The 136,897-nt window shown below is 53.3% G+C and overlaps 4 protein-coding genes across 6 annotated transcripts; all 4 read right to left on the bottom strand.

The window, feature by feature from the left end:
• Positions 1-1,546: 1,546 nt before the first annotated feature.
• Positions 1,547-51,417, bottom strand: SORL1 (sortilin related receptor 1). The gene is made up of 48 exons (XM_076358358.1): positions 51,370-51,417; positions 40,548-40,664; positions 40,125-40,250; positions 39,415-39,576; positions 38,002-38,069; positions 37,468-37,648; positions 35,418-35,519; positions 34,292-34,461; positions 33,924-34,116; positions 33,629-33,746; positions 33,015-33,088; positions 31,197-31,285; positions 30,909-31,087; positions 29,318-29,504; positions 28,108-28,236; positions 27,785-27,870; positions 25,879-26,051; positions 25,530-25,661; positions 24,912-25,003; positions 23,889-24,135; positions 23,268-23,406; positions 22,400-22,573; positions 22,111-22,224; positions 20,807-20,929; positions 20,015-20,134; positions 17,394-17,519; positions 17,063-17,170; positions 16,460-16,591; positions 16,069-16,200; positions 15,203-15,337; positions 14,669-14,824; positions 13,933-14,082; positions 13,384-13,512; positions 11,761-11,887; positions 11,028-11,197; positions 10,329-10,441; positions 9,883-9,987; positions 8,833-8,905; positions 7,527-7,609; positions 7,145-7,241; positions 6,369-6,553; positions 5,768-5,887; positions 5,503-5,667; positions 4,443-4,617; positions 3,790-3,896; positions 2,916-3,108; positions 2,585-2,797; positions 1,547-2,213 (listed from the first exon to the last, which is right to left on the bottom strand). Exons 2-48 carry the CDS (start codon positions 40,635-40,637, stop codon positions 2,146-2,148), a joined length of 6,330 nt encoding a protein of 2,109 aa, XP_076214473.1. The 5' UTR covers positions 40,638-40,664; positions 51,370-51,417; the 3' UTR covers positions 1,547-2,145.
• Positions 51,418-63,444: 12,027 nt separating this feature from the next.
• SC5D (sterol-C5-desaturase) lies at positions 63,445-68,539 on the bottom strand. 2 transcript variants are annotated; one of them, XM_076358573.1, is made up of 5 exons: positions 68,494-68,539; positions 67,369-67,586; positions 66,238-66,370; positions 65,631-65,731; positions 63,445-65,282 (listed from the first exon to the last, which is right to left on the bottom strand). In XM_076358573.1, exons 2-5 carry the CDS (start codon positions 67,576-67,578, stop codon positions 64,857-64,859), a joined length of 870 nt encoding a protein of 289 aa, XP_076214688.1. In that variant the 5' UTR covers positions 67,579-67,586; positions 68,494-68,539; the 3' UTR covers positions 63,445-64,856. The 2 variants fall into 2 exon arrangements, with proteins under 2 accessions (XP_076214688.1, XP_076214689.1); XM_076358574.1 differs by having other exon boundaries at positions 68,490-68,534.
• Positions 68,540-79,750: 11,211 nt separating this feature from the next.
• TECTA (tectorin alpha) lies at positions 79,751-107,658 on the bottom strand. The gene is made up of 23 exons (XM_076358351.1): positions 107,595-107,658; positions 104,339-104,472; positions 102,749-103,036; positions 98,611-98,748; positions 97,903-98,068; positions 95,049-95,461; positions 94,180-94,750; positions 93,031-93,623; positions 91,964-92,537; positions 90,137-90,747; positions 89,253-89,814; positions 87,707-87,906; positions 85,763-86,146; positions 84,798-85,084; positions 84,432-84,712; positions 84,147-84,257; positions 83,592-83,794; positions 82,689-82,852; positions 82,285-82,533; positions 81,587-81,749; positions 81,197-81,284; positions 80,354-80,470; positions 79,751-79,851 (listed from the first exon to the last, which is right to left on the bottom strand). The coding sequence occupies exons 1-23, from the start codon at positions 107,656-107,658 to the stop codon at positions 79,751-79,753; spliced, it is 6,462 nt and encodes a 2,153-aa protein (XP_076214466.1).
• Positions 107,659-112,128: 4,470 nt separating this feature from the next.
• TBCEL (tubulin folding cofactor E like) lies at positions 112,129-136,454 on the bottom strand. 2 transcript variants are annotated; one of them, XM_076358417.1, is made up of 8 exons: positions 136,414-136,454; positions 132,332-132,481; positions 129,900-130,039; positions 126,550-126,731; positions 125,234-125,490; positions 122,342-122,468; positions 121,793-121,909; positions 112,129-116,599 (listed from the first exon to the last, which is right to left on the bottom strand). In XM_076358417.1, the coding sequence occupies exons 2-8, from the start codon at positions 132,462-132,464 to the stop codon at positions 116,281-116,283; spliced, it is 1,275 nt and encodes a 424-aa protein (XP_076214532.1). In that variant the 5' UTR covers positions 132,465-132,481; positions 136,414-136,454; the 3' UTR covers positions 112,129-116,280. The 2 variants fall into 2 exon arrangements, with proteins under 2 accessions (XP_076214532.1, XP_076214531.1); XM_076358416.1 differs by lacking the exon at positions 136,414-136,454 and adding an exon at positions 135,897-136,028.
• Between the last annotated feature and the right edge of the window lie 443 nt (positions 136,455-136,897).

Raw genomic sequence — 136,897 nt, 5'->3', positions numbered from 1 at the left:
GCTTAATAAGGAAGGGGTTCAATACTCTTTATCTCTGCTTTTAGGTTTTCTTTCCTGTATAAAATCTTTTGATTTTTATCTTTAGAATAGTTTAGCCTCTGGGTCAGATTCTGGTCTCTCTGTGCAGCTGTAATTCTAGGGAAATTCAGCTATACATGCTGGGTTGATTTACTCAAAATTTTTACTCCTGAACAGCACCTGACCCACTAACAAGGTAAAAGTATTGCAACTCTGCAAGCTCGCTGCTACTTATAAAAATCTGATTATAGTTTGGTCCCAGCTTTGGGGGAAAAAACTGTCACCGGGAATGATAACACCAGTAATTGAAAATAGAGTTAGTATTTCTATAGAGTATCAAACCATACAGAACTTCAACTTTTTATACATTTTCTGTATGTGAAATTAAATGGATCAGTCATGTATCAAAACATAGTTGGCCTCTCTCATTTCATCTGTAGGAAGACTGCAATTATAACTTAATTTACACTGCAAAAATACTTTTGGTTTAAACAAAGAAAACAGTGTGACAAGACAGTGTGCTGCATTTTACTGGTGCGAAGCTTTGCATATATAGAGCACGGACAGGCGTGACCGTGAACATCCGCTCGTGTCGTTGCTCTTGGGTTGGCAAGTAGTTGGATTCGTGGTGAGATTCACATTTTGCTATCACAAAAAAAAGCTTGACAATGGTAACCAGACATTTCGACCGCTTAGCTCTGTAGACAGTATTACGTCTACTGGAAACGTGAGATGACTAGTGATGGGAAAATAATATACATGCGTATATATATGTTACTTCTAAAGCTGAAGGTACATTGACTTTTAGGAAATGCTAATGAAGGAGGATCGAATCCCTGCTGTAAACCAAATGAATTTAGATGTTTAGTAATTACTGCTCTGTATGACTGTGGAAAATCTGTATGCGAAGCTGCTTCCTAGTTGAGCACAGTGGAGGCTCCCCCTTCCGTCCCACCGACATATTAGCATCTTAGAGAAGCTCCACGGAGGAAAGGTGTCCTGATTAGCTGGGAAGTGTGTTTTAAGGTGTGCGCTTTAACTTCAGGTAGTGGCAAATTTTTTCAGTGACGTTACTGACGTAAACTACAGGTTAATTAGGCCACGCACGATGGGCATGGTCAGCAGCTCGGTCACTGCAGGTGCCCTCCGAAGGGGTTTGGGCAGCGGTGGGAGGGTAGGGCACGGCATGGACTGTTGTTACTACGCGCCTGAAAGCGAGGGTCAAAACTGCAAAGCCTGGGCGCTTGCACAGCGCTGCGAAAGGATGCTGCAGCGCTGCTGCCCAGGAGTACCCACTCTCCTGCGGGCAGAGCCCCAGAAACCCTCCTGCTAATGGCCCGTGGCGTGTCACGCCCCCGTGCAAGGGTCTGCGTGACCCTTGGCAGCACGGCTTGGTGGGGATGCTTTTGGCTTATAGGTACGGCAGCAGGAAGCTAAGCTCGTACATAAAGTATGTGCTGCAGTGTCTTGACCTGGGCTCTGAGATTGCTGAAAGATTGGGCCTTTTAATAAGGGGGGGAAAAAAATGTAAAAATAAGGATTTTTATTATCGTGGCAAGAACAATGATGGGGATGCCAAGATACTACTGCCTTGCAAGATAAAGTGGCACATGTTCTACACAATAATGTGCACGATGTCTGACGACTTTGGAAATCTGTTCTCAAGCAGATTTCCCAATAAATTAACACAACAAAAACACTTTCATATAAAACAAAGTCCAAAGGATTTTTTTTTTTGAAGTAAAAGCAAAACCTTCAGGGACTATATTACTTATCTCTCTCTACATATATAATCTCCTGAAATTTTTTTAAATAAATTTATTCTTGTCTTAGAAAAATAAAACGAGTAGCCAATTTAGTCAACGGAAAGTATCTCACAGACTTAAAAGCATGCCCAGCAAGCATAGCCTTGTAAGACTAAATTAATGTTAAATCAAAGCAATTTGTTACTAAACCAACCTAGTCTGCAATTCACAGTTGATTACTACAAAGTGTATTTTTAAAATTTTTTTGGCCCATATAAAAATAACATATTGCAACTCAAAGTGCATTTTTAAAATAAACAATCAACTATCTTTATCAAATAAAATATTTACACCATTTGGTTTTTACAGTCAGAAATGCGCTTCATGCGATGACCATGGGAACATCATCTGAAAATCCAGTTATCATTGGGGCTTCGTCATCCTCATCTCCTGAAAAACAAACCCAGAGTGCTGTTATGCTGCCCTCAGCGTTTCACGGGGCACAACTAAACAGGCTGCCGAAGCTGGCCAGAAAACTGCCCTCAAAATCAGTATATTGTGGCCCCGCTCGTGCTCTCACCTGGTTGTTATATCTGTTATATTCAGGTTTTAACTGATTTGCGTTAGAGGGAGTGGTTTAAGTGAAGTTGCTAAAAACATTTATCCTGGGCCAGCTTCGTATTCTTAGGACAAGATCAAATCCATAGAGATTTTTATGCCAAGGGTGGCCCAAAGAATGGTAGAGAAGTTAGGTCTTGCACTGATTTCACGTCCTTAAGGCTGTCCTGAAATGCCATTGCATGAAACCAAGGGCTACATACCTAAATCATCCCCCGAGGAGAATATGGCCGAGCCCAGGCGGGAGCTGTAGTGGCTGTTTGCAAAGGCAGTGAAGCTGTTCTGCAGCCGTCTGTGCCTCATGTAGAGCACCACGAACCCAATGCCGAGGGTCACCAGCAGCAGGAACAGCACCGGTACCACGATAGCAGCGACGTCTGTGGATCTACCGGTTTTTGTTGCAGAGGAGTCTTCACCTAGAGATGAGGGAGGGAAAGAAGTGCCATTAGCAACTGATAGCACAGTTCTCTAGGGATTTTGTGAGGCTTTCATTAGTCTTTGTTAAGGAGGATGGGGAAAATGCCAGGGACTTACCAGTTCCTAGTTCATCATAGAGAAGTGTGGCTGGCTCACCGCACATCTGCCCGCTGTACAGGCACCTGGCTTGAACGGTGAATGAATAGTTGTGACCTATCTTCAGGTTGGAAACTTTGAAGAAGTTTTCGGTGGTGTTCCCAAGATAAGCAGTGATGTTCATCAAGCTGTCAAACATGTGAATCTCGTAACCCTGAGAGTTATGAAAACAAAGACACAAACCCCAAATCACCTGGCTGCAGAGGTCAGGTTTGCTCCTTCTGACAGGGCTTTGAAACTTGTTTTTTCCTCCTTTGATGAAATGTGTTGGGCTATCAGCTGGGAGAGAGCAATGTGGAGCCTCCTCCAGGCACCCGTCACTGTGCATTGACCTTGGCCAGTTCAGGGAGGAGAGAAGATTTTGGTCTGCCTGGTTCACTCTGTTCTTAGCATCCACCCGAGACCACCCAAACACAGAGTCCAGTAATGGTGATGGCTTTTTTGGCATAGTTTGCTACCTGCCCGGGCCCTGACAGAGAACATGTCACGGATTTTCTATCAAAGTCTAAATAATGACAATTCTCAGATGCTACCGATGTGCTTCCTGGCACGGCAGGGCAGTGTCCTATTCCTGGTCCTTTCACATGTGAGAGTTGACCTTTTCCAAGAGGATAATTATGTTCCTAAAAGATGATCGATTGGATCTATCAGCTTTAGTGCCTTAGTCATGATGCGAATTGAAGTGAGCTCTACGTAGAGGGCTCATCAAGGACGCTTGGGGGAGCAGAGCGTACTGGTGTATTTTAAAAAGTCTGTGAAAGGAGCCTCGCAACCGACTCCGCTCTAGGTTTTTCTGAAACACTGCCTGTACGACGGGAGAGACAGTGCAACTTACCCGGCTTTCATTGAAATTACTTTCCTTTAATGCCAAACTCTTCCAAAAAAGCAGAATATGGTCATTTTCTGTTATAATTTTTAAGGCGTCTGGTGCAGACAGTGGAACTGCAAGTGAGGAACAAATGGCAGGCGGGTTAGGTTTTAACACTGACAGCACTTTTCTTGTGGCTGAGAAACAGCAACGGCATCGCTTCTGAAACTTAGTATTTTGGGGGGATCAGAATACTCTGCTTAGAAAAGGGCTGTACTGGAGGAGAGGATGCTGTGGCATGTAAGCTGGTAGGAGTTTTTTGGTGGGTTTTTACGGTAGGACCGTAATGGTACTTCACAGTATCTACACAGCCAGCCAAACAGGTGTCTTTCCCACCTCCACCTAGGCAGGAGAAAAGCTCCCCAGCTATCGTTTGAGAGGCTTCCTCTCCGCTGCTGCTGTTCGGGGGTTCGATTGCCTTCCCTGGGAGCTGTAGGAAGGCCTCTCAGAATTGGGCTTCGGCAGTGGGAGAGGACTAAGCGGTGCAGAAACACCTCTGCAGCCTCCAACCAGCACAGCGGTGGGATGGATGGTGTGTGGGATGGGCGCTGGATTCCCTCTAGCGGACAGTGCTGCAAGGACTCAACCCGGCACCCACCCAGTAGTACTCTTCCCTTTACCTGTGTTGATCTTCATGCTGGATTCTTTGCTCATATTTCCCAGTTGAACAATCACGTGGTATTTGCCTCCCGGTTCAAGTTTCTTAATGGCGTACTCCACCGTGCTGTTCCGGGTTTTCACTTTGTAGATTTTATCTGTTTTTCTTACTAAATCTTTAACTGCAACAGCATATAACTGGAGGGGGAGGAAAGGCACATACAGTGAAAGATCTCACTTTCCTGCAGACTTGCTAGCAATCTCATGCAATGGCAGGACATCAGACGTGGGGGGACAAAATTTAAATTAAACCATGCCTGCGCTCTACAGAAAGCCTGGGAAGTAAGATTTCAAGCCTCTTGCTGGGCTAGCTGGATCCCTGCCTGAGATCAGTATTTACAGATACAGAAAATGCAGCTACTGGAACAGATGAGGGCAGGAGGAAAATCTCAGGTTGTATAAATCACAAGGATGCAATACAAACTCCTGCCCTGTCAAAGTTTCCAGTTTTGCCAGGAAGATTTATACCTTTAAACCTTTGCCGTTAAAGTCTCTGGACCAGAATAGGAGCAGAAAGCTTGCTGAGAAAATGACTCGCCTTCAATGGAGCGAGACCTGACTGTACGCCAGCGTGCCAGAAAACAGAACCGGGCTTTGTTGGGGCTGCGCCGGTGCGGCTGGAGCGGGAAGGCAGAGCCTGCAGCCCGGCTGGCCCGATGCCTGTCCTGCTGGCCTGTGGGGCTGTGCTCAGGCACTGGCCAGCCCACACTCCAGAGCAAAGCTGAAGCCCAGAAAGGTGTTTTAGCACGTGCCCAAGTTTGCTTTCAGACTTGGTCAGCAACAGATATCGCAGACCTGACTCTCTTTAAATGCAGTGTGAATGTTACAGGCCTGAGCTAATGGCCAGTCATGTGAAGAGAGGAAATGCAGGTCCCGGAGGTGTCAGCATCTTGACGACAACTATTTAGATGGAGGATAGACCTGATCTCAGACTCAGTTCTCCATCAGCAGCAGGGCAGGGATCTGTCTTTGAGCCGGGGTTTTGCGTGCAATGGGACAGGAGAAGGCGCTGTGAGATATTACCATGTCCTGGTCGGGCGAATCGTAGGGTGATTCCCACTTAATGACTGCGAACGTCTTTCCGGTGTGCACCGAGTGGAGGTGCCGAGGGGGAAGCCGGTTGTCAGGGATCATCTTCACCACAACGTAGTCGGACGGTGGCCCTTGGTAGGGAGACATCACACGGACCTTGAAGGGATGACACAGCGGTTAATACTGTGCCTGCACCCTTCGGTACCAAACTACAGCCCGCAGTGCAGGTAGGAGGGGGAACAGACAAGGAGCCTACCAGAAACAGGTACTGCTCGTCCCGCTGCACGATCACAGTGATGTTGTGGGAGGACGTGGTGGTGTTGTGAGGGCTTCTGTACAGCTCTAGGAAGGATGTGGCATAGAAGATGCCATAGACCTGCGGAGGAAGAGCACAACAGGGATGGTACAGATTTTGGCAAGGGCCGGAGCTCGCACCCAAACTTTCACTGGCTGTTGCTTTTTAGGGACGTGACGCAAAGACCCTTTTTCCTCCAGGCACTCTCTCCCGCCCAAGTTCAGGTTCAGTCTACCCACTCACCACTGCACTTCCCACCCTAAAATCCTGGGCTCAACTCTGATAACACAGCAGTCAACTGAAAGACCACTGGAGCATCATGCTACCTGTATTTCAGCCACTTCTCCACTGGATCAGTGGCTGAACAAATAGATAACAAGAAGGCTTTCCTTGCTTCTGTTTAAAGGGTGGCTGGTGCTTTCCCTCGTTTTCTGAGCATAAAACTTTCAGGGCCTTGCAATTCAATCCCTACAAATAATCCTGTTTTAAGATTTTGCTTGTGTTTTGAGGCTCTGAGCTAGACCCCGTCCTGGCTGGTGAGAAAAGAGAGTCGGTGCCTTACGACATTCCTCGGTCCGGTCCAGCTGCACTCCACCGCAGTCTGGTTGATGGCCTTGGCTTTGAGACTTGGTGATGCAGGTCTTGTCCCACTGGTCACCACATGCACAAAAGACAGAGGGCTGTCACCCAGCTCCGTCTTAGCCCAAGCAGAAATTTCATAGGGGGTGTGTGCTGTCAAATTTGCCACTGAGCAAGAAGAGAAACGTGCACTATTAGGTGAGGCAAAGTACTGCAATGGTGGGGTGAGAGCACTAGGAAAATGGTCAGCAGCATCAAACAATCTTAGACAGGAGCCTGCCTCTCTTGGTTTGTGTTTTGATTCATTTTGAGTAATTTCCTTTATACAGAAGCACCTGGGACTCTGGTGTCTAACCTAGCCTGTGCTTTTCTTTATCGGGATGCTTTCCCCTATCTAGACTGTGCACACCAGTGATTCTTCCAAACCAGAAAGTAATCTGATTAATAGGGACATGTACTGTATGCAAGCCCAAGAAATTGTTGACCTTTTGCAGAGTAGATAAGGAACGACAAACAAAATCCTGTGTGATGAGAAAAGGCTAGTGCAGCTCTGGGGGATAAATCCCAAATCCACTTGAAATCTCCAAGTCCTAAGAAGAGAGGCCAAGAATTTGCTGGTTTGTCCTCCCAAGATTTATTCTTTCCTAAATAGAAACTACTCAGTTGCAAAAAAAAAGGAAAAAAAAATCCTATAGCCTTCCATAAAACCTTCTGTTTTGTGTTGACTAAAGCAAATTTTACACTTTGCACGGAATTTACCTTTTTGGATGGACTTTTCTCCTTCTATGATCAGAGTCCTTTTTTCCTGCCTGTGTGTATCAAATGTCCAGTAGATGTTCACAACATAACCGCTGACCTGTCAAGCAGCAAGGGCACACAATACGAACTATCAGTTCAGCTGTTTTTGCAAGCAGTGAAAGACTCACTGGTGAAAGTCTTTGCATTGTATTTCCCATCCTAATTAAGAGAGCTGGGATGGCTGATGAGTAGTAAGAAATGACTTGGCATGACATAACTGGTTTCAGAAAGTAATTGCAATACTGAAATAGGTGACAGCTCATTCCATCCAGTATTTACCATCTACCCGACGCAGGCGTTTTTTTCTTTATTCTAGTTTCAGAAGCAAAGGTAAAAATTTTACCTTGATATTAGTAGTCATTTTTAGGCTGAAACTTATGGAGTCCTCGCTGTAGCTCTCAATGTGTATGACAGGAGGAGGAATGACTGGAAGGAAAGAAAGGGAGAAACAGCTGTTACCACAGCACAAAGAAATACAAATACTTATTGAGAGGGGACAGGTAAAATACAGGCTTTCATTATGACAATCATCTCTTAGACCAGGAATCCCCCACCTTTCCAGCCCTAGCCTTGCCTGTCTCTAAGACACGTGTCCCTCAGAGAAGGCACCGACATGCTGTACCTCCATCGTTTTTTCAGTCAACCATCTAAAAGCTGCCTTATCTGTGCCTTGCTCGGCGCAGGCTGGAAGCAGAGAGGTCTGGACACAGGTATTTTACTTCTGCACTCAGTGGGACAAGCTCACATCACAGTTAACGGCTTCTGGCCTTCAGAGGAACTGGTGAGGGAGGACAGGAGCGGTGGGGGAGGACAGGAGCTATCGGTGGGGACAGCTGCCGAATGCTCACACAAAACTTGAAGTGAAAGTTATTACGGTTCTTTCTACCTCTGTTTTTCTAACCATCAGGTACTCATGTACTTCATATTATCTGAATCCGGCAATGTTAGTAACATGGTGTTTTCTTTCCTTCCTTTGTCAACATGGTGAGGATGCACTTTTATCTAACAAATTAGCACACAATTTTGACATCAGAATATAGGTTTGGAAGAAAAACTTGGCATGAATACAAATGATTTCAAAAGGCTTTTCTAAAAACAGTTTGGAGGGAAATGATTTACTGTGTTGTTTGAATTTATCTACTGTAATGTTGTGATAGTTCGTGGGAGCCTTAGTGGTCTTTTAGTGGTCTAACCTACATGAGATGCAGAAACCATCATAATCATAACCTAAGAGGGAGAAGAATGAGCGAGTATCCTTTCAGCTAGTGACAGCGACGGAGTTAGTGGTCATGTGTCTCGCCTATCCAAAGGTAGGGTCTAGCCTACACAAGTCAGAGAGAATCCATCTGCAGTCCAGGAGAGAGGGGCACCTTCTGGACAGGCTTCTCGCCCACTTCCAGGGCAGTACCTCCATCCTACGTGCCACAGAGTTCAGAGGAAGAGTCAGCAATCCGTTCAGACTTGCCACTGAACTTTGAGGCAGATCAAGTTACGCGAAATGGTACAGCAAAGTTGTTAAAGAGAGTAAAACGCTCAATAGGGAAGAAAAAAGAACGAGGAGGTGGTTATGCATGCTGATGCTAACACTGCAGGCTCGTATGCAGCCTTTTTGCTATGTTGTCTGAGTTGACCGAAACAACAACATTTACCTTTGCCTTTTATGGTGGTTATGGATTTGGAATCACTCCAATTTCCCACTCCTCGACTAGTTACTGCAGCAACCTTTTCAAATAAGAGGGTTAGTCAATATGAACAAATGTACGCCGCCAACATTGTATAATGCAAACACAGAGCGAGGTTACAGCAAGGTTACGGACATGGCGGAGCTCATGGGAAAAGGACTTTGAAGCAAACAATAGCTTAATTACTTGGCAATAAAATGCTTATTACAAAAATAAAGCAGAGTACTTTAAGTCAATTAAAGGAATCTAAGAGGAGGAAGATGCATCCTCTTTGCAGATAACCACTCTCTTATGAGATCTTTATGAGGAGTCCATCAAGATAAGGAGCTTTGGACTCTATCAGCCATAGTGTAGGTAGGAACCGCGCTGGTGAAGTCCATGTGAGCACTGAATCCAGTTCCAAAGATTTATTTGGGAACAGATTAGTACGGTAAGGAATACTAAGGAAGGAAAGACTCACTCCAACCGAGTGTGAGAATAACATTGATTCATGGGTGGGGAGAGGGGTTTATCCCACCTCCCAGTGAACTCCCCCAAGAACCCATGCTCTTTCAGCACAGGGAGGATGGACAATGGCAGAGTATACATTTCCCGGGGCCCAACGCGCAGACTTTCATTTCCTATTCTTATTAGTTCTGCCTATAATTACCCAGCTTCTCCCATGTGCATACATTCCCCGCAGGCGCATCTGCTTCTTTTCCCACTGATACAGTCAGGACCAAATTTATCTCTGGCCCAGATCCGGTGCAATTGCAGTGACATTGGAATGGGCAATTAGTAGCGCAGATTTCATAATACAGCTGGCCTTCTGGGAGAAGGAGCAAATCAAGGGCCTTAATTCAGGCCTTGAAACTATATACATTAGCAGCACAAATGCCAAGCCCCCATTGTGGGTTGACGTTAAAGGGCAGAATTTTAACACCATACTTTTTTAGCAAGTATTTGACTGTGCAGGACTTAGACTATCTAGTGAAAAGTAATGAGAGCATGCATAGACAGAGCTTTGAAAATACTCACTCTAACTGTGTATAACGTGTTGACCTGTAAGTTCTTGATCTCAGTGTAGTTCTTGGTGGTTCTAAGGGACGACCACTCCTTGGATCCAGTCCTGCTGTATTCCACCTAGGAGCACCAAAATAAGGGATGAGGGCTCCACAGTCAACAATACCGCAGGGTGACAGGTCTCTCTGTGTCAAAATGTCACTAGAAAGAAGTATGAAAGCTTAGAAAGGGAGCCAGAAATGGAATTATGAACTCGAGGGCTGTGTCGCTACCTACAGCCCTGCAGCATTTCTTCTCCCAACTCGCCCGATGCTCTCAGCAGATTTCCTCTACGAAATGTCCTATTGCTGGCCCACCCCCCTCTGCAGAGACAGCTGTCTTCAGAAAGGCCAGCTGCCCTCAGCAGCCTTTCCTGTCCCACCACCGATCTGGACTCGGCCCCGCCGGGCAGCAGGACTCACGATGAATTCCCGTATGAGGCCATGGGCGTTCACGGGGGGACTCCAGCAGCCTGTCACCACACCCTCAGCTTCTTTTTTCAGGGACAGCTGAAGGTTAAAGGGAGCATCTGGTACTGCAGAAAGAAACAGAGGTGTTAGTGACAGTCGCAGTTGGTATGTCCGGATCACATGGGGAAAAGCAGGGTATCCCTGAAAGGTTGGGACAGGGGGAATAGCCAAGCAATCCGGGCTCATGGGAGATGTCTTCTTCCTGCAGTTGTGTCCCAAGTCCCTCTCACCCCCCTCTGGAGCAATAAAGCCTTTTTAGTGACTTGCGGTGAAGGTAGGATTTTTGCTAAGCTCTTTGCTTTATTTTGCATCCCTTCCTTAATCTGACCTCCACTCTGCAGCTAGAAAGATCTTGCTCCTTGCGTGTGGTACTGAACAGTCCCATGGGCTCCTCACTGCACTGTGAGAAGAGATGAACTTCCCAGTGATACTAAACCACTAAGGCATGGGCAAGAAAGAGGGCAAGTTGGTGACTCAGTGCAAGACTGACTCAGGGCAGAGAACCCACAGCCCTTTTTCCCAGTCCAGCACAATTCCCAGGCCTGTGGAAAGACTCCTTTTGTTCGTAAGGGGGAGACCTCCGTGGTATCTACTTTCTAAGCCGAGGCGGAATGCATCAGGTCACTGATACGACTGTGCAGGTCTGCTTACATCCTTCGGGTGCCCGGAGGGTGATGAAGTCATTGGTGTTGTAGACTCGGCTGAGACACTGCACTTGGACTTTCACCTGATAGGTACAGTCAGGCTTGAGGACTTTCAAAATGCTGTTGGTTTTGTTGCTGTGGGTTTCCAAAATCTTCCAAATGCTTTCACCGACCATCCTGCACGAGAGAGTCACACCCCTCCAGTCAGGACAGTGTTTAGTAACAAAGGGTGAAACCATCTACCTGTATGTTAAGAGCTTGCTGCTTAGTTTCCTCTTCAGTAAAGCCACACCACCAGCTTGAAAAGATGCTCTCTTAAAGCCTGAACTAAACCCAGCGTAGTGACTTATAAGCGCTGTCCTCTGAGGTTTTCTATAACTGCTGTGCTCTAATTTCTTGACTTTGTTCTCGTTGTTAGCTGTCCCACAAAGACAAGACCCGAGCAGAAAAAAAACCAAACCCAAATATAGCCACATTACTGTCTAGGTAAATAATCTGGTGGAAACAAATACAGCTCTCCACAAATGCCCCCTAGTTACAGCTGTTTTGGGTTGTCTTTGCAACAAAATATTAGAAGATTTTCCAAGCAGAAGTAGATTGAGCAGCTCTCAGTCTTTCAGGCCTGATCCTGTACGGTACTTTGCTGTAAACATGGGCATACCGATACCTGTGCTCATGCTTCTCCTAGCCTTTACTTGATATGAAAAGCAACGGGTCATGCAGTGTAATGCGTGGTGTACCTGTAATAGACGTTGTAGACACAGGAGGTTGAGGACATTCTTTTTGGCCGAGCCCACGTCAAAGTGACATCACCGGAGAAATCGGCCGTCCACTGGAGGTTCTGGACTTTGTACACGATTGCGTCATCTAAGCAGGCAACGGGAAAAGTTAGTCTGCCGGAAGAAAACAAGCCCTTTGCCCAGAACAGAAACAGGAGTTATGTTCGCGGCACAAAAGACATGTGGAGGTAGAAACAGTAACATGACTGAAGGGAGTATTTGCACCATTCAAATTGGATGTGTAATTTAGGCGGGCATTATCAGTGGAGAAGAGCAGGCTCTTCAGAAGGCAGTTCAGAGCAGGAACACTCCCCTGGTGCTCTTAGTTCTCCCCAAAATGTCTTGGTTGTCTTTATGCTGCATCATGCAAGCATGTCCTTTCCCCAAAGGAAAGATAAAGCGTGGCTGTTGATGAAATACTCTTTAACATCATTTTAGAAGTACATGAGTGCAAACTGATCAGTGCAAGCTAAGTCACTCTTCTACTTGTGCGATGAACCTGTGCAGTCACTGTAAGCCACCCAGGGCTTTTCTTTGTGTGTTTTCCTTATCACATCTTGTGTTCAGCAGAAGGACCCAAGCGAAGGCTGGTACTTAAGGCAGTAGTCTGGGGACTGCCTTGACGCGAGCTCTGTGGCTGAATCGCCACCTGACCTTGGGAGAGGCACTTAGGGGATAACAGCACTGTGAAATCCAGCGCCGGCAGTGGTGGGGACTCGGGGTGCTTATCTGAAACAGCCCAAATCCATGCCCTGCTCCCGCCATGCCACTCCCTGCTCTCTCCCTCCGGGGACCGCGTGTCAGAGCCCACATCCAAACGCCGTGGCCTGGCCCCGCTCGGGTGCTCAGCTTCGCTCCCAGTGCTGTACAGAAACAGAGCAGAGCGGAGCCAAACTGCTGCTGCTTCGCTTTCCCTAACCAACTGGAAATGAAACCCAGCAGGCACATGGGTCTGCAGACAGGCACAGCAAGACAAGCTATCCGAGGGAAAAGAGCAGCCGAGCCATGAATCTCGGCACCTCCTTTCCCCTCCCCTGAACCTGCTAGCTTCTCCCAATCAATATTTAATTAAAGAACTAAAACCTGATTGATGCTTAAACCCCCAAGCAGCTCAGTAGGAAAGCGGCTGAATCTCATGGCTGGCCAGAAACAGCGATTGATCGCCGTTATCTGCGCAGGGCGGGCTGCGGTGTGCATCCTGCATGGGGCCACTGAAGGTCAGGGTGGGAGGACCAGTGATAGTGGCGGGGCATGTGCCACAGATCCCAGGGTCACCTTGCAAAGGAGGACACAGCTGGAGATTATTGCTTCACCCGTGGGCCATGTAAAATAGACAGCTTTGCTCCTACCTGTCCTAAAGTTGTTTTTCTGTGTCTGAGGCTGCTGGAAGATGAATTGTCAGTGTAAAAGCTGGATGGGAAGTTTGTCCCAGCTGGTTATAAATGGGCGAGGAGGCAGCTCGGAGAGCTGGACAGAGGCAGATATGTCTGGGATGTTGTGAATGAAAGGCCACGTATCCAGGAGAGCACCTCTGCGTGCTAACACAGAACGGAGTGTGAGAAATGGGAGAGGGCTGCTGCTTACCAGTACAGTTCCTCTCATCGCTGCTGTCTGAGCAGTCCAGATATCCATCACACCGCTCTGTCACCATAATGCAGGCCTCTCCGTCCTCGCATTTATAACCATTAGGGCACGACAGGGTGCTGTGAGTAGCTGAAAGAGGCAGAAAGGTTTCAGGGCTCAAGGCAGCAAAGTTCCCTCACCAGCACTGGGCTGTTTGCGGTGCCAGTACTAGTTCAAAAGCAGGCACGATGCTGGGGTGGCTGCATGTCAGGGATGGAGCCCAGAGAGAGTGTGTCAGTCATAGGGCTATCTTGTTCTGGCTGCATCTTCTGGCATGATCACACACAGTGGCATCAGAAGAACTTGGAGCTTATCCCACTGAAAACAACAGCTGGACTTCTAATGGGAAGGGCACTGGTTGTTTGGCCTTTTTTCCCCTTTTTCACCATAATGCTGCATTTACTGCATGGATTCCACCAGCAATAAAACTCCTCAGTGCCTCCCCCGTCCTTACAAAGAGCTTCCCAAGGGAAAGAGCCAGACGAGACGTTCTCCCCGCCCTGCACTTACGGCAGTTCCTCTCATCCGTGCCGTCCTGGCAGTCCTGCAGGCCGTCGCACCGCTTCCAGTTGGGGATGCACTTGTGCAGCTGCTGGCACTCAAACTCGAACCTGCTGCAGCGTCCCGGGAGCGCCGGGGAGGTGGCCGTCGCGTTGGGTCCTGCACACAGCAGCAAGTGAGGAAACCACCCAAAGCATGGCCAGGCTGCCGCTGCCACCAGGAGGGACCAAAACCTGTCCCCAGATCCCGACTCCACTAGATGGCAATCTCTTCCCATCTAGCAGGTAAATGGCTTCTGCTGAGACGATGCCTAAGCCATCCTCTCTCCTGACTGCAGAGGGCTGGAAAAGCAACTGGTTTGCAGGGGATGTCCTGCACCAGCTCGAAGCTTGGCAGGCCTTAGGAAGGACCGCAGCGAGAAAAAACCCTCTTTTACATTCAGCGTTAGGTGTGAGCTGGAAACGCACCCTGTAGCCCTGCTCTCCGTGCCCCTACACAGTCTGAGACATGGTGGCATTTGAGCAGGGACCTGCTGTGGCAGTAATTCATGCTGCCTGCAGGGCTGGAGCAGTGTCCCAGCTGGTGGCAGGAGGTCTGACCCCAGGGAGAGAGGAGATGGTGGGCTTTCACACCACGGTGTAATTTAACCCTGTAATCTGGCAAGGCTCTGAGACTGAAAGGCCAACGGTCCTTGCAGATGTGATCCTACAGAAAAAGGAAAGGGATGAGGAAGAGAAAAGCTTACGTGAAGTAGGGCAGGCTTCCTCGTCAGAGCCGTCAGTGCAGTCCTTGTATCCGTCGCAGACCCAGCTGTTCACGATGCAGGCGCCGCTGTTGCAACGGAAGTGATTAGGTAAACACGTCGGTGGGATCGATGTAGTAATGGGATGAACCGGAGAACCTAAAAATACACCGTTCAGAGCTGATCTGAGAGGCCTGCTCCTGCGTACGGGCTGTAAGCTATGCCTGTTCCCAGCAGACTGAAAGCCACTATCAGCGGAGGGAAGTGGGGAGCAGGCAAGGCATTACACAAGCCCAATGTTTTCATCTGCGTTGTATCTGCACAGCTCCTAATCAGGATTTCCAAAAACACAGAGTGAAAAGATGCATGAGAGTGCACACGCAGCCATTCATGGGCGATTTTCGGAGCCACAGGGGCTGGCGCAGGCTGTCCTAAGCAGCCCTGCGGGAAGGCAGCTGATGCTGAGAGCGGTCCTTCAGCATGCCGCAGCCCAGCCTCGGTCAGGGCTCCCGTGAGCAGAGCGCCGTGTGCCCTCACCCTCGCACTCCTTCTCATCGGACCAGTCCCCGCAGTCATTCTCTTCATCGCACTTCCACCGGTTGGGGATGCAGTGCCCATTCCCGCACTGGAACTGGTAGTACCGGGAGCAGTTTGGGGCCTCTGTTGGGTTTTCTGACAACGAGAGGAGAGTGCCGTGAGTCCCAGCATTAGCTCACCGGTCTTCAGCACAGCTGAGGTGTGGGAGTGTCTCAGGCCAGGCTACGGCTGGTCCAGAGAACATCACCCTGACTATTCCCCTGAGCAGTACAGGCAGGGTCCTTTCTCTTCATCTCCAGCATCCCCATTCCTTACAGCCTTCGCTAGCCTGCTGCCACCACTATTATGTCTGCGTGCTGGGTGCTTCATGGCCAGACACCACCTATGATCTGAGAACCAGAGCTGGCAGCGAAATTCAGACGGAGCACGGCAGAAACGGAGAAGCAAACCCTGCAACTCTGAAACGAAGACGCAGCTGCTTCATCTGGCTGGGTACAGCTCCTACAGCTACCCAGGGAACAGTGGTAAATATTGAGTTTGGCTGAAAACTGCCTGTCTGCTTTAGGCTGGGAATCTGTGAAGTAAATACGGTCACATATGACTTAGTCAAGCACAGGATGTGCCAGCTGTATTGGATTTTTCAGTGTGCTTCAGTTTACCTACCTGCAATATGAGGAAAATTATACTGATGTCCATGTAAGACACCCTGCAATGTGCAAGTAGAATGCTACACACACGTATATGTACATATGCACATTAGTGTGTATGTAAAACATGAAGAAGCCCTGGAAGGGGCTTCCTCTGTGCTCCTGAAATTCAAAGGAGGCTGCAACTACGGTGACGAGAGACCCTGAGGTACTGCTCACCACAGTTTGCTTCGTCAGAGTAATCGCCACAGTCATCCATCCCATCGCATTTCCACACCAGGCTGATGCACACACCATTCTGGCACTGGAAGCTAAACTGGTCACAGGTCCGGTGGAACTCGGGGTCCTGGGCTGCAGGGGTGGCACGGAGAGACATCAGAGGTTTAGTGTAAAGACCAAGGGCTTGAGGGAAACTCATCATTGAGGAGGAAGGAAGGAGCACACTCAGAGGCAATCATGGATTTATAAGCAGAGCATTACAGTCCAGAGCCACCTCTTGGGAGATCTGGCAGCTTTCTGGTACCCTGGGGAATGCACTCTCCTCTCCATGCCTCTGGTTTCATTCTCTAGCCAACCCTTCTTTTGCAAAGACGCACAATATCACACTTACAGCAGCCAGCATAGTTGGCATCTTCATCTGATCCGTCTCGACACTGGATGATGCCATCGCATACCATGGAGTGGAACAAGCACTGCTGCCGGTTCTTGCACACAAAATCCATGTAGCGGGTGCACAGGGGCTCTGGAGAAATGGGAAGTCAGGAGGGGAGGGGATGGCACCTCTGCCATCCTTGGCAGCAGGAATGCCACCAGCTGTAATCTGCACAGACCTGAGCGCAGTGGCTGGATTTCAGGAACTTACAGAAAGTTTCCAAGACAAATTGCTCAAGCTCTGTCCCTGCACAGACTGCCCTCGCCCGATAACGTGTCGGGGTGCAAGTGAGTTGGCACAGGCATCAGGAAGGGTTTGGTCACCTCCCTGAATACAGCTCCTGACAGTGCGCCCTCCCTAGCCGTCACAACCCTGCCTGCTGCGCCTTTTGCTGACACTTGCAGACCAGCTGATTTCCCAGAGGGCTTGTGAATGCTAACTAAGGCTTTCCCTTTATCTCACCAGGGCTTTTCTCCCAGCGAGACAGACTTTGGCAGACCGTGAAGGCTGTCGGCCCTCGCTGCTGGGGCCCCGGCAGCTCCCCACGGCCCCGGTACTCACCACAGTGCTGCTCGTCCGAGGCGTCGGAGCAGTCGTTGATGCCGTCACAGTGTTTGCTGGTTGGGATGCAAGTGCCGTTTGGGCATTGGAAGCCGTTGCACTTTTTTTCTGAAATTCAGAATTGGGTGGATGTTGTGTGGGTTTTTTTAAAGCTGCCTTTAGTTAGCTACAAAAAGCCATGGCACAGCCCCAATTGCCTTCTCCCTGTGTCTGCCTGCTTTTGGAGGGATGGGAATCGTCCCCCTGAGTTTGTTGCAGGTTTATCTCAGCGAGGTTGTAGAAATCCCCCCTGCCCCGTGGCAGAGCCCCCTCCACACGCGGCGCATGTTACCGCAGTTGGTGGGGTCCTCGTCGGAGCCGTCCTGGCAGTCGCCGTCACCGTCGCAGGCCCAGCGCTGCGGGATGCAGTGGCCGTTCTGGCACTGGAAGCTGGAGGCCTCGCAGGTGTGATATACTGCTGAAACCAGAGCCGGGGGGACTGCCTGAGCACGGGGTGCTGCCGCCTCCCTGCTGAGCTGCAGCGTGCATCGAGTCGGGCCCCGCCGCCATGCACCCCTGCTCCTTCCGCCTGCACCAGGGCTTTACGCCGTGGCAGGTCCCAGCACTGAGCGCAGCTCCAGAACACAAGTGACCACCCCGTGGGCCCCAGGCAAGAGATTGCCGGGAGTCCAGGTTCTCCCTGGGTCACGCCATGGTCTTTTCCTCTCCGTGCTGTGCTTGCTCACAAGCCTGCTGTGCCTCAGGAATGGCTTTCGGAGGTTAGCAAGCTCTCCTAAAGCTCTCCCAAAGTCAGGAGCCTCTTTGACTTTGATCTCGGTCCTCGGTGTGTGTGGGCAAAGGTGACAGCAGTGGCATCTTGCTGGAGATGGCAAGAAACGTCACAGCGAGCAAGCAAGCCTTGGCAGGGCGGCAGGGTCCCCCATGCAGGGTGGGACAGACTCAGAGACAGCCTTTAATTAAGGCAGGCGAGGTTTTTCTGTGTTAGCAAAACAAATTAGAAATATAATTCTCCTTGGGTTTCCAAGGCAGCAGGGCGCTGGCTTTTCTTTGGCTCCTGTCACGAAAATATCTGCCTGTGGGGTATCTTGGTTGAAGCCTAGTTTATGCTGTCACTTTAGAGACAAATATCGCTCTTCAACCAGGAGAGCACTTGTCGTTATTGAGAAGAAAAGCAATGTTCAACTTAATTAAATTGCACGCTACTGAACTTTAGGTTAGCAAGTGACATGCACTTGCAGATATTTCAATATACTACAATCTTGTGTCAGTAATATTCTATTAGGTATTCAGTGTGAAATGTAATTATTTTAGATAAGAGCAATAATTGCAGCCAGTGGAGTCAGATGAAATGTTTCTCAAATAATTGTGATCCTCTTAGATAATTTCAACTTTAGGTTTACGCACCCAATATGCTTTTTGAAGTAGGTTCCTTTCCTGTAGTAATTCTCTCTGGAGAAACTCATGAGAGATAAGTGATACCAATATAAATTAAACCTTCTTATATAGCCACGCACTCGGAATACTAACAACCAGGATCCCCAGCACCACGCTATATACCCTGTATGCTCGAGGCACAGCAAATGCTGGAGGAGGTGAGCACGCAGGACCTCGGAGGCCTGAAAGGGATCTCCTAGATCCTCGTGCCAAAGCTCCACGACAGCAGCTAGCCCCGCTGCCTGTCCCAGCGGCTCTGGGGCTGCAGCCGGAGCAAAGCAGCTGCCGGTATCCCTGGGGGCTCTCGTGGTCCCCACAGGGCTCCCCCGGCCCCATCAGCCCGTCTGCTCCAACGGGCTGATCTCAGCCACGTGGCATGGAAACCACTGCTGTTATCTGAACTCTCCTGTGTAATGCTTTACAAGTATGATCTTATGCCTTTCACTGATGGACTGAAGTGCTGCCTACTCTCAGAACTCTCTTCTCATGCAAATACTTAGATTTTTGGCTTGGTTGTTTTTTGGGTTTTTGTTTGCTTTGGTTTTTTTAATGGAAAAGACCAACACATCATCATCTGTTGGCTTTTCTAATGAGGAAAGGGCTCTATCTGGCTGTTAAATTTAGGATACTGCTGAGGGACATCAGTTTTACACTGTGGTGCTGAGGACGGTTGAGTGTTGTGACTTTCAACTGCAAATAAAGAATGAGGCTCACACGAGTAGGACTTGTTGCACGAGAGGCGTAAACTAGGAACAATACTATTTTTGGCAACCAGGTTGCATCAATATGAGTTGTAAGCAAAAACAACAGCGGATCTTCCACGTGTGACTCCATACTCATGACATCCTCTTTAGATTTCCAAACCCACGGAGCAAAGTGAGGCTGCTAGAAGAGGAACCACTTCCCAAACTAAATCTGCCCCTCCTTCAGATCAATTAATTGTGGAGAAGCTGCAAAGAACATGGCTGTTTTCTGCAACGTATTTAATGGCAAGAAAATGGTCAGAGTTCAAGCTGTGAAGTGCGATCAGCGCACACTGGCCTGTTTGCTGCCTCCGTATAACAAGGGAGCCAGCCCTTTTTGTGCAGAAGCATCCTTTGGCTGCCTGGCAGCCACAGACCCGCTTCCCCATTCAATGGAGCTTCAAATGCACGGCTACTGCTGGCTAGTATGCAGAAGGTGGACGGCCCTGTGGCCACCGCAGCGATGCACGCCTGTCGGTGCAATCTTGCAAGTAAAAAGCAAAGCTAGATCACCGTGCGAGCACTGCAAAGCTGTCAGCAAATTCACAGCGAGCCCTGAGGCCTGTTGAAGGCACTGGAGGAAAGAAACCCTTCGCTTTTGGAGCATTACATAACCCCGAGCTGAGCTACGGGCTGCCTGGCTGCCCTGCTGGGTGAATCAGCTAACAAGCAGGGAAACTGAGGCACAAGACGTTGGCTGCTGTCTTATAGCACCTCAGGCTGTAAGTAATTAGTGTTTGCAACAGAAGGTTATTGATCACATCAAAGTGCTTACCACTGCAGTTCGCTTCATCGGACCAGTCCCTGCAATCGTTATCACCATCACACATCCATGAAAGACGAATGCACATCCCTGAGCTGCAGCTGAATTCATCGTTTCTACACTGGTGAGCCTCTGCAAACAAGCACACACAGTTCAAATGCTGTTGGGGCCAGGGGAGAGGAGGAGGAAAGCTTCACATGGGCTATTGACTGAGGAAAGGAGGCTGACATCTCAGAGGCAACAGTCTACACAGCCCCGCAAAGCAGACTCATCTTGAAAGCATGTTTTCCTGCCTCATCCCTAGCCCTTGACAATCAAGAGCTACCGCCTTGCTGTTTACCAGCCTCTTCTCTCCTTCAGTTCAGCACCCCACCTCTCCAAATTGCTAAGCTGGAGGTGGATGGCCGCAAACATGGCAACACCAAGCAACCCACACCTCCCGTGTGCGTGCTGAGCAGCTGCCCAAGGTCAGCTTGTAATCTCTACCAAATATTTGGCTCCAGGTCACAGGAGTACCCAAGGAGCAAAGCGGGAGAGCTGGATGATACCAGCACAAAAGTCTCCCTGCCGGACCGCAGTGAGGGGGAGAACCAGTGCACGGCCTCGCTCTCTTCTCCTGTCCCTCGTTTCCCAGTACCCAGCAAATGATGGGAGGAGGCGGCTGTTAGCCAGGATAAACAGGGGGATCTGGCGAAGCACTGCCTTGCCCTACCGCATCTACGAGTAGCACCCTGCCCCAAAACACTGCTGGGCTTTCTGCCCTTGCACAGGGACAGGGAAGGAGGTTTGCGTGAGGGCACTCACCACAGTGACTTTCATCGCTGTTATCCCCGCAGTCATCCTCCAGGTCACATTTGTAGGACAGCGGGATGCAGGTCCCCGAGCCCTGGCAGCGGAACTGCGTCTCGGTGTCGCACACAGTGGTGGCTAACGCAGCAGGGAGGGAGAGGAGGAGGAGAAGGAGGTTAAGGTGGTGGTTAGAAAACAGTTTCTGCTGCCTGAGTGTGTGTACTCGGTGCGGGGAAGTGAAGGGAGAGGGACAGTGTCCTGCAAGCTTTGCTCAATGCATCCTGAGTTACTGTTATTGCATTTTAATGTCATTATTAGGCACTCCGTGTAAAACAGAGCAGAGAGGGGTTAGCTGTCTGTCTGGGGATCAGGACTGAAGCTCCTGCCACTGTCAGGTCCACTTGCAAGCCAGGGGCAGTGCCTCCCATCCAGGGAGCAAAATAGCTGAGGCTGTAGAGCTGCCTGCTCCCCACAAAGGGGCCTTGAAACCACGGGTGGTGGGATGAGACAGGGCAGCTAAAGGAGGGGAAAAGCTCGGCATGAGCGTTGCTATCCAAGGCAGCATCCCTGTGCCAAACTGGTGACCCTCCAGTGAGCCCCCGCAGAGAAATGGGTACTCAAAGAGGCTTTCCCTCACCTAGAGCCAGGCAATGAACTCAAACTTGGACTCTGCTGACTGGTATCTCGATGTTGGCAGGAAAATAAGCTCCTTATCAGTCCAAAACAGGCACAAATGGCATCTCTCCAGGAACACCTGGTCCTCCACCGATTCTCAACTTTAAACCCAGCCCTTTTTCCACAATGTACTAATCCAAACCCTTCAGGCTCTGCAAAGCTGTGGAACATCTGCCCCTCCTGCACAAGTTGGCGGTCCCTAATTTTACTCAAAAAGGTGACCTCCATCTTTAATGTGTGAACTCGACTTATTAGCTCAACAAGAGGCCCATGTCTGCACAATGCAGACAGAAAATCACTTTCTATCTGCACTCTTTTCCTCAGCACTGGCTGTGCCCTCAATTAGCCTCAGAAGACAATTACTGCAAGAGACAAATACATGCCCTCACATGAAAGCTGGCGTCAGTCTCACCAAATTTTAGACATTTACACCTGAGCTGGTCAAGGGGGAAATAACGGCTCTTGCAGGACACAACTCATCCGACCGGCTTCGGATGTCTGCCAAAGGAGGAGATGAGTTGCACCCCCAGAGCGCCTCTTGCTCTCCATGACCATGAAGGGAGCGCAGACCATGGGCTCATGTGCAATGCCGACACAGCAGACATCTAAATTTGGACAGGCGAATGCCACCACAGGTCACTTACGGCAGTTCTTCTCATCGCTCATGTCCCCACAGTCATTATCGTTGTCACACTGCCAAATGCTGTTTATGCAGTTCCCATTGAGGCATCTGTACTGGTTTGGCAGACACGTGTTTTCTGGTGCAAAAGGGAAAACAAAAACAAGCTGGTATGAGGCGTGACGCTGCGCTTTCAGAAGACAGGCCATACTCCTCCTTGCCCAAAGGGCAGCGGAAAGGTCATGCTGAGCTCTCGCAATGGCAGAAACCTCCTCTCAACATAGAGCAGCAGCAAGAACCGAGCGTGGTTTTACCTTCCTTGATGCAAGTGTTGTTCTTCATGACGTAGCCGTGAGGACAGTCGCACTTCACCTCCCCTGTGGGCAGCACGGTGCTGGACACCCCCTCGGGGCACTTGCAGCTCCTGCCGTTGTTCGACTTGGGCAGGCAGAGCAGGCTGCAGGGCTTGGCGATGCAGGCATTCTCCCCTGGCACGAGGAGGAGGAGGAAGGGGAAACTGTCAGGACAGAGGGCTGGAGACACCATGGGAAGCCCAATTTCACCTACTATCCCAGGCTTTGGCTTTGGACCCCTGTAAGGAGCCAGCTCTGCAGTGCCGAGTGCTGAGGCTGAGCTTAGAAATGCACAGAGCCATCTGCTCCAGGGAGATCAAGGGCCTTAAAGGTCCTCCCAGTCTCTTGCAGGCCGCTGACTGGCAAAGCCCTTTGATGGTCTTACACCCATCTGAAAATGAAGCCAATCCCTTCAGCGCATTCATCATGCGGGGGCCACCGCTACCTTATCGCAGCTCAGACGGACAACTAAATGGAGGACAAAGTTGGTGCAGCTCTGAGACCCTGGTTTTTTTGGTCCGTACAGCACTTTGCATGAAAAGGCCATGGCCTGTGACCTAAACTATGAGGTGCCACCGCAGCTGAGTGCCCTATGGGCTCCCTCCCTAACAGGGAGTATCTCTCGTGGCAGCTGAGAAGCTGGGTGCACCGCTCATGAAACACATTCCTTATGATGGCGCGCGAGTGCTTCAAACCCTGCAGGAATGGGGATATATTCAGGCTCATGAAATGTGAGCTGCGATGGCCTGGTGGCCTGGGAACCTGTGGAAACAGGGGATGAACACATTTCTAAATAGCAGGAAGGATCATTGCACACTCACGCAATTACCTGTTGTCTTTCCTCTGTAAAAGATTTTCATATCCATGATGCCATTTAATCGGCCAACTAAGATCTCCATCCTTGAGCCGCTGTTTTTGGATGCTCTGAAAATACTCAGCTGTGACCAGTCGTTCCAGTAGATTTCATTCTGAAACACAGGCTTTGCTCTTAGTGCGAGGAGCACCGCTGCTGGGGCCGCGCTCGTCAGCCATTACCTGCACTAAGCCACCCTAACTGCCTGGATACACGGGGCAATCGAGAGTGCAAAGTCTCCCCAACCCAAGGGGAGGAAGATGAGGAAGACCTGAGCTGGGATTTGAGCAGGAACAGAAGCGGCAGCCACGTCTGCTGAGTGGCAAACAGTCTGGGGAAGATAGCGCAGTGCAGCTGCTTGGGAAAGCTGCACGTCTCTTGGATGTTGGTCCCGGTTTCAACCGCACCTGCCTGCTTGTTTCAGGGGTGTGTGGGAACGTGCCAGGAGCAGAAAAAGAGCGAGCATCATGCCCGCTCCTATACTCCTGATCCAGTGTGCTCAACGCTTTTGCACCACCCGCCCCATATGCCAACAACCTCCAAGCATGTACGCTGTGGAAATGCATACTGACGGGAAACAAGCCGTCACATACATACCTTAAATACAGCAATAGCATAGGGGTGAGGGAGGCTGTCCAGGATCACAGATCTCTGCAGCCCATTGAAATCGACCCTCTCGATCCTGTCCATGTAGGCTTCAGTCCAGTAGATCCAGTGGTCATCCACAGAAATGCCATTTGGCCACCGCACGCCCTCTGAAACGATGCACCCAGCCGATGACCCGTCCATGTCACTTCTGTAAATGCCAGCTCTGGAGTCTCCCCAGTCTGTCCAGAACATCAACCTGACAACAGGCAGAGAGGTTACTCGAAATGATAACAAAACCGCTCATCAAAAGGAAACAGGTTATGAAGCAGAGGTTTTTGAATACTTTACATTCCACGTCTCTTGCAAGACATGCCTTTGGAAAGGGAGCTCTTTGCAATTCTAATGAACACCACCGGCAGATCTACAAGCAGCAGAGAGACTTATTTAGCTGCAGGTTCTGTGGTGCGAGTGCAGCTGTAGGTTACCTTGCATTGAACTGCTTTGCTTCAGCGCATATGACTAAAGGCAGCTCAGGTTTGTCAGCGCTACATTTGCAGCGCAGCAGCCGTGGCAAAACCATACTCAGAAAGACGTAACTTGCAGTTGGCTCTTGAATCTGAGTGTGGCTCAGTCTCTCACACATCACTGCAGCCTTCCCCACTGACCAGACCAGTTTTACTGGCAGGAAAAGTTATTTACTAGTAGATATGTATGGGCAGGAAAACAGCAGTTTAATTGAAAGAAAAAACAGTTTGTGATCTCTGCTCCGAGGCGGCTGGCACCTTAGTTGGGCACGTGATGGCAAGAGTGGGCTCCATGGGGCAGGACAGTGAGCTGTACCCCATTGCACTGCCCGCCACCGCTGGCGTCCCCCCATCGCGCCCTTCGGGGCCAAGCCTCGCAAAGCTTTTGTGCAGCGCTCTCCCTCGTGTTTGCCTCTTACGAGTGTAGCAGTGCAGGAGGGGCTGTACCTGCGTGGTTACCCTGGGGAATACCAAGGCACCCGACTATTTGCCATGCTTTCTTTCTTACCCATCTCGGGGTACCAGAGCGAGGGCTCTGGGTCGTTCAAGTATGGAGGAATTGAGGACGGTGAGTCGCAGGTCTCCGTCTGGATTGGCAACCTAGAGTCGTAACCAAAAACAGGAGGGGTGTGTTTACTGCGGGCAATGCGGAGGGCAATTGCACTGGTTAAAGTTACATGAAATCTGTGGCAGGTAATTACTGCTCCCTAATAAAATAGCTGCGTGGGCACAGGGAGCAGTTACTGTGAGGCAGTTGACAAAAGAGGATAGATCGGTGTATTTATTGACATATCTGTGTTGCTGAGCGAGCAGCCGGCTGCCGCAGCGCACTCTCTGTACCCCGTGCTGGCTGTGTGCACTGCACAAGGATGTTGCTTTCTTTCCCCCCATTTCTGCTGCGCGATTCGGCCTTACAAACTGACCTCGGCTTAAGTACACGGGGCTGAATGTTATCATACCCTGTTTGCATTTAGACCCATTAAAGTGGCATGTGGGGTAAGGGTCAGTGTTCAGTAACGCCCCACCAGCAATGAGACTCCAGGGCAGCAGCCAACTTAGGGCCCAGTCGCCTCAAAGACGCACCGACACAATCGCCTCTTTGTAGCACGGGTGGGCATAGCCGTACCTCAATTTTGGGAATCCCAGCATTGACCCAGTACAGCAACTGACTGAGAGGTTCAAAGGCCAAAGCTTCCACTGTTTCCAGCCCGGTGCTTACGATTATTTCTTGCCCAGAGCTGCCATTGAGACAAAGACGCTGAAAAAAAATCGGAATAAAAGATGAAGAACTTCCGCAGCCTCAAGGTGAGCGCGGTCAGGTGTGCAAGGCAAGCCGTGGCAGACAGCTCAGAGGGGAGGAGTACCCAAGATAAACATTTGTATTTCAGTGTGGGTATGCAACACCTGCCCACGGTGCAAGGCAGCGATGGCACGGGCGGCCGGCACCGCGGGGGCCTCTCCGCTCCCGGGCTCACCTGTATAATGTCAAGAGTGACGTCGGCCCAGTACAAGCAGTTGTGGTCGTAGTCGAAGTCCAGGGCGACCGCCCCTCGCAGCCCAGCCAGGGGCAGCTCCTCGCTGACGCCGGAGGCGAGGTCGTAGCGGTGGATGGAGTAGCGGGTGGCGTAGAGAATGAACTCGTTCTCCTCTGCAAGAACAGGGAGCGTCTTGTTTAGACGCCTCTGGCCATTTTAGGCTACTCAAGGGGCAAGAAGAAAATACTAGGTATTTTTTTCTTATCCCTGACTGTACGTTTTAGCACCTCAGCCTAATGGAGGCAAAGGCCCTTTGTCTCAGTGGGATTAGGTTAATGAGAACGTGCTAATAGCCTTACTCGGGTCCCAGACCCACTCGTGCCCAGGAACACACTGCGGCCATTGTTTGTTCCAGGGGCTGAAGGAGGAGGTAAGGACAGCAAAAACCGTCGTGACCCCTTCCTTCCCACATTAGCGTGCCACCAATTAGAAACAAAATACTGATCTCCCATTCCTCAAAAACCTCATAAAAAAGGTGGGAGTGATGTAAATCTGCGAGTCCCAGGGGACACCGGCACCGCAGTAAATATCCCAGAGTGGGTTTTGTTTCTAATTTGCACAGAATCAAGTGTAATGGGATCCTGGTCCGGGACAAAGTCTCCCGGGCATTAGCACACTACCGGTAAAGTCCAATAATGCTATTAATGAGTAAAGCTAATGTCAGTAAGTAACTCTGGCTGTGCATCCCTAATGAGATTATGCGGAGATACGAAACAGATACTGTACATGAAAGTGTTACCATGGTGCGAGCCAACACGTATCTGAAGACGATCAGCAAATACTCTGGGAACACGGCACTTCAAAGCCCAGCCCGGTGGGGACTGCAGGTTTATTTTTCAATCAGCAGGGCCCTTCTCAGCATGACTAACACAGCTCTCCAAATAGCTCAAGAGGGCTCAGAGGGGTGAATAACGTGTCAGGCTCTGAACGAGGAGGAAAACTAAGCACGGCATTGGCATGAATCCCAGCAGAGAGAACGCTTCCCCAGGCACCCGCTGGGCTGTTTTGCACCTGGAATACTTTTTGCATCCCGAAAAATCTTAGGCCGATGCAGGGAAACCTCACGCTGGTGGGGCTGGCTGCTCTGCAGCCCTGTGGCACTGCTCAGCCACGGCCCCGGGCTCGACCTGCCCGCAGCGCTGGCTCAGCCGCCCCATCCCTTACACAAGCCTCTTCCCTGTCTCAGGCTTGCTCTCGAGCTGCTGCGCAGCAGCATGCTAATCACGCAGCTCATGACGGCAGATTAAATTAAAGCTGTAACAAGCAGAATGCAAATAAATTTGGCAGCACAGAGGCATGAGACCGTTTCAGTGCCTCGTACGTTTGAGAGGAGAAAATAAGGACGGAGGCGAAGTCTGGCAGGGATGTGCATGAGGACTAAAGGGCAGCGTCTGCCCTGGTCTGGTCCCAAATAGCCATCGTTCAAGTGCGTACGCTGGCCTGTCTCAGAGTGGTACCTTCCCAACGGTTTCTCCAGGGTGGGGGTATCTTTGGTCTAACTCCTGTCTTTTTGGTTGGGTTCAAGCCCGCTACAGCGAGGACATGACTGGGACAAGAGGGCTCCTGCCTGCAGCCTGCTCTGAGGGCTTCAGCCTCCTGTGACTTCAGGAGCAGAGAGGGCTCTGCTCCACAGGCTGAAGTTGCTCCTGAGTAGGTCCCTCAGCAGCTCTCTGGCCCCTGGACAGGACAGGAGATGATGGATTTGTAACCCACCGAGGCATTTCAGCTCCTGCGTCACAGGTTTTGTCTGAGGGCCCTCTGGGAATTTGTGCTTGGTCCCTCAGGCACCAGCCAAAGGTTTTATGAATGAAGCCCTTGTGCCTGCAGCAATCCTGTACGTACTCACCAGCTAGCGGGCACGGTACCAGCTCCCCTTCGAGCCGCGACTCAATGTCTCCACCTGTACAAGTGTCCCCAGAGATCTTTCGGTAGCTGCAACATATACAGCCAGGCAGTTTATTTCATGGAAACTGTTAACACACCATCACAAGCAGCTAGAATAAGCAGTGGTGCTTAGTTGCAATGTATGTCCAAACATGCAGTTTGTTTACTGTCACTCATGGGGTGTTTGTGTGTGGGGTTTGGGGTTTTTTGGGTTTTTTTTAATCACCAATAGCATAAATCCCAGCATTTGGAAGATCAGGTTCCCCTCTCAAGTACAACACATACCCTCGAGTCTTCTTGTAAGTTGAGCCAACAGGGCAAGGGACTGGCGGGTCGTACGGTTTCCCAGTGAATTCAGGGTCAGGGACGCAAACTTCTAACGATAAGTCGTCACTCAGTTTAAAGCCAAAATCACTGCAAGGAGAAGGAAGATGTAAGGAGGGAAGGGGGAGAAGGAAGAAATGCAGCCATGATATACTATTACTCCTCCTCTATTTTTGCATAGAAGTTTTAAGAACCCAAAGTATCTCAGAACTCCATTCATTTATTACCAGTATTTAGCTGCATAATAATATCTTACAGCCAGACAGCTTCTGTCTTTCAAGAACATTTTGCAAATAAGCCTGCCGGTGGCTGAGCAGACTAGGGTAGGTGAGGCAGCAAGGCATAGCGGAGCCAAGGTGCCCTCAAAATCTGGCTCCAAGTCCCAGTTTTCCTGCTAGCTGGCTTAGGTCACTGGTCTGTGTCTTGGCTTTTCCTGTCGGTTAAATGGGAGTTATACTGCGTCTGTTCTTTGGAAAACGCCCTGGAAGAGGTTATGTCAGTCTGATTTTGCAAGGAGTCCAGGGCTGTGATTCTGAGGCAGGAGTCAGATCCCACCAGCCCTGTTCCCAGTCTGCTCATGACAAGCCAGACTCCTTTCCAGTCTCTGTCTCAGCATTGGATGGGCAGGTCTGAACCCCTGTCCTTAACGGCATGTACCGGGCACTCAAGCGGTCTGGCCATGAGCTCCGCTGAAAGTCCAGTCCCTGAAAAACAGTTCACTTACTAACCCCAAACATTTGCATCACATTGCCAGAGTGTTTCCTAATCCTGAGAGCTGTACAGTGTCAGTAATGTGCAAACTGCAGATAAAAATGGTATAGCAGGGCCAGTTGCATCCCTGCGGCTAAAGGGTCACTAAGCATTTTAGTGGAGGATCTCTATACGTGATGGGAAATTGTCCGCCATCATTCGAAAGAAGGTGATGGATTAACACCACTTTCCTCTTCTATAGAACCTTTTAGAGGCTCTTGAAAGCTCTAAAGACATTAAGTCTCATGCCCTGTTATTAATGAAAGGATGTTTTCAGTCTATTTAGTTTCCTCTTTGCTATAAAATCAAGCAGCGATACAAAGAGCTGAGTAAATTGCATGTTTGTTCACTTTGAGCAATTGGTCACCGATATTTATCTCAGACTTACAATCCAGACTAAAAGAAATTAATTGGTATTTACCATTCAAAGTCTTCCCTTGTACAAGAGCAGTTGGAGACCATGACAGGCCTGTCAAAATCTTCCCCATTGAAACAGGTCGCATGAGGAGTCCTCCTTTTGAAAACGGTTTTATGCCCCAGTAAGCATTCATTGCCTCGCTCGTCGGAGGGTGACCACAGTTTGTAGTCGTTCTCTGTGCAAGGGACCCCTAAGAAAAAGCAACAAGCTTGGGGTAAAGAAAGGCACAGTCCTTGCTGCAACCCAGACCAAGGGTTTAAAAGCAAGAGAGCTGCTGATGTCCCTTGGTCGCTGCTGCCAATGCGTGCCTGGCAAGGATGTGCAAAGCGTGGTACCGTGTCCTGCGCCAGCACCGCGCTGCACTCCAGTGACCAGGGACACGCAGAGAGCCTTGCTCTCAGAGGAGGTGCAAAAGACCTCTCGGGAGGAGCAGCAGGCTCCAAGCAGCCAGCCCTGCCTCCGAGGAGGCTGTATTAACTTCTACGGCTAGTGGCATCGTGGCATTGAGACCCAGGATGCTTGGAGTGAGGGCAGGCATGCTGGCACCCACCCATGTGCCACGATAATGCCCATTGCCCCTTCCCTTTCCCTGCCCTCCTCTGGCACAAAATAAGTGGTTTTCCCCTGATTGCAAGGCTCTAGCCCTGGCCTGAAAGAAAAGGCAAAGCAGAAAGCATTTCAGCTCAGAGCGTGCAGCGCACTCGGTGACAGGAGGCAACAAGCAGCTCCGTCACGGTGACAGTGAATTTGCAGTGCCTCATTTAAATGAAGTGGTTCTGGTTACCAAACAGATCCATTTCTAACAAAACGTCAAGGGAATCAGTTATAAATTTTAGTCAAGCAAATTCCTCTGCTGGGTTTAACTGCTCTTTGATTAAAATGCTGTCTCACAATCAAAGCTGAAATGGGTTATAAAACATTCATAGGCACAAGCCTTCAGAAGGTTTTTTTTCCCCTTTCCTTTTCAACAAATCCCTCAGTGAGGAGGGAGGGGGTACGGGGAGAGCGCAGGGGATGTGACTGCCTTCAGCAGCCGTGTCCACGTGGACAAGAGACGCGAGGGACAGGGCACCTGAACGCCAACGGTGGTACCGCAGCCCCCACAGGCGATGTCCTCTCTCCCCCGGCTCCCATGGGACAGCTGGGGCCGCGGGGTCGGTCTGCTGCTAACAGGACTTGAGGGCATCTCTCTGGGGTGTCTTTTGGAAAACAGGACAGAGGGCAAGAGCAACAAAGGTTTTCTCCATGCCCGATTCGTATTTGGGCGCCCAACTTCCCGTGCTCGTCAGTGGGACTCTAAGTGCCTCAGATGACTAAATAGTTTGGTTCATAGCCTGAGGTCCCTAGGTTGATTTGGGCTTCCAAAAACCTCTCCCGTGCCCCCTCCTTGCTCTCAGCCCCCTGGAAATGGTATGGCAAAATCTCACTTGCACCCACAGGGGTGCTTGGGACGGGCTGTGGGGTGTGGGGACCGGCTGGTTTCAGGCGAGGGCTTATTGGCATGCGTAACCTGCAGAGCCATGGGGTGGAGACAGGACAGCTCTCCCACCTGCACAACCAGCGTCAGCGATGACTCTGTCGCCCATCCCCTTACCCAGCACGTCAGTGGTGTTGATCTGCAGTATCAGCCAGCTGTGGCCATTCTCTTTGTACGAGCCAAAGATGGTGAATATGGTGCTCTTCTCCCCGGGCTCGGTAAGCAGGCCATACACAAACACCGGCTTCTCTGAGAAAGTGAATGTTTTCCAGGTTTCCCCTTCGTTTGTGCTGTACCTGGGAGAAGGAAGATTGGGAGAGCTGCCAGAGGGGCAGGTCCTGCCCACCGCAGGGCACTCTCTCCCGGCCCCAGCACCAGAGGCAATGTCCCTGCCCTACCACTTACTTGAGCTGGTTGGTCTCGGTGCCTTGCGCGATGGCCACAAGAATGCCACCGTGGTCGCCCCAGGTGTAATAGTGGGGTCCAGACAGTGCCTGGAAGAGAAACGGTGCCAAGGGGTACATCAGAGCTGTGCTGAATTAAGGGAAAAGCCTGGCTGGAAAGCATGCTTTGTCAGAAATGCTGCCTGACCTATGCTAACGTTTTGGGTGGCCTGGGCCGAGGCAAGTATCTGGAGGCGCCAGAGATTCAAGTGTTTATGGGCCAACATCTGCTGTCAAGAGCAGCCAGCCCAATTTCCCTAAATGTATAGCTGTGTTTAAGAGCAGTGCTGCACCTGGACTGTCCTCCTCCCGTGCTGTGCGCAGGGAAAGAATTAATGGACAAAGTGCCATTACATGAAACCAGAGTCAATCGCTCCCCCTCTCAGTCTGCAACTCTTTGTCATGTCTGCGAGGCCTTCCTAGGGCTGCAGATAAGTGTTGGTTTTCAGGCTGTAAGGTTTTTTGAATGCTCAAAGAGAAATGGGGTCGTGGTGTGCAAAAATCCACCCCGTAGAAAGAAACTTGTATTTGACGCTCACCTCCAGCTCTAGCGACCACCAACACAAAATCACCTTTGCTTTCCTATCTGGGGAGCCCAGCACAGCTCAGGATGAAAATAGAGAGCTTGTCCGTGCCTGACTCTGCCCATAGTATGCGCTAATGCACTTGGGGATGTTCATGTGCAGGGCACTGAATGCATTCTTTCTTTCTTTTCCGCGCTGTGAGATCGTACCAGTGATCTGGAGAGCAATGAGCCTTCCAGCCTGCTGCTTGCCAAAGCCGAGAGGAAGGAGTTGCGTTACTGCTTCTCAGCTGAGGAACTACACTGCTGGGTCATTCCGCACCTCTGCTCGCGATACAAAGGGCCCAAATAAGTCAGGAGCTCGGTGTTGTTAACCGTGGGTCAACGCTTCCTCGGCATGTTTTAATTGCACTTCAACACAAACCTGCCTGCGAGCCAGGGGAGGTTGGCACCTGAAAGTCTCGGCTTTCGGATACCCTTCCCTGGCCGTGAGCGCTCCTGGCTTGCTGCAAGGCTCCCGCAGGGAGAAACGGCGGGTCCCCATGGCTGCTCCCCAGCTGAATTTCAGAGGCACCCGATCTCAGCCGGGGCCAGCCTCTGAACCACGGTCGGCTTTGGCAGCAGCCAGACCTGTGGCATGTCCCCACCACCGCTGCAGCTGCCCAGACATTAACCCAGACCGCGCAGCACTTATGGGAGGAAAAGGAGGCTGTTTAATTCACGGGATTAAATAGCTTGCAGATGTTGAAATACCATATTACACTCGCAGCAGAATGCACAGGCAGACCACAAATACTGCCGCAGACCAGAACACCCACTTAGTAAACAGCATCAAACTCCCCATAAACTGAGGGCAACATCCCATTCTTCTGGAAGATGCCGGAGCCTCTCCAGACACTCTCGCATACAAAGTCCTGGCTGTCAGTCCTGTCTAAAAGGGGCCAGATGCCCCATGCCAGGGGCAAGTCCTGCCAGTTGAAGAAAAGAAATAGAGGAGGGAGCTCTCCTGCATTTGAACCCACCACCTTCACCATGAGGCTCATCTCCATGCCAACCCACGTGTGGTCCTTCATCCAAAGACCTTTTTGCCTTGGTCTTAAGGGATATTCAGCACCTTCCAGCTAGAGCTCTTGGATGCGTACGTGGAGGTCACCTTTAACGCCCGAAGGCTGCATGTCACTTATCTACATTGCTGCCAACGTCCTACCTGCTGCACCACCGCCTTGGCTGAGCTGGCAAGCAAAAGAGCAGTCTTACCTCTCTCCACCTTGCTCCGGCACTGCTTGAGACATAGACGTTGGTTTTCCTTGCCATGTTCTTCCCAACGGAGCCTAGGAGAATGGGAGAAATCATTCTTCTCGAGGAATGCAAAGCAATTGCTTAAAATGAAGCCAGACACCTCTAAACTATTTTTATCTGTGAGCAAAATGAAAATGATTGAGGAGCCGATTCTTCATGCTATAAACTAATCCCTTCAAAAGCAAACATTTTAAAGACTATTACAAGTTTTAAAAGCAGCTGGGGAAAAGTCTATGGCTAGAAACATGATCAAACAAAAGGTGCAAATATTTTCTTCAGTAAAAGAGCGAGACAAACAGGAATTTCTGTATGTTCAAGAAACCCTTCATGTGGATAGCGGCAGGAAAGAGGATCAGAATAAAGCAGGCAAGTTTTCTCATGTCACTGTGCTGCAGTAAAATATACATGCTGTAATTACTGTACGGGGACTGCAGCGGAGAAGGGACAGCAAAACGTACAGTTTAATTGCATTTTTGTAACCTGCATATACAAACTAGATCCTGCCAAGTTCTTCACGTCCTGAAAACAACGCGCCCCAAGCCCCTGCGCAGCTGTGGGAAGGAAAGGTGTACCGGTGGCGATGATCAGTCCCGGCGCCGACTCCTTGGAGAGAATGGGCATCCTACGCAGCTGGAAATTAAGCAGCTGGCTCAGGCGCTGGGCCAGGTGGAGAGAGCAGCCCTGAGAAAACTGGAAAAGCAAAACACAGCGGCATCAAACCTTTGTCCCATGCTCGCCCATGCCCTTGTCCCACCTAGTCCGGCCCTCTCCGCTTGGAAAGGCGAGGAGGTGGGATTGCTGTTTCAGCCTCTTTTGCGGGGGGCTTCTCCCGTGGTCGCCCCCCTGCCCCTTCCCGCCCTGCGCTACCTCGCAGTCTATCTGCTCCCCGTAGCGTGTCTGCGCCGGGGGCTGCAGCAGCTCCCAGGTGCCCCCCTTGTCAAAGGTGATGACGGAGCGCATGTTCTCCTCGCTGAAGGAGCCGTTGATCAGGGTGGCGATGTAGACGCCCCGCACGCCTTCGACGCGATGGAAGTCCGCAAAGGGCTCGTTGGCAAAATACCTGCGAGGAAATGCAAAGGTGGGATCAGTGAATCGCAGCCTCCCTGGGTCTGGGGAGTGGGGGACTGTCAAGCCCAGGGATCAGGGCAATGCTTTGATCAAACGCAGCCAAAAACTACAATGACTTTGGCCGATGTTCTCATTTACCGCAGCCGATTAGGTGCATCCCACGTTACCTGACCAAGGTGTCACTTCCAGCTCCTCCTGGGCTGTAGTAGAGGACGTTTTCTAAAGACAGGGAGAACTTCAGGCCTTCTGCCTCGGAGATGTAGAGGTTGGTACGGTTGTTATCGTGGCTGACGCACACAAATACCTGGTCCTCTGAGGCGTCGGCAACATAATATTCCTTTGGGATGTAAATGACAGGCGAGCAGGCTTCATACGTGTGGGCATACAAGCAGGGTTTACATACAGGCTGGTTTAGCATTTTCTCTTAGCTAGCTGAAAGTTAATTCTTCCCTCCACCCATTTGTACTTTTTCCACTTGGCAAGCAGGTATCTTCCCTCTGCTTTTTCTTTTGTGTTTCTCCTCCAGCGATCGTTATCCTTCACCCTCTGCCCCGCACAAACCACTGGCAAAGTCCCCCAGGAGCAGCGTTGGGTGCCAAGCCCCATCAGTGCCGGATCTCTCTCTGCCTGGACCCTGCCGAGGGCATCTCGCAGCCGGGAGCGTGCCCTGCTGCTCTGCCAAATGCCCAGTGTACTTCTCGTGCTCTCCTTCGTCCCTGCCAGCCTGGGGACACCACAGCATGTCTGGTTCACGGATCACAGACTCTTTGCAAACCCTGGCTGTCCCCCTGGGCTTCCTCTGCTTGCGGAGAAGACGGATGCTCTGGGATATGCCGGTGGAACCAGCGCGTGCTCGGCAACCTAGCGCCCCACGCCATGGGAAGAGGTAAGGTCCCCAAAAGCAGAGCCAAAGCATGGAGCACTGAGATCAGCCCCTCTCTGGGTATCTGGGCTTTGCTGCCAGCCTCTATCACCAGTGCCGGAGGAGGTCGGTGGCTATGTCTTTCCAGACAGCCTCAAACCCAGGACAGTCCTGGCCCCGCACAGTGCTCTGGGTACCCCAGTATTTCTCCAGAGGCATGAATCACTAGAATAAAGTACCATCGCGTAAACCACAAGATCATCCTAATGTGAGCTTTTGCTCAGCCAACCCCCCGAGCAGGCTCACACAAGGTTCCTTCCCAGCTCCAACTCCTGCAGTGTCTGGTGAAACGCAGAGAACTGCTGTTGACATCTGAGGGCATCCTTGGCAAAGGAGGGAGAGAGGAGGTCTTCTCGGAAATCACCACTTACCTTAATCGGATGCTTGGTTACGAACTGTGCCACGCGCATCGGCTTGCGGTTGAAGGAAACCCAGAGCTGGACCGAAGGTGGCTGCGAGCTGCCTAGCGAATGCTGCAGCAGAGCAGAGGGACATGTTAGGAGTAGCTCTTGCCCGCAAAATCACCCTCATGTCCAGTGGCGGCCGAAAGGCAGACTGGGGCAAACCCACAAACCGCGTGCCTGGAACTTCACCCTCCCTGCGTGCAGGCAAAGCGTGGCGGCTGCCTGGGACTGACGGTGGGGAGCAGCGCTCAGCAAGGAGAGAAACTGCCCTTTCTGGCCGGTCGGGCGGAGGTAAGGAGGCTGGTTTTAGTTCCTCCTCTTTCCGCAGAGCAGTCTGTCCTTTTCTTCTTATTTTTAATGATTTGCACAAAATGAAAGACACCAGCGCGAAGCCAAAAAAGTAAAAAGCTGGGGGCAACCTATTTCATACGGGATGCCAATGGTAAGAACCTAAACACAGATTTAGGCTCCAAAAATAAGCGGCCTGATATTCCCAGGCTCTGTATCCTTAAGCAACTGCGCCTCCCACAGAGAGGAGCAGAAGTCAGTCCTCCATGCCTCTGCCACCCAGCCTGTCTGCTCCCCAGCACCACTCCTGCTGTGGCCAAGGTTTGATGCAAGCGCCTGATTCCAGACCCGGGGATATAATTTCCAAATCAGGGGTCTGCAGCCAGGCCAGCCTCCCTCCCAGCCTCTGTGTTTCCCTTTGGTCTTTGCCTCAGCACGGAATACAGGTGATTTAAATGTCGTTTAGCATAACAGGAGTCGTTAGAGCTGTAGGAGAAAGCATGACGGTGGCCCCTGTGACCCCCGAGCCCTCCAGAAGCAGAAACAACTTTGAAGAACCCCCAAACTGAGTTTGTGCTTGGAAAGGTCCCGACTCAATGCTTTCAGGACGCTGCCCCCTGAGCCCAGTGGTTTCTCTGCAGACACGGACCATCCCCTGTGTTTCACCCAACACCAACAGCAAACCTAGATAAAATCTTCTGCAAACCACAGCAGGCTTCAGATCAGGCAGAGCGCCAAGGGGATGGGCCCTAAGAGTTGCAGGCTGTACTACCTACAAGAGAGACTTCTGAGAAACTGGAAGTGCTCTGCAAACACGTTCCCTGCCAGCGTCGGACACCACTGTGGCCGCTCGGGTGACTGGAGGTGACACACTTGCTGCTTACCACCTAGGAAACCCTACATGGCTTTGCAAGGAGTCACCCTAAATGGCAAAGGTTGCTCCTTATAACAGACTTGATGGCAGCAGCAGGGGGAAAAGCAATGCTGGCATCCTCTAAAAAGAAAACTGCTCCTTAACTTCTAGAAGGAATAGGACTCTACCCCTCCAGTGTCGTGTCTCTGATCATCTGTAAAGGACTTGCCCTCAGTGAAAGCTTCAAAAAGTATAGGGGGCCCGGGCTTGCAGAGGGACCAAAAGACCGCTGTTGCTCACCCACATCCTCTTTTCTAAGGAAAGCAAACTGAAAATCCAGCTCTCTTACCAGGCTGGAGCACATCAGGCTACTTGGACCTAGTCCACGTTTGATGGTAATCCTCTCTGACAAGCGGCCTCCTAACCACTGAGCTGCTGAGCCACATCCCCCCTTCCCCTGCCACCCCCGCCTCATCTGCCTTCCCAGGCATCCTGTGGTTTTCCCCAGGACCCAGCACTTTGCAGTCTGACCTATTTCTGCCCAGCCTGTTGAAGGCAGGTGTACGGAAACGCCGCTGCTCTGAGCCCCACCGGGAGAGCAGCATCGGTAGGTGTTACTTTGTCCACAGCAGTGCTAGGTCAAGCAGGGAAGGCAGCTGCAGATAGTCTGAGCAACACCTCCACAACAAGCTAAACGCGAGGTCTGAAGGCTGCAAGGTACAGCAGCGAGTACCGTCGTCCCTAGCAAATGCTCTCGCTGCGCTTTAGACACAGGTCCCAGCTGAAAGCAGAGCTACTGCCTGCTGTGGCTATGGTGGTACTGTACCAAAGCGTCGACCATCACCCTTGGCGGTGAATTGCTCGCGTGATACTTACCACAGACTTTGTTGCAAACATGTATTTGTCCCTGAGCTGGAAGTCTTCAACGTCTTCCAGAATGATTTCTTTATTTTCTCGGCTTTGAAAGAAATCGGTGCTGCGAATGACAGTCGAAGACCCAGAAGGCTCGTGCCGCTCAATGTACACTGTATTCGGCTTATCGTAGGGCTCAACTCCCCTGGAAAGAACAAAAAAGGTGGTGGTGGTGGTGGTATTTCTGCACTCACAGAGCAACGCAGAAGGCAGCGGGTACCAAGGAGCAGGAGCCCTTTCAAGAGATGGGGTGGGCATGCAAGAACTGAAGGGAATGTGAAGCACCCCCGGGTGCCTGTGTTGGTGGCTTTCTCCCGTCACACCACGGTGCCACATCCCTGCAGCACAGGGTCTCTGCTGGGCGAGGGGAGCAGGGGGCCAGGGCCAGAGCGTGCTTTGGTACCCAGATCCTTGGTTTGTGCAGGGCAGCGAACGAGGCAAGAAGTGAAGAGTGAGAGAAGACAGGAGCTGGGCGTAACACACAAGTGCGATACGTACCAAGAAAAAGACTTCACGTGTTCCTGAATCATTATCCAGGTCTGGCCGAAATCATCCGATTTCCAGAGCTGCAGCAACAAAGGTGAGAGATGCCAGTGGGATTGGGTAACCAAACAGACTCAATCCTTTAAGAGACCCAACCTCAGGCAGCAAAGGCAGGACGGACGTGCGTCCATTGCAAAACCGTGAACTACTTTGATGACTTCTCTTTACATGGCAGCTACCCAAAGCAACAGCAATCTTTCTAGCTGCAGAAGAATAACCCAAACAGGAAAAAATTGTGCTTTGGACTCCTACCAGAAGGGTTTCCCACTGTTTGTTGATATCCACCTGGTTTTACACTAACTCAGAAACAAAAATAACTTGTTATAATGTACTCATGAAGTGTGTTATCAAGGGTAAGTATCTGGGCAGAGCTGCCTCCCCCTCGGAGGCCGGGGAGCGCAGCGACACACTGTTGGTGCAGATCTGCGGGCATCAGTAAAGCAAAGGGCAAGAGGAGAGATAGTATCTTTCATTGCACCAACGAAAGCAGCAGCGATAAACATCCCTCGAAGGGCATGTGTCCCTGAAACCTGCCCGTTTTTTTCCAAGCACTGTGGTGGCACCCAAGCTGCAATTTTTGCCTCTTTTTTGCAGGTATGTGGATATGGCCAGACTCCAGTCTCGACAGTCAGTCCAGCAGCCCGCCCAGGGAAGGTACTGCTCCCGGCCAGCTCTGTCCCCCCAGGAAGGTATCAGCAGCGCCCAGCAGGCACCCTGCTACGACCGGACTCCAAACAGCACGGACTGTGCACGTACCCTGCTCGACTGTCCCCATTCACGTGTTGGGGGATGGTTGTTTCATCTCCAGGTTTTGCTTACGCTGCCTGTGTCTATCTGAAGGTGCTGTAATTATTTACAAAACTTTACCCAGAAGCTCCAGGGGAAAAAAAAAGTGTTTGTTTTCAAGAAGCAATTTGTTATGCAAGACCCAAAGCCAAACCACATGCCCGCATGAAATACTGCAGAGGTCAGTCCTGCCTCAGCTGCCAGTGCTCCGTGGCGAGTTACGACCGCAATAGTCGGGGAGATCGATACGGTCAGGAGCAGTGTGGATGAAGGACCAGCATAAATGAAGGAAAAGGGAAAGGAAGCGTTTAAGGCAGTCATCCTGCAGGTACTATATCCTCACTGCTCCAGAGGTCAGAAACCAGGCTGGTCTGTAAGGAAGGGGGTGTCCTGGCCAATTTGGGCAGCTCTGCAAGATCAGACACTCTGGATGGTCAAAGCACGAACCCACATGGCACTGGCACGAGGCGGGGTGGCTCTCAGCATGCCGTAAGGGCTGTGGGGCACATAACAGGCCAGGGGAAATGCCACAGCAGGGTAGAGGCAGGACGCTGGCCCTCCCGGCTAAGCAGAAGTGTTCACCTGTTTTTTAGGATGAGACCTGTCGAAGCCCAAGAGGAGGTTGGGGTTCCTGCCGTGCAGGAGGAGGTCTGCTGCTCTGAAGGGAATCGAGAAGCCCTGAATATTGTCGCAGAAGTCAGTGGTGATCCAGAGGTACGGGACGAAGGCATCCACGAAGATATACTGGGAAGAAAGGGACCGACAAGGAAGAAGGAAAGCAGGCGGTCAGCCTCCAGGAGGTCAGAGCAGAGCTCAGGCTACCAGCAAGAAAGGCACACATCCCGGGGGAGCCTTTGGGAGGGCAAACTCTGGAGAAGAGGAATTTGCCTGCCTCAGCTGCCCCCTCTCCCACCACACTCCGATGCTCCTGAGCATCACAGAGCCATACAGGAGGTACGGCAGTATGCCCGGCACGTCCTGCCTCTGCCCCAGGGACTCCCGGGATGGCCCGAGGGGCTCTCCCAGGAAGCGAGAGGACCATGCAAAAACAGCCTTCAGTCCCTGTCTGCGGGAGGGGCCCATCCCTCTGTGCTGCCGCAGCAGAAAGGCCCATGTGAGCACTTGACCTGTGCAAAGGCCAGGTTTTCAGCGTGACCCACGGGTGTGGGTCGGGGTGGCCGCACACCCAGTTCCCCTGGCCCGAGGGCCGTGCCGCGTTCATGCTATCGCCGGCGATAAAGCGTCGCTGCCCTGCGGAGGAGCCCTGCTAGCACCAGCTGCCACATCCTCACCCTCTTGTTGTCGGCCGGGCTGTGGTAGAACTGGGCGATGGCCACCTCACTGCTGTTCCCCCCGCTGAAGCTGAACCTCTCAGAAATCTTCTTAAAACTCTTCCCGTAGTCATAAGACACGTAAACCTGCAAAGGAGAAGCCCCAGCGTGAGCAGCGCAAAGCTCTTGTTTCCCTTCTGACAGATTTGGTAAAAATTTAGAAAACTACTGGGGAGGAAAGCCTTAGAGATTGCCCGAGCCAGCCTTTCAGGGCTCGAACCCGTGGGGCAACACAGAGGATACTAGAATTTTTTTTTTTGCCTCTGAACTCAAACTCACGGGCCTTTCTTTCACCTTCCCAGCACACGAGAGAAAGGCAGGCTGTAGCTCAGCAGCCGCTGGCAGAGAAGGCGCCCCGGGACAATGCCAGGTTGCAGTACTTACATCGCTGTTTTTGGGACCGAGCAAAGACAGGCTGTCTCTGGCCAAGGCCACGATCACGTTGCTCTTCTCTCCTGCCCAGTGAACGACCATCTGATTGTGGGAATCATTGAGGCTGACCTGCAACGCCAAGTAAGAGGGCACCATGAGCCAAAGCCTCGCCCGCAGGGACAGTCGGAGAACAGCTGCCAACACCCGCTCGTACCGCTCCTCCTTGGCATGCACAGAGTTTGGGGAAACTCATTCAAACCACGGGCAGAAGTTAAATAATCCAGAAGGAAAAAAGCAGAGGGGCACTGTGTGTCCAGCTCTTCAGGCCTCAGAGGGGCCGGGAGGTGTGCTCGTAGGCACGTTGGGATGAGCTCAGCTCCAGCCCGGAGCACTAAAGTGCAACGTGATGGCCCACGGCTGTCGGGTGTGCGCTAAGGGCTTTATCTTTCCACCACCACTTTCCGAGGTTGCTGTGCCTTCATCCCGCTCCCACCTCTCCCTGCACTCTCATTGAAAGCCCCTGCCCCCCCCCGATTTAAAGCACGGCCGAGCAAACCGGCAGCCGCTCATCACGACGGGGGTTGGAAACCTCTGCCAACGCTATGGGGATTATGCAGACGGTGCCACTGAGCCAGGGCTGCTGTCACTTACACCAAGGCCACCTCAGCGAGGTACTCAGGCCCTTGCTGCAAGCCACCAAACAGTTAAAGAGAAGGCTTCCCTGGCAGGGGTGACCTTCGAGCATGGCCCCACATAAAGCAGCATCTCTCATGAACATGTTGCCAAAATGTGTGTGCCTAAAGGCGTTAGTTTTCCCTTTATTCTCCCTCAGAGAAATAGGATTCGTGGGACAATGAGAATGAAAACTAAAACCAAGGATCGAGAAGTGATTCCAAATCCAGCCTGATTAGGCGAAAGGCCACAGGGAAACAGAGTCACCTTTCTACACCAACTTCTTCTGTACCCAAAAGGACGTGCTGGTTTCCAAAACAAACGCAGACATACACAATCCCATTATTCCCTGTGTGTTGTATCTGGCAGTGCTATGACAGCACCGGTCGTGAAGGGCTGGTTTCTATGGGGAAGCTATCGCAGCATTGCTGCAGCGGGAGCTGAAGGTGCAGGAGCCTCTGGGAAAACCCAGTGCCCGTAGCGACTGCTGCCAGCAAGCGGGGATGGCCAGCCTTGCCGGGAAGCCAGGTGAAGTAGCTCGGCAGCGGCTTTAGCTCAGCCAAGAACGGGCGCCCCGATTGCTGCAGCAGTGGACGTGCGTGTCTGAGCCCCTGCACGCCACCATCGCCACGGCTCAGCCAACGGCTGGTAACCCCTAAGCTCAGGATCTTGGGAAGCTGTAAAAATACAGGGCTAAGCCCTTCTTAGGCCTGATACCCTGTGGCTCCCGCTGACCCGGGATCAGCGAGGAGCACTGCCCAGGGTAAGGGGCCAGTTTAACCTCTGCCTGTGACTGGCAAGTAAAACGCTTGGAAAAACAAGATCTTTATTCTGGAAGAGTTGGGGCGAGTGAAGCAGAAGCCCTCAAATCCCTCTTACGCAATAGGCTCACACAAGGGGAAGAAGAAAAAAAAAAAATCAAAACCTGGCAGGGAGGCAGCGAGCAGCCCCCAGGGCCGGTGCCCGCAGCTGCACCCCTGCCTGCCCGGCCAGAGACCCCCCCCCCCACCGGGCAAACAACACCGTAGCACCCGGATAGCAAATGCGGCAGAGATTTAGGTCAGGCAGCAGCATCAGCTACAAAGCAAGCCAGCGGTAGCCTTGGGCACCCGCTGGAAAAAAAGAAGCGACGCTGTTTTGAGGATGCAGGGAAACAGGGCAGAGAAGAAGGAATTGGTGATGCCCACTGAGACCGCTGACATACAGCCTCGGGTCTGAAATCCACAGCAGCTCTGCACTCCCAGCCCCAATCCCCCTCCCCTCCCTTAAAAGCAGAATAACCCCATCTAAATCTCCTACATCTATATTAGTTATTTTGGGTGCAGCTTTTTTGGGTTCCCAGCTGTGCCCGGGCTGAGGTCGCTGGCTTCAGGCAAAGGGCTAGGTTTGATAGCTTGTCTAGAGTTTTGCTGTTATTTGGAGGGGAGGGGGATAGCGAGGGGAAGCCCATAGTTGCGCATTCAGAGACAGAAGCGAGCAACCCTGCCCAGCCTCCCTTCCCCAGGAAAGCCCCTCAAGAGGGAGATTTGTCTGCTCCCCCCAAGGAAAGCTGAAGTCTAGATGTGCCAGACCTGCCCTGTGCACACCCTCCCCAGCTCCCCTCAGCCAAGAGGGGCTTGTTACTACCTCCGTGGCAATTTCAGTAGCGCTTTGCGTTTTTTTTCTGCAAGAAATCCAACACTCGGACAGTTTCAAAACCTGAAAAACCGCAGGAGACTCCTACGTGCGCCTAGCTTTAACCTCAGCAAGAAACCTCTACAGCTTTTTTTCCTGTGAGCCAAAAGAGACAGCGAGCCCCAGAGAGACCCCTCCTCAGGGCAGGGAGACCTGGGAAGCATGTGAAACCCAAAGGCCAGGGGCCCCGTGCTTGGGCTCAGAGGAGCCAGCTGAGCCTCGCTACTCATTAGGAGCCATGTGACCTCAGGCAGCCTAATTAGGGCCGAGCCCCTGTATAAAGGCTAAGCTGGGCACAAGTAAGGTTCACCTCCCTGGGAGGGAAAGCAGCACGGAGTGCCTAGGGGCTGTGCTCAGCAGAAAGTTTAGGAGTAGCTGAAGACTTCTAGAGCATGTCTTGCTAAGGGGTGCAAAGAAAGAGAAGCCACCAGGAGGATGCCTTATGCTGTAAGTCCCCTGGGAAGGGCTCGTGCAGCAGCGTCTCAGGTTTAGGAGCCTCCCACACTTGTCTCCGCCAGTTCCCAGTGTGGGAGACCACAGCTGGTGGCTGACCAGCCCTGCTATGGCCCTTTGGAGCTTTGTGGGGACCCAAATGACTCAGGGGAGCAACAAATGGGACTCTGAGTCTTTGCTGTCCAGGCAGCAGCACTGCATTGAGCACCAGATGTCCCATTGACCAGGATGTTTTTTGTGAAATAGCTTTGCAATAAGGCTGTTGTTATCCCCGACATGAGTAACCCTGCCCTGCGCGCTGGGATGAGGCTCATTTGGCAGGAGCCCGCTGTCACAGAGTCCCCCACCTCCTGTGATGGGGGAAACCTTCCTTGGGAACTGGTTTAACCTATGAATGGGCAACGGCTGGTGCCTAATTGAAACAGTATTTAGCACAAATTCCACTTCATAGGGAGGTGTTTTGGTCTTTGCTAAGTGATTAAGTGTATATGAAATATGTATGAAATTTTAATTTGTCCTAATATGTAAGGTGCCGAATGAAGTCCAGGAGCCAAGATGTAGTGGAGGCTGCTTGTAGCTCTAGTTAATGTAGTTAATGCTGCTAGCTTTGCTCATACTAAATGCTTATTTTTTGTTAACAGTATCTTCCAATAAATGAACCCCCTGCAGAAATGGGGTGAGAAGACAGCCCCTGGAGCCGCTGTCCTGTGGGAGCATGCCCCAGAGCAGGTACGAGTTCCCGCACAGCTCAAGGGGTATAGCTGGAGCCTGAGGGCTCCCTGGCTGGGCTGGGAGGGGAAGAGCACCAATGGATGCATGGTGCTGTGCTGAGATAGTAGTAGTGCTTTGCTGAGCCTCCCGAGGTGACGACCGTCAGTAGGTGAGCAGACCTGGGTGTGTAGCGTGCAGTGCCGAGCTCTTTGAGTGCCCGGGGCTGGGGGAAGCACCCCGATCCTGCGTTCCTCGGCACCTGCAATGCCTAAGTGCCAGGTCCCCTTCCCGTCACATCCCTCTCAGTTGCTTATGCCCAGATTTGAGAGGTTGGGGCAGGATTTTGGTTGCCAAGCTTGGGGGAGGTAGCTTACCCCTCGCACTTAACAAACTGCAGCGTTAGCGAAAGCCGTGGGCTTCAAAATGGTGCAGGCTAGCCAGGAGATGAGTGACTCTGGTGTGGGCACCTTGCTGTAGCTACTCTTATGGCTGCTGGCAGGCTAGACGGCAGTATCTCAGGCCTTTCCATCACCAGAGGACTCTAAATCCCAGCCTTTGAGCCACCAGTGAGGCTGAGCTGCTCTGCGTAGGAAGCATAACTTCCCCATACAGAAATCACACCGTTAGCTGTGATGAACTGCAAGCAGAAATATCGCGCGCTTGCTGACTTGTAATGGCACCTAGCACTGGCGCACAGTGACAAGTGTCAGGACAACATTAGGGGCTATTCTTGGTGCCGAGTAGGCTTGGGAGCTAACTGTGTGCATTGATGAGTTTGCTCTGTCAAGAATTAACGCTCTAGCTACAGGACTCGGACCGCAGCTCAACCCAGGCGCTCGCTATTAATCAGGAGGCGACACGGTGCGACTACTCAGGGGCTGAGGCTCAATGCTGTAAAATTGGGGGTGTGCAGAAAGAAGACTCCTAGGGATCATTTGTGTTATGTAACTGAAGATGGGATGCCTACAAACAAATGCAGTTCCTAGGAAGTTTCTGAATAGTTAATAGGTTATTACTATGGCTCGATAAGTGAGGGTATCGGAGAGCAATGGGCCTCTGCGGCTGTGAGCGGCTGCCGAAACCATCAAAGTTTCACCGGCAGCTCGGATCTTGGCTTGGAGGCTGTCAGGAGATGCTTGCAGAAAAGGAATCGGCTAAATATTTTGTACCCCGTAGCCAGGGGAATGGGGATGGGGCTAAAGAAAGCTATTGCTGAAAGGGGTCAGAAGCGAAGCCACAGCTTGGTTAGCACAGGGCTTTAAAGGAAAGGTGCTCTCTCACCATCATTCCGGCCCGCTGGAAGCTGCAGCAGATAAGTGCCGGGCCTTTGTGTCCCCGTTTCCTCTGCCTTGCCCCGGCAAGGCTTACGCAAGAGCCCGGTATCGCGGATGAGTCGAGTGTCATGGGTGGCTACCGCATTCCCGGCACGCCGCGTTCCCCGTGCGCTCCCACTAAAGCTTCATTACTGTACCTTCTGCTCTGCTCCCGAGCATCTGTTTCTAGCCCTGCCATGATATTTTAAAATACAGTCTGTGCCTGCTGTAGCGCTGCTTGTGGCTTGGACTGAAAATGCCAGGGTCTGAAATCATTGATATGAAACACGGGTGACTCATTTCAGAGAGTGCCAGGCCCATGTTAATTTTGTTAATACTGAAATCATCTGCTTGCAGGGCTGTTTTCTCTCTGCCACCACCAACAGAACTCTGCGTTAGCTGTTGTTTCTAGGAGAAAGGAAAAGGGTAAGGGAGGGAGAAGATAGGGGTTGAGGCGGGAGCCCCGTTTACCCCAGAAACAAGTGGGTCCCTCAGCAAAAAGGTCCCAGAGATGGGCTCTCTTTCTAAATTGATGGGGGGGGGGGGGGGGTGTGTGACAGGGAATCGAGGCTGCCCCAGCAAATTTGGGTAAGCACTGATGAAAGTCACTCCCCCACAACCAAGGCACGGAGGAAGGCTGCAGAAAAGGTCTAAAGCGCTGCCAGTGAAGCGTGCCATGAGCTAGTCATTACAGCTACAGAAAGCTTAAACAATGCCCCTGGGACACTGCAATGCTTGCTTAGTCCAACAGCAGGATCTGTGAGGAACCTGCCGAAGGGCAAACAATGAATAAAAACACAAATACCTCTTCTGGCCGCCACGGTGCCAGGAGCAGGAACTGTGTGGCTTCCAGAGACCTGTCTCTCCTGGCAAGCTTGGGCAACAAAGCAAGCGCTGGGAGCAGGGAACCTTCCTGGGGCAGCCGGGAAAGGGGCAGGGGTACCCGTGCCCCAGGCAGACGCAGTGATGGGGAGGGGTATCTGCCAATGTGAGGAAGGAAGAAAAAGATGAGGGGGGTCCAGGAGCCTGCATCCAGCCCTCTGCCGGGATGTGCCGTCACCACCCAGGGCACCTCCAGAAGTCTAATCTGGGAAGGTCTCTGCCGGGCTGGCAAACTAGGTCAAAATTAAGTACGGTTCAATTCCGATGCAGCGTGATTGATGTCTCCGTTCACACAGCTGGATGGCATTTACCCTGCAAAGCACTTCCCATCTTCTCTGAAAGAAGAAAGGCTCTTTGCCAGTTCGCAGGTTGTGAGGGAAGGGAGCTAAGGTGGGCTCTCTACCTGGGATGTGCTAATGGCCTCAAAAGAAGAGAAGCTTCAGCTCTCTCTGCTGAGGCACTATTTTGACCATGTGCTAACAGTATTTTAGGGTAGCTTGCCAGCACGACCCGAGCCTATGCAATGCATGGCGCGAGGGCTGTGGGAAGGGACTCCTGAAGCCTAAGCGCAGCTCTGCCCATGAGCCACAGCGTGGCTGCCAGCCAAGCGCCTGTCCGTGCCCGCCGCTCTAGTGAGGGGGCTTTGCCTTCTTGGTACTCTGCAGGTGTGCAGTGCCAGAGATAGAGATGTTGACGTCTCCTGCACAAAGTCATCATGGTGGTGTTACATTAATGGGAGACAAATTCTTCTTGGCTGTCTTGAAAAACTTCTCTCTTAAAGATAAAGATCACTCAGTGGCATCATGGTGTGGTATTGATTTTAATCTAATGCAGGCTGTGGTAGCATGTGGTACTCCAAATGCTAGCAGCTGAGGAGGTCATCTTAAGTCTTCATCAGTGTGGAGGGGCAGGGGGTGTCAAGGTCAAGCAGGTGGGCTGATAAAAGGTCATTTCATAGTACATGGCCTGGAAATGATGAAAACCTGGTCCTTTTTCTCAAAGGCAGGATTGGTTAGCACCAGGAAACAGGCAGCTTGAGAGCAATGAAGTAGGTCCCCCCAGGAGGGAACAGGATGAGCTGATGTTAGGGCAGGCAATAATGCTGGTTCAGGGGATGGGGAGGCACAGAGGCGACAGCTGTGCACAGGTTAGAAATGCCGGGAGAGGCTTGAGGCCTCGCAGCAGCAGCACGGAGGGCGAGCTGGCTGCTGCAGGAGCCGCCAGCAGTCAGATAAGATGTCTTTTGTCCCAGTGTGGTTTAAGGTAAAGGTTTCTTCTGAGTTGTGTGCTTTTGGGGGAGGTTTCAGATAAGCCCTTTCCAAAGAAGGGAAAGCAGTGTCTGCAGATAAAGGTTAGACCTGTATGTCTGTATTAGCAGCCCAGCAGTGTAAATGCTGTCTGTAACTGTGATCCTCTCTCTTGCCCCTCAGGACCAGCAGATAGAGGCTGCCCTCCTGTCCCGGTGTTTCTCCTTGCTGTCTGCCGCAGCTACGACATGACACTTGCGAGACAGCCCACCTCATGGTCACAGAAGACGCTTCAACCCAGCACGCAGGTAGGCAGCCGAAGCAGCTACTTCTCTTTCCCTTGTTTGTTGCACTAAGCAAAGTCCTTGCAGGCGATGTGGTTCGTGGCTGGCTTTCCCCCAGGAAGGGATGGGATTTATGCGGGATGGTGGGGGATGTACTCTAGAAACGTAAAATCCTGGAGCTGAGTACTTGCATCCAGGTCTGAGTAGGGATGCATAGGCAAGAGCACGGAGGCTGTTTAAGGGACAGGAGGGCGGGCTGCAGATGAGCCACTGCCTCGGTAGCCAGGGGCTTGCGCCAGGAAGAGGAGGGCAGGGTGTGCTGCCGTGGTTGCTGGAAGGGGTTTTGGGAGCACTGCCAGCCCGGGGGGGTGTAGGCAGCAGTTTTCTTGCCCTGGGGATGCTTCTCTGCTGCAGTGGTGTCCTAGAAAAGACCTGTCACGTGCCAGTGCCTGCTTCGTAACGGTCTGTCCATTGTAACGCTCACCGAGAGTCCCGCAGAGGTGAGGGCCGTGCAAGGGAACAAAACCCGCTTTGTCTCAAAGCTGACGGTCTCTGGAGTCATGCGTTTGGTCTCTTGGTTGCTGGTGCTTTGGAATCAGAAAAGCCGGGGGAAAGCCACGAAGGCACAGGGATTTAGGCCACTGGTCTTGTTTGCTGAGGTTCCCAAAAAGTTTTTCTGTAGCCATGCATGCAAGCTGTACAAGCCTGCCCGGCAAGGATGCAATCAGTGGTGAGGATCTGGATGAGGAATCCAAGTAATGTTTTGTGCTTGTGTCTTTGGTATCTAGGGCAAGAGGGTTCTAAGCCTGTTACTGACGGTGCCAAGTAAGCTGCGTTTGGCTCCTGAGGAGCCACAAAGGATTTGGACTTTCTTCCCCTCCTCGCTTCCAGCTAGGGCAATGTGTCCCTCCCTCTCGCTCCGGTCCCCTGGTGACATCACCCGTGGCAGTGACAGGCAGCACTGACCTCCTGTGCTGTGCTTTCCTTCACCTCTGAGGTGTGCCTGGGCTGTAAGCCGCCCCATGAGGCCATGTCGGGACCGCAGTCGAGAGCTGAGGAAGGGCAGGGAGTTTCGGGGCATGAGCCAGCGCATAGCATATGGCCGAGTGACCTGCCAAATGCACAGGAGCAGGATGCATCCCAGATAAGGGACTGCAGCCACACAGCACTAGGATGCTCGGTCCAAGCACTGCCCCTTATGATGATGTCCCTGAGAGATGACTGCTTTTTTGACTGCGCTATTTTCTGTTCGTATTAGAGGAGTGTCAGAGACCTAGGGGAGGGGGGACACAGGGATTGTTTGGCGCTTGTGACAAAGCATGAGACCCCTGAGCACCATGTTACGCAGCTTTCTGGTTTCCTAGGTGTTAGTAATTCTGTGCGGTCAGATCTGTAACACAGGCTAGGTCACACGGGCTCCCTCTTGTCCCTCTTATTAAAGCAGACCCTGATTTAAAGCACTGTAGCACTCGGGAGAACTCAGAACTGTTGTTCAGTACCAATAAACTTTTCCTGGTGACATGCAGTACCTGGGCTTTAAAATTTGTGTGTCCTGCCCCAAAGCAGCAGAAGGGCTGGGTTTTGTACGTTAGCCTGAAACCGCGTGCCATGCCACCAGTGACAGTGACTCCATTCTCAGGCAAATCCCCTCTGAAAGCTTAAGGCAATGCGGAAAGACCAAACAGTGGCAAACTTTGTTGAACTCCTACTGCTTCCTATTAGTCCTGTTCCAGATGGCACTGGAGTTACCGCACCCTCTCAGATCTGCCACTGCATGTCCAGGCGATAGAGGCTGCTCCTGCCAAAGTAGCTCTCTACCTCACCCGGGTAGGTGGGTTAGATGAAAGCCATGGGGAGATGGAAGGGAAAAGGCTACAAATGCCTTTCTGTAGATGAGACAAGTGTTGTGGTTGTTTTTTTTTTCCTAAAATGGGGTAGCTGTGTTATGCTAAAAACAGCCAAATGTTGAGGAGGTAGAGGAGGCGAAGCAGATTTTCAAGGGGAGTTGGAACAGCTTTTCCCATCCTCTAAATGGAGGAGCAGAAGCAGGGCTTTAGGAGCAGCACCAGCCCCGTGTGTGCCCCTCCAGCGGCCCTAGAGCTAGTCTTGCCTCATGGCTGGCTCCTTCTCATCCTACAGGTAGTGAAAAGGGGAAATTATAGGGCACCCAGAAGGGAAAGCACTAGCTGAGGAGGCAAACACAGATGTCGCTGAAGGCTTGAAGCCTTGCCTACAGTGTGCCTTGGCCCTCCATAGGCTGGTCCCCCCTCATTCTCCCGGCAGCCTTTTGGGCACATGGTGGGACACAGGCAGCATAAGCAAGGAGGGTCAAGTAGGGCAACTTAGTGTAGTCTAGTGCGTGGGTAGTTAAAAAATAAAGTAGACTCTTCAAGGCTGAAGCTTTCTATAGCAGGCACCCAGGCAGCCCGAGTATAATTCCTCATCACCCCTAAAGCGACGGTTGTCTGGAAAAGGGGGGGCGAGGGGGATCCTTTATGGTCCTGGCAGCCAAACTTGCCAGTGAATCAAGCCTGAGAAGGGATACTTTCAGAAATAGCAGTTTCTGGGGTTTTTTTTCTGCAATGAGCAACTCCTCTCCCCCTCTTTTTCAAGAAGCAGTGGAGGATGGATCAGAAATGCAGAGAGGAGCCCTTCTTAGGGAGAAGGGCATGGTGCCTCACAAATAGCAGTCTCTTCTACCAGAAATCGCCTCCCTCTGCCTAGCTTCCAAGCGCAGAAATGTTCAGCACGAGCATCTCTAGGTGAAGAGTTGCTGCCCACCGCCTACCCGCTCCTAGCCAGAGGGACATTTCCCATCTGGCAAACTAGTGGAGGGGAGACCCGGCCCGTCTCGCTAGCGTGTGCCCTTGGCTGCCCGGCAGCTACCGCTGCTCATCTTGCTGGAAATGAACCCGCAAGTATAAAATGCAAATCCGACAGTGCCACTAGTTTGAGACGGATCAGGGAGAAACAGGGAGAGGTGGGAACAGCTGTAGGCGGAGATCAGCAAGTACCTCATGTCTAAATGTCTGCCACTTTGTGAGCGGGGCAAGTTGCGGGCAGGGAACGAGCTATTAGATGTAGCCAGGGCTGCTTCGCCAGCAACCTGCCTCCCTGCCGCCGCGACCCTTCCCCGCCGGGCGCTGCGGGCGCCGAGGGGATGCCGGCCATCCCCACGCGGGATCCACTCCAACCCCCGCAGGCGCGGAAGTTATTTTCCGAGCAGCAAGTGTGCAACCGCCCCCCCCCCCCGGCCTTCCCCGCAGCGGACCCGCGGGGGGCTGCAGCGCGCCGCGCTGCCGCCGAGGCCGAGCGGCGTGGCCGGCTCCCCGCCAGCCCGCTCGCGGCACCAGCACCGGGGGGACCGGGGACGAGCGGCTGTGCGGCAGCGCTGCCGCCCTCCGTACCCCCTTTCCCCGTCCCCCCGCAACTGCCCGGGGGGGGGGGGGGCGCAGCGCCGCGCGGGGTGATGTAACGCGCCGCCCCGCGGTATTTTGGGGGGCGGGGGAGGGGGGGTGCCGAGCCCACGCGTGCACCGCGGGGCCGGCGTGCACACCCACCCACCCACCCCCCTCCCCCCCGGCCCGGCCCGGCTCACCTGTCCGTACACCTGGATGGGCTCCGGCGGGCGCGGCGCGACGCGGCGGCTCCGCGGGGGCTCGGCGGCGGGCGGCGGGGCGCGCAGCAGCAGCGCGGAATGGCCGCCCGCCGCCGCCGGCAGCAGCAGCAGCAGGAGGGGCAGGAGGCGGCGGGGGAGCGGGGCGGCCCGGCGCGCCCCGCCGCTGCTCGGCGTCGCCATGTTCGTGCCGCCGGGGCCGGGCCGAGGCGTGCGGGGCCGCGCCGAGCGGAGCGGAGCCGAGCGGAGCGCCGCGCCGCGCCGCCGCCCGGAGAGAATGTGCAATGGGCAGCGGCGCCGCTCCGCGCCTCCCCGCGCCGCTCCGCGCCCGCATCCCGCCCCCGCCGCCCGCTCCCCTCGGGGGATGCTCGGGGCCCCCTCCCCGAAACCGGGCTTCGCGGCCGCGAGCGAGTGCGGTCTCTTTGGAGGATGCTTGGGATCCTAATGCAATGAAATGAAAGGAAGTTAAATTAATTGAAATAAAATGAAGTGAAACGACATGACGTGACATGAAATAAAGTCAAATAGAATGAAGTTAAATGAAAAAAGTCAGATAAAGTAAAATGAAATAAAGGAGTTGCAGCTGCTTCTCTCTGGGGGATGCAGGAGGTTTTCCTGCCACCCCCTAACAAAGCCTAGCAGCTCTTTTCCTCCCGTGCGCACCCCTGGCAGGGTGTGCCCCCCAACCCGGGACGTGGGCCTAACGCACCCCGGTATTGGTGGGAAGCGGCATGATTGCCCGTGCAAGTGTCCAGGCTGAGGTTTAATACTCTTCCAGGCCTGGTTGCCACTGATGTCACCTGTGGCTGTGCAGGGGGTGATAAACATGAAAGGCCCCATGGGGAGCCCCGGAGCGTCAGGCAGGGGTGGGCCAATCGCAGTCTGGGTGCAGTGTACCGCGTGCTGGGAAGGATGACGCTGGAAATTGCCAGTTGCCAAACAAAGCCTGACTCCCCTCCATTGCTGCAGCTAGCAATCTGCAGCTTGTACCGGTGATCTACTGCTCTTCTGCTCCTACTGTTTGTCTACTAGTTTTGGCATGTTTGAAATGAGGTGCCAAACCTGTGGCTGCACACGCAGATGCCCACATATCCCAGGGCAGTGGCTATTGTGCACGCGCAGGGTAACCGTGCGCCCCGTGCGTGGGGACCCTGTCACGGCAGGGATGCCCCAGATCTGCGTCAGTGCCGCCAAGCGTGGCCCTGCTCCCCGCAGCGCCTGGGCTGGGACCACAAGGCCTTTCCGTGTCGGGACCTGCAGGGTCTGCCAGGAGGGAAAAGAGGCGCGTGCGCTCTCTACGAGCGTCGCCCTTCCCCGCCTGTGCGATGGGAGGGATTCGCTGTCAGAGCAGGTTTGGCAGCGCTCACACTGCTCTCCTGGTGTACTGAGCATGTTGATCAAATGTCTTGCGCCAGGTGAGCAAGGATAGACAGGAGAGGGTTTTGTCCTGGCACCGTAGGTGTTCTGGACACTTTAATCCCACCATTGACTGTGAGGAGGGTGGCTCGCAGCGTGGGATCTGTTTGGCTTGCGCTTTTGAACCCTTTCCAACCTTGTGGAAGCTCTCTGCCACTCATGTCTGTTCCCGGAGGTCCCTCTCGCAGCACGCGCCCCTGGTCCCTTTTCTTTTTCCAAGTCAGTTTCTAATCAGTGTCTCTGGTAGTTGTGGCAGTTCCTGATGTGGAGCCATCCCCAGGAAGCCCCCGTTGGTTTTAAACGTCTACCGGCCTCGTGCGGTGATGTGTTTTTGAGTGTTGGTTTGAGGCTCCTTGCTATGTCTTGCATTTCATTTGAAAGAAGAGCAGCTGGTAAAGACTTTGGTTTCCTGTAACCAAAGATTTATGAGGTTTATGCAGTCTATATGCATTGGGGAGATTATCCTGTGGGTCAACAGTAATGCTTCGTGTCTAGTTCTTGTCAAGCACTGTCATGGTGCCGGGGGGCTGTTTCGGGTAAGCAGTTTTCCCGGCAATCGGTCAGACCTGCCATGAGGTTGGGCTTCTCACGGGGGCATGAGGAGAAGAGGCTAGCAAGGGACCTGCCGGCGGGGCGGCTCAGCAAGCAGTAACATAGGCTCGGGTCTTTGTTGCTGAGAGGGTGAGTCGGGTGCGATGAGGAGCTGTGTCTGCCTGTGGATGGGAAGATGAAGGCGTGGATGGATGTTGAGAGGAGAGAGGAGAAGGCGCAAATGATTTCATACATTATGGTGATAGACTTCCCCCTGGTACGGTTCTGGTAGCCCTCAGAGCTCTCCACCCCAATTTCTGCCATCTTCCTACCTGGGCAGAGCTGAGAAGGTAAGCTCTGTCTCACCCGAGCTGCCGGTGGGAGCGGGAAGCCGGAGACCCCCGGGGTCCCTCCAGGCCCTCTCGCCGCCTCTCCCATCCATGGTGCCTGGCAGGTGGATTCGAGCTGTGCCAGTGGGGTGGCTCGTTCCACTCAGGGTCAAGTTAGCTAGCCATGTGCTCACCCATAAATCATTTGGCATAGGTAACATGCCCACGTGGCCCTCATAACTCATTGGCACGGCGGAGATGATGCATGGTTATGCAGGGATGGCGCAGGACTGCCACCAGTGGCCACAACCCTGATTTATCGGGGCAGGCCAAAGCGCTGGACTCCCAGATGCGGGGACTTCCCCCGTGCTGCCACAGGCTGTGAAAAGCACCTCTCGCACCTCCCTTCCAGAGAGCAACTTGCCCCGTCCCTGCCCGGGGCTCGTGTGGCTGTACCGATGGAAATCTTTGTAACGCACAGGCTTTTTTGGTGCTGGGCAGTGCCATGTCCCAGATGTTATGGAGCAGGGGTGGGAAGGGTGAGCGGGGATTTGAGGCAGAAGGAGAGCAGCGGGTTCGTGCCCAGGTGGCAGGGAAGGACCGGGGCCAGCTCTGCCCGGGCTCCCGGTGGTCAGTGTCCAGCTGTCCTGCCAGCTGCAGGGTCCCCTCTGCGCGGCTCCGTCTCAGGCTCTGCAGGCAGCAAGAGGTGTTGGCTCATCTCAGCACTGTGCTTAATGTGGATATATGGTCTGTGCGTCCGAGGCAGTTCGCCTGCTCCCAGCTCCGCTCACACTGAGCACCAGGGACATCGTGGCCCATGCCTGAGCGGATATGCATTATGTGACTTGTCCAACCAAGATCATGCCTCGGGAGTCTAGGATGGTGCAAGGAAAATGAGAGTCTTGCTTACGAATGACAGGTGACCCTTCCTCTCTCGTGTTCCTCCCCTTCCTCCCTGCTGTTGGCATGGTCTTCTTTTGCTCCCATGTCTAGCTGGGCAAGCCAGCTGGAGCAGGGGTCTGCTGCCTGTTCTGCCACGACAGGCCGAGGGGTCGCACCCCGCTCGTCCGCAGGTCCCCCCTGCCGAGGGGGACGGGAAGGGGGGGTGACCATGGGAGACGATGGGAGAGGTGAGGCTCGGCCCTGGCTTGTCTCTGGAAGCCAAGGGTGTTTTTCTGGGTGTAGTCATGCCGCTGAGAAAAGGCCTTACCTGTTTTTTAGCCTCTTTCATCTCAGAGGTGCTGAGAGTAGACTTATGGGTTGTGTCTTCTCTGCCTTGTGAGCAGTTCCGGCATTTCTAACGCTGTCAGGAAATCTTCAAAGAAAATGGATGTGACCTGGCAGCGAAGGAATGGGCGCTTATAAATCCCATGGACAGCCCCGAGGCACTCTCACTGCCCCTTATTTCGCTTGCTTTAATAGCAGAAACGTTGTCCAGAGCTTCCCCCGAGGTGTTTTCACCTAGAAACCTATTTAGTGTATTTCAATTATCAAGTCAACATAATTATAAGCCCTCCTAATAAAGCTTTTAGCAGTCTTGACTCAGTGTAATGTCTCTCTGGAGGACCGGAGGTCACTGTGGGTAAGGGCAGAGTCAATAAGGGAGTTTCATTGCGCAGGAATCCCTATAGCAGGTCGCTCTCTGGTGCAGGTGCGCTGGGCAAATGAGAGGGACCCAAAAAGGCCACGGTGGCATTTGCCGAAAGCACTGCCGTGCCCGAGCGTCTGTCCTATTTCCCCGAAACGACCTGCTCTGCCCTGCCAAATCCCCCCGAAGATAAGGAATAGAGGAAGAATAGAATAAGAAATAGTAAGAAACAAGGAACCGGCTTTGTAGCAGTTTCTAAATGGAGGAAATCGGTGCACGGGGGGTTCACTGTCCTCCTCCCGGCCTCCGTTTTGCACTCCTCGCAGGGCGCTTTAAGCGACGCAACTGTCCACTCGTGCATGGAGCTGAGAAGGGTCCCCGTTCCCCCTGCGGGACTTGACCCCGCCAGGTTGCTGTGTTGGGTGTGAGGGGGAGGGTGGTAGTGAGGACCTCTCAGGTGAACCTAGCGCTGGTAAATGCTAACAGATGAATAGCTCTTTCTTTGAGGAGGGAAATACACGTTTCCTTTGCCAAGGTATTTTTTGTTTCTTGAAAAAAGAACCCGTCTCCTGCCGTAAAGGGGAAGGGGAACAGAGCGGAGTTTATTTTAAGGTACATCTGGATTTCATCAGCAGCAAATGCCATGAACTCCAAGAGTGAGGCGAGGAGCCCCCGGCCCACTGCTTTTCCTTCCCCTCTCCCCCTCGCCTTTCCCCGGCACAGCCCTTCAGGTCCCGGAGGGTTTAGGGGATCGTGGGGGCTGGAACAGCCATCCCCCGCAGAGCCTCACCGAGAGAGTGGATAGAGTTGTTTAAAGGAAGCATTGCATGTTGTTGGAGTCAAGTCAGGGAGTAAAACAGCCCGCCCCGCCGCTGGAATCCGATCTCAGCCCCGACGCAGCAGAGAGCTCAGTGTGTGGGGATGCCGGGGGCGAGAGCCTGCTGCTGCCGTGGGAAGAAGGACCGCACGTGTGGCTCGCTCCTGGAGTGGGCAAATCAAGGTCTGTGTTGAGCGGGCAGGTCTCTGAGCAAGGCTGGCAATTTGCTTTTGTTCCGACTCATCTGGGAAGCAAGAGAGCACGTCTCTCCTGGGAAAGTGGGCCCTTCTTGCGGGGTCGTAGGATGCAGAGAGCTTTCAAAGAGGAAAGCAACTGGTCTTGGCAAGACCTGCCTTCGAACCAAAGGTCTCAGGGGACGGGACCTCTGAGCCCTCCCACCCTCCTCGGGGCTGTCGCGTGTCACGTTTTCGGGATCTGGCATCTGCCGAGAGAGCGGAAGCCCGAGGAGCGATCCTGTCTGGTGTGGATGGGAAGCTCAGCGTGGCCGAGTTGTGCCACAGTGCCTGTCCTTTGAGAAGCTCTGCAAGGCACCGCTCTGAGCAGTCACTTAGACGTTGATCTGTGGGTTTTCCCAGTCTCACACTTATGGCAGACAGGATCCACTCCCAGCCATCTTTGGCTAAGGACTAGTAACCGTACCTCGCTGATGAGCATGTGTTTTGCAAGAGGCGTGGAGACCTCCTAGCGGGAGGGGTGTCTCGGGAGGTGACATTCCCTGAGATCCTGTCCCCAGCGGGACCAGACATGTATAATGCAGCAGCCACATCCCTCTCCTGTGTCTGCAGCCCCTTTTATGTAGCAATAAATTTACTGGAGCATTTACAGAATCCATACAGTATCTGCGTTTCATGTGAGGACGGATGATTTTAAGTATCATTGGTTTCCTACGCATCGGCTGAAGTACGTGTCCCTCCAGGCTCCAGTCACACTGTCCTGTTTAAAAAATGGAGCCCTCAAAGAGTGTATTCCTCCACCGGGAGTCAGTAGAATCTCATTCATGGGCCTTATATAGATACACATATATAAAGTATATATATAGTGTGTATATATATACACATATATAAAGTATATATATTTTGTGTGTGTGTATTTATCTGCATATATACATATAGTTATATATACAATTAGATGTGTACATAAACATATATGCATATATAAAATGTGGTTTATATAAATATTTATTATAAATATACAAAAATATATGTTTATCTATAAAAATGTGTGTATATATACACACATATATAAGTTGTACAGATTTATATATACATGTCTGGGTCGGGGTGTGGGTGTGTAAATATTTTCTTTAACGAAGAAAAGCCATGTGGTGTAGGGCGTGCGTGCACGGGGATATTCCTCTCCGGATACCTCAGCTGAGGCAGAGGGTGCGATTGTCAGGGTGCAGGGGCTCCGCAAGCCTTGCTGAGGGTTGCTGGACCGCGGTCATGCCACGGGCAGCATCAGCCAGTTGTCAGCATCCCCTTGCAAACGGGGCCGGCCAGGGCCCACGGCTGCACCGCTGAGGACGGCCGTGTCTTTCTGCCACCTCAGGATGGGCTCTCAGGTAGATGCATCAGATTTCAGGGGTTAGGCGAGGGGCGCAGAGCAAGCATGCGGGGCCAGTCGCAGCCCCCGCTGCAAAGAAGATGCCAGCGCAGGTATTTAGTGGTGCAGGCAGATTCCCAAAGAGTTGTCCAGGAAACGGTGCCCAGGCTAGGCAGGCGGGTCGGCAGCACAACCTAGCTCCCAACAAAAAAGATGGATGGCATTTCCATGCCGTCAGAGGCTGTCGACATGTCTGAGGAAGACATCACCCCACTTGTGGGTTTGGCCTCAGAGCCTTCATCAGAGGTGGATGGTGGTTGTACGTGGTTTCTGCAGGCAGCGGCTAAGGGCTTTCACCAGAAGCATCCGATCGTTACGCTTGTGCATCGCGTGTCACTTTTTGTGCCTGGGGTCTCTCTGAGAAGGATGGTGTTTAGTGTGCAGTATGTGGTCATGAATGTGCACTGCCTGATGTGTGGAAGAGCATCGTGTACTAGATGAAAGGAGGCAAGCAAATGCTCTGGATATGGTGGGACAGGGCAAGCTATTGCAGACAAGACTAGCAAGCTGGGGTGCAGAGGAAATCCACTTAGCCATCGTCAGCAGCGGCAGAAAAGGCTCCAACGTTGGGCGAAGCTCATGGAGGTCAGGGAACCAGAGCAGGAAAGGCCGGGGAGTGCTTTGCATCTGCATATCACCGAGAACAGCTCCTGAATCCCACCTCCCACCGCTGGCGGAGCACAGGAGCAGGCAGGTGCAGGCTGGCAAATCCCCATCGATATTGGCGGAGTGGCACCGCCGCACACGGCTGAGAGGGTGTGCCGAAAGCTGGAGCCGAAACTGGGAGCAGGGGACGCTTCTGCAAATAGATGCTGTGCAGGCTAAGGGAAAGGAGCAGCTACGCAGGCTGCCGTTTCCAGCACAGAAAGCACAGCCGTTTGCCATAAATCGTGCTCCCATCGCCCAGCATGCAGTCATTAATAAGCCCACCTTGCCATGGTTTTGCCGGTGCATGAAGCAGGAGCCATTATCCACATCTGCTGCCGTTTTCTCATGTAGAAATTGCTATGCAGGCTAATTACAATATGTAATTGTCACATTGGCGTATGAGCTGCCGCATTAGCATCTCCCGCAACAGAGGCTCCTTACTTAGCATCTGTCACAGCAGCAGTGGCCAGCCATCGTGGCTGGGAGGCAACCAGGGCAGGGCGGGAGCAGAGGATAAATGGATGGGACGGGTTTGGAGAAGGAGCAGTGAAGGCGAGCAGCGCAGCATGCCGCAGCGGCCTCTCTAGGTCCTCCTTCACCCCGGTTGGGCTGGCGGGGCTGCTGGGAGGCGAGGAGTGATACTGGCTCCCCACCGGTAGGTAGTGGCAGGGCTCTGTGCAAGGGTGCAGGGACCGAGCCGCAGCCTTGATGTCGGCCATTGGCATTGCATTGCTGTTGCACAGCGGTGAGGGGTGTAGCTCTCGGTCACGGGCGGCCGACAGCAGTGGCTGTACCTGCCCATGGAGGTGGGGGACGGGGATACTTTTTTGCCATGTGGTCCTGCTGCATGGCACGGCTAGGAGGAGGTCAGAGCTGGCTTTTCTACTCCATTTAGAAGTGTGATGCTGATGGTAGCTGTGGGTTCATGGCGGTTTGGGTCCTTGCCGGTTGGGCGCGGGAGCGTCCCTTCGCTGGGCCAGTGCTCACCGTGAATATGGGAAGAGTATGCCTGATGAGCGGCCTGGGGTTTGTACCAGGAGAGCCGGGGGAGCCCTGGTTTTTTGCAGTGTGCGTTTGTGACTAGCAGAGGCCGGTGCAAAGTGCTGCAGGCTCTTCTTTTGGGTTTAAGGACTTCTCTAAATATACATCCTAATCCTCGTAAACTGCAGCAACTCAGAACCTGTGGCTGTGTGTATAGAAGAGGCTGTGTGAAAAGGGGAGTTTGCTAAATCAGTCGCTTGCCAGGATCCCTGGGGCATTCGCGGATCTGCCCCACAACTAGACTGGTTATTAGGAATCGTGTTGATAGTTTTTCTCCTTGGGCTGGGGAATTATTGCAGCATAAGGGCCCTTTGGTGCCGCCATCCAACAGGTCTAACGGTCCCGGCAACCTTTGCGCAAGGAGCTGCGTACGCAGAGAGCGTTCTCGCAGAAGTAATTAAGTCGCTCGACTGCAATTTTTTTTCCCGTGCGTGCCCTATCTTTCTCACTTGACAAACACACGAAGGCATTCGCGCACACTCAGCACTAACAGGCTATAATATCTCAGTCTCAAGAAACTGCCCGGGATAGGTTACTGAAGCCTGGCAGCATGTCGTGTGGCAGCACACCGCCTCATGCGCCCAAACCGGGAGCTAACCCTGGATGTCTGCCCGGCTCGGGGCTCGGCATGGCGACACAAGGACCCCGCGGTGGGATCGGGTGCCGTCAGCTTGTGTCTGTGCCATAGTCCTTGGAAAGGAGAGAGGTGGCTTTGCCTCTGTCCCCACACAGGCGCTGTGTTGCAAAAGTGGCCCAGCCAGGATGGGCCGGCGTGGGAAGGGGCAAGTGGCAGCGGAGCTGCAGGACATGTCCCATCGTGCTCTCTCCTGGTGAGCATCTCGCGTGCTCCAGGCCATGCCAAGCTGTTACATGAAGGGCCGGGTATGGACAACCTGGTGTGATGGTAAATAGCAGCATTTGTGTGAAAAACCATGTGAGCAGAGGTCATCTTGGGGGTTATGGCTTTCCGGCTTCCCTGGAGTGGCACACTTCCTACGGGACAGGTAGCTGGCCATCCCACACCCGCCTCCTGCCCAGGACAGGCATTTGGCAGAGTGGGAGAGTTGCTTGTGCTGGCTGTCGGTCTGGGCACCCCGGCCGTAGGCGCTGGTGGTAGCTCTTGGGTTCAGAGGTCTCGGTCTGCCTCCGCCTTGTCCATGTCCAACCGCAAAACCACACGCGGCAGGAGAGGTCTCCTAAGGCAGAGGTCGGCATGTCCGGAACCCCAGCTGCGCCACCGGCCCGTTGAATGCCGGCCCCTTTGGTGGGGCTTAACTGGTTCGTGCCCATAAGCGGGTGACCAGGGTCTTGTCGTTTGCCAGGGCCCCAGGGTTTAGAGGGGAATGAAAGGAGCCATGGGGTAGGGGAGCGTGAATCTGGGGCGACGGAATGCAACAGAGTCCGAAGCAGCGGGTGCACGCTTGAGGCCTCCTCAGAGGCACCGGGGTCGGCGTTGGCTGGTTGCAGGGCTGTGTGGCCAGGTGCCTCCGGGAGAGAGGGGGTGGAGGAACAAGGGCTGCGTGATGGGAAGCGGGCGAGCTGGGTGGGCAGCAACGCAAGGACCACAGCAGGGCGGTCCTGTCAGGCTCCGTAGCTTTCTGCGTGTCTCATGGAATTGTCCTCGGCATGCTGCTGCACCTCATGCAGTCTCCAATGGCTCTGGGCCACCCTGCGCTTGTCCTCTGGCAGAGCTGATGCAGTGAAGCCGCTCCTGCCTCTGGGCCCCACGCTTTTGGGGCAACGAGGAGGAAGAGGAAGGCCATCCATGCAGGTCCCGCTCCTGCTGCCGGCATGCCATGAGCAACACCTCCATCTTGTGGTAACAGCAGCATCAGGGTCCCAAATGCAGAATAGTGTCTCTCCGTGGCACGGTGCCCTGAGGCCACAGGGGAGGATGCACCCCCGTGCCGGCGGTCTCAGCATGGCACATGTGTGACCGGGAGGCCCCGATCTGCCTGTCCTCAGGTGTTGCGGTGCTGCAGATGCATCCCTTTGTCCGGCAGGGACGCAAGGTGCCCTGGCCGTGCTCAAGTAGGAGGACTGTGGGAGGCCACAGGGTCTCCTCATGCTAGGGGTGATGCCGTTTCATTCGTAGGAATTTCCCGCAAGGTGCCAGCCGCCGAGGGTCACCGCTCACCCTACAGCTCCCGGGACGGGGCGCCTGCCCCTGCCTGCTCTCTGGGGTTTCGACGGGTCAGGGCAAGTGCGACTTGCAATAAAAACGAGGGGCTTTGTCCTAGCTGGACGGAACCATCGGGGTGACCCTGCAACCAGTCCCCGGGGATTTCCTGTGGGCATTTTCATGAGGGCCTGGGCACAGGCAGGTCGCCCGTGGGACGGATGTCAGCGAGAGGCAGCAGGGGCCGGTGGAGCCAGGCGGGGTGGCGACTTGGCTGGGCTCATGCTGCCCACTGGCTCTGATGTGGCCAGGTTTGGCTCTTGGATGCCTCTCACTCTCCAAGTGTCTTCCCAGGGACTGTCCGTCCTGAGCGAGACATGTGCCCGAACCCTCTGGCTGTTACTCCCAATGGTTTTGTGCGCATGGGGTTTAGGTGTCAGCAAGGCCATTGCCGTGCACTAGGCCCAGTGAAGGCGGAGAGATGGGGTGATGAGAAGGCCCAGGGCTCTTCCCAAGGGTCTAATGTTGTTAGGGAATTGGGCCCCTGGTTAGCGTGGTGGTTCGCAGAGGTCAGCGATGTCACTGTGTTTGATCTGGGCCTTGCCTTGACCCTTGGCAGTTCTCTGGGCTCCAGGTTAATCAGCGAACAGAGGTCAGGGTTCCTGTGCACGTAGGGGAGAACAAGTTGTCGCAGGGAGGCGAAAGCAGAGCACAGCCCAGGCAGGGGACTGCTGGCAGGAGAACGGGACTCTCGGGGTGGTTGGCACAGGAGATCCCCCTGGCATCTCCTCGCAGGATGGGTGTCTCTCGCACTCGTTGGGTGCCGTGTGGCATAGCAGTGTCACCTCGAGCCGTACCCCGCCAGGGGGTTGGCTGAGATGGGGTGGGGAGCAGAGGGTCCGTCACCATGGCGAGGGACCGCGAGAGGGGCCTCTGTCCCAGGTACGGGTGACATGGCTCTGGCGACCGGTGAAGTTGCCACGTGCCTGAGTGCCAGTTTCCCTGAGATGGGAAGCGTTGTACAGGGGGACCAGGGCACATGTGCCAGCGCCAGCCGGCGCTTTGAGGGAAGGTACCGATCCGCACAATCCAAGGAGTGGAGAAAGGATGGGTATCAGATGGGACATGTAGTAGGGGACAAAGAGAGAAGAGGGGGTCAAGGGCCAAGGCCGCTGACGCGGGTGAATGGGAACGGCATGGTGAGTCCCTGGGACGCCATCCGCGACATCGGTGCCGGGCACTTGCCAGGGTCACCTCCCTTTTCCGCTGTGACAGACGCAGAGCGACGACAAGCGTGGGGTGGCCGGCGAGGACTGGGTTGGCATTGGGCAGTCAGGTTTGGCCGTTCGCACGGCAGGCAGGCTGGTGCAATGTGGCATCTGCACTAGTCGGAAACCCATGTGCGTCCCTTAAAAGTGCCCGGCAGGAGCAGGGTAGGTGGCAGTAAGTGTCAGGTTCGTCAGGAGGGGTACCGCTGTTGGCATCCCGCCTCGGGCTGGGAAGCCAAGAGCTGGGCGCTGTCACCGTGTGGGGACATGGTTACGTGTAAGGAGGTCCGGGGGAGTGGAGGCAGCTCGGTGGGAGGCTGGGGAGCCCCGTGTCCCCTGGGTGCTTCTCACCTGGTGCCGAGGCCTCGTCCTCTCCGAGCCACGCGGGGCGCGACAGGGATGTTGGTGGGGCCCCCGAGGCTCTCGGTGTCCATACCTCACATGTGGAGGGGTCGAGACTCTGTGGCTGATCCGCAGGAGAAGTCAGGGGTGCTGGCAGTTGGTGATATTTTCCCCATCCCCTTTGCCGTATCGGCAAGGGGGGAGGGGGCGATGCGCATGTTTGCTGCCGGAATGGCATGGGGTAAGCCTGTTGTGGGTGTTGTAGGGGAGAAATAGGGTGCCCCAGCAGGCTTTGTATGGCATCGGAAGCGAGGGCAAAGGGACCAAATGGCAGCCAAGTCGGCAAGTGAGATTTATTGAACACGAGTCGGACCCAAAGCAAGGGCGACCGGGTTTCAGCAGGAAGCACACTGGAAGTTAAGGGGGAAAGTCGGCCACGAACCCTCAAGCGAGGAGAAGACCCTGCCCCTCACCTCTGGGCACCTGTTCCTCCCCCCCCCCCCCCCCAAAGTTCTCAGGGAGCTCGAGGGACCCATGGGACTCAAAGCACATCTTTGTCCTACAGGCCTGCCATTTCTGGGACACGTCCTGTCAGCACCCCGCAGGACATCCCCAGGCGAGAGGAAGGAGGAGAGTGCGTCGAGTGCCGAGGAGTCCCGCCGCATCTTGAGGCTGAGCCCTTGCCATGCCAAGGAGCCGTCGGAAGGACCTGTGCCGTCTCCGAAAGGTAGGCGTTTGCGGCTTTTTTCGCGAAATGCAGCTCAGAAAAAAATGTAGCATCGTCAGCCTCTTGACTGGACGTGACTCGACTCGTCCCGACGGACTCTGCGACAGCAACAGCGAATCGGCAACGACGGCACACAGCACGGACGGATGGAGACCCTGCCACATGCCATGTTATTGTTCTATTTGTGCCATGTTATTGTTGTTTTTGTAAAGCAGCAGCACAGTACCAAAGCAGCGCAGGGACCTTAGCAGAGATCCAAAAGCAGCCGGGAGGGGGATCAATAGGGGGAGCAGGGCAGGTTTGTGGTGTAGAGCGAGGCTGTAACTCAGCAGCGAGGCCGTCTGCCACTGTTTTGGGAGCAGGCGCAGGCCGGAGCACTCACCGAAGCCATCCGCTGCCATTGCGTGAGTCCCTGCCGGGCAGGGGTTCGCAGCCCAGAGATGTCCAATATTGGTAGCTGGATGGGTGGCATTTACCACGTCGGAGGCGGCCTGGGTGTGGGGAGTAGCAGGGGCATGTGGCGGTCAGGTCTCGATAGCAACAGCCCCACATGGCATCAAGGTGTGCGGGTATCACATGAGGCTGTGGTAAGGGGTCGGCGTCCAAGAACCAGAGGCCTTGCTGAGCAGAGTGCCCACAGGGCGGTCCGGTGGCAGCATGAGAAGCAGGAGGGAAGTCGTTCTGCGGGTTGTGCCAGCAGACCTCCGAGGTTGGTGGGTGTCAGGTGTCAGAGGCGGTAGGGACCGAATGTCAGCACACATAGCAAGCGGGGACAGGGAGCCCGGGGTTTCTGTCCAGGGTGGGAGGCCTGCCCAGGGTGCGAGTGCCCGTCAGCCTCCGAGTGCATTGCCCCAGCCATGCAAGCGGCTTTGGGTGCCAAGAATCGCCCCGCACCGGTCGTGCTGTCAGGGGACAGGGGCTCTTTGTCCGTGGGAAAGTAGTCTCAAGAGGCCAGGGAGGAACGGGACGAGATCCAGCTGGGGAATCTCATCCCGGAGAGGGGCCAGGCCGCGGGGAACCCTACTCGGTCTTGGTGGCCGGGGGGCCATTGGGTGCCCTTGGGCCCTTCTCTCGGAGCTTGCGCAAGTAGTCGTGGGGGCCTTTGCCCTCGAAGGCTGTGGGGCTCTTGTAGGAGCCGCCGATCTTGTCCCAGAGGGTGAAGTACTGCCCGTAGTTGTAGTCAAAATACAAGTGGTGGTCGGTGTGGTGGGCTGATCCATTGATGACGTGCCGCAGGAGGCGGGGGACGCGGTAATCGCCATCATGAATGGAGATGGTCCAGACGTTGACAAAGATGTAAAGGCCCAAGTAGGTGACTTTGTGCAGAGGAAAGAGGAAGGGGTAGATGTGGTAGGGCAGGCTCTGCATGAAGCCATCGACAGGGTGGAAGGCGTGGCTGGCGAAGGGCGTCGCGATCTTCCAGAGGTGGTGGGGCTTGTGAAAGCGCTGCAAGGAGAGGGCATGCCGTCGGTCCCCAAGGCGGGGGCGGGCGTGGGGCCTGTGTGGGCCAGCCCCTTTTAGGGGGTCCCCCAGCCGGGGACAGACTCGCCACCCAGGAGCCGAGGGGGCCACGGGCTATTGCCGCCTGAAGAGGGCGGGAGAGGCGTGTGTGCCCAGAGCAGGCCCTAACGGGCTCTCGGCTCCTGTCACGTCATGGACCGAGGCAAGGCCTTGTTCAGCCAGGCTGAACCCCTCATTCCCCCCGGGGCATGTGTTCCCTGGGATGAGCGGCTCGGCTGTGGCCCCAGCGCAGGGCAAGGGCTGTCGCCTGGAGCCCACCATCCCGTCTCGTACCTTATAGAGCAGTTTGTGGTGGAGACCGCGGTGTATCCAGTAGATGCCCATGTCAGTGAAGAAGAGGAAGGACAGCATGCTGAGGAAGACGCCTGACCAGCCTGGGGGAACAGGGATGTTAGGGTTGGTGCCCAGAGGTGGTGAGGGCCATCAAGGAGCCAGGGGGCCGTGGGGGCCGGGGAGGCGTGACAGACCTCACGGCGGGGTCCGTCCCATCAAGGAGACGTGGCGAGAGGGTTGGATGGTCTCCCATGGCTCGGGGAAAGCAAGTTGGGTGACAGTTTGTTGGGAGCTGTGCCCAGGGAAGGGAAGGCCTTCTTTTGTGGAGGGGGGCACATGTCGAGCAGGCCGTTGCACCCCTTCCCTAAGCCGGGGCTGGGGTGGTGGTGGGCACCTCCTTGTGTGGGCCTAAAGGGAACTTGGGACAAATAGATGGGACCAGGTCGAGGCAGGAGGTACCCAGGTGGATTTTGTGGGGCTCATACGAGCTGTGCCGTCATCAGGAGAAATGGGGGTACACTGCCTGCCCCGGGGGGGCCGAGGGAGGCAACCCGGGTGGCGGGGAGAGGGCACTGGCCTGATGGAAGAGCACGGGGGAGCAGCTCACCGTATGGGGAGTCCTCGATGTTGTCATAGAGCTTGCTGTAGCCCCGCACCTCGGCGAAGAACAGGGCGACGGTGGGCACGCTGATCCAGGGGAGGGAGCGCAGCGCATAGGCAATCTCCCGACGCACCTGGTTCTGCGGGGGGCGGCAGCAGAAGAGAGGTGTCAGGGGGAGAGGGCGTACCAGGAGCCAGGCAGAGATCCGAGAGCCCCAACGCCCTGGCCCCTCGCGAGGCAGGGAGGGCTGGTGTCTCGTCTGCCAGTCGGCCTCTGGCACGGGCACTTTGCCGCGACGTCCATGCTGCGGTGTGGGGCGTGGCATGCCACCCGTTTGGGGAGATCCGTGCTCGGGGCAGGGCCGGCACTGGGTGCCGGGTCTAGTATGGTGTGCAAGTGGTACTTGTTTCCAGTCAGGCATGACCGAGGGCCTCGCATGGGTGGGCACTGGAGGGCCGAGAGGCTGTTTGTTGTCACGGGTCAGGCGGCTGTCAACTTGCAAAAGCGGGGCGCTGAGACGGGCATTGGGCTGTGCGTGTGTGTTGGCGGCCAGCCTCAAGCCATGATGTGCGTGCGTGCAGGGGAATGCAGGGCGCCAGGGTGGGCATCGTCAGTTTGGGTGCATGAGGGGACAGTGTACTTTTGGAGCGGCCAGGGACCCCAGGGCTGCCGCTGTTTCTGGAGCAAGGTGGTTTGTGGCAGTTGAGGATGGAGAGTGGGATGTGACGGGTGTATCTGTGGGGCCGGGTGTTTGGCAGGCAGGGGGGTCCGGCGTCTCTGCTGGGCCCCGATGTCAGTGGTGGGCTCTGAGCTCATCTCAGTGTCCCTGTGTCTTCAGGGGGTTTCTAGGGACTCGGTTTGGTGGTCAAGAGAGGGTCTTGTGAGCCGTGTGCAGGGTGGGGGTTGGTACATGGGAGAAAAGCGTCCCTCGAGATGCAAGCGACAGCAGATAGCAAACAGGCAGCGGGGACAGCCCGCACCATGGCGTCAGAACGTGTCATATGGAACGGCCTCCGACCAGAGGACGGCGAGGGGGATGCCGGTGGCATGCGGCACGGGCAAAGCAACGCGAGCAGACGCGCTGGGGGGGCCTGGGTGAAGTAGAGAGCCAGGGGAGGCGGCGCAGGGGACACCTACCTCTAGGAACTGGGGATGTTTCTTGAGTTCATGGTCAAAGATGAAGTAGTAGCTGAGGGTGCCAAAGAGCAGGTAGAGGGTGAGCGCCCCCAGGTTGGTGATGACGAAGAGGCTGAGGAGCTGGCGGCAGGGCTCGCCTTCGGGCCAGCCGGCAGGGTACACATAGGGTGTGAGGACGTGCCGGTCGGCGGCATCCAGGACCAGATCCATGGCAGCTCCTGCAGGAAAGGGAGAGGGTCAGCGTGACTGGTCGCAGAAGGGGCAGAGAAGGTGTCCCCTGTCTCTCCAGCCCCTGTCCGTCCCCGGGGCTGTAAGGGCCCGGTCCAAGTTTTACAGAAGATTGGGCGCCCACCGGGGCGTGGGCGGCGGGGAGGTCGGCCGTCTGTCCGGGTCACCTTAGCCAGGTCTGTGAGGTGTGTCCGGGAGATGTAGGTTGCAGGATATAGGGATGTAGGTTCCTCTGCATTGGAGGATGCAGAGGAGTGGGGGCTGCCCTGTTTCCGCTTCCTCTCGCTGTGGGACAGGGCACGTGTGGCAGGGTCCCATGCCGGGGAAAGGGTGGCAGCGGGATGTAGGTTTTGGGGAGCAAGGCCTCCTTCTTGGGCAGCCTGTGGCATGCGGGGGTGTCTGTTTCAGTGGTCTGGGGCCCCCGGGCCGGTTTTGGGTCCCGCAGGGCGATTTCAGTAGCGCTCCTCGGGGGTCCCGGTACCGGTGTGGAAAGCCCCCGCCAGAGACGGGACCGTGCGCGGGCAGGGAGGGCGGCGGCGAGGGGGGCGAGGGCCACGCCGCTTGCGTCGGTGCACGGCGCGGGGGGTCAGTGTGTTTTGGAGGCGCAGGCGACACGGCAAGTCCTTCCCACGCCGCCGCGGGGCCCGGAGCTGCGGCGGGGGGGGGGCGGCCCGTTGCAGGGGCTGTGGAAACGAGGCGTCCCGCGGACCCGAGCCGTGGGTGACACTGTCGGCGCGGTGCCGCCCACGGGAGCTCAGCCCGCGGGTGGGCGCGTGCGTGCCGGCGCGGGGGCCGTAGCGCCGTGGCCGTGCCCGGGGAGCGGAGCCGTCGCCGGGGCCGCCCGACCCGCGGTGCCCCCCCGCGCCCCCTCCCCGCGCCCCGTCCCCCGGTACCTGCCTGCGGGTCCCGGCGCGGCGGTGGGCGGGGAGGGGCGGCGCCGCCCGGTAGCGCCACGCGACGTCACCGCCGGAGCGGCTCGCGCCACCGCGGGCGGTGACGTCGCGCCGGGGGCGGGACGCGGGGACGGCGGGGGCGGGGCCAGGGCGTGCGCCGCGCCGCGGGGGGGGGCCGTCCGGTGTCCCCGGGTCCCTCGGGCGATGTGGGAGGGAGGGAGGGAGGGGGGCAGGTTGGAGCGCGGGGGCGATTTTGGGCCCCTTCCCCGCTGTCCGCTTAGCCGGGCTGGGCGGGTGGCCGTCCCTCGTGGCGGGAGAGCAGCGGGGCCGCGGGCAGCAGCCCCGGCACGGGGATCGGCGAGAGCCGCGGGGTCGCGCAGGGTGCAGGCGCAGCGCTCCGGGACCCCGACGCTGGGGCGTGCGGGGCTGGACGCGAGGGGGACCGCAGAAGCGCTGCGGCCGCCTCCGGCGTGTGTGCCGCCAGCGGGCAAGGTGGCGGACCGTGCCGTGGCGTTGGGTATGGTGGCAGGTGTCAGGGAGGTCCGGGCGGGTGGCACTGTGCGAAGCGGCATGTAGGCGGAGGGCAGAGGGCGGATGCCGAGGGAGCAAGCCGGGGCATCAGCCTGGGGCTGCATCCTGCAGGCAGGGTGCAGCTGACCCACGGCAGCCCCGCAGGGTTTTGTTAGTGCAACCTGGTTACAGGGAGCGGAGCGACAGTCTTTGGGCGAAGCAGTGTCACTTCGCCTGCTGGCTTGGCTATAGGTAATGTGGAGGTGCGGCGCCAAATCGGCAGCGGCCTGGGCCTAACATCCGTGCAGGCACAAAGCTGTACTGTGTCTGTAGGGTATGAAGGGCATGGCATAGCATTGCCCAGAGTCTTCCTTGGGCAAGTGACTTAACGACGCTGGCTGGGCACGGGCATTGCGCATGCCCCGTTTGGTGGGATCTAGCAGTCGAGGTCCCGGCAGCTGGGCCAGCGAAGTGTTCCCGGCACCCCATCCCGCCTCCTTCCTTGACCCTGGGCCCATCCATGGGTAGCAAGGGGCCTGGCGATACAGAGCGCGCTGGCCCCATAGCCCCTCGTGGGTGATTAGCCTCAGAGACAGTAGCGGCCTGTCCCCTCTGTAGGGCGCAGGGGCTCTGTGATGTTCGGGGCTGGGAAGAAACGGCATCGGGGTCACTCTGTGGGTGAGTCCTGGGCATGCAGTGTTGTCAAGGGATAGCAGCGGCACGAGTTGGTGATCCAGGATTGGGCAGTGGTCTCTGTCGGTCCTATCTCATGGGGCCCTCGATGGGGAGGAGGGCCTGCGTGCCGAGCGGGACAGCATCTGGGTTGAGGTGATCCCTGGGATGAAGGATGAGCAGGTGACGAACTGTGTGGGAGCTGCCCCACAGAGAAGTGCTCGGGGATCATGGCAGATCGGTGACAGGGCGGGAGGCAGCAAGGCGTGCTTGCCGGCAGCTCGGGAAGCTGACGGTTTCCCAGCCTGCACTGGGGGAAGTGTAGCTACGGCGTCAAGGAAGGTGGTCCTGCCGCTCCGCCCCATGGGCTCAAAACCCAGCTGGAGACCAACGCACCATCCCGGGGCATCTGGTGTGAGAAAGACCTGGGCGAGCAGGGTGGGAGGAGGGCCGTGGGAACATTTGCGGGGCTGGCACGCCTCTGCTACATAGAGAGGCCAATTGAGTCGGGCACCTCAGGCTCAGAGGAGGGAAGGTTCCCAAGAGACTGTGGCATGGCTTGTCAGTCTTGAAAGGGGGCTCACGGGAGTAACGTGGGGAGACTTGTGACCAGCACCTGTAGTAGCAGGACAAGGGCCTGTGGCTGTAAAATGTAGAGTGGATGGAAGTAGATGCGACACGCAAACCATCGGTTGGAGGCCAAGGCTCTGGGAGTTGCGCAAAATGGGGCACTGCATGGGTGACGTTTCCTGGGGCCCAATGGCAGGGCTGCATCGGCGTGATGTTCCTGTCGGTGAGGCGGCCGTGGGGGTCAACTAGTGTCTCAGTCGGTCAGTAAGGAAGTCCAGAGTCTGTAAGGAAGACAGTAAGTGAGTCAGTCAGAAAGAAAATAAGTAAGCTTGGTGGCAACACCGTGGCAGGAGCCATAGAGCCCATCGAGGGTAGTTGGGTGGTGCAGAGGGATTCCCAGCGACAGAGCGGGGCGCCAGGCGAACCCTGGCCGTATGGAAGGCAAGAGGGCCCTGTGCCGGATGGCGCGTCCGGGATGGGGGAATCCTGGATGTATGGTTAGATGGGGGTGAGGAGGACCATTCCGGTGGCTGGAGACTAGCTCGGCGGAAGCAGGTAGCTCATGTATGTTGGGAGAGAATATGGAAGGCCGAAGCTGAACTCGAGGCATGTGTTGGGTCAGAGTATGAAAAAAAGCCTTGTTTAAGTAAGGAAGGCAGGAAGGAAGTGTGCTACAAGTGCAAGGAGGGCAAAGGGCAATAATGGTGTGATACTTGAGGCAGACAGTCACCCGATCAATAGGGAGGAGGCCAAGATGGGGGTGAGCAATGCCTTTCATGGTCCCCGTCGGTAACGATGTTGACAAGAGACTGGGGGCTGCCAGGTCGGAGGACCGCAGGCAGGCATGCGGCATCTTTCTGAGTGCGGATGCCGAAATTGAAAGGGACCGATTGTCTCTGTCTATTGCGCGTAAGTCCTGGGGTGCCGAAGGGGGAGGTCGGCGGACATTGGAGCCGAACTACTGTCAACGGCATCCCAAAGGTTCCGGGCGTTCAGGGAGCATCACGTTGCACTGGCCAGGTCCCATGCTGCTGGGTCAGGGCAACCCCCGGTATCGATCCAGGCTGGGGGATGAAGGGATTGAGAGCAGCCCCGCGGAGAAGGTCTCAGGGGTGCCAGTGGATGAAAAGCTGGACATGAGCCGGCAATGTGCATTCACGGCCCAGAAAGCTGGCCGTCTCCCAGGCTGCATAAAGAGAAGTGTGTCCGGCAGGTCGAGGGAGGGGATTCTGCCCCTCTACTCTCTTCTGGTGAGACCCCACCCACAGTGCAGTGTCTAGCTCCGGAGTCCTCAGTACGGGAAAGACACAGACCTGTTGGAGCGGGTCCAGAGGGGGGCCACAAAAATGGTCTGAAGGATGGAACACCTCTCCTGTGAGGACAGGCAGAGAGAGTTGGGGTTGTTCAGCCCAGAGAAGAGAAGGCTCTGGGGAGATCTTATGGCGGCCTTTCAGTACTTAAAGGGGGCTTATAAGGAAGATGGGGACAGACTTTTTAGCAGGGCCTGTAGTGATAGGACAAGGGGTAATGGTTTTAAACTAAAAGAGGGCAGATTCAGACTAGATATAAGGAAGACATTTTTTAGGACAAGGGTGGTGAAATACTGTGAATGGGTCACCTGGAGAGGTGGTGGATGCCCCATCCTCGGGAACATGTGATGTCAGGTCGGATGGGCCGCGAGTGACCCAATCTAGGTGAAGATGTCCTTGCTCGTGGCGGTGGGGTTGGACCGGATGACCCGCAAAGGTCCCTTCCAACCCAAACCATTCTATGCAACTATGATTCTATGGTTCTATGACTCTATGAATCTAAGATTCTAGCCGGTGTCAGTCCTTTTTCTGACCGGGGCGGGAGGGAAAAATGGAGGAGGCTGGGGCCCGTGCGTCAGATCTCTGGTACGTGGAGAAAGGATGCCAAAGAGCCCATCAGGCGCCGTGGAGAGGCGCGTAAAGGACGGTGCTGTCAGTGGGCATAGCTGACACGGGGGTCGGGAAGGAGAAGTCCTGTCCAGGGAAGCCAATGTCTGTCTATGGGAAGGCCACCTGTACAGTGGATGAAGGAGAGGCGGCGGATGTAGGTTGTTTTCGGTCATAGTAGGACCTTCGATACCATCCCTTGCAGTATGTCATCCGACCATGGAACAGGTGGCGTCTGGATGCTAGGGGTGTGCCTCAGGGCTCCATTGTAGGGCCAGTGATTTTTAATGTGTTTAATGGAGAGCTGGAAACAGGAGTTGAAGGTTCCTTTTGTATTGGCTGTAGTATGTAAGTAAGTAAGTAAAGTTAGCTGAGGGTCCTGAATGGGGGTCATTGTCGACTCTGTCGAGGGAGCCGTGGCCCAGTAGAGGGACGGGTATAGATCTGAGCATCAGGGCAATTATGAGCAGCACAAGAGCGGACAGAAACAGTGCCAGTTTCTCCATGCGGGAGGGAGCGAGGCCAGACATGAGCGCAGCCGGGGGGGGGACACCATCCGGAGAGGGCCCGCGCAGGAAGGGGCCCATAGAAGCCAACTCTGCAGCTGGGTGGGTGGACCACCTTCTGGGGCACGGGCACTGCAGCGTGCGTGGCCAGTCTGAATAGGCACTTGTTCTGTGGTAGGTAGGGAGTTTGGGCGAGGCCTCACCTGGACCACCGTGTGCACTGTGGGGTTCCTCTAGGTAAAGAGGGTGGGAAGGTTCTGGAGCACGCCCGGAGGAGGGTGACAGGGCCATTGGAAGGGCCATCGGGCCCTTCCTACAGGAAGGGCCTAAGGATCCCGGGCGGGAGCGGTGCAGAGACAAGGACACCAAGGGGTGGCCTCGTTGCTCTGGACCACTTTCCAAGGAGGGAGAGCGGAGAGGGCAGCACCGATCCTGGAGGGCGGGAGCCAGAGGGGACTTCCTAGAGGGGTGGCTGATGCCTTGCCCCTGTAGGTGTCAAAGGGGGATTTTGGCAACGGCCTTAATGATAAGCTCTAACTGGTGGTCAGGCTGGCAGAGTAGACGATGGTGGGAGGTGCCTGTGAGGTGCAACTCAAGGACTCTAGCATCTACGGTGTACATTGTCATCTTGTGAAGTGTGGAACACAGTGGACCGAGGGGCCAGAAAATACAGAAAGAGAGGGGTCTTGGCAGGGGGCAGCGGGAGGTGCCTGCTGCATCTCGGAGAGCTTTGGGTATAGAGCGGCTCACAGGGGTGAAAGGAGAGAGCGCTCCGTGGTGCTGAGCATGCATCACCTCGTGTGTTGCCTTGTACATGAAGAAGGACCAGAAAGGCTTGGAAGTTGTCTGCCAGGGGGTGGGGGGGGGGGGCAATGGAAACAGGCAAAGGAGTGGAGCGCGCAGCTTTGGGGGAGCGGCAGAGGTTAGGCAGGAGGAGAGGGAGGGGTGTCTTCTTTCTCCTTGGCAGCTGTTTTGGGACGGGGGCCGGAGAGGGAGGTGCTGATCCATCTTCCCTGGCACAGGGTGATGGGATGTGAAGGAAGGGACAAAAGCGATGGTGGGGAAAACATGAAGTGTGTGGCAGAGCCCCAGGGCGAATTAGGTTTCTTCTCTGGGGAGAGGGCTTCAAGGAGGCTTGGGGATCCTTTCCCACTCTGTGCGGTCTTTGAGTGGGTACCTATGGTGTGGCTGTCGGGTTGAAGCGGGTTAGGATGAGGGTGGTGAGACACAGGAACGGGTCACCTGGGCTGGGCAAGGGCGCCGTGTCCCCGGGGGTGGTGAGGAATGTGACATAGCTAAAGAGGCCCTTGCCAGCAGTGGGGGAGGACCAAATGGGTGAGGGCCCTGACCAAGGTGTGGGATGGTTAATCTAGGACTGAATTACGGCCAGTCCAACCATGCTTTTTTGCCGTGTGCCTCGTTGTGCAGAGCGGGGCTAGGCACGGGCCAGGCAGGGGAGGGGCCTCGTCGTTGTACCTGCTGTGCCAGCCACAGTGTGGTGTGTAGAGTTTTGTGGTGAGAGCTGCTCAAGGTGTTGGATGCGTGGAGGGTGCAGCATGCCAGCATGACCCCGAGGGGCTGTCGTCAGCAAGGACATGTCACGAGTTGGGATGTGGGTGCTAGGCTCTGTGGGCGGGACACCCATGGAGGGGGTGTCGCAGGAGAAGAGTCAGAGATCACTCAGATATGATCTAGCAGCTAGTTTATTGAGTTCTAATCAGTAAGTTGAGGTATGTAAAATATGTAATAAGTACAGCTGGATTGGCTGTCAATACTGTTTGCTACACTTCATGTTAGTATGGGATACAGAGATTATTGCGTTAAGCTGACTATAGGTATCTATCTCAAATGTTACGTGCATGCAAAAAAATGTCACGTAGCAACCCATCAATGTGTGGTGTCAGGTAAGGGATCTCTCAGCCTCGAGGGGTAACGGTAACCTCGAGAGGTGTCCCTACTTGAGGGGAGACCGCAGCTGACCACTATGGAGGGAGAGGGCAGCAGACCCTGACGACTGCAGATATTTATAATGTAAAAAGTGGTTGATTTGTAGTCAGATTTTTCTGCTGTGTTCATGCAGTTTGGCTGCTTATCAGCCCAGTCTCCAGCCAAACTGGTTTGCTGGTTTAGATGCTAGGTTCTCGCTGATAGCCTCACACAATAGGAGTAACTTTGGTTGTGCCTGCTTGTTGAGCATCTGCCCAGACCAAAGTTCAGTTCAAACAGGAGGAGCGCATCTGTCACGAGGGGTCCACAGCCGGCGTCCAGGGCTCGTCTGCGATCATGTGGCATGGGTGGGAGGCCCATGGGCCGCTCCTCTGCGGCTTGCTGGGAGCATTTGCCAGGAAATAGGGGTTTGTTTGGCAGTCTCTTGGTGCCTTTTGAGGTCAAGGGAATGTGTCTAGGGAGGCTGTTTTGTAAAGGTGAGCTCTCAGCCCAGCGTGGGCCTGCATGGATGGAAGCAGGGTCGGTGACTTGACCCCGGTGCCAGACGGTGCGGTCGGAGGCAGCCCTGGTGTGCGTCAGCACCACAAAGGGCAGATAGGGGAGGAAGCATGGCAGGCGGTTGGGGTGTAGCAGGGCGTGGGTTGTCTTGTGTGGAGGGCTTTCCCGCTAGCAGTCGGGAGCACCACTGTCAGCTCCGAGGGGTGGTGTTGTGGAGTGTGGGGTCTCTCTGTTGATGGGTGCATCGTCCTTGTGTCCTGTTTCCCTAGATGTATCGGTATGTGCACCCTGCCTGGGTGGAAGCAACCAGGATGGGTGGAAAAGTAGGCCCTCATTGAGGAGGGCCTGGTAGTGATGCGTGCCTGCCTGGCTTTATTGGTGGTGCCTGTGGCAGTGGGGACACTGTGGGGGAGGAGGATGCCTGCTGTGACTTTCTTTATCGCTCTGATTGGGGTGGGACTGGCGGTGCCAACTGGTCAGTGAGCACGTAGGTGGGCGAAGCAGGCGGGGGCCGTGCCGGTGCTTAGGCAGGTAGCGGGGGCGGTGGGGTGCCCGGGAGCTGTCCAGGTGCTGGAGCCGGCCCGGGGCTCTCGCCGCGCCGAGGGTCAGCCAGAGACTCGGCAGCATCTCGAAGCGAAGAAGTCCTTCGTTCCCTGGGGCGAGGAGGCCCGAGCTCTCCCCGGCCTGGGGAGCAGGGCTGCCCAAGGTGCCCCTGGTTCCATGGAGCTCTCCCGCTGGCAGAGTGGGGAGCCCTGCCCCTTGCCCTGCGAAGTGCCCGGGAGCCAATGGCGAGGCAAGCTTCTTGGCCCCCAGCAGCCCAGGTGGGTGTTCCCCCACCTCATCAGCCAAGGCCTAAGTCCTGCAAGGAAAAGACACCACCCCCACCCCCCCCAAAAAAAAAAGCAAAGCCCCCACACGGGGCCGGGGCTTCATCCTATGGACCATCCACAGCACTGAACCCGCCACAAAAGTCTCGATGTGGCCGGACACACTCTGCTCTAGAAAGATGGGGGGCGGGGGGGAGCGAGAGCAAGAGCATGCAAGAGCACCATGTGAGAGACACAAGACAGGACAGAGAGACCAAGAGAGAGGGAGACAGAGCACACACCACCGAGAGAGGAGGACATGAAGAGAAACATTGAAAAGAGAGAGCAATGGAGGAAGACACAGGCAGGCAGGCAGAGAGAGGACAAGAAGAGGGAGCTCGCCAGAGAGGGAGGAAGCCCTCACTGCCACCGGTGCTACTTCCGGTGAAGACAGACGGACGCTCCTCACCACCGTCAGCGACAGAGTCCATTAGTTAGCACCAGGACAGAGACAGACAGAACAAGAGAGAGAGAAAAAGAGCATCCTAACTAAAAGAACCAAAGCCCAGAAAAACCAGAGACCGAGAGCAAAGGCTAAAAAACGGGGGGGAGAGGGGGAAAGAAACAGGAGAAAGCAGAGGGAGACAGAGACAGAGAAAGCAAACCACCTACAGAGAACGACAGAGTGCACAGTAGATCAAGAGAGAGTTAAAACTTAAAAAGACAATGGCAGAGATGATAAAGAAATTACGAGACAGACAAAGAGAGGCTGAGAGGCAAAAGAAGAGACAGACAGAGACAGAACTAGAGACTGCCATAAAGACAGGGAGAGGCAGAGGGCAAGAGGGAGCATACGCATACAGAGAGACAGAGACAAGAGAGAAAGACATCCAGTGAGCATGGGATAAGAGAAAGACAGAAGGTCAAACAGACAGCAACAGATATAGGGACAGAAATAGAGACACCACACAAGACAGAGAGAGAAAAGAGAGAGCCAGAGAAAGAGCGTGAAAAAAGAGGGGAAGGCAGACAGAAAGGTGGGCAGACAAACAGGGGCAGAAAGAGAAACAGAGACATGGACTAAGAGAGAGAGCGACAGAGAATACAAGAGAGACACAGAGACTAAGGGATGCTCCGCACCACCGACAGCTGCAGCGTCCGTTTATTAGCATCAATACAGAGAGAAACATGGACAAACGTTCAACACCACCATGGACAGCGACAGTAGCTATCTACCCCCCAGACCCACAGGTGACTGGACGCTCGTCACCATCCTCGTCGGCACGGTGAGTTAGGTACCACCGATACAGAAAGACAGACTGACACCCCACACCACCCTCATCAACAGAGTGAGTTAGTTATTACTAATTAAGACAAACAGACAGTCCTCACCAGCAACAACAGAGGAAATTACCTTTAGGAAAGACAGCGAGGCGCTCCTCATCCATCACCCACATGGCTAGCTACATGGTAAAGCCAGGCAGACAGGTGCTTGTCAGCATTGCCATCACCGGCATGGCTAGTTACCTCTGGTATGGCCGGGCACCGACATACAGACAGACAAACTGGCTCTCGTCACCCACAACAACAACAGAGTTCATTAGCTCTCCAATAAAGCTGGGCAGACAGCCTTTGCCACTGACACCAGAGTGCCCTACCATCCAACAAAGACGGACAGCTGCTCATCAACATCATCAACAGAGATGATAGCCATTATCTACAGCAAGGACAGACAGCCATCACCACCAACTACATAGTTAGTTATTTAGGACAGACAGGCAGTCCTTACCATCACTCCATCAGGCCTCCCCGCCAACCACAGTGCCGACACCAACACAGGCGCTTGCATGCAGTTATCCCCACTAAAAACCCACAGACACTTCTCTCCACCACTGCCAACAGCATTAGCTAATTGCCTCCAATTAAGACAAACTAACATTCCTTCACTATCAATCACCACCAACGCCGACCCTGTGTCCTCCCAACACAACTACACATCCAAAGCAATACGCATACCCATCACAGGGCACATCGCTCGCTCTAACTGACACTGACCCCACCACAACCCTCACAAGCCAATCAACACCATTAAAGCAGTCATCACCATCAACACCACCACCACCCACCCACCTGCATGACGCCACCTAGGTCGAGGCTCAAGATGCCTAGACTGGGCGCAGACATCCAAAGCGGCAAACATGGATGTAGCCAGGCCTCCTCTGGACCCTTTTCTCCTCTTACAGTCTATGCCTCCCGACAACCCCAACAATGCAGCCGAGCCCACCTGCCAGCCCCGACAAAACTACACACACCATCACCTCTACCATCACCACTGCCAGGCCCCAACAACCACTACTCTAGCCAGCACCCACAGTGCTTGGGCCTGGCACTGACAAACATCGATGCTCCCATTGGCAGCGAGACCTCTCCCCTACAATGACGACTTCCTCCCATACTGCACAACGGCAACCAGCCAGCCAGGGGGAACAGGTACGCAGACTGTCACCCACCAGGCATACGGGTAACTCACTTCGATCGCTGCCCACCTCCAGACACCACGCTCCTCGGCTCTCCCTGGGACCCTGGCAGAGAACTTGGGTACCCCCTTCCCTCCCCACAACAGCTTACTACTCCCCCCGCCCCCCCCAATCCCAGCTCATCCGACTCACCTAATAAAGCACAGGCACACCTCCTTCCTCCAGCCCTGACCCAGGCCGTCAGCTCTGGTGCGCCCCGTACGCAGCCCCTGCCCAGCACCCTGAAACCCCTGCTCCCCACTCCCGGCGTCCTCCCAGTCCCAGCTGCCTCGCCCCATCCTCGTCGCCATCACACAGGACCACATTGTTTATGAAGGATTACAACACTCTTTATTCCCACGCAGCCATTTCACAGAGTACAAACACAAGACAAAACACCAACACAGACAGCCCCCCCGACACCCACCAGCACCCCAAGGCTGTTCTCGACTCTCCCGCCGGGTGCCCTGATGCCACCCTGTGCCCGTGGACCCCGACCCTCTCTCGCCCTCAAAAAACTCTGCCGTGGCACATCACCCAAACACAGGAGGGAATTCTGCCCCTCATTTCTCTGGCTCTCACTCCTGCCCACCAGAGAGCACCTCTTTCCAAACGTTGGGACTAGCTTCTCACCACCACAGCGCACTGACAGGCTTCCCAGTCCCCCAGGGACGAGCTTGGCCCTCGGTCACACACCTCGATGACATCTCTGCTCCGGAGAGCCGGGGGGCAACGCACTCCTGAGGTGTCACAACATCCGACAATGCGCCACTCTGGCTGTGACCTGTGCCGCAACACCTACCTCTGGCCAAGTCCATGCACTCACGAGACACCGACGGCAGCTTCCGAGGACCATGGAGACCTGCGGCCATCCATGCAAGGGGATGGCATGCACTCCAGCCCGTCCCATGCTACCGACAGGGGTGCAGGCTACCTACAGTGCATGCTACAAGGGAAAGCCTGGGAAAAAGCTGCAAAAAAACCCCTCAAGTCCCACATCAATGATGGCAAGCTGAAAAAAAAAAAAAAAACCCCAAAGTCCCACATTGATGCCAGAAACCTGCAAAAAAAACCCCCAAAGTCCCTCATCGATGCCAGCAAACATCCAGCTCTGCCTCGCTGTCGCTGCTGTGGTGCCTGCCATGTACCACCTTCACATCCGGGTCCACGTCCGATCTCTCTCCAGGTCAAGTCCCTCTCTTGCCTCCACGCAGCAGGACGGGTTGGTGGCAGCCTGGCCACCATGGGGGTGCTATCTCCTACCCTACAAAGACTCAGGCTGACATGAGAACAGTACTTGGCTGGGCGGCAGAGCCATGCCTACAAGGTCAGGTCCTGCGGAGCTGCGTGCAGCCACAGCCACAGCTGGGCCACCACCAGGAGGGTCGCTTGGGCGCAGCGTTCCCCTGAAGAGCTGGAGGCTGCCAACACAACAACAAGACCCATGTGAGCTGGGGCCCCGGCACACACGCAACGGGCACCTCCCTTCCCCCTGACACCCCAGGTGTCCCGTGAACCACACCAGTCCCGTGCCTTCCTGGGTGCCCTATCTCATTGCTGGCCGCCCCCCCCCCCCCCCCGCCACAAGCCCCTTAGTGGACTCTACCTGTGGCCTCTACTCTACCCTACCGCTGCCCTGAGCCATACTATACACCATCACCACCTATGCAACTGACTGCCTGCCAGCTCTTCAAAGTCTGCCATCGTTGGCCTCACAGCCCTCAGGCACCATGCCACCAGGCACCTCCATCCCCTGGGAACGGCACGCACCTGGCTCCCTGCCCTCTGCCTCCCTCCTATCTGACACGCCACACGTTCCAGCCACCTTTCCCAGGCTACTCACCCCCATGGCCCCTCAGCTCAGTCATGGAAGCCCCCTGCTATGCTTGCCCCGACTCCTCCTGTGCCGCGCCCAGTACTTGCCCCTGCAGCTCTTGCCGTCCCCTTGCAGCATCCCTGTCACGCAGCTGCACAGGGGTCCATCCACCTGGCTTGTGCAGATCTGCTCGCAGCCTCCGTTGTCCTCGCACCAGTCCGATCCTGGGCACAAAGAGCAAAGGAGGACACCTGAGCAATGCTCCCAGACCCCAAGCCCCTGATCCTTGGCTGCCTAAGACCCACACTCCCACACTCCCTGCTACAACAATGGGGCCCCCATTGTATGCCCCCAACAATGGGGCATACACAAGAGCATGCTCATCACCTGCCAGGCATGCTCTCATGTCACACACAGCGTGGGGACAACACTAGGATCCAACTAGGCTCCTGTCTTCCCCCATGACCCCAAAGCAGCACCTAGTCTGATGCTCACAACCCTCCAGGGGCCTTTTGGGAAGACAAAGAGGAGCACCGACAGCACGGGGACACGTGGCCAGAAACAGAGTGCCTCGTGCCATCCCAGGCTCCCGCCGCCCACCCTGCCGTCGTGCCACCTCCTGTGCGACCACCCACAGGCCCCGAGGAACACACATCCCCGAGTGAGATGGACCTCCAATGTGGCCCACACCTGTGCCCATCCAACTGGCACCCGCACGCCCTCCGCCCTCACCTCCTGGCAGCAAAAACCCCCTGAACGCTCTCTTGCACTTGTCCTGATTTCTGCTCAACGGAACAGCCTCTCCCCACAGGACACATGCACGCACACTCCCTTGCCCCCATGCCCCAGGATCCTGCCACACCCAGGCACTGCCCCACAGAACGCCACTGGGCTTAACCCCGATGGCAGACAAACCCCCCGCTGCCTTCCCTGGGATCACACACACTTACGCTTCCTCCTAATAGGCCCCACTGAGATGATCTGCTCCTTGGGCTCCTTGGTGAACGTGCTGGCCATCCTTGTGTGCTGAGGGCAGTTCTACATGGGGATAAACACCGCCTCCATCACTCTTGGCCCCTGCCCAGGCCCCTCCGTGCCCCTCCAGCCGGCTCGGCTCCCGAAGGGACCCTGCAACCAGGCTCAGAGAGCACGGGTCCCGAGGCGAACTGCCCATGGCGGGACTCTCCTCCCGGCACCTAGAAGGACACGCAACCCTCCTGGCCTCAGCCCTGGGGCTACATCTCCAGCTGCCTCTCTGATGCCAGGTCAACCAGGCTCACTGCGCTCCACTGGAGCCCTGCAAAGCGAGGGACCTGTCCCTTGGCACTTGCCCCACTTACTATTTTGCAGGAGTATTTCTCCGAATCGCAGAGCGAGACAGCACAGTGGAGGTGAACTTCATCATAATCCCCGATGAACTTGAAGACAGTGACGTGGAAGCGACATGTCAATGATACCCCGTTCTCCTCTATGCCAATAGTGTTGTCCTTCATGTTTTGGCACCTGTGCAAAACACCAACACTTGCCCGGCCCTCCCTTGCTCAAGGGATGCTGCTCGCCCCTGTCCCCATAAGGTCCCTTGCCCTGGGTCCCGTGGCAGCACGCTTAGATCCCGCTGTGCCTGCCTCCTCTGGATGAGGGTGTCATGCCCTGCCTCTGTAGCGTGACCTCTACCTGGCACATCCAACTTTGTTGTACTCCAGCTTCCCAAGACGCCTCCACCGTGATTCACATCCCCCCGTCTCCTACAGATGCCCTGACGCCTGTGGCATCGGCGACATGAGGAAGGCCACTTCTCTCTGCGGCCGGGACTCCGTTGCATGCAGGGCCTCCGGCTACATCTACGCTAAGCAAACTAACTCCCGCGCTAACAATGTGAGCTGCCCTGTTCCCCACCCTTTCCAGATCTTGGTCAACTGTCTCACTGACCGAAAGGTCCCTGTTCCAACTGACACCGCTGCCCCTTCGAGCACCCTCCCCGACAGACACGAGAAAAAACAACAGGGCGTGCTGGGCCGCCTGGCCCGCGGTCGCTCACCCTCCCTCAATGATGAAGTAGCGCAGCTTGTCATTGCTGTCCCGCGAGGGGGTTGCGTAGCACTTGTTCAGCATCAGGATCAAGTGGTTGGAATCAGCCCCGACGACAAAGACCCCCACGTAGAGCACGTCTCGGGTGGTGAGCACCACCTCACCCTGCCGGTAGGGGTGCTTGTAGGATGAGTTCTTGTACAGGGCCATCTTGGTTGTGAAGCTCCCTTCCTGCGTCGGCACCGTCAGGTTAATCACGCTAACGAAGACAAAAAAAATACCAGCTTGGATGGAGGAAAGGCTACGAACCCCCGACTCGGTGCCTCGCTTTGGACCCTCACTGCCCCACCCTCTGCCCGTGCCCTCCCGCGCCTACGTAATGGGAGAGGCCATGCGTCTTGCCCTGGCTCCTACCTGAGCATCGGCCGCACGACCGAATCCAGGGAGATCTTGATATCCAGCTCATAGGCGCAGGAAAACTCCACGTTGATGGTCCGGTCCCGGGTGATGATGTTGCCTGTGTTGTTTGCGCTCTCGATCCACACCGTGTTCTTGTACACTATATGCGTGCTGTTTGACTGCAGAAGGAATGCAGGGCGTTGCTCGAGACCGGCCATCTCTGCTCCCCTGCTCCTAACGAATGCCTCGGCTCCTAAACAAGCTGCACAACGCCAAGGGCCCTGCCGCCCCCCCACCGCCTCTGGCCAGAAACGGTACGGAATGGCAGGGCTAGGGACCACTGGGCAGCATTCTTACTCTACAAGACCTGCCTCTGTTTTCCCTGACCCCTATCCCATGAAAGCACCTCCCGAGTGTCACTCACACTGATGTGTGCCCCTGTCCTGAGGCCAGCATCAAGCCAGGCCGCCGCTGCTGCAGAGGAAGACTGCCCGGCTGGCACAAAGCTGCGCTACCTCAATGTTCCCCATGCCAACAAATTCCTCGCATATGTAAAGGCTCAGAATACACAGACCGCTCTGTTCAGCCTCCCAACTACTCCTCTGCCTCCTCCTGCATCCTCTGGACTGAGATGCCAGTCAGCAGGGTGACAGCGACCCCACGCCAAAAGACCCTGCGTGCTACAAAGCCCGCCTGCGACCTACTGCCCAAATGCAAGCTGCCCCAATCGATGGTCAGAGCTACGTGCGTATCCCAGGCACCAGCCAACTCTCGGGTCCCTTTCGCTCCATCAAGCCGTCTCCCAAAGGCACGCTCCCCCAGCCTTCTCCGCCCTCAAGTTCTCATGAATGACGAGACACCCAAGATGAACAGCCCAGCCTTGACTCCCAGCCTTGTGTGCCCTGTGCCCCGGCTCACCTGCACCACGTTGCCACAGTTGCCCTTGGTGTTGTTGATCTGGAAGGAGATGAAGTCCTCTCCTTCGATACCAGGGCAGTGGCGGTCGTTGACTCGCACTCCCTCGCGCTCAAAGCCCAGCTGGAACAGCTTGCACTTTGAGATTGACACCTCCATTTGGGCAGCTTTGCAGGTCACCTCTGCATCAATGATGTCATGGGTGGCTAGAGGAGAAGATGAGACAGCTTCAGGTCAGCACAAATAGCGCCACAGGCCCAGGCTGCCGGCCCACCCGGTCCTCCTCCCCACCGCCAGAAATGGACTGGGATCATCTACTGCAGAACACTTTGCTTGTCCAACGTCCCTGCTGCTCAAAGTGCTCCCAAGCTAGAGATGCCCATAACGTGCGCTCCAGAAAACCTGCTCCCATCCTGAACTGCGCACGGTCACGAAACCCCATCTTGGTAGAGGTCTTGGCCCTTGGCACCTCCCTTCCTGAAGCCCCAGCAGTCCGACAGCCTAACACGCGCCCACGCCACTCAATGCCGACCCTGTGTCCGGGACCGGAGGACTCACTGTTCCCATAGGGTGGGGGCTCAATGCAGCCACACAGCTCGCCGCCATTGTCCAGCTCGCAGCTGCGGTTGGGGCAGTCAGCACCCACGCAGGGGTCTTCCACCACTCCTGCTAAACAGCACAAGACGGAGCGCAAACACGATCTTTATCCTCAGAACGCAGGGCGGGCACCTCCAACCACCACGGGCCACCCCCTCCCCGACGGCCCCTCTCCCCCTCTCCCGCCAGTTGCGGTCCCGGCGGGACGTGGCTTCTCTCGACCCAAACGGCCCCCAGCTCTCTTACAGCAATTCTCCTTCTCGATCCACTCGGTGCCCAGGATGCCAAAGGTGCGGCAGGCCTCGCCGTAGGCGGCCAGCGAGCCACACAGCTGGACCTTCTTGTGGTTGTAGCAGCCATCTAGAAAGCAGGACTCGTAAAAGGGCAGGGGGTCCAGGAGGCCATAGCAAGGCTGGAAGAAGCCTTTCATGTCCGTCAGCTTCAGGCAGTAGCTGTCGCTCTGCAGCTCCTGGATCTGGACGTTGTCGCAGTAGGCGGCGTACTGCGAATACTGCAGCTCGTTGCAGCTGTGGGCACCGGACACATTGCAGGGGCTCCCGTCATGGCCAGCCCCGCTCCTGCCCAGCAGGGAGGGGCGGTCCGACTGCTCACCTCTTCTGCATGCCGTTGGTCTTCCAGCTCTGTGCCAGCACCACGCTGCTGACCGCCGGCTTCCCCCGCAATGTTGCATAGTCATCCGTCTGGTCACCGTTGAAGTTGCCGCAGAGGCCACACACCTTGTTCTGCAGCCGCTCACTGATAGTGATTTTGATGACGTTGAAACCGTTGTAGCGGATCTGGATGTCGGGGCTGGAGTCGATGACCAGGAAGCCCTCCTGGCTGAAGATCTTTGTGGAAAGCCCCGTGATGAAGGGGATGTTCACATGGCTGCCATTCACCTGGCGTGGGAAAGGACAAAAGGCTGACATCCCTCCCATCCCCTCCGCGTATGAATGCGAGCACAAGCCACCCTCAAATGACTCTGCGACTGCCTCCCAATATCCCAGCCATGAAAACACACCACCTTGTCTTTGGCAGGGGCCAGCATATCCTCCTCCTCCTTCTGGCCCGACGGATTGCTCTGAGCACACCACCTCCCTTAAATGCCCACACGAGGCTGCACCGTAAAGGGAATCCTACTCACATGCAGAGGCTCTAGCCTGGGACTCATCACTCACCAGGAAAGGCCACAGACGGTGCCCTTCAGACACCGAGTGACACCGCAGTGATAGCCAGCCCTCCATACCCCTCCGCTCAAAAGGACAGCTTCGCCCGTGCCACCGAGAGGTGGACGGGTACATGCCTACAAAATCCTGGGCTGTGAATGGCCTCGCCTCCTGCTGGCCCTTTTGTCCCAGCCGGCATCCTTCTGCAAAGCCCGACAGATGACGGCCGCATCCCTCACCTGTAGAGCTGCTTCGACCGGGATGCAAAGCCACCGACAGAGCCTTCCAGGGCCCTTGCAGAGACCATCGTGCGGCCCTGCGCACCATTGTCCTCCACTCGGGAGCCAGTCCCCCGACGCCTGGCCCATGGCCCCTCTCTGGAGGGGGTGGATGCCCCTGATGAGACCTTACCTTGACGGTATTCCTGTCGCTGATGAGGATCTGCTCCTCGTTGATGTAGAAGTACACAGGGGAGATGATGGTGAGGTTGGGTGAGGACCACTTGTCAAAGTTGATGATGAGCTGGAAGGAGAAGTCGGGCAGCTTCTGGCAGATGGTGGAGAGGACGAAGGCACAGTTGGCAGGGAAACGGAGGAAGGCCCCATCGAAGGTGCGGAAGACACCACCGCCCGCTGCCAGGCAGAAGGAGCTCCTGGTGCTGAAGCAGCCGCGGACACCATTGCGCAGGGCGCACTCCTCATCTGACTTGCAGTGCCGTGGGTCGCACTGGATGAGGTTGCGCCGGAAGCAGCGGCACCGTCGGGTGCAGTCCCCATTCCAGAATAGCTGCTTGGGCTAAAAGAGGGACCCGTCACTGGCCGGGAGGGCTGGGGACCCCCGCCCTACCCTCTGCTTGGGCCAAGGTTTACGCCCTTCTGCTGCACGGCAAGAGAGAGCGGGCAACGAGGACAGAGGAAAAGGTGCAAAGAACACACTGGCAGCTTGCACCTACCTCGCAACATGTCTGCTACCTGCAGGCATGAGGAAACTGCACGTTTCCACTGCCACCGCAACCTCCCTTGCCTCTTGTACACGCACAAAAAACACAGCGTGCTAAATACCTCCTTCACCCCTTTCTTGTGCCCTGCCGGCCACCAACCCGTCTGCTAGGGTCCCTATACTGGCTTGTTATGGGTGTGGGGCTTGGCAAAGACACCTTATGGAGAACAGTTTCACTGACACAAAATACAACCCACTATAATACGAGCAATGCCACCAGCACAACACCCTGCTGAATCAAACTCCCAAGTAACATCCAATAGCTACAAATAAGTAAATTTCATGTGAAACAGTAAATCCATCTCATGTGGAATACCTAGAATAATGTGGTCATACAGTAGTGGACTTTGGCACTCATCAAAGCCAGTCTTCCCAGTCACCACCCTTTCTTTCCCCCCTCCACCAGTTCCCTCCCATCCCTGCCTGACACCCGAGTCACCCTCATCCAACAACTACGTGATGATTTTGCCAGACAGAAAGACTCGTTACACAGCACACCATGAGAGGACAACCCTCTCTTCTCTATCCCTGGTACCCACTAGAGCCACGAGAGCCCCATGCTGCCACTGCATCATCCATACCCCCACCGACAACCATGGTTTCCATCACCAGTGTGGTACTGGGCTCTTGCCTCATGGAGTCTTACCGACTCCACCTTTCCACTCCTCAGGAGCTATAATTCCCATGGGGCCCTCGGATTGAGGCTTCCTTGCTCTATGCCAGCCTTCCTTGGACCGGAGTTCCAAAAGAGCGTCTATGCGAGGCTTGGGCTGGAAATGAGACTGTCATGGGAGAGGTGCCCCTGACGTGCAAGCCACCTGACCTGAGCACATGCCGGTAGTCAGATCAGAGCTGGACCCCAGCCCCGACACAAGGACTCCTCCAGCAGGAGCAATGGTAATATGCTCTGCAGCTCAGAGCAGGACTTGGGAGACCACAGGACAGCTTGGCCCCAGCAAACACCAGCAAACATCCCACGGGCCATTGCTGGGGCTTCACTACGGAGCCCGCTTTGCCTCTCTCCACCTTCACTTGATGCACGTCTGCGTGCTCTGCCCCTTGTTCCCCACCCACTCTTGCTTGGTGCAAACACACCAGACTTCAGAGCAATCCCCAAGCATGACCATGGACCAGCAGACATGTATGACTTTGATGAAGGAGACGACCTGTCCCTCCAGGTCCTGCAGAGCACTCTCTGACTGAGGCTCCGACCCTGTTACCCCAGCGAACGGACCCAGTGCAACACCCGGTACCGGCCTGGCCTGACCACTGTCTCTGCTCAGGGCACGAGATACTGCCCAGGAATGTCAGAAAGAGACTGGGAGAAAGGCCGAGAGAAGGATGTGAGCAGCATACCTCATAGTATTTGCCGTCAGAGTAGCAGCCGCAGTTGTGGGGTAAGATGCAGCTCTTGCCGTTGAGGACATACCCAGGGTCGCACTGGCATCCCTCCACACAGTAGTGGCTGCAGTCGCTCTTCAGCCGGATGGCGGCGCATCGGGGCTGGCACAAGGACACACAGCTCTCGTAGTGGCTGTTGGGGGGACAGCTGACGGCTGCAACGTTACCAGAGGACAAAATGGATACAGATTAGCTCCCCAGACAAAACCAACCTGGCGGCCAGCCACACGTGGGGCCGTAATCCCCACTGCTGGTGTCCCTGGGCAGCTAACTCCCCTGCCAAGGTGGTTAACATGGACCGCATTGCCCAGAAAGGGACCTGGAGCTCCCGGGCATGCAACTGAAGGGAAAAAGCAGCCTTCGTCCCTCCATCCTATGCCACTTGCCAGTTGACGTCAGCTAGTCCCAGCTGAGCAACACTTCTCCGTTACTCACCGCTGTCTCTGAGCTCCTGCATGCCAGTTTCCCGAGAGCCCTTTCCCCGTGCTCCCTGCTCTCCTGCAAACAAGCCTGCTCACCAGATTAACATCTCCCTCCAAAAGAGATGCCCGTGCTGGCCCTGGGGCCTTTCAGGCAGCATATGAAGCCTCCGCGCTGTCCACGTGGGGACACATTTCAGGGGACGTGTTTTTGCTGGCCCATCAGAGAGCGAAGCCTGCGAGGGCTGTTGTCCATGCCTGGGCAGGCCACCTCTGCCCGTGCCCCACCGGCTCACCAGGGACCGTTTCAGACCCGGCGTGCAGGGTGCCAGTCAGTGGCCTCGCTGCCCCTGCCCGGTGACAGAGGTGCCTTCTGAGCCACGAGTTTGCTTGTTAGAAGGAAGAACAACATAAATTTAATTTTCAGTCTTGTTAGCAAAGACAATTACTTCCCATCTGATTTGCCAGATAAATCGGCTGCCAGAGAGGCTCGCGGCCCCTGTCCTCAGGAGTCTAATTGAACATCGCATCATAATCTTATTGACAAGAACATGCAGCTTCATTAGAACAAACACATACTCCTGGCTTTGAAGCTGACTAATACAATTCCTGCTTAACAATGGAGGGATGGCTGATACCTTCTGAACTTGAGGCTTCCCCCTTTCCATCCCTGCTCCTGCTATACCACATGCAGTTTGTAACAACTCCAAGAGAACATAGCGCCCCAGACCCAATCCCACACACCCGCCCCACCCCACAAGCGCAGGAGGGAGCAGCTGCCGGGCCGTCAGCCTCCCCCTCCCTGGTCTGCACACAGGTTGGTTTCGTGTGCTCGACAGTGACTACGTGCACACCTACTGCACTGCTTTAGCTCACCACTCCGTCGACAGCCCCCTTATCCTGCAGGGAGGAGGGGATCCCTGGGGCCATCCCCAGGCGCTGACCGTGGGGACCCGGGACGTGTCCGGGTTGATGGCCCGGAGGTAGCTCTGCTACCTCTCTATTAGGTGAGCTCTGGGAAGTGCTATGGCTACGGTAGACAGCCTTGGGAAGCACCTCTAGGGAAGAAGGGCATCACTTACAGCATGAGGTGAAGTTCCTCCAGCCGATAATGGTGATGCCCTGTGTTTGGCACGTGCTGGCGTAATTCTGCAGCCAACTGCAGGCCGTTTGCATGGCTCCCCCATCGACGCAGGTGTCGAAGAGGCAATTCTTGTAGAAGAAGCCAGGGCTGATCTTGCTGTGGCACTTGGCGAAGACACCGCTTTGACTCGGGATGAGGCTGCAGAGCTGCTGGGGTTTCCAGAAGCCTTCCACCTTCCCACAGGCAGGGCAGCGGTCACCACAGCCCACGCGGCAGAATGCGTCCCGCTTCGCCCAGCTCTGGACAAAGTCGGCAACGCTGGCAGCTGGCACGCCACCTGCGGCCACCAGGTCATCCTCAGGATTGCCGTTGTAGCGGCCACAGAGGCCATAGGTCAAGTTTTGGAAGCTGCGTGGGATAGTGATGGAGAGGAAGGTCTTCCAGTCATACACCACCTTCAGCCCAAAGTCAGTCTCAACCACGATGTGAAAACCAAAGGCAAAGATGTTCACTTTGCCCTGGCCCAGCTTCAGGGGCAGGTAGAGACGCTCATCGTTGATCTGCAGGGAAGGAAATGAGATGCACCATGAGTGAGGATGATGATCGGAGCTTCCATGGGAGGACATGAAGGAGGGCAGCTCGGCGCTCCCGGAGCAAGGTTCCTGCCGGCCTTACTTCTACATCCAAAACAAGGCAGCCAAAATGGAAGTTCCCTCCAAAAGCTGCACCTGGTGGCACCCTAGAAACAAGCCCGAGCGTACGCCCTTCCCAACCCCCGGAAAACCTTGCAAGCTGTTAAGGCCTCATGCCTAGGGAATTGCTTCGCCGTTTGGGAGCCACGGCATGGAGAAATAACCCTGACCCTCGTGGCCCCACACTCACCAGCACGGTATATTTGTAGGCACGGTGTATGATGATGTTGTAATTGAAGACCTCCACTTCGACTTGTTTCACCCACAGGGCCAGAGAGGTGTCCCGATCCTCATTCTTGGCTGTGATGGTGAACGCTGGGAAAGTGTCCGAGCGCTCTACCCTCGGCCGAGTGATTGTGGTGCACAGGACCAATGCGCAGCTGCTCTGGAAGTCGAAAGAGTAGCTGTCAAAAGTCAGGTAGTGTCCATAGCCAGAGATGATGCAGGAGGCATCGGTGCGGACGTGGCAGTAGTAGAGGCCGTTCTCCTCCAGGCAGTACTCGTCATCCTTGCAGGAGATGTTCTCGCAGTACACACTGTTGTCAGAACCGTTGCAGTAGCAGAGGAAGTGGCAGGCAATGTCCATCCAAAAGGTCTGGTTGGTGGCCAGCTGGCGCCCCTCGAAGTTGCAGCCACACTCGCCACGAGGAACGCAGCGGGTGCCGCGGAGGGCGAAGCCCTCGTCGCACTGGCAGCCCTCCGCGCAGGCTTCTGCGCAGATGGGGCCTGTGGCCAGGGTCTCGCAGGTCTCCACGCAGCTCATGCACTCCTCAAAATGGCTGTTCTCTGGGCAGGCGAGAGCTGCAGGGCCAACAAACATGGAGCGTGATTTCCCAGCTCTGGCAGCCCTGGGGCAGCACGGGGTGGGGAAACAGGCAAAAGGTGGGAACGGGGTTAGCAGTGACTAATTCGGGGGGAAAAAAGCAAGAGGGGAAACAGTCCCAGCACCTTGCTGGCCATCAGCTCTTCCCATCCCCTTTGCAACCCCTTCTCCTCTTGGCCATCACCCTCCTCACATCACAGCCCTGTCCAGCCACGTGCCAAGCGACACCCCCTCCCACTATTTTGGAGGGTACGAGGCCAGGGCTTGGCCTTGGGCTGCCACCCGGAATGGAGAGGATGCACCGCTCCCCCCTTCTCTAATGGACACCTTCCTCAAACCTCTGTGGTGGAGATGGGGGCCGCTTCTCCGCCATGTACTTCCACGCTGGGGATTTTTCACATTCACTTCTGAATTATCAATGTTTTCCCATCAACAGCAAGTTTATAACGACAGCTAAAACCAAGTGTTATTCAAATTATCCTCTGGTGGTGGCGTACAGCACTGTCAGACACCATCTGCGGCTCTGGAATGCTCCTACACTGCATCATAAAACTCCTGATGCCTCCTGAAATGCCACGCTGAAATCGCCTCACTGGGAAGTCTGTCTCTGCCGGCATGAATGCTGCTTAGAAACTACCGTCGGTACATGGGGTGGCGCTGCCTTGCCTTTGGGCTTGGGAGACATTGCATTCCTACCACAATTCCCCTTTCCCTTCTGTACGCTGCGCAGGAGAGCGCTTTGCACGTGCCAGCCTCCCACACGGCAGAAAGCTCTACGGGACATAGCTCTTCCAATGGCAAAGCCGATCTTTGGTGGACTGGTAGGGAAGAGAATAGGAAAATTGCCCCAGATTGCCAGCGTTTAGACACCTCCACCCCTACCCCTTCATATGACTTTGGACATCTAATGCTGCCATAAGTGCCGTCAGATCAGGACCTCCCGCCCACACAGCCCTTCTGCTATTGAGTGTCTTCCAGCTCAGCCACAGAGGAGCACCCTGCGGGTAAGGGGTACCCACCAGACGTGAGGGAGGAGGGGGGGAAAGAGAGCCCGTACTTTTTGGCATCCCGTAAGAAAAGCTGCTCTACCTCTGTACACCCACAAGCTCCTGACAAAAAGACTCTGCCCGAGGTCGGCGGTGTCTACATCCCCTTCTCCCCGCCCCAGGTACTCAAAAGCTTTGGCGGACTCACGGCAAAAACTGTGGCTCCTCCACTGGTCAACGTCCACCTCGGCGTTCTTGCAGGCGCCAGCGTAGCGCGCCACTGAGTCACACAGCTCTGACCGGTTGCCCCCGCTCTGGCACAGGCGGAAGAGGCATGTCCTGTAGTAGGCTGAGACGTTGACCACGCTGTGGCACTCCAGGAAGGAGCTGTTGGTAGGGTCGTTGATGATGCCACAGTTGGAGCGGCTCCTGTAGGACTTGAGCAGCTCCGAGTCGTTGTTGCAAGCCTTGAGGAGGTCCCCACACTCCCCATTGCAGATCTCGTCAAACGTGGTCCAGCTCTCCAGGAAGAGCTCCAGGTTGTCCGTGCACTTGCCCTTGGGCAGGCAGAACTCATCGCTGGCGTTGCCGTTGAAGAAGCCGCACAGGCCCCCGGTACAGTTGAAGTAGGTGGTAGAGAGGCGGATCTCCAGGAGGCCCGAATCATAGTAGCTGATAGCCAGGAGCCCCTCCAACTCCATCACGGTGCTGTTGTCGTTACGGTAGATTTCCAGGCGTCCGGAAGGGTGGAAATAGGGCAGCTCCACGTCATAACCGTTCACCTACAAGTAACAAGCAGATTGAGACTCTTCAGGGAGGGCAATGCGACTTTGCATGGCCGTTCCCATCTGCTGGCCACGCCACGCTGGGTACACTAAATGCTTCCTGACCCAGACCCCACCCTCCAAGGCCTAGAGCCTCTTTTGAGTGGGGGCATACAGCTGTTTCCTCGCATTTTGCCCCACAAACAGAGAAAGTTTTTCCAGGGAAAAAACAAGTTTCCTGCAACGTCATGAAAGTCTCCAGAGCTGACTTAGCAAGCAAATGGGAATAATGGCACTGCGACAACAACTTTGTAGGCACCTAAAGGGCTTCCATGCAGTGGTGGCCCACACGGGTTTCCTCCAAGTGCCACTGTAGTTCTTGAGGCCCTGACCTGGGGGAATGGTCTGGGGCCACAGACCTGCAAGCCCTTCTTCAAAGGGACATCAGATCACAGCGCGAGCCACCGCCTCCCCTCCCCGGGGTGGACTGCCCTGACAGCAGCACCTTTACCTTGATCTCAGACAGGCTGGCGCCTCCGATCTTCACCTCTTGGCCGACTGCCTGGATCCGCACAACGCGTGGTCCGTTGGGAGTGGATCCGGGCTTCTTTTGGCTGATGTCCACCTCGATGAAGTCCGGTCTCTCTGGACAGGTTTTGAGCAGCATGTAGGAGTGCTCCAGCGGATAGGGGAAGGCAATGCCGTCAAACGTCTGCAGTACCTGGTTCTGTCCCACCAAACACAGGCTCTCCCGCTTAGGGTAGCAGCCCCGGTAGCCGTTCTCAATGGTGCAGACCTTTCCTTCGGGGCAGGTGGTGTTAAAGCACCTGGCCTCCCCACCTTCCTCACACTCGCACTCTACTGTGCAGTCTGCCGCTGCCCAGAAAGACTCGCCGATGGCGTAATACCGGCCGTCCACATTGCAGCCACACTTCTGGATGGGGACGCAGCGGTCCATGCTAAGGACATGGCCCTCGTTGCACTCACAGCCCTCGGCGCATGGGGAGGAGCAGGCCAGCGGGGCCGTGAGGTCCGAACATGTGGCGGGGCAGCTGCTGGCGCACACCGAGTAGTGGCTGAGCTCTGGGCACCGCACAGCCATCGCTGTGGGTGCAGGGGGGAGACAAACAACAGGAGGACCATATTATGGCATGGCTCGGGGCCAGTTACCTCTTTCCCATTGACCCACAACAGAGACAACACAGAGTGACCTGGGAACCCTGCTTGACGGTAGAATTGGCCCCTCCATTTCCCTCCCGTGCCTCCCCAGCCATTCCACTTGTGCAAGCAATAGCTTCTCCAAAACAGCCCCAGAGCCATCGAGCCGCCCACAGCTATGTAATGCCACAAGCGAGGAGGGTGAGCCAAGAAGTGTGCTGTTGGCCAGTCCCCGTTCCGGTCCAGCCTCCATCTCTCATCACAGCAGCCGACCGTCTGCAGAGCAATGCAGAGCTCCCGCCTCGTGCCTGACTCGTGCCACCCTTTTGATGGTGCAAGAGTCTGATGCCACGGAGAAGAGGGACCGATCGGCTCTCGCTTAACTCCCTCCCTGGATTTCTCCCCCCTCATCTCACGCACTGCTGGGCACAGGGGCAGACCCCTGAAATTGCTCCCCTCTTCCAGAGGGGAAGGCTCCCGGCAGAAGCACGCAAACACTTACCGCAACCCGTCTGGGTGCGCCACTCTCCCACCGAGATGCCCAGCGCCTGGCAAACCGCGGTGTATGCCTGGATGGCTTGGCACAGGCCAGTGCCGTTACCCCGCATGCTGCAGAGGTCATAGACGCAGCTGTGGACAAAGGCTGTGGGGTCCACGACGGCACCACACTCCCACAGCGGCCCACCGCTCTTGTTGATGAAGCCGCAGTATTCGGAGGTGAAATAGAGAGATTCAGTGGCGGCGTCGCAGAGGCTGCAGTTGTCCAAGCAGCCAGGCGAGCATTTCCGCTCAGGGTGCGGCACTCGCCAGCTCTCACCCAGGTCCATCACGGACGCGGCCAACCTCCCGTCTGAGCGGAGGGTATCGTCCTCGGGATCTTTATTGTAGTTCCCACACAGCCCACACGTGGCGTTGATGTACGTGCCTGGAACGGAGACGGAAGCGTAGTGTTCTCCATCGTAGGTCACCAGCAGGCCGAAGTCGGTCTCCAGGGCTGTGGATAAGCCACTTTGGTAGACTTTTATTGCGCCCAGTTCCAGAGAGATGGGTAGGGACACCACCAAGTCATCCACCTGCGGGAACAATACCAGATGACTGAGCTGGCACAAGAAATAGCAGAGCCCTCATACTGGGACACAGACAGGAGCTGTACAGCCCTGTTATGGGGTCTTAGGGTTAGGGACGTGTGCAGAAGTCAGCCGTTGATAAGCCACAGGCATTTGCTGCCATGCCTGTCACCCGTGCCCGTTCCCCAAGGGACGCGTGGGGCCCAGAATTGCCATCCCACACTCCTCAGGCTGCTGTCACAGTCCTGCTGCCGCCTCGGAGGAGCCAACCTGGCAAGTTGTCCCCTTTCAGCGGGGCTCTTACCTTCGCTTTCCCAAAGCTGCCTTTGGGGAGGACAATCTTGTGCGAGTAGACCTCCACAAAAATATCCCTCAGCCAGGAGACGGAGGAGCCGCCTCGGTTCTCGTTCTTGGCCTCCACGTTGAAGTAGGGCAGCTGGGAGCCTGGCCAGCACTGCCTGGTGAGGAGGTAGGAGCAGGAACCCTGGAAGTGAAAGAGGAAGCCGTCGAAGGTGTGGTAATGTGGATCTCCGAACACCACGCAGGTGCTGCTCTCCACCGGCACGCACTGGAAGAACTTGGTCTTCGGCTCGCACACTTCAAAGGGGCCGCAAGCCATCTCCTGGCAGAAGATCTCGTTGTTGAAGTCCAGGCAGCGGCACTTGGTAGTGCAGTTGGCATTGTCCCAGAAGATCTCCCCTTGACGGAGAAACTGTCCTAGAAAGACAGAAAGTGAAAAACCCACGCTACATCACTTCTCTAAACAGAGGAACACGCTCTAACCACACCGCATCAGTCCTTGGAGGCGTCTGCTGGCCCTACGATTGAGACCGCTGCCAAAGTGTCCTGCTACTGGGCTTCTTGGCTGCTTTCTTTGCACAGACACCCCGCAAGAGCCACTCAGCAAAGCGCTGCGATCACAAGCTTCGTTTTCAGTGTACAAGTGCATCCCCTTCAAGTCCTACCCATGCTGCAAGTCCATGGGATGGTGCAAGCGCTGACACCAATCCAGGGTTGGTGCTGCACCACGCAGGCTGGCTAGCTTGAAGGCTATTCCTTCCATTTTGGACACCCACCACCCTTGCTCTGCTTCAGTATCACAGGACACAAGAGCCATTTGTGCTATTTTCTCAAAGGGAAAGCTTGCGCCTTTTGGAGGCCATTTCCTGCACTGTTGCTGTACTTGTGCCGTCCTTCAGCTTTGTCACCATCTCTGTAATTCCTCCGTTGACATAACTTTGCCGGTCGAAGAGCAACTCTGCCATCGGTGGCCCAGAGGCAATTCACTCCCATTCAGAAAGTGCTCATGGTAGTTATGAAACCAAAGAGCTGCTGATAAGTAACTTCCACACCGTACACCAGTGACGACAGGAAACGGTGAGAGATCACACAGCAATAGACTGAGCAGACTTGTTACACGGCGGTACTGTAAAGGGAGGCAGGTTTGTCTGGTGAGAGACGTGAGAGGCAGAGAGAAGACGAGAGAACAAGGGTGGCAAATACCCGTGAGAGTTTCCCTCTCCTCCATATGGCCGTCTTTCACACTTCTCATGCGCGCGGCTTCCGCCGTGTGCGCTGCCTGAATTTACCTCTCGTAAACTTTTTGTTCTCTTCCCTGCCTCGTACAAAAAAAGCTATTTTCCGCTTCCCTGCAACAAACAACATCTCCTCTTAGCAAGACCCACTTACGAGGGCTCCCGCGCCAACTGTCCTGGTAGGGGGAATTTGGGCAAGCGAGCACCGTTAGGCACGGCGGGCTCCCTTGCCTCCGACACCTCACGCTGCGTATTCTCTCATGGAGGGCAACCAGCTGTCCACCGTGAAACGCAAATCCAGTGGCGGGATCTACCCACGCCGCCCTCATCACCTGCAAAGCCGAGACTGGCTTTCAAGCCCCTTTGCAAAGTCTAGCCTTTCTTCCTGGGGTTGGCAGCTGAAAGTGGCTGGAGCGGTTGGACCCAAAACCTCCGCTGGGGCTGCAAGAGCCTCGGGGTCCCGTGAGCCTTCTTTGGTACAGTCCTAAACCAGGACATAAAGAAGCCTACATGTCTCAGAGCGGTGCATCTCCAGTGTCCGTCGGCAAGTGACAATTCTTTCTTGCTAGAAAGACTCACGGGGCACAGCGGACGCTCCTGACAGTTTTATTTGTCAAATGGTAATGTAATAATCTCTCTGCAGCAGAGTCCCTGTGCAGTCACTGTGTGCATTTATTAATCTCTTTCTATCCCCACGCTGTTGGTGACACATGCACAGATGCTGTAACTGGTGCAGGGGCATGGCATTTGTCCTGCCTGGAAAACCTGCTATTCCTCCTGCAGAAACAAGGGAAATGGAACCACACCATCGGCTTTCCCACTCTGGGGACAAGAAGAAATTGTCATCTGCAGGTCTTTCCCGTTGCCACAATCAGTGTCGCAGAAAAGAATCGAGACGACAGCTTGGTGGCATTAAATTCCTGTGAAACACTGCAGCACCATCCACCCTTGACTTCGGGTTAGGGTTCTGCTTCTGGGCTGCAGAAATGGAGGTTTACAGCAATACCATGCTACTAAAATCCCAGGAAGGAAAAAAACCTAGCACGGATGACAGTTTTACTTGCTGGTGGTTGAAAGCAACACCGAGAGCAGAGAAGACTCCCGAGTGTTTATGGGCCCCTCTCAGTTTTCTCTGAGCTGCCAAGTGAGGCCTTCTCTGCACTGAGAATTTTGCAAGCCGGGTCCGGCCATCCGTGAGTGTGCCGGCATCCCCCTGGGAGAGGCAATGCCAGTGGGGACAAAGGGAAAACAACATCTGATGATGGCTTCTTCGCATACGCTGCCGAGGATGCTCTCCTGCTGAACAAGACATGCCAAACAATGACAAACCTCTCTGTCCACTCTTCAGGGCGTTAGCCTTTTGCAGAGGGCAGACAATTATTGCTGGAAGTTGGGTGATGACTTTGCGCTGCGTGCAGCGACTCAGAAACGCGCACGGGGCCTGTGCCCACTCGCGTGTTTCTGTCCCCACAGCTGCAGCTCGAGGAGATGCCTTGGCAAAACCACAAATCTCACAGAAGCCCAGACCAGTCAGGCACCTCTCCACCAGCTTCCCAACAGTATTACCTTTTCCTACGCTGCACCCCAAAACTTGAAAAAAAAGCAATGCTGTATCCCCCTTACCTCTCAGGCTGCAGCCATTGGCTGGATCTATTTCTCTGCCATCTATTTTGAAAGCCCAGCGCCCAGGGATGTTAACGTTGGTTGTTTCTTCAATATTGACTATGTCTAGGGTTCTGGAGCCCGGGATGCTAAAGAAGTTAGTGATATTTCCGCCATTGAAGCCAGCCTGAAACAGAGAGAGCGCAAATTTCATCACACCTCTTTGCTACGGGAAAGCGATGCTGTATTCCCACACTTCTCTGGCCCCCGCAATAACTCCTTAGCATATCTTCTTTAGTTTTAAAGTCTCTTTTCAGGGATTTCAATTTTCAGGTAGTTTGAATGTGAGTGAAAAGCTCAACAGGTACTACAAGCAGCATGGATGTATATTTACACATTTATGTATGCATGTATACATACGTATGTATGTATATATAGATCTATGGGTATATGTATTGAATGGCCGAGATAAAGTGAGGAAGCAACGGAGGAAGGCTCCCCTTAGGCAGGGAACCTCACCCCCCTCGGGCAGATGGACTGGCTGCGGCACCGCTGTTGACACCAAATTTTGGGGCACTTGTCCCACTGTGCCTGGCAGTGGGCTTGCAAGGCCAGTGCTGGGGATGTTGAGGGACCAAATGGCATGAGCGAGCATGGATACATTGGGAAAGCTACAGGCAGCCATCCGAGAGCTCGACAGAGGTGGGGATATGGGAGCAAGAGCCTCACCTGAGCCATCACCCCACCAAGACCGGTCAGGGGGTCCCCTCCGCTGGCTGTCCCCGTGGTCCAGCTGATTTCGTGGTAGTTAAATATGGCAAAAGACAATACTCCATCTGTGATCAGGACAGCTTGGAAAGTGTTTACCTGTTGAAAACCATGAACACATTCACAAGGTGAGACTGCTTTTCTCACACTGCTTGCCTGCCCTTCTGCCACGTTTGTCTCTGGCCCGGGCGAGACACAGGAGCCTTGCGGTGAAGAGCAGCAGAAGCTGAATGAGACCTGAAATACACTCTCCCTCGCTGCTGTGACTCCGCCAGCTCCCATCCCCACCACTGCCTCCACCTGGGAGGACTACAAAACCATCTCCAATCCAATTTAACGCCAATAGATGGCAGCATGAGAATAAACTCACGAGGAAAAAGCAATCAGCAGGATTTGGGTTGTTATGACCCGTTATCTTCCATTACTCTATCTTAGCTTTGTTCCTCGCCGCATTATCTTACCTGCTTCCCTTCCGCATTCATATGCTACAATACCGTTAACGGTGGATTGCATCCAAGTCAACCATGTATATTATACGCTTTGCTTGGCTGCCAAATCCCTCGGTACCTGTTCAATCCGCTGCTCACATTCGTCCTTTCACTTGAAATGACTCTGCATTTCCAGCCCCCTCAAACTCCAGATACATTCACGCGACTGCCATCCTGGGCCCCATGCGAGAAGGGCAGGCTTTGCCAGCTGGCGAGGGTGGCATAGCCCCGAGCTCTTCCCTTTTACAGTTGCTCAGAAAGACAGAAGAGGCCTCTCCCCTTGAGATATCCCCTCTCTCCGTGCAGATCCAGCAGCAGAGGTCATCACTGGGAACTAACAGTGAATCACTTCTCTCAGCTTTCTGGATTTTCCCGTCCTTCCCATCCCTGCCTGCCCTAGACCGCTCTGCGCCGGGATTATGCTGTGATAAACAACTGCTCCTCCTGCCTCTGAGCGAGCAGAATTTTAGCAGGGGACAAAGCACGGGCTGCCCCCTCCTTTAATTATTCAAGACCAATACTAGGAGCCCAGCTGCCTGGGTGCTGCAAACTGTGAAGGAAACTACAGCCACAGAAACAATTATCAGGCGATATGGGAAAGCACGTTGATCGAATCATCTCATGCTAGGAAGCACTAGGTCTTACCCTGCCAGCGAGAGCTGAGCTACTCCACATTAACAACAGTTCACATGTGCTGCTGGACGAAGGGAGGACGCCAGAGCACCGAGGGGCTGGGGGTCACTTTGCTCCACTTTACATTCCCTTACAGCAAACCCGCTAGTTTGATTATTGGTGCTGAGGTGAGCACAAACGCCTGAAGACTGAGGAGGGGACCCCACGGCTGCACTCACTACTTGCATGCCACAAGGGATGTCACTTCCAAGGCGCATTAGGCTCCTGCCATGAGAAATCTTTAAAATGGAGGCGAAGCAGCCTGTATGAGCTGTCAGGGAAAGCGAGAGGTGTGGGCAGAGCTGCCTCACGGCAGCTGCAAATAGCACAGTTCACACCGGGGCAAGCAGGAGAGTGAGCTAACGGGAAGCCACCGTTTCCATTCCTGCATCCTTTCCCTGGGATTCTGCCTCCTACGTCTGGTTTCCTCTTCACCTCCTGGGCACGCTTGCTCACCTTTGCCAAGAGTCTTTTCCCACCACTGTCAGATCAGAAGGCCCTCACACATAAAGGCAGTATTGCTTTGATAGCGCAACAACGGCTCTTCGATGGAGCAACAAACCCTGCTCTGGTCAGGTGCCTCTTGGAGGGTGGCAGGAGCTGACCTGGTACCAGGAGGTTTCGGATGGCCAGCGGTCCTTGTTAGGAGCACTTACAGGAACCACAAACATTTCCCTGTTTGGCACTCGTGGCCAAACACGCATCAAGCACCCTAGCCATCTAACAAGGCTCTCAAAAACTGAACCCATTTGCTCGGGTGTCATTGAGAGACAGTAACCGCAGCGTCCCCGAGGCCACATTCGCAAAATTGTTTTCTGCAGCTTTTCTGCAATGCGATGAATTTCCTGCTTAAGTTGCATCGTGCTATTCCACGTGCCAACCTGGAGCCCTGGCTGCTATTGAACGGGAAGGCTGCTCTATAACAAAATAAATTGCATTGTGTTGCAAATGTAATTCTTCAGGCAATACACGAATCTCTATATTGCTTGCTGTCTGCAAATATATATATGTATTTTTTTTTCTGCAAGCACTGCCAGGACTGGCAAAGAATATGCATTAAATCTCGAGCCTCTCTAACAAATGGAAAAGAGCTGAACTGTTTATCAGAGCCAACTCCTCGAGACAGAAGAAGCCAGCTTTTGGCACTCACAGTACACAGGCTAATCCTAAACAACCCTTTCCCCAAACAATAGCAGGGATCCCTCGCTCTCTGCCCCCCAATCTTCTGCCCAGGTCCTACCAGCGACGTGCCCTGAAAAACATTGCATCCCCATCCTCAGAGATACAGCTTGCACAATATGGAAATACAGCAGAGCTACCATGGCTGAGCTGCTAGCGTGACTCTCTGGTCAGTCTGGATCAGTCTCCCCATGCAGACAGGGCAGTTGTCATCGCAAAACCGCTGTCAGTATTCCCTTTGGTTTTCCCCTTCCTATCTCAATGTCCGCACAGGATTTCAGAGCAGCCGTTCAACCCTTTTCTACGAGATGCCCTCGCCGCCCTCTTGGATTAGTGCTGCGGAGAGAGCGTTTCAGCCTCTGCCACAGAAAAAGCTGTCATGATTTGAAAGGAAAAGGGTTTTTTGCCAAATAAATATAAATTAAAGTTCCCATTTTCTCTTTCCTGTCTCCAACTCCTCGGTGAGTGGATTACTTCCAAAACTTAATTTACCACAGATTCCTGAACTAGGGCCTTTTCTGCCAGAGCAGCCATTGCTCCTTGCATCTGCAAGGAGCAAATAACGACCTTAGCTTAGTTTCAAAGCTGCTGTGGCCTTGCAAGGCGAGCTCAGGGTGCAAAACTGAGCAGACTTGTATTGAATCCCGGGTAGACGTGAGCGGTGGTGAGGGAAGGGCGAGTTACAAAATCCAGCCTCAAGAGGGTGACAAGGAGAAGAAGGGAGCACAGAGCAGAAGATTATGGCTGGCCAGCCAAACAACAAAGGGCTTCCCATCCACCTCCACAGCCCATTCTTTCCGTCACCCCGCTGCCTCGCGCTCTCTTTCCCCTGTGTTAGGAGGCCCTGCTCCCTCTCCCCGGGGCTGAGTGCGGGACCACTTTATCCTGGACCCCTGTAGTGGACAGACCTGACCCAGCACAGGGGGTCAGCAGGGGGGCTGCCCTCCAGTCCCACTTCGGGGCAAGCTGCAAGCACGTGCACACTTTGGCATGCCCCTCATTCTCTGCTCCATCCCTGGGCACCGCTCACCATGTCACAGTCTCGGGAGAAGCCTGCTCTACGTGCACGCCCTGAGGACACGCACCTCTGCACGCTCAGATGCCACGCGCACAGTGAGGCTGCTTTCGGTACCCGGCCAGCTGCTACAGGGTGCTTTGCGTCTCGCCCAACACCCTGGCCCCATTACTGCCATGATAACGTGCCTTCAAACTGAATCACTCTTCAAACTGGCTGCGCAGGAGCGGGTGGGAGCCTCAAGTGGTTTGTATCATGACAGAGCTACTGTTCAAGGCCAAAACTTTGGCTCCTTTATAAAGGCCTGTCTTCCAAGGTACCTGTAGCCCCTGCACAAATAGCTCTGTTTTATCACTGCGGAAGCACAGGTGAAGTGAAGTTCGCGTATCACAGCACAAAGGAAAAATGAAATCTGCATTTGCATCTAACAAAAAATAACCACACTATGATCAAGCTGAAAACTCCTAACTGGTGTCGGAGCCTTGTTTAGGCACACTGCCTACAAACGCTGAAAAGGCAACGCTTTCCCTGGAGATCTGAGAGCAGGGAGTGAGGCTCGTACGGCTCCCGCAGGAGAGAACGAAAGGACCGTGGTGCTCCTTTGCCTGAAAGGGAAGCGAGGAGTGGGAAGACAAAACGACTCACTCAATTTTATGCACAAAGGCCAGGACAGTTATATATATATACAGACATACACTCAACCATCAGCCACCACCCGTCAAGAAGCACAGCTGATTGCTCTTACTGGAGTCGTGCTGCTTCCTCCGTAGAAAGTGACTTCCTCCCACGTGGCGATGAAGATCCAGATGGCGGAGAAAGAGGACATGTCTTTGAAGTGCTTGCGGATGTCTTTGGAGGCTCTCCTCAGCAGCTCGGGGTCCGTGCTCTCCCTGTAGTAGATTTCTCCCCGGATGCCGTTGTGCACGTCCGCCCAGAAAGGCGCGACGAAGGCCCGGCCGTCTGTCAGGGGGAAGGCTTCTGGCGTGAACTGGCTGACGAGCGCGTTGAAGGAAATCACGCCGTTGTTGTTGACCTGCACAAAGAGACCCGCTTTGGTTTGAGCAAGCCTTTGCAGGTAGCAGAAAGCTGCTGGTTTATCAGAAAATGCGGGGTGAGCGACTTTTGGCAGAGGGTGGCTTATAATAATGACAGCCGGTGAGACAGCCTGACCATCTAGGCAGAGATTCAACTTCATCCTACCAGTGGTGGGCAAAGGCTGAGTGCAGGAAGCCCCAAGCGGGACAAAACCCTGAAAAGTCTGCAAAACAGGGCTCCTACGGGACAACGCAGGAGAGGCACCCACCGGAGCAGGATGGCACCCGGCTCGGCAGGGACCCTGCCTTGGCACCCTGGGTTTACCCAGCCTTTGGAGAGCAGCTCTGCAGCACTGAGAGACTTGGTCGTATGACACGGGTGAGGGCTCCCGGGCAAAAGAGCTAAAGCATCGGGCCCGCTGCCTTCGGCTTTGTCGTCTGCCACAGATCCTGGGGCTCCCCAAGAGCAGCGTGACACATGGTGCCAAGGGCAGCCTCCCCAGAGTCTGCTGAAGATGCTCCCCAAAACAATTATTTTTGCAAAGCATGGAGAGCAAGTGGCCGTGCTGTCCCGGATGCTGAAATCTCCCACCACACAAGGACTCGAAACCCCCCTCGGGATTGCTGCTTTCCCAGTATTGCCATGTACAAATATGAGCCGGTCAGGCAGGGGAACAAATGAGTCTTCGCCTCTCTTCTGAACCTGCAGGGCTGGCAGGTTTATATCCCACTTTGGACCGGGCATACCCACAGAGACCAGCTCACCACAAAACATGGACGCGCTCGGGATCTGGCATATGGTCACGCTGACTTAGGCCCCTGTCTAAGGCACCGTTTTGATGCGCTCAGGTGAACCCTCTCTTAGCCGAGCCCAGAGGAGCCGGTGTCCCCTTTGCAAGACTTTTGCTGTGCCGTCATCTAAGAACAGCAGCAGCCTGTCCTTGTCTCGGGCACCTACATACGGGTCCAAACCGTTGCCCTTTCTTTTCCCCCTGCAGGTCTCTGCATGTTCTTGTTTCTTGTCATGTAACAGGAATAATGTTCCTTGTGTCAAGGCCTTAGCTTTGCCGTACCATTTAATCACCTACAAAGAAAATTTATTGCCTTTTATATTCCTTCCCCATGAACATTAGCCCATTAAATATACCTTTGACTTTCTTAATCATAAAACCTATCAGTTCATGAAATCTAAGAACTTGTCAGGTAGGTGCTAATAAATCTGATTCCTGATGATGGGGAGAGAGCGTTTAAAATGCAGCTGCAGGGGAAAGAATAAAGGGAAGGTCTACTTCTCCACTTACATAAATGCTTCTGTATGGGGCTCCAAAAAAGATGAATGGGACGGAGATTTTGATTTCGGGAGAGCTTCCATCATCAACTTTGGGCGTTTTCGTGTCGTTCTGCCAGAATGGATAGAGACTCGCCATGGTGTGAGCTGCAAGGAGAGGGAGGAGAGAGTCCTTACAGCAATGGCAGGACTGGTCCTGACTTCAGAGAGGCCCTGGCAGGGGCCCCGGGGTTGCCTATCACCAAAAGTTGACCTCCTGCGAAGAGCAAAATCACTGCCTTGCCCTCAACTCCTTCCCCGGTGCGTCCGCACCGGGGATGCAGAAGGTCTGCTGGCCACCAGCCTGCGCCTAAGCCATGCGAGGCTTTGGGCCAGGGGTGAAATTCTATGCTGTGCGCTTGTGGCTGCAGACTAACAGTGACTAGCCAAACCGGTACTTGGCCACGATGCCATATTCTGCGTCGCTGCCACTGAGGAAAACAGCACCAAAACCCTGCAGCACCAGCAGCCAAATGTTGGTTCAAGCCAGGGCAGAGGTGCTAGCTCTGGGACTGGCTCTAGGACAGGGTCATCAGAGAGAGCATCATCCAAAGGTTATTTAGGGCAACAGCAAAGTGACCACAAGATGTGCGTACAGCTCGCAGCTGCACGTTTTGCTTTCTGTGTAACTGTGATCAAGTCATAACGCCTATGTCTCGGCTTCACATCGGGACAACAGGTCCGTCCCACCCTGCTCCAGGATGGGCAGGACTTGCTGTTTCAGATGGTGAGGTGCTTAGGTGACTGGGGACCAAACAGCACCAAGACCGACCCCCAGAGCCACGCTTCTGGCAGCGGCCACCTTCCTCCTGCCTGCACAGCAGAGCCCTCTCGGAACCAGGGCCAGCCTGCCCCGCCAGACCCCCGAGTGCTGCTGGTTACGGCCCGAGGTGTCATGACTGCTCTGACGTTTCCTGGCAAAATTAAATTTCCTGCTAAAAGGCACTGCCGGTGAACATAATTGCCTCTCCTAAAAATATTTCAGAAGACGGTTTTGACATATTTCAACACAAGCCTGCCACTTTCTACCGGACTAAAATCCATTTTCCATCAGCCTGAGTCACAAGCGGGCACTTCTGGCCCTAGGGCACGTCCTTTCTCGTTCCAGCCCCTGCCAGATCTCTGCTGTCATCTCATCCCCCGTTTCCTCCAGTTAGCTACTGGTGTGGCTTCTCACAGAGCAAATGGGGATTTTGCCAGGTTTTCTTCCCCCTCCTCCATTCTTTGATGTAGAAAAGCAGCACCCTGTCCTTGTGACATTCAATCTTGGCCGACATGAGCCACCGGGCTCTGAACAATCCCAGCTCTGTTCGCCTGGATTCAGGATGTGCTTTTATTTCCTAGGCCCTACCCTGCGCTGTTCAGGGGCCTCCAGCTGAGGACAGCTTGCTCTGCGCCCTGCCGTTACGGACGCAGGAGGGGCTCTTGGTGTTGCCCAAGCTGGGGGATGCTCTCTCCTAGCCACCCTGAGGATGCTCCCTGCTCGAAACTGCCTGGGAGCAGAGGGAGTTGCCGGCTGACCCTTCTTCACAGGCTCAACTGGTCCAACTTTCCTCGGGGAGAAAGGAGACTAGGGGAAGCCTGGCCTAACCTTGCTGGCGTCCTGACTTCCTAAGATGCACACGTGTGGCCTGAGTGCCCCGCCGGACATAAAGGGAGGTGGCACGTGATGGTGTCCGAGCCACAAGCCTGGTTTCACAGGTATATCCAAAGGGCCGCAACAAAACTCCTGGCTGCCAGGTAGTAAAACAAGTCTTTTCGCAGCTGTTACGCACCTGATGAGTTATTACAGCTGAGACATAGCTATGAGATACGGATTTTGCTTCTTTTTTAAACACAAAACTCAGCAAAAACTTCTTGATGCCAGCTTCTTTAGCACTACTAGTGTGACACTACCATACCTTTGCATGCATCGTGTCATCTAGCCGAGCAGCCCAGCGGGCCCCACTGATCATGATTTTTGCCCCGGTGGCATTTCCCACGGGTGAACTGGTGGCCTCATTTCCCGCATGAGGAAAGAGTCGCAACTTTTGCCTGAGCTGTCCTCAGCCTGATGTCAACTCAGCAGCTGACCAGGGAAACAGCTTCCAGATTTTCCGATGCCCCAGCTCTAGGCTCCCTTGCTAGAGGTCCTCGAGCCAGCCACACATCTAGTACCAGCCAAGCAGCGCACATCTGCCAGATTACCGAACTACAGAGGCTTTTCCTGCCCATAGCAGCTCCGCTTGCCCTTCTTCGAATTGAAACACGACAAAGATTCATTACCCCACGAGACTAGGGAGCTGCTCCTGTGCTTTTCAACATCATGGAAAACCATGGCTCGGGAGGGGTCCCTGGCTGCCGGTCGGTCTCACCTCCCACCCAAAGCAGGGCTGACCCCTGAGCAGATCAGAGCAGGTTGCACAGGGCCTCATCCAGACGTGACCACCAGCTCTTCACGAAACAAAATGCACCATGAGAAACAAGGCACGAGTGTAGGGAGAGGCTTCCCGCCGCGGGCTGCAGCCCTGCGACCCCACCAGAGGCACCTCCACATCTGCTGTCGGGTGTCCTCTGCGAGCACCCCAGGGGAACCTCACTACCCACAAACCGTGACATTTTGCTATAACTCACCCAGTGTGCCCTTTACTGGACGTAGGTTGGTCAGCCTGCTCAGCAGTCCTAACAGCAGAACTTTTTCAAACTCCTATTTCGTAGCGACTGGCAAGGCCATTCCAACCTCTGGAATGCCCCGTGTGCACACATACATGCACGCATACGATATATGCACGCATACGTAAAACGTTCACCGAGCTCAACAACTTCTGTGGCCTGTATTTCCTGCCGGCTCTGCCAGCTTCATATACAGCATGGCATGCCAGCTCCTCGTTCAATGTAAACAATCGTCACTTCATTGCTCTCAATGAAGTGAGGGCCATTTGCGCAGGCTGCTGATCCACCTCCTGCGACACAAGCTGTCCCTTGCGCAAAATTGGCACCTGTGCTCACCCACAAAGGTGCACCAATCTCCCCGCTTAGCGCTCACCCTTAAAATCAGCTGTCCCTCCCTCCCCACGGGAAACACTAAGTTCACCATGGTTCTTGTCCTTGCTCCAGCCAGCGGGCTGGGTGTGTTTTCCAAGCCCTCCATACTTCTGGGGTCTCTGGGCACAGCACTGCTCCGAAGCGACCGCTTTCCCAGCACAGCTGACGAGCGTCAGCCTCCCAGCGCCCGAGCGGGAGATACTCACCTCGCTGCCGTGCAGTTATCACCAAAAGGGCCACCCAGGTTCCGAGAAGCGATCGCTTGTTCATCCTACAGGAAGGAAAGAAACCCGGACATGCATCACATCGGTAGGAAGCCGCATCCTCGAGCAAGCCCCGGGGTGATGCTGAGTGCTGTCGCTTCCCGAAGCCGCCCGACTGCTGCCGACATGCGGATGTTTCAGAGACGGAGGTCCCTCACCCGCCAGGCAGACCCGAAATGCCACCACCATTAAGTGGTGTAAGGAGAATTCCCTGGTGATAACAGCAAATCGCCCTGCAGGTATGGTCAAAGTGAGCTCATAACCACACAGAAGAGCTGCTGCTAATTTCACACAGCGTTTGGAAGTGGTAAATAGCCCCGGCTCTCCGTGGGCCGTCTATTCTCCCGACAGTTCAAAAGCAATTCCTCCCTGATCCGCTTAGCACGAGGACGCTTCTGCCTGACATCAAGGGGAACAGCTTCGCACTGCTCCAAACGCGAGAGCTGATGCAGAGCTGCGGCGTGCTCTCACAGTTAAGGGGCTTCAGACACCGCTTCGACTAATCCTTTGCGCTGGCTGCTAACACAACAATCACTTACCGTTTTTGACGAGTGTGGAAGAAGCACAAACATTTACACAGCTGGGCAACTCCTTGCTGTACAGGAATCAATGACAGAGAGAGAAGCAGATACGGGGCTGGGAAAATGAAAGCGAAATCCTGTGCCAGCTTTAATTCCTTCTGTGCCTAATGCAATTTGTTACTCATTATTAATCCAATAGAAAATATCGCTAAAACACCTGCTTTGATTTCTTCGCCCGTCGCTTCTGTTCATTACATGCAGGCACGGCTCACGTAGAGCTCCCAGGAAGGTATCGTGTGCTCCCAGCGTGCGCGTGCCCGCCAGAAAAGCATGCGATCAGCTTCGGACACAAACTGTATCTATACATTACATATAGCCTTAGTTTCAATACCAGCCTCTCTACCTTCTCAGCTTTATACGCCCCATGCATTTCAGTTGCATGGACACACCGGCTACGAAACCCAGCATCTCTTTATGCTCTCCCTATAGATCTGTTTCTATAGGGTCTGGGGACCAACAGATCCAACTCCTTCTAAGTATACCCACGTACCTACATAACGCATGCAGCGCAGGACTACAGCAGGGAATGTGCCATCATCTGTCCCACCTCGCTTACGCTTGACTCCCATTACCGGGAGCTCGGAAAGCGCAAAACACGGTGGAAGGAAAGTTCCTCCCTGCTCCCGTGCTCCTCAGAGTGCCACTCGCGTGAACGCTGGCCACAGCCTGCTTCCAGCAACCGCGTTCCGCGTTGAGAAAAATCCATTCCACCAAGGAAAAGTTTTACCACATTCCCTATCTTGGAAAGATGAAAAGAGGATGACAGAATTTTATATAGGTCATAAATCTGAGTCACTGTGGATTCATTAGCAGAGACCAGGCAGGCAATGACTAGTGGAGACTATGGCAGTCCAAGGACAAGAGTGAGACCAGCACCGCTTGGGAAACATGACAGACAATAAAGAGTATGTTACTTAACGTATCACATTCAAAAATACCATTTTTTAGGTATGGAAAGAAAATTACCAACCTGTTTCGTAGACTAGAGGAGCAATCAGGTCTGAAATTTTAGACCGATCTTGGTAGACCAGGGAGAAATCCTATGTCAATGGAGAATGCATGCCGGTCCTCCTTTGCCAATTATTGCTGATGACTGAAACGATGTCTCGGTCCCCTTGCTCTCGCAATTGAAAAGTCTGTTTTCTTCAATGCTGTTCCAGGGCTGGAGGAGTGTTGAGTTGCAATCACAACTGTTGCCTCTATTGATAACCAGCAAGCTAATCTGGAGATCAGATTCTGGCCTGGAGAGGGAGAGAAGCCTCTTTCTTCCCCAAAAGCTCACTCCCTTCAGGTGGATTCAGATGGAAATGTCAGTGAGCCGGAGCTGGGCTCGCGGCTGTGCTGCTCAGCATCACTTTTCGCTGAAGGGAAAAAAAAAAACAAACCACAGCTCAGAAGAATTGAGCCCCTTCCTCCTTTGTGTAAGTGGAAAAAAAGCCCCATCTATATAATGTTACAGGATTAGCATTAAACAGCGCTAGGCTTAAAGCACCGTTCAAAGGCAGTGCCCCAAAGTTTCAATGGAGTTATTTTTCCATCCAAGTCTTGCTTTAGTTTCTGTAATGCAACTTACTTCTGCTTTTGGAAGAGGAAAAACTTACCCAGTGCAGCACGCTCTCTCCAAATCCGCTGGAGAGGGTTTCACTGCTGTTCCTGTTTCCACCCTCTCTGGAAGGAGTGACTGGCATTTTTACTCAAGCCAGTGGGGAGTTTCACTGGGGGACCGCTGTGAGCATTACTACCATTTTCATTCATACAACCTGCAATTTCCACAGGGATTTTCCCTGCCCCTGGTGCCCGGGCTGCATGGCACACCTGCAAGGACCCACAGCAGCAGCCGGGGAAGTTCACTGCTGAAATCCTCTCTTGGCACGATCCCCCTCCTCTTGCGGGCGCCCACAGCCCAGCCTTTTCTCTATCTCCATCTCCCCTGCCCTCCACCTCTAACGACAGCACGTCTCCGCAAGTCCAGGGGCTTTGCTACACACACAACTACCTTGAGGGCCAAAACCGTGGGCTGCAGGTGTAGCTGAGGTGAGAACACGTTGTCCACAAGCGTGCAGTTTACATGCTTGTGGGATGGGGACATAACGGGCTGAGTGAGGACGCCCTGGCCTCCATGCCCATGCCCTGTGGCCACCTGAGCTGAGCAACTGCTGAAGATGCTTATTGTTCCTCGGTGCTCAGTGGCGACTGCTGCTTGGCGAGCGTTTCCACCCGTGCCGATGGGCTGGCTCCCACACACCCTCGCTGATGGTGCCCAGGACCACTGCTAGCCCTGGAGAGCGGTACCTGCCAAAGGTTTGCAAGCTGTAAGCTTCAAACTGCATTACAGGGACCAAGCTCTTCATCTGAGCCTGATCTGTAGCCCGAGAGAAGTTCTCTGCTTTAGTTTCATTCACGTCAATGTCGGATGAGAGAGGAAGAGAGAGGCGGAATAGCGGCTGAGGGGTGAAGGATGCAGTCAGCAGAACCCCGTTAGTGAGCTGACTTACGGCCTGCATTAAGGCTCAGCTAAGACAGGCGGTGCTCCAACCCCAGCAGTCTGTCGTGGGAAAACGGCCACGTTCTCACGGACATAAACGCACGGCCCGACCTTGGCAGAAGAAGGATTTTCCCTTCTGACTTTTTGGGTGGGGGCTGTTTACTACCTATTGTCCCTGCTCGGAGGTGGGTATTCCTCCTGTGCTCCCCGTACTCCCGCTCCCCACCCTGTGTCAGGAATGGAGAGGGGACAGGAATGCCAGCAGCCAAACAAGAAGCACCTAAAAGCCCAGACTTCTTTTCCAGGACCCCGGGTGGGTCCTACTTTGGAGGAGCAGGGGGATTATAAAGCATTGACTGCTATTCCAGGGGCAGATTACTTCCAGCCTGCCACTCCACGTTCCCTGGCTCTTCCTTTCCCTCCCATATAAATTTTAGACCTTACCAGTCACAGGAAAATCAATTGACTCTTCTCATCCTGTTTTGTAAGACAGAGAAAACTGGTGAAAATAGGTTTCCCTCTGCTCCTTGGGCAGTTTAATATTCTGGTCTTGTTCATCCTGGGCAAGTCTAAGCTGATGAAGTTTGATTAGGTTTCACTGTGTCTTTGGGGAAGACTTTGTCTTCTAGGCTATTTTCTTTTGGCAGGGAATGCTCCCATCATGCAGTTCTGAGCACATCGGAGCTGAACAACCAACCACTTTTTTTTTTTTCCTTCTAGCAGAAAACTTCCATCCCATGCCCGACCTCAAGAAAAAACAGGCATTAAAAGATGAGTCAAGGGGGTCTCCCCGTCTGCTTGACCTCGGCAGAGCAACCGCAGGCAGCGCCTTGTCGCGTTCCCAGTTCAAGGGACCCGGCCCAGCCCAGGGAAGACGCCCTGGCGAGGGGTTTGCCCAGGAGCTGCGTCCCATCCGGAGGGGCATCTCCCTCCTCCTGCCTCTCCCCAGGGTCGTTTGGTGCAGGCCAGCAAGGGCTAAGCCCATGACTAGTGCTTTAGCGGGCCATACTGCCCTCCCCATCAGCAACTACAAGCTTTTCCTCGAGGGTGAAACTCGTTTTAACCCCAAGGCCAGTCCCACCGAGGACACAGCAGGTAACAGAGAGCGAGCTCGAGCCTTGTTCCTCACCTGGAAGTGGAGATGAGTCGCTGCCACGGAGAAATACAGTCCAGAAGAGGACTAGGTCTTACAGCATTGCGACTTCTCCTTTCGACAAGCGGCGTCTCGCGCAAGTGAGGTGGCTGTGCCCGAGCTCACCGGGCAGACAGCCGGCACAAACATTCAGCAGAACAAAAAAATCTCAGCAGCTTTCACTCTCCCAAAGGTGTGTGTTAAGCGTGCGGGTGAGACGGAGGGAAATGTTTTGCTTCAGGGAACACGGAAGTGCAAAACTCAGGACACATTTTTTGTGTAAAAACTTACATAAGTTTATTGAATTGATCCAAACCAATTACCTGTTTGGCCTGAATTCCACCGCTAAGTCTGCGAGCAAACCAAAGGCAAATTGTGGGAGCGGGAAGTATATTCCCTGTGAGGGAAACCAGAATAAAAAATGAGATGGACTTACAGTTCTTCCTTTTTCTTTAAAATTACATATGGATGCATCATTAATAGGGAGCAAGAACAGACCTTTATGTTTAAATTATATTTGAAGTTTCCAGTAACTACAGAAAAGCAATGACAGAGGCAAAGGCCCAAGATGGCTGAAGTCCCTCTAACGTTACTCGGGGGAAGGCATCTCTCTGCCGCCTACAGAAGCGCCACATTCAAATGAGGGAGGCACAGCTGCCAGGAATACATATTTTAGCCTCCGGGCTGCTTTCAGCACCTCGTTTGCATTTTCAAATCCACACACGAACAGAACCTACAGAATCTCATTTACAAGCAAAAACGGCAACCGATGGAGGCAGAGCTGCCGCGTCGCCTTCTTTGGATTACAGACCTGAGTAGGCGAGGGCAAACCGAGAAGCCTCTCCCCCAGAAGCAACGAGAGCCACTAGGCGCAGTTCCTCTGAGCTGCTCCAAGCCACCGTGGGCTGCGCTATCATCTGCCACGGGGATGGTATGCCACTCCCAAGAAAGGGGGTTACAAATCCCACCGAGGGAGCAGAGGACAGTCACCATGCCATGCACATTCACAACATCGCTGGTTAAGCGATCTGCCTGAAACATCTGGTCAAAACATGGATATTCAATAGGAATGTACCCAAAAACACAACGGCACAGCATCTAATCTCAATACACGGAGCCGTGCGACACTTTGGTATATAGCTGTCACCCAATTCCTTCCGAACCAGGTGCTTTTCCCACTGCGTAGACTGCCGTGGCAGACTTCTATGCATGAACTAGCATGAACAATGAAACAGCTCTTGACAAAAGTAGCCCTCGGATAGAAGGACACAAAAGTTAGAAAAGCTTGCAAATCTGTTTTGTTTTCTCAAAGGAATGTGACAGAACCAGGGACCTTTTGCTAAAGCGGGTATATGCCGACAGCACCGGGACACAGCCCCTTGTGACATCGCATCGACTTAAACCAAACCTCCCGCCACCTCACGACCCTCGCGGATTCTTGGCACCCACCGTCAGCCCCAAACCCCCTCTCTCGCTCAGAGCCCTCCCCTCTCTCCCCAAGACATGGTCCCCTGTTAAGCGGTAACATGGCACACATACAAGACCCTTTCCCAAAAGGTATTACAAAAGGAAAGCGAGCCAACTCGGGATATTTTGCCACATCGGTTGCACGCCATTTGGCCCTACTTTTCAAAGTCAATCATCTGGACGCATAAACTGTCCCCGGGTTTTGGATGTGACTCTTTCTCCTTGGGAAGCCAACCAAGATTTTTGGTTTCCACCCCACGAGTGCTCTGCTAGCTGCACAGGTGAATGGCTTGAGTACGTTGTCCAGAACCAACCTTCTCCCGACGAAGTGGCAAGGCGGTGATACTCGTATCGTGACTTTTGCTGACCCGAACAGACCAGGGGAGCCGCTCTGGGTGTTAGCACCAAATCCCCGGCAGCTACATGGCGCTTGTCGACTGCATATGCCAGTAGGTGTTCTCTTTTTCCATCTTCCAGTTCCCACCAGGTCCGCCGTGAATGAAAGCATGATTTACTGACAGTTCTGAGCCAGCGCGGTGACAGCACCGTTCCCTCCGCAGACAAGATAACCTTTTGTGGGTGAACAAACTTACAAGCACATACTTGGTTCTTCTTTAACATCCCATTCAATTCTTTAATGGTCTTTGTTTATTTCCTTCTCTGAAACCGAGACATTTAATTGTGCTGAGGAAGTTGGTCAATAGTTACAGCATCTCATTAATACCAGTTACAATGCCATAAATATACCCATATAGGCAATTACCGCTCTGCAGAATTAGGTCAGAAATACTTTTGCATCCCTGTCGGTCGCTTACCTCTGACACTGCAGCGACTGAGGGATAACCTACTTAAACTGGAGGTCAAGGGGAGAAATAGGCTTCTAATATTAAACAACCATATCTTCATAAAACTTTGTTTTATAACAAAATATCTTATTAAACACAACTTTTCCTATGCGTATGTATGTATATATCATACAGAAGTGTTGGCTTAAGAGTTCTGCTATAAGGCAGCAAATGCCTGTCTCTGCCCAAATGGAAAATACATCTTCAGTAAAGCTCTAGCTTATAAAAGTGTCATCTTATGTTACACTGCCGCCATCTCCCCACTCTTTTGTTTTACGGGTACCATGGCTCTGCAGCTACATGCCACGGCCTCTACGCTACCTACGGCGAGTCTTGCTCCGTTTCCTATTGCTCATCTCAACGGGGCCAGGAGATTGACATTTTTGGCAGGGGGCTGAGGCACAAATTATTAACTTGTCTTAAAACCTCCCATTTTTAATCATTACTCTGGATGCGGAACTACTCCCCTCCAAATGGTCCCCACAACCTGAACCTGAAGACTATGAGATAACAATTCGTTCCCTCCCCATCCTACCCCACCCCACGTTCTAGGTAAAATATGAAGAGAAATACACAACTCCAAGGATATAAAAGGAGCTCAGTGATGTGGACAAAAGCATCATGGGAAAGAAAGTGCACGTGGGGATAAGGGAGCATTTCAAAATTAAGGTCAGAAGTTCATGTGTAACTAGAGCCCTCACTGCACAGCTTCAAAAACTTTTATGCAGCTGCTTATAACTAGGTAACTTGAAAAGTCTTCAACTTGTCAGGCGGACAGAGGAACAAGGGAGGACACAGGAAAGCGAAACAAGAGATATAAAGGAAGGAGGATTTCATCGCACAAGAAAGGGAATCTGCTCTGCAGTAGAAAACGGGGGCTAATTTAAGCAGCGGCACGCAATGCCTACGAGGTGCGTGTGGGGGGAAGCCAATATAGATAGTGAAAATCTGCTTTACAATAAACGTGAGTCTAGTTGCTTTGTTACTCATCTTCTAGAAACTGATCCAAGCCAACACATTCTCCTAGTTCGGACCCTAAGCAGGGACCCCACAGCCAGGGGCCCCCGGGGAAAGTGCTAGGTTTCATTTCTGGTGCAACAGCAACAAACATAAACTTCAACTTTACTCTTAGTCTCTCCCAGGAGAGCAATTTTAGCCATTCCACTTCCAGCACGAACTGGTACAAGGTTAAGTGCACACTGGAGGATCTCTTCAGCATGGCGGGGACGGCCAACGGGGGAATCTGCTCTTCAACCTCTTTTTGACCTGTTACTCTAGAAGCCCCTCCAACGCAATGCCCATCCACCGCCTTCCAAAATTCACTTTGCAACGCACAGGGCAAGAGTCCCTTTGCCTCCAGACTGCCAGTGCCACAGGTTGCAGACACCGTGGGAGATGGGTACAGAGATCAAAACTTTTTCTTTTCCCCCAAAATCAGAATAGGACAGTGTGGATATAGAGCGTGCGTTTTGAAAATAAATTATTTCTTTCTAATAGGGTCTCTTTCTTTCCCCCATTTTGTGCACTCATACAAACCAAACCAGTAGAGTTAAGTGGATGCACTAAATACCTGAGCTCAGAATCAAGCGGAATACTGTTTTAGATCTTTTCAGTGAACTCGAGCGCAAAAAAAGGTTGAGACAGCACCCAGCTGTAAAAAAACACTTCAGCAAACTCGAGCCGCAGTCAGATAGCTAGGCCAAAAGGTGCTCTGGTGGAGCCAAAACCCCAAAAATTTAGAAGAAGAAAAAAACAGGTCAAATTCTGCACCGAGCTATCTTCTCCCTTACGGGCCCTAGCATTCTTTAGCTTGAACAACTGACCATTCATGCCAAATCACGAGTATACCGGAGCATCGAAGAAAACATCAAGGTATTGCACACGCTGAAACACACACACTGAAGTCAATTGTCACCTCAAGGTCACCTGCAGTGGATGGCGGGCATGGTTCTCAGATCAGGGCACTCCCTCCGGGCTACGAAATTACCTGCTACAGAAACGCAACCAAACCTCAACCAACCGACCGAAATAAAAACCTTGCAAAAACTCCTTAATGCATGTGTGTGGGTGTGTGGGGGCAGGTGTGTGCACATGCGTGCACTCACAAGGTCAAAAGAGGCTATTTCATTCTGGGCTCCACATAAATTTTATCTCCATCCCGAATGCCGTAAGAATGCAGTGCTCGCGAGCTGTATTTCATCTCCTCGGGACCAAAGGGAGCTTCCTGGTCCAAGTAGAAGAGCAGCATGTTGCTTGTTGACAACTGCACTACAGTTTTTAAGTGCTTCTTCAATTCCGCCACAGTCTGATCGAGACGGATCGACATCTCTTCCACTTTATCCTGGAAGTGAACCTCCACCTTCACGCTGCTCTGTGGCCGAAGATCCACAACTGCCAAGGGCTCCAGCTTCCCGTACTTCGTGACCAGCTCGTGATACCTGAAAAATTAAACAAGTCCAGAGTTATGGTGAATTGCTTGTATGGCCAATGCAGGTTTCACAAGTCAGTTTCTGTTTCACATTACACCTTGCAACGCTACTAGGTTGCAAGGTATAAATGAACATCTGCACGGAGAGTACAGTGACTGGATGACAAGAGGGTAAGCGCAGATTCCAAGGCATGATTCACCTAAAGCCCAGAACTCTTTGATGAGAGCTAAAACCAGAACCCAGACAGCAATGAGCTGTCCTCATCCTCCATGTCAGTGACTAGCTGGCATATGGCTCTTCCGAAACACCTCTCAGTTTAACCGGCACTTTGCTCAAGGTGGGAAGGATGGATGAGGCTCCCAGAAGTAAAGAACATTGCTGTGCTAGCATTCAAAGCTCATAAGTGCATGCCTCTCTCCATACAAGTCTCCTGCCCAGCAGCGACTGAAGGAAAACCCCAGCTTGCTTCTCCATTTGCCATCAAATCCCTCACACTTTGGGGAGCTGAATGTTTCTCACATGAGACAACATTCACCCCGATTCGAGTCTGATGACCTGAACAGACACCCATTAGGAATAAATCTGGATAGTATGAGTCCTGTTTTCTCCCCTGCCAACATGACACTTCACAGAGCACACAGTGTTTCTCAGGCAAGATGCTGAAAAGGACAAAATGAAACACAGAAAGCCCATCCACTCCAGTCACCTTGTCTCACAGTCCCCAAGCTTCACTGTGGCACTGACATGAACCTGAGTCACCGTCCGACTAGGGAGGAGGTATCTAGCTGAGCAAGGTGAAGTTATCACCGACCTGAGGCGTTCGAGTTGACTGGACTCAAAACAGCTTTCTGAACAAAACTGAGCAGCAACGCTCTCTACTGGGCTCCTACAATTTCAGAAACCTCAGCCGTGGCTGCGGTGGGATTTGGAAGAAAGAGAGGACGCTACACTCACAAGACTCTACACCTCCTGCTCCAGTGAAAACACTTCACTAAAGAGTGCCAGAACCAAGCTAGCACTCACACAAAGGATACGGCCCTCAGTCCAGATTCCCAGTATCTGTGGCTTCATGGCCTGACCGATTTTCAGACATTCCTGCTGTTTTCCAAGAGGCCATCTAGGTCCCAAATGTTACACTCTGCTGAGCACGGGATCACCAAGATCACCAAATCAAGGTGAGCTGCCACACAGCTTGGAAGCTGACAACACATGACGGACTTCTTGCCAACTGATCCTTCACACCTACTCTGAAACAATGTGGGAATTTTACTAGCGGAGCCACACACTCCACCATCACTTTCTCCTTGGAGCCACTGTCCTTCGCAAGGTCCGTCCTGGGGAGCCATCCCCTGCAATGGAAAGCCCATCTCACCCTCCCGCCGCCTTCAGCGGATATCGCTCCGATCGGGCAAAGCTGCATCTCCCCTGCCTGGCTGGGAAAGAGGCGAGACGGCAACACAAAACACCATGCAACTGAAATGACAAAGACCGAGAGCTGCCGAGAAAAGGTAATATTTCAGAGGCCCTCCACTATGAGCCGTACAGAAAGCTCTTTTTGTTCCCAATCCGAGTCTGAGCTGAATGTGATCGGTGCTGTGTCATGGCCCCTCCCTGTTGAGAGATGATGGGACCTGGCAGGCCGGGTCACCCCAGGGAGTCCTGCTGAAGGCAGGAATGTTGCTGGAGAACAGCAGACCCTCTGTCTGCCGGGAAATGAGGTAAGGGCCACAACGCACCAGGATTTCCCCAGTCTCACGGACAAAACGAGCCTTCACCAGGGCGGAGCGTCCAAAGTCCTACTCTCACAGTCACCTGGGTGATAGGATCAGGCCTATTTATTTGGAAAAGCCATTAGTGCTGAAAGAAGACAACATGCTCTGCATTTTACCCACCGGGCTACCGTGCACAGTAAGAACGAGTGCTAGCCAACGTGTCGCCGACGAGGAGGATTTCTCTGCAGCACAGTTTCCACCACCTCCGGAAGGATGCGGTCAGCAGCAACAGCCGACTGGACAGGTGGAGAGAGCAAACCCGCCCCTTGCTCCCCCAGGCCCTTGGCCCACTTTGGGACGTCCCTTCAACGCTCACCGTCTCCGCGTGCTGCAGGCCAGCAACAATTTCTCACATGCTGACTAGAAGTACTGCCACGATTCATGTGCTAAGGGAAACTGCAGTGAACAGGGCTGATGGTGGGAAGACTATAAAGAGGGGGACAAATTTCAAGCAAGCTGAGAGAAAGAAATACCATGAGTGGGCTAAGATCACCCAAACGCATGCTGTAAATATGCGGAGGGTCAGGAAATGGTGTCTTAAATTTTCGCATGTCGAGGAAAGGCAGAACAAGCTTCACAGCCTGCTCCTTGTATGCTAGCTGCAGCCTGCAAAGGAAGTTAGCAGTCTGAATTACTGGCTTCCCTCAAATCAATAAGGTTCTTTTGTACCCCGATAATAGGCACCCTGGAGACTTTTATAATCACCCCTTGCAGCCTGGCAGACGCTGACTGCCAGAACAGAAGACGCTGAAGAACTGAGCCTGGCTAAAAGTGTCTCTGATACTCTGCAGATAAACAGTGGACCAGACAAGCAGAGGACTCATTAAAAACCCACAGACACAAAGACGTCACTCAAGAAGACAGCCAATATTGGATTGTATGCTCGGCGCTCCTTTCTAACCCATGACATCCAGAGAGTGAAATTATTCTGTCCATTTCCCTCCCTTTCCGATCCCTTCGAGCTGCAGCCCGTGAAGACATGCAATGCAAGCAGGGGGGTTTGCCGTGACAGACCGTGCTGTTTGCTTATCGCATGCTACACCTCGACAGTCTTGAGGGGGGCTGCTTACACTCGTTCAGTTTTCTGTGCCCAAGTGTGTCTTCTTCCTCCGCTTAAGGCAGCACTGCAATGCAGATGCCATACCCCCAGCAACAACATGCGTGTGTCCTGATTAGATTCTAATTACAAACCACCTTCAGAGGGACCACACCAGATTTGGGACCAAAGAAGAGGAAGCTTTAACAACAAACACACACAAAATCCCTCTGCAAAGAATGCCAGGTTTCCCTTCCTACCAGGGCCGCTGCGTACAGGTCCAGGAACTGAAACCCGGCCCTCGGCACTAGGGACGCTCTCAGCCATCTGCAGCCTCATTAGAAAATAGTCTGTAGTGGCGCACAACTCCTCCAGAACAGAACAACCCTCTTTAGTAGCTGCACAAGTCTCTTGGAAACGCTGCACAGATGAAGGGATTCAGACAAAGAGCCTATTGACCACGAAAAGGGCAGTAAGAGTGTTTAAAGGTTAAGAAATCAGAGGGGGAGGTAATTCACCAAAATAGCATAAAGCTAGCATGTTGGTTAAGATCAGCCCAGCTTTTTTGGATGTGTGAGATATTAGTAATTTCTTACATGAGCTCCCACCTGGAAACTGAGCCCAGTTGTGTGTGGTACTGTGTAACTACGTGGGTGCACACAGCCTGTTCCCAAAGTCCACGTCCTAACAGTAGCATCATGTGTGTCTAAAGCTATATCCCACTGTGTCCTTCTCAACAATATATGGGTCCTGGACACACAAGGCACCTGTCACCACAACACCCAGAGACGCAAGTCCAGCAGGAAAAGATTCAGAGCCTGCCAGCTATTTATTTACCTTCCCTCTCGTGCGCAAACCTTTCCTCCTGAGCTCAGGGCGGCTCACTCGTTCCACCAGGATCAAAGGGCTACTCGCACCTTAGTTCCCCTCCCAGTCTGCAACCGAATACACTGCTTTCAGCACGAGGGCCTGCCTTGCCTTCTCCTGGCTGGTTTTCCAGGTCAGCCCAAGCTCTGTTCACCAAAAGGCAGGACTCCGCTGCAGCTGTTGGGCTCAGCTGTCCTGATATTCTCCCCTTCTACAGCCACAAACACAGAGACATGAAGCAGTTTTCTTAGAAATAAAATGTTACAGAAAATAATCCCTTTTGGGGCAGCACCATAAGCTCACAGTCCCCGTCTCCCCTTCCCTTTCCTCTCCCCTGCATTCTCCGCCTCTGCTGCTATCCCTTCCAATATTTGTTTCAATTTTTCCGCTTCAAGGGCTTCTAAAATTACAAGCCAGGACTTGTCCTCAGAAAAAGGCACAAGAGGGATCACCAGCTGTCTTGTCTCCCTGACTACATTAGTACCCTTCGCCTCTGAACTGACCCCAGTACACCTTTAACAAATACTATGATCGCTGGACCTATCAGTATTCATACAAAACGCCATGCCCTCATTCCCCATTCCAGTCTTCCCATGCCCTTACTGTATTGGCAGGTCACATACGCAGTGCTTTCAAAAAATAAGAGACATTTTACCTAAGAGTTAAGCTGGGGAAAACACTGAGCAGCCAATGTAAACACCGACCAGATTCCATTCGCACCTTTGTCATCGGTACCGGGCCATACCTTTGACCTTCTCTACCTCAGTTTGTCCCTACCTCTGTCTGTCCACCCGGACACACACACACACACTCTTGTCCTACCCCCCTTCTGTAAAGAAAGGGCTATGAGGCTTTGTTGTCTGAAAAGCGCATAAGGACTGTAGGGCAAAAGGCATGTAAACGCAGTGGCTTGATGCTCCATGATCCTTCCCCAGCCCATTAAGAAGCAGTAAGTAGATGCTGGCACAGAGAAGATACCGACTGAACAGCATCTGTCAAAGTTCATTAGTTTACCAAGATTAACGGATCATTGGGCATACTTTTTTGGCAAAGAAAAACCGTCAGACTTGTGATTTGTGGGCCTGAAAGTGAGGGGACAGCTTCCCATCGCCAGTCACATTTCACACACCAGATGGTCAAGAGAATTAGACGCCTCGGCCTGGCACCAGAGAGCACGATCTGTACTGGCTTTTGGGGACTCCCAAAAACAGGTGGATTATGAAGCTAGCCATCGGGGAGGCCAGGAAGCGATGAAGATCATGAACTGAACAGTCATGTTGTTTAATGGCACTTGACGCGGACACTTTAAGACCAAATTTGACTCAGAAGTGATTCTACAAGTCATCAGACAACACTCTAATGTAACGACATTAACTAAAACAGATTGAGGAAGGCAAGACAGGAGGAAGGTGGGGGATGTTTTTTTCATGGAACAGCTAGCCCGGATTTCCCATGTAACATCATCTGTTCAGTCACCTTTCCTTTTGCCTCGCTGCCCTTCTGCCCCTGCTCTCAAAGAATTCATACCTGAATGGGACTTCCTCCTCCGGGAACTCCATGTAATATCGGATGAAGAATCGCTCTGAGTCCTCTCGCTCTCCATCAGCAACGATGCTTCCATTGAGCTTGATGATAGATGGCAACCTGCATGCAGGCACCAAGAAATACAGTCAGCAAGAAGAGAAACCCGGACAGGGTGACCAACAAGACAGTCACCATCAAAAGCTACGTGCCACAACATTAACACCAGGAGAACCCTGCCAGGTAGCTTACGCCTCGGTCCCCTCGAGGGAGAGGGCAAGTTCCATGCAGTTTCTCCAAGCACATTCAAAACTAAGCGTTTTCATTTTGCCACATATATGTGCCGCATGCACAGGCATGTATGAGACTCAAAAAATTCTCTGAGAAGTAGAGAAGTTAGACTTGACATTTCCACTACTCCCACTTTCCCACACAACAAAAAAAAGCTCAAATCTTTCTGAGTGGTGAACTCAAACCCTCTTCCTCCAATTACCCGCTCCCAGCCATTCATTGCCATGTAATGCTTCTGCTGAGCAGAATAAACAAGCAACAGACCTGGCTATTAGCAGTTTCCTGCGTTCCTCAGTGGTGTAGGACTGCAGCAAAGGGATTCCTAGCAATTTTACTTCCTCGAGCTTGGGAAAAGAATTTAACTTGTCGATGTCTTCCCAGCAATGCAGACCTGCTCGGAAGAAAACACTTCCTTAAACAAACACAGATAATACATCGGGTATCCAAGATAATCAGACACAGCCAAAGAACAGATGTGACAGGCAAGCATCAGCTGCTGTTTCTTTGAGAAGTTGGCTTTTTGCTCATGATGCGCTGCAAAAAGCTTACAAGACAGAGTAGTTTAAATTCTCTCATGCTGTTTTGTAAGTCTAGAAGGATGATCTCCATAGCTGATTAGGGAGCTTAGTTTTTTACGGACCATTCAGTCTTTGGCCTCACTGCCGAGGACTGAGTAGCATCAGTTATGATGGCTGCATCTATAAAGGGATGCTGCCTTAAGTAGTATTAAAGTCATCGGGACTTCTGTCATTCTAGGTGTCACTAAATAGCCATCAAATGGCTTTACCTCGCACACATGACCACCTTGGGTCCCATTTCTGCTCATGACCCAATGGTAAAACAGTCCCAGAAGCCATCCAGCCATTTAATGAAAAAGGCTTTAACTCAATTTCAGCCCCTTCAAGACCTGACGTTTGGGATAACAAGGCACGCAGAGTGGGTAAAATAAAAAAGCTGAGGATCGAGCAACAGTACAGCCCTGATTATGTGGCGTGATCAACACTACTCATCTTTGCTTCCCTTTGCTGCAACTGCGGAAACGTTTACCGCGATGCTTTTCCAATGACTCTTCCAGAAGCTTACACTGGCAACGCGAGTTAGAAAACTGGTTTCTCCGAACAACATTCAACAGCTTCACCCACACAGTACAGAAAATGTGAAAAAACAGAAAAATTATCAGTTCAAACAAAATCAGGGGTCTCATTTGAGCTAAGCCTGTCAGGAAATGCCAAGTTCAAGCCCAAACCGTGTGTCACAACCACAACTCAGAAGAAGGGGCTCTTTTCTGAGCAGAAATAAAACTCCTGTAAGCATCACGGCACTGTGTGCGGGGCGGGGAGAGAGAGTTTCCTTTCCCCATAGCACTTGAAACACCTCTGCCAAGGTCACCTATGCCTAAAGCCATCCTCTGGGAATCAGCGTCAGCCCCATTTACAGACAAACTGAGTGGAAGTTTGTGACGGGAGGAGAACTCTTCCACCTGATCTCTGGGGCGCAACGTCACCAAAGAGTGCCCGGTACCTCTCTCAATCATGCCGCTCTGAAAGGGCCAAAAAGCTCTCGTAGCTGGGAGAAAGCTAGTGCAGAGACACAACCACCTCTGAAGGAGAAACTGCTGTCAGCCATGGCATCCGCCTCGGCAGAAAAATCCGTTCAGCCCCTCGTGACCCCGTTGCGCTATAACTTCACTAAAAACCATTATCTTTAGCTCACCCCTGTTCTCCACTAAGCTAAAAGAGCCTGCAAAAAGAGGCACCAGTTTGGAGTCTTCACGTGACAGAATTTTGGAGTGCAGCAGCTTTCCCTAAAAAAAAAAATAAAAGCTTAACGTGCTCCTTGGGATTTCTATTTGACTTTCAGCTCCCAAAACATCAAAATGCAATACAGAATCCAGAGTTCTTAAATACCTGGCATCAAAATTGCAAAACTACTTACCACAGGAGCACTTGCTCCTCAGTGAGACAGTGCTTTCAAATCCAGCTTAACAGGCTTTTCTTCCTCTAGTTAGCTTTAAGCTTTTATTATAGGGATTCCTTGATGCTTACATTGCGGAGCATGTTAATAAAGTACCTTCTACCTTAGCTAACACTTAACTATCACCTGCACAGCATATAAAGCTGTAAAGAACAAAGGACGATGATGCATTAAGTACTCATGCAGAAGAATTTCTGGCGTACATGTCACCTCACAAACACATCACAGCCCTCACGAGCTGCCCTGCAGCTCCCTCTCTCTGAGCATGGGGTGCCCTTCCCGATAGGCCAAATGCTTCTTCTCCTTCTGGAGCATTGGCTGAAAATTCTCTGGGGCTGAAGTGTAAAAACAGCCTCGAGTATAACTTGTGGTGAGCTTCTAATAACTGAGCACAGACAACAGGCAGCTTTTGCTGGTGAATGCTCGGCCCTTCCATGCCACATACCTACACGTACGCTCATTTTACCCAAGATAAAACTGGGAATAAAAGGCAAATGGGATTCTTTCATCCCCTCCACTGCCAGACATTTATTTATCCTTCTCCATCCAGGAGCACCTGAGGCAGGGACAAGAAACAGAGGGGAACTACTAACGTAAAAAAACTTTGCCAGCTCATTTTGAATCACTGCCAGTCCATGCTACTCTGACTCATCTTTTAGATAACGACTAACTACCAAAAGCAGCAGGTAAAGCCCACAGAGATGGGCAAGTTGATTTCTTGCCTGTTTTCCTCTCCTAATGCTACATTCTTCAGGTCAGTGCGCTTCAGTACATGGGCTTGCATGGCCCTGCATTAGCACTATTAGGAAACTGGACTTCAACACGACAGGTCTGTCGGGACTATGTTCATCAACAGCTTTTCAATTCTGCCGAGAAGCCAGGATAGACTGGGACAAAGGTCACTGGGCATTTTCATCTCTGCTACAGCAACAGAACTATCCCAAAGGTTCAGGCTCTTGCTCAGCACCTCTGCCTTCACCTGCCCCCTCTCATACTTTGCAGGAAGCAATGCTGACTGCAGGCTACTTACTGCTAACAGAGGCCTAAGAAGCAACCACCCCAAGGCCAAAGTTTCAAAGAGCACAAAGCAAGTGTGTTTTTCACCTACTCAGGAGGACAGACTCCGATCAACCGCTGTCACTTACGCTGAGAACAAAAAGCATACCGCTTCCAGGCTCTCACCTGACTTGTGCAAATTGATGGATCGCAGGTTGGGGAAGAGCCTCGCTAGGGAATCTTCCGACTCTTCAATGGTCGTGAGGTTGTTGTTAGCCAGAATTAGTGTATCCAGTGATGGAAACATAATTCCCAATTTTCGAATTTCAGTCCAGTCTTGAAGATTATTGTCAGTTATGTGGAGTAATTTGAGAGACTGACAGCAAACCGGAGAACAAGACACTGTTTCATAGTCGTTAAGGCACAGGAAGAGCTCCTCCAAGCTGCACAGGGGAAGAAAGATCATATCATCATCTCAACATACCTTGAGAAATGGCTACCCTCTCAGGCACAGGGACACGCATATGCGATTTTAACATGACTTTCTGTAACAGTTCTTAAGTGGTTTCAAACTTTGGTGCAGAGAAGACCTTTGAGCCCTCCAAATGGAGTGTTTCAACTACGTCTCTGCTCCCATCTGTAAACTTCCTCCACAGATGAAAAACACCTCTAAGTGTTCCCCTAGCCTCCCAATATTGTGTAATAGATTGCTCGGGGTGGTGTTCCACATTTGTGCCCAACAAGCCACCAACCCAACTCCAGTGATGATTGGTACCTGCTCTCAATGCTCACCACTTAATTTCAAAAGGTGTTTTTATACAACACAGACGGCTTTTTTTCCCCACATCGCTGGTTCTGCCAAAGATTCCCATTAAAGAAAGAACAGGTCCCACTAAGTTTTCAGACAACTAAACTAGCTCTCCTAATCCCAGGGAAGCGTACATTGGCCACGCAGGATATACTGCTCTCATCATGTCTGCTTACAAAGCCATACGACGAGGAATCTGTTATCAAAATGAAGCCACCGAGGACATTCGGGGAAGCAGAATGCCGCTGTGAAGGTGGACCATGGCCAAGCCACAGAAATCAACACTTTTGCACAGAAAAGCACGATGAAATATTACTTGACACGTGGCCAGACCCTCCAACTTACATCCCATTCAAAAGCTATTAGTACAGGTATGCACTGCACCATTCATTCTGCAGTGACTCAGGGGAAAGCGTGTCACCTCCTACACTGTCGGGGTGATTATCCACCTCTGGTATTTAGATTTGGACAAGAAGCCCCGGGCTTTGCAGCGCCACACAAGTTCAGCTTTTAAGACAATGTAAAGCATTCACCTGGCCTGCTCCCAAGCTCCCAAAGAAAAAAACTCCTTTTTTCTCTACCGATCATGTTTGCATCCTCACACCCCTCTCATCCCTCACCATGTGATCTGATAAGCCAGCCTTGACCTGCGTGCAACGAGCACCCCTTTCTACGCCCAACTCCCCATGCTTACTCTGATAATTCCTGCAGGATTGTGTGGACTGTTTCCCAGGAAGCTTTGCTGTTGTTGAGCACAAGTTTGCGAACACCAGCGAAAGACCCAGCACACCTTCTCTCTAAAACGGACAAACTGAGAGGGTTGGAACTCAAGTTTAGAAACTCCAAGTGGGGAACGTTGGACACAATTTTACTGACCTAAGTGGGGAGGGAAAAAAAAGAGAAAGAAAGAAATGCGTATCAGGCAGTAATCGGACCTCATGCAATAATATCCCGTCTCCTAAAAGGGGGCCCTTCGGAATCACCACAAGCCAAAGAAATGATATGGGGGGAAAAAAAATAAGGCTTCTGGATAACTACCTGTAATTCATACTCCAGCTATTCACTGATCTAGATTGATTGGTTAATTGCTCATTCACCTCAACAGTTCATTTAATTACACTCTGTGAGCAGCTTGATAAGAAAAAGCCAGTCTCTTGGGAGAGGTCGTAAAATCCGCCTCAACACCAAGCTTAAGCAGCAGCACGTTACAGGAGCCAGCAGGCTGTACCCCTCTTTTAGCAGGGAGGCAATTGGCCGTACCCCTCTTTTAGCAGGGAGGCAATGGGCGCGTCTCTTGAGTTTATGGCCAACACTCTGATCACTTGCTCAGCTTTCCACTGCGCCCCACTAGCCACAAACCTTGCCATTTTGCCCAACGTAAAAGACAGACAGAAGCTCACTGTACACATACAATGAATTTCTTATTCGATTCCATTACTCTGAAAACAGCAGCTTTCTTACAATCAATCCAAATGTTCAGGTAACTCTGCTTGGGGCTACTGTCTCTTTTTGTGCGTACAGATGTGCACTTGAGGGCAAAGCAGCAGAGAGGTAAGGAAGAAAGATCAAGAAAGAGAAAGAAAAGCCAGAGATGACAACTGTACAGCTCTGGAGCGCGGGATACATAACGGATCGTGTGATCGGGGTAGGTGCTGACCTAGATACTGCTAATACACAGAAAGATACAGGAACAGGTTATTTAGATGATCAATTTGTAGTCATCGAATAATGATGAAGTGAACAGAACAGCCAGGCAACATCAATTTGTAAAGAACACATCACGTCAATCTAATTTTCCTCTTTGACTGGGTAACTGATTCAGTGGGTAGTAGAAGGGAACAACAGCTTCTGACGCCATCCGCACACCAGTTTGCATAGGCAAACTGGGGACTTACAGTGCCCAGGATAGCACTGTAAGTTAAGAGTTCAACACAAAGCTAGCAGACATGCCGAGGGAGTGTTCTAGCAGAATACTACTTGTTATGTTTTCAATGACCAGAATAATTGAACACTATGCGTTTTCTTAATCTGCGGGTGATACTAAGGTGGGAAAGGCTGCCATCACATTGCAGTACAAGACTAGAGGCCACAAAGAAGCCATCTGAAACCCGTAAGATGGAAGTTCAGTTCAAGGATAGTCAAAGTACTAATATCGGGGAAAAAGACATTCATCCAGAAAATAATTATGAGTCAGAGAACGCCTGGCTAGAGAGCTCCACTCCACAAAGCCATTGGGGTGGGAGGAGATGGGGCAGACCATGACATACACAGGTCAATAACAGGGCCCAGTTGCTAGCAAAGGGCAATTGTCTTGTGTGGAGGTTGAATTCAAGCGCTGCATACGCGACGCTGGAGGTAATTAGTCTGCCTCACTTTGCACCTCATCTTACGTGATGTCATGTTCTGGGCACTACGCCTTAGGAATGAAGTAGACAAACTGGAATGACATCAAAGCACGAAACCAATGCAGGATTTGGAAAAAATGGCCTACGATGAATGGTTGGAAGAATGGATTTTTTCAGTATTACGCTAAAATAGGAAAAGGAGACATGAAAGCTCTTCTTCATGGGTATAAAAAGCTGTCGTATAAGGAACAGCGACAAATGCTCCTCTGTGCCTGCTCAGAACAGGGCAGGGAGCAATTGGCTTAAATTGCAGCATGGGAGACTTAAGTTACATAGTTTAGACTATGAAGTTATTAGTTAAGCATGGGAACAGGCTACCCGGGGATCTGGAATCCCCATTACTGGCAGTTCTTAAGACTCGGTTAGATATTTTTCTGTTGCGGATGGGCCATCCTGTCTCGGAGGAAGGGGCCAAATTACACGGAAAGCCTTTCGTTGCCTGCTTTACCGTGGCTCATGCAGAAGCCGGCATATTGTGCCGTCCAGGGTAGCCTAAACAGACTGAACAAACAGCAGGGTGCGAGGCATGCAGCTTACGAGTGACAAGTGTATGTGCAGCTCTCCCAGCTGCTTGAGGCCAGCCCTACTGAGAGTAAGAGGCAGAACAGGGAGCGGAGAGGCAGCACCTCATTACTGCGGGAGGGGGCCTTTCAGGGTCAGAATAAAATGAGTCGGGATACACCATCCCAGTTCTTAGCAGATATGCCCTTAGTAAAAAACCATCTTCCCTGGCTCTGATCTCAACAGACAAACCTAAGATCCCTCTCCCACTCGCTGAGCTAACACCTTCTAGGCCCACAAGGAAAAAACAGAAACAGGGAAACCTGTCCCGTGTCTGACTTTGAGACCCCCATGCCAGAGCTGGGACATTTCTGTAAACACTGCATTCACTACCTGTTTAAAGACATAGGAGCTTGATGCAACAGAAACACATGATAATTTTTATGTTCCACATCCTGTTCTTTTCCACATATTTCAAACAATAAACTCTAACATAAAAACAGAACATAAACCAGTGAGGAACTGTTAACAGCACTCGAACAGATTGCGATTGTTTCACTCGTATTACATTGCATTTATCTAGCATATTTCATCCAAGCACTTCAGAAGGTTCTATAATAGCATTTAGCATTAATTAATGAGGCCTCAGAAATATCCTTTGAGGTAAATGTTATTAAACCTGTTTTGCAGATAGAGAAACAAAAGCGGAGAGAGAATAAATACCTTGCCCAGCATCACAGAATCGGTGGCAAAGCTGGGAACCAACTTCCATTACTCGGACCTCCTCAGCTCTTACTCTGTTAAAAACTGCACTGCTAATTAACCTCTTGACATTAGAAACGCCAGTTCTGGTGCTTTGCACGATAAAAAAAAAAAGTGTATTTGTCACCCACAGGCCAAGATCGTAAGTCACGAGGTAAATGGAGTGAAGTGCTCAAACGGATTAAATCCATCACGTTTATTGCTCAGTTGTTGTCAAAGTAAATAAGCATAAGCTTCAAAGATGAGAAAGAAGCCACAAAAAATGGAAATCTTTCTCCTTTAAATGAACGAAGTACTCTTGTAACTTGCAATGCATTTGCATTCATAGTAATAGCCATCAAAGTTATTCAGAAAGATGCACATGTAACCATTTTACCTCATGCCAGTCTTCCAGTTTATTGTCAGAAAGATCTAGCTCAGACACATGAGCACAGAAGGCGGCGATTTCATTCTCATCCCCCGCACAGGTTATGCCACAGCTGTTCAGTACTAGCACGCTTGGAAGGTTGAGGCGATCTGAAACAGGGAAAAAAGAAAAGACGCCCTCTGGTCAGCGTTGCATTGCTTAGTTACAGGAGGTAACAATAAGCAGAAACAAACATGACATTCAGCAAAAGAAAAGATCTACCAGTAATTCCACAATTTACATGTATTTAAGGATCTCAGGATAAACGTAGATTTTATGACAAGTGACCGACATCAATCAAGAAGCCTTCTTGTATCTAAACATGAAGTACCACTCAATATCAGTGCTCCTCAGTTACTACATGCATCTCTGTCCATGCTGCAGCGAGGACGGGCCAGTCCTTTATAGTTTATAGTATGTCTCATATCAGTTCTTGCCAGAACTTACGCTCTTCCCCAGGCATCTGCAGATAGGATACAGGACTAGGTGGACTGTTAGTTGCACAGAGTCTGACTCCCTTATCCTCTCGTACTTAGCCCACTCGGGGTTAGGAACAGCAAAGATGTATTTAAACATTTCTTTTCTAAACGTTCCCTTTTCAACGATGTAGAACGTTTAGCATTCTTACATCCTGGAAAAACTTAGGTTTCTACTCTGCCTTTTACGTTTCTGCTTCAGTTTTGCTCTAGTTCCTTCTCATGCAGGTAAATATTCTTGCAGCTATTTCACAGACAAGGACTTGGATCACAATCACAGCCTGATTTGCTAAGGCCAAAACATGACAAAGTTAAAAGCTGTGGATTTGTAACAGGAAACCATTTCAACACAAGAAATCCATATTTAGGCAAGGCAAGGCAAGGCAAGTCATTAGTCTTACACTCTTTCACATACAATACGGCTCTCCCACCTCTGTGGAGTATCAAAATCTCTTAAAATTTAACAAGCTTTTTCCTAAAAAGGTGGCCCTTTTTCTCTCTCCTTAATACTTGACACCTACACGACTAGAAAGGGATTCTAGCAGCAGACAATTATCTGGAGCGATCTGAGTTTTCAAGTTTCCCAGCTCATTAGCGTTCGGCTTCTTTCAAGGACAGTATTGTACTTTGGGAATTAGACATGACGTACTTGTAAGTCATGTCTCAGTCACATTTTAAGACTTGTAAACACGTGCCCTCTTTCCAGCATCCAAACAGCTCAGGTAAGCGGGTGCTCGCACACAGGAGAGAGGGCATTGACTGAATATTGCATCAGGCCAATTTTCTGTTCATATTAATTTTGAGCGACACATGGTACGTTTTATCCTCAACTGAACTCAGGCCCTTTCTCCTCCTCTGTCAAACTCGGTTACTGTAAACTTCATTCAGCTAAATTCCATGGCTATTTTCCCCTTCGGGGCTGATTACAATACAAATCGACCTGATGGAAATTTAAACTACACTTACAGATCAAGATGGGCAAGAGGTTACACAAAGAAGGGGCAGTTCTGGTGGGATAAATGTGAATCTCAGACTCATCTGTACAAACCGAGAACCAAATGCTAACATCAGAGCGTGAGGGAAGACTAAAGAGTGTCAAATGGATGCAGTTCAAAGAGCAGGAAATAGCGACACAGATTCCGCAGTCTAGGAGGCTCAAGGACATACATGAGCAGCACAGCACCTCAGACACGCATCTGTCTGAAACTCCCTCAAGGCAGTAAGGTCAGAAGCAAAGGAGAGGGGATTTCTCCACTAGGTCAGCATAAGCACAGTCAGAGAGCATTTGATACCTTGAGAAGAGAGCCGAAGTAAACCACAAATTCATTTGAGTCGCTTTCACAAAAGAAGCCTAGCTGGAGATTCAACAACTCATCGCTTGGCTTGAAATACGGTCCACTCCTGTGTAACACTGGACTCCTTCTGTACCTGCAGGCATCGACGCAAGTTGATGGCACTGTGTGATACCACTAGCGTGTGGACCAACCTCGAATTTAGATCAAGGTGTTGTGTATTTGTTAAGCAATCTCATCAAAACACGTGTTGTTGCAGCCACTAATAAAATAGTTAGTATCACTAGTCTGAAGAAAACGAGCTCCAGGGACTGCTGAACCCTCAAAACTCAGCACTGCACAGGGCCTTATTTTCATCTTTCATTGACAGGATTCTGATTCTGTTATGCTGGCAATAACAGGAGTAGGGAAACTTACTTGTTTTTTACAGCAACTGGTTCAGCCACTAGATCAACCTTCCATTTTTGTTAGATTCCAGTCTCTCAGGTCTTCAGTAAGAAACACGTTATAATACATCGTGATGTTTCTTTTTCTGGTCAATACAGGGCAATTCTTCTTTCAACATAAGCAAGAACAACCAAGAAACTGATCCCGCCCAGAACCCCACAGATGCTCAGAAAGACCAGAACCCTACCTTTCATAGGTGAACCCTGCGGAGTTGCTGGGACATGCACCCCCATACCAGGTCCACGACGATACGGGAAGTTCTCGGGGCTGTATTTCTCACAAAGCACTTGCATGAAACTCCTTCCGCTGGGCTGGTCCATGCTCCCGTCGTGGACTTCTAGTTAACGCAGAAAAAAACAGAGCATATAAACAGTCAGCAACTAATAATCACCTCCAGTAGTGGTCCTTGGGAACACAGGACAGAAAGTGACCAGCCAGGTCACGGGTAGTACTCCTTCTGAACTGCAGATTAGTCTAACAGGTCATATTTCAAATTCAAGATTACAGTAAAACATTACCTGAAAAGAAGCCAAAACCAAAGAGAGGGCCCAAGCTACACAAACATGCTTTCAACCATACCATTAGAGGCCAAGTACAAGACCTCCTTGCCCCACATGCTCTTCCAGGACAGTTCCCAATACGCCCCAAGCTGCAAAAGGTGACTTCTGTTTCTCACAAGAGGACTGAGGGATATTCATAGATATTCTCAAACACATTTTCAGAGCAGCAAGGAGGAGAATGAGCAAGGAGCTATTTATAAGTATATTTATAAATAAATTATATTTATAAGCTATTTATAAACACCTGCTCAAACAGGTGTTTTCATCCTGTAACTTCCCTTTCCTCTAGCTCAGGACTTTCAGTCAAGATCGGCTTTTTGGATGGGGAAAAAAAAAGGAAAAAGAAAAAGGACCTGCAGCTCCCTAACTGTTTGTAAAGAAACACTATGCAAAGCAGGTTATGGTTTGTTTTTTTTAAAATCAGGCCAATGCCGTAAACAGCCCGGAACTCAACACCCTCTGCTAGCAAGACTTCCATCAGTTGGCCCACAGGGTGTCATGGAAATACTCGAGTTTGATAGTAAGCTCACTCAGGATATCTCAGGGCTCTCATCTTCACTGGCAGCAGTGGCTCATTCAAAGCAAGCTTTGGCCTTCAAACGGAGCATCATCATTTCTCCTCTGACATTTGCTAAGAACCACAGTTCTTCCGTCCTGCTTGCAAACCCGGGCTTCTAATTAGAACGTAACTGCTGTATCACGAAACACACTCGAGCACATGTGAGCACATCATTTGGCCAGTCCAAAAGCAAGTTTTGCCAATTCAGTTTTGCAGCTGCTTAATGCATCTGGAAGATAAACATGCCCTCCCTATCTACGCATGTCCCAGAACAGAACGGCACAGGAAAAAGGACTCGCCACACCGCGAGCTGCTGACCTGCCTAGAAAGATATTGAGTGTCAGCTGGAAGTATATTTGGCACAAAGATACCGCTATGGTCGGCATTCTGCTCTACCCTAGGTGGAACTAAGCTTATCTGTCCTACTTTCCTGCACGTATTCTGAACTTGGTATTTCGTGGTTTTCCAGATAATAAAGGAGTTGAGCTTGATACATGCACAAAGAAAGAGAACCACGTTGTTCCCGGGTTTCACAGAGGTCTTGTAGTCCAAAGCAGGGCCTGCTACCCCTCACAGACACGGACGAGAGATCCGCATCCGCCCGTTCTAACAACACAAGGCACAAACTTGCAGGAATCAACTGCAGATTTCCTACAGCGTACAATTAGTCATGGAGCAGCATTTTCACTAAGTACTGTGTAATTACATTTCTAGCATACTAGCAAAACCCAGCTCACACAGATACATACATTCTGCACGTAAACCTGCACCTCCAGGACTCCTGGTGGAAACCCATACTTTTGAGTTCATGGTGGGGCCACGCGTATGTTGAAAGTGATATTGCTAACCAATGCTGAATTAAAGTATCTGCCTGCTGCCATAAACTTTCCTTTAGATTTATTACAGGCAAGGATAGATCTAAAATCCTGAACAAAAGTTATTTAACTAAGGTTCAGGTTCCCTTTGCTGAGAATCACCTGTTTAACAAGCTCTGCTTTACTTCTTCATAAACGGACTATCTAAAACACCTCTATCACAAAGGACTTCAGTGTAATAAGAAGCAAGTTGACTGAAGCCTCTTACAATTTTTATATTATATATAAAGTTTACATGTCACGAAGAGGGATTTAAAGGATTGGTCTTACTTCAAAAAAAATCCCACACCTTTTTCAGCCCTCAACAACTTAGTTGATTCATATCTCAGACTTAACTTCATGCCACTAGTCTATCTAGAATCGAAAAAGAAATCCTCAAATCAAAGTTTGTGTTAGGAACAAGGCATTTAATTTTGTGCTAAAACACTCCGCGTGCTACAGGAACAATTTGCACTGACAGCCAAGGCTTTAGGCTGAAAGGCCTCATTCCAGAGTGGTTTGGGAGCTCAGTACTGTAGGACAGACAGATACCGCTTTCTAAACGTGCATTGAGACCTCCTGGTCTGGAAATTCTGGAACTCCCCCATGCACAAAGCTTTCTGTCCTTCACGCTGCTTTTCTATCAGCTCCATTCCTCTTTATCCGCTGAGCAAACATCAGCTAGAAATTCCACATGAGAAAGTCACCTTAACATCGCACTAGAGGCAAAAAACTGTGTTTCCAGTTACAGTATGAGAGCAACCCAGAACTGAGAAAAAACCCTAATGACATTTACACTCAACAACTTCGAATCACAAATATTTTCTTTCTCAAGCTTTACTTTTGCATGCCAATGCCATCGCCAGATGACAAAAACATCAGGGAGTGGGCAGTCACCTTTTCCACTCCCCTTCTCGTCAGATTTCACATTCACTGTGATCATCTGTCATGCACGTGGCTTCTTTGAGTCACCGCAATTGCTTGAGAGCAAGGATTAACAGAATATGCAAAAAAAGCATGACACATTTCAAGTGAATGTTGTCTGTACAAGGGCAGGACAGGATGATTTGCAAGGTGCGCATTTCTGAGTGTTTTCCTACTGATGGCACAAGGAACAATTCGTATCCTAAAATAACTTTGGGTCTTCTAGATGACAGCATAGATTGCAAAAGATGTGCTCAGTCTTTGAAAGATGTCAACGAATAGTCTTTGTTGTCTATATTTAAACGTTCCGCTGGGAGGCTGTGGCCCCAGTGACATACAACATGGCAAGCGTCTGCAAAGAGGAGCACGACCCTGACTTGAGATCCAAGGGAAACCCAGCGGGCTGCTGCAGCTGATGAGTGAAGTGAAAGGAGAACACTAGAAATGACATGAAAAATGTTTCTATCCCTGTGCTATAAGCCTGTGGGGACAATAAGAGACCCTTCAGGAGAGTTACATCATTAATGACGTTCTAATGAATTCCAGTGCCACTTGAACGCCTCCAGAGCAGGTCCTAACCAGCCACACACCAAACGCATTTTTACACGTTTGTATACGTGAAAAACAAAGCGTAAGGAATGGATGCAACAGAACAAACATCTGTCTAAAAGAAGCTGGTGTGTCCTTTTCCTAAGACATGATTCAGGGAAATTATTCTTGAAGCGATCTTGAGAGACAGATGAGCAAATGCTATCAGGGTAGACAGACCGACCCTCTGAGGCACCAGGTCAAGCTGCCCAAGCGTGCGGAACGCTGTCAGGGACTTCATCAAAGCAAGCAGAACTATTTGCTCACCCGCCACGGGACCACGCTTCTGGAAACGGCCAACGCTAATGGCAGGGGCGATGGTGAGGAGGTCAGAAACGGCACGAGAGGTGCCAGGCACGCCACCTGATGCACGTCCCGCTTCTGGCCCGGACTCTGACATTATGCTACCGAACCGGCAATCCCCTCGGGGGCTGCTGGGAAAACCAACTCCGCCGCAGAAGTCGGCGGGGAGCCCGTCTGCCGGTCCTCGTCTGCGCCGCTGGGCCCCACGGCGGGGTACGACGGGCGTTCGGCCGCACCCCGGCAGGTCGGGGTCCCCAGCCCCGAACCCCCAGCGGCCTTCCCCCGAGCGCTGCAGCCTCCGCCGGCCCGGCCGCCTCGAACGCAAACGTTAAACCGTCCCCGGCTCCCCTCACGCGGCCTCCCGGGCTGACGGCGGCCTCCCCCCGCTCCGGCGCCACGCCGCGACCGCCGGTCCCGCCGCACAGCGGGCCGGTGACAGCCGCGGCCCCGCCCGCCCCCCGCCGCCCCCGGCCCCGCTCACCCAGGCCCGGCGGCCGCGTCCCGCATTGACCCGGAAGCAGCTCGGCGGCAGCCGAACATCACGTGACCGGGCCCCGATCACGTGAGGGGGGGCCGGCCGGTGGAGGCGCCCCGGTTGCCACGGAGACGACGACGCCCCCGGCGGCCTGGTCTTCCCGCGGCCCGGCATGCACCGCGCCCCCCCCCCCGGGGAAGCGTCGCCTGATGTCACCTAACCTCATCGGTGACATCAGACAGGGAGAGAGACAGATGACGCTAAGATCCCCGCGGCCGCGGGATCGAGCTCTGGGGCCTCCCACGGGGCAGGGGTCGCCGCCAGCGCCCCGGAAACCCGCTGGAGGGGCAGGAGGGGAGGCTCTGGCTACACAGCAATACATAAACATTGCAAATCGGTAAACGTTGGGCGTTCCTGACGTGAGATGTCTGTGGCGCACGCCCGGCATCGACTTGTCCGGCAGCTGCGCCCCTTTGCTGGCAGTGCCCGG

The sequence above is a fragment of the Aptenodytes patagonicus genome, chromosome 23 (genome assembly GCF_965638725.1).
Source record: "Aptenodytes patagonicus chromosome 23, bAptPat1.pri.cur, whole genome shotgun sequence".
In the NCBI taxonomy this organism is placed as follows: domain Eukaryota; kingdom Metazoa; phylum Chordata; class Aves; order Sphenisciformes; family Spheniscidae; genus Aptenodytes; species Aptenodytes patagonicus.
The sequence above is the reverse complement of the archived record's forward strand: the minus strand, read 5'-3'. Positions and strand labels throughout refer to the sequence as shown.

Excerpts from the sequence above, each read along its gene's own strand:
- SORL1 (XM_076358358.1), bottom strand. The coding sequence starts at position 40,637 with ATGGTCGTTCACTGGGCAGGAGAGAAGAGCAACGTGATCGTGGCCTTG. Across the intron at positions 25,662-25,878 it reads TCACTCTTGACATTATACAG|CGTCTTTGTCTCAATGGCAG; the intron begins GTGAGCCCGGGA and ends ATTTTTTTTCAG. Across the intron at positions 23,407-23,888 it reads ATGCTATTGCTGTATTTAAG|AATGAAATCTACTGGAACGA; the intron begins GTATGTATGTGA and ends CCTGTGTTTCAG.
- SC5D (XM_076358573.1), bottom strand. The coding sequence starts at position 67,578 with ATGGATCTGGTCCTGGATGCCGCCGACCGGCACGTCCTCACACCCTAT. Across the intron at positions 66,371-67,368 it reads AACATCCCCAGTTCCTAGAG|AACCAGGTGCGTCGGGAGAT; the intron begins GTAGGTGTCCCC and ends CGCCCCCCGCAG. Across the intron at positions 65,732-66,237 it reads CATCGAGGACTCCCCATACG|GCTGGTCAGGCGTCTTCCTC; the intron begins GTGAGCTGCTCC and ends CTGTTCCCCCAG.
- TECTA (XM_076358351.1), bottom strand. The coding sequence starts at position 107,658 with ATGAACAAGCGATCGCTTCTCGGAACCTGGGTGGCCCTTTTGGTGATA. Across the intron at positions 86,147-87,706 it reads CTGACGGCAAATACTATGAG|CCCAAGCAGCTATTCTGGAA; the intron begins GTATGCTGCTCA and ends TCCCTCTTTTAG. Across the intron at positions 85,085-85,762 it reads GCGACAGGAATACCGTCAAG|GTGAATGGCAGCCATGTGAA; the intron begins GTAAGGTCTCAT and ends TTCCCACGCCAG.
- TBCEL (XM_076358417.1), bottom strand. The coding sequence starts at position 132,464 with ATGGACCAGCCCAGCGGAAGGAGTTTCATGCAAGTGCTTTGTGAGAAA. Across the intron at positions 130,040-132,331 it reads GCAGGGTTCACCTATGAAAG|ATCGCCTCAACCTTCCAAGC; the intron begins GTAGGGTTCTGG and ends TCCCTGTTTCAG. Across the intron at positions 121,910-122,341 it reads AGGAAACTGCTAATAGCCAG|GTTGCCATCTATCATCAAGC; the intron begins GTCTGTTGCTTG and ends GCCTGCATGCAG.